Source organism: Anomalospiza imberbis, chromosome 4 (assembly GCF_031753505.1).
Source record: "Anomalospiza imberbis isolate Cuckoo-Finch-1a 21T00152 chromosome 4, ASM3175350v1, whole genome shotgun sequence".
Lineage (NCBI taxonomy): Eukaryota > Metazoa > Chordata > Aves > Passeriformes > Viduidae > Anomalospiza > Anomalospiza imberbis.
In genome coordinates, this window is record NC_089684.1 from 19,894,018 (window position 1) to 20,015,913 (window position 121,896).

The window sequence follows — 121,896 nt, forward strand, 5'->3', positions numbered from 1 at the left end:
TGCTCATGAAGTCCAGCCATTAATCTAGCACCACTATGTTCACCACTAAAGCATATTGAGTGCTACATAGAGCCAGGCTGCCTTGTCCCAAAGGCAACAAACTTCAAGCATATCTAGAGTTTCAAGGAGTCCCAGGGAGTGCTGATACTATGTTGCCTTCCCTCTGTAGATATTATATTTGCAGGGAAGCTTGATTTTCTTTACCTACTTATCTCCTTTTGGCACCTAGTGAAGTGTATTGGGAGGTTGAAACAAGACCCCAGAAACAAATCATTCTATTAGCTGAGCACCCTAGCTCTGTTGAGGAGGAAAAGATGCTTTGAATGAAGATTTCCTACATGAGACAGGTCAGAAGCAGAGAAGACAGAAGATCAGGTAGGATCTGCAGGATGGGCAGCTATAGCCCTGAGCATTGAGACCTTAGTTTTGGCTGACCTGTATTCCACTAAGAGAAGTTTTGAGGCATTTCAGAGTTCATAGCTGGTCTTAGACATGGGGACAATTGAGAGGGAGGTCATTGCTGTTGTGCAGAAGGATATTGGCAGGGGTAGCTCCTGCTTGTTTAGTGAGAACATCTGTGTCTGCTTCAACTCTCAGCCTGTCTTTATAGAAGAGGTACTTCAGCCATCTGATCAGCTCTCTGGCCTCCTCAGAACTCCCTCCAACAGGTCCATGTCCTTCCTGTGCTGGGCACCCCAGAGCTGGATGCAGCCCTGCAGGTGGGGTCTCACCAGAGCAGAGCAGAGGAGCAGAATCCCCTCGCTGTCCCTGCTGCCCACGCTGCTCTGGATGCAGCCAGGACAGGTTTGGCTCCCTGGGCTGTGAGTGCCCATTGCTGGGTCACGTCCATCCTGCCACCACCAGCAGCCCAAGTCCTTCTCGGCAGGGCCGCTCTGATCTGTTCATCTCCCAGCCTGGGTTGGTACTGGGGCTTGCCACAGCCCAGGGGCAGCACCTTGCTCTTGGCCTTGTTGAATCTCACGAAGCTCGTATGAGTCCAGGTCCCTCTGGATGATATCTCATCCCTCAGGCATATCAACCATACCACTAACCGTGGTGCTGGGAATTCTAATTTAATTCAGTTTCTTGAATAGTAATTTATTCAGCTGAGACTAGATCTCATTAAAATACCTAAAAAGATATTGACTGTACTTTTGCCCATAAAGAACTGTTATATTTATCTTAAAATTTGACAGTAGAGTGCATGTTTGCAAATGGAATTTAAGCTCCTTTCTAAGCCGCATTCATTTGGACAGACATAGAGAGATTTGGGATTTCTTCAAATGGAATAAAACCTGAAAATATTGTCTCATGCTAGAACACAAGCTGAGTTAGAAAAATAGTATATTTTACAAATAGTGGGAATTAAACTTTAATTTAATAAAACAAAGAAGGAATTGCCAAGTGTAATATACATCATTAAATTCTCAATATGTCTGGCAAGGATACAGTATATTCAGGAATATCTTTGCAATTGTCAACTATTTTCATTGTTGTTTCATTAGCAGCAAGGTCAAGAGAAGTGACATAGGATCAGAAAGTTGACAGAAAAGAGTAAGGGTGAAAAGAGATAGGAGAGAAAAGTGAGTTATGCAGCAGCAAAAGAAAAGAAGGAGGCCTCTACCCATTCAGCTGATTACACAGCAGCATGAAAAAATAAATTCAAGATGTGAAAGGCCGCCTGTTACTGGCATCATCAGTGGCCTTTGAAGACATGAGGGAGAAAGCAGAAAAGCTGTCGTGCATCATCCTGTGCTGTACCAATTCATATCTGCTGCTGAGGACAACCCAGCTGGCAGTGGCAGCTGCCTTGGTGGTGAGGCAGTGCTGCTGTGCCTTAAGCCTCTGCCACTCGAGGCTGGCAAAAGGAGCTGTGCAGCAGTGACTGTGTGACCCTGGGTGTGCTGGAACAAGGAGCTTCCTTCTCACTGAGTGCAAAGCTACCTTCTCCTGCGTTTAACCAGGCTCATGCCAGGGGGGGCTTTTGAAGCTTGCTGTGAAAATAGGTCATTGTAGAAAACAGCTACTATGTCAACTCTGTGATACTATTTTTGGATACCAAAACCCTCAGAGTTACTTTTCAAAAAGGAGATGAGAGAAGCAGAAGAGCATCCTGCTCCTGCAGGATATGATCAATTTTGTAATCACACAATGTTTTTCTTATTAATGATTTTGATAAACTCATTTACAAAGTAGTAGTAAAAGTGAATGTTCAATGTATGATTTGAATTGCAGTACAGTCAAACCACTTATTTTTTTTAAGCAGACTTGCAGCTACTTTTCAAATGTTAGCATCAAAAGTTCAAGACAAGTGCCAGAAAGTAGATATTCAAAACATATATTGGGGTCTTTTGTAGGCTCTGCAAAGGCAGATGTAGCAGTATCAGGCAGAGTTGACCAGAGAAGCTCCTGCTAGCATGCTCTGAAGCCTTCCTTGAGCAGGTCTGCCAGCTGCTCTTCCCATTCACTCTGTCCTGCTTCTTTTGGGGAAGTGGCTGTCCTTTGTCATGTACTTCTGGTGTCCTGTGGCATCCCAGAATCACAGAGGCTTAGAATATCCTGAGTTGGAAGGGACCCACAAGGATCATTGAGTCCAACTACTTGCCCTGCACAGGACATGCCAAGAGTCACACCATATGTCTGAGTGTATTGTCCAAGAGCTTCTTGAACTCTGTCAGCCTTGCTGCTGTGACCACTTCCCTGGGGAGCCTGTTCCAGTGCCTAAGAAACCTCTGGGTGAAGCACCTTTTTCTGATATCCAATAACCTTTTTTCTAATTTTCTAATTTTCAATTTCAATTTTCTGGTATCAAATAACCTAAACCTCTCCTTAGGCAACTTCAGGCCATTCCCTCAGGTCCTGTCACTGGCCACCAGAGAAGAGATCTTCTCTTCACAGAGAAGAGATCAGTGTCTGCTCCCCTTCTTCCCCTCATGAGGGAGTTGTAGACTTCAAAGAGATCTCCCCTCAGTCTCCTCTTCTTCAGGCTGAACAAACCAAGTGGCCTCAGCTGTTCTTCATACCGCTTCCCCCAAGGCCCTTCACCATCTTCACTGCCATCCTTTGGATGCTCTGTAACAGCTCAGTGTCTTTTATTATACTGCGGTGCCCAAAACTGCCCCCAGCACTCGAGGTGAGGCCACCGCAGAGCAGGGGGGACAATCCCCTCCCTTGCCCGGCTGGCCATGCTGTGCCTGATGCCCCCCAGGACAAGGCATCCTGGCTGGCAGGGCACTGCTGCCTCATATTCGATTTGGCATCCAGCAGGACCCCCAGGTCCCTTTCCACAGTGCTGCCTTGCATCATCTCATTCTCCAGTCTGTCCATACACTCAGGGCTGCCACATCCCAGATGCAGAATCCAGCACTTTCCCTTGTTGAACTTCATACCATGAGGTATAGAAATATAACTGTGCTACATCTGGAGTTTTGGAGGAAGTCAGGGTAGGTAAGCAAACTTCAACTCCAGCACTTTCATTTAGGGGTATTATCACCTCTTATCTCTAAGCTATATTAAATCTAAGGGCCTCTCTGCCTTATCTGCTGCCAAATAAAAAGGGAATCCAGATATTCTGGCAAGGTTTATAGGCAGGCTGTCGGATAAAATCTGAAGAAATACAGGCATAAAAAGACTACAGACATCATATTACTAGCCCTTCTTTTTATTAAGTTGCTTTACTGGAGAAAATGGTTTATTTTAGGTAATAAACCATCTTTTCTCTTTGTGTGCTGCAGGTAGACAGTGGTAGCTGTAAATGCCATCCTCTTCCTTCCAGTGACTTAGCAGAATGGCAACATGTCTGCCAGGCAAGTACAGTAGAAGAAATTGCTAAGATGGTTTTAAAACATTGAGTGAGGTTGCAGAACCTCAATCAATGCTGGAATGTCAATGCTTCTGCAGGTCCTTTAGCACTACCTTCCTGCTTCACTCAAATAAATTCATACATTCAAGTCTGCTCCTGTATACTGTGCCCAGTGATTGTACCAGAAGGTCTTTGCTACCTGCCTACATCCATTTTTAGCAGCAGTACCTTTCTATTTTGAGTTGGTTTTTCAAGTGGGAAACAGTCTCATGAGAAGCTACAGCAATGTGAAAGAGCAGTCAGTTAGTTAGCAGTCATGAGATGCTGCTGGGAAGAAATGTAATCCCCACAGTTTAAATATGCAAAACACAGCCCTGCCTTTTAGATCAGAAAATAATCTTTCAATTCTGATTATGCTCCATTCAGACAGCAGGTCTCCAGGCAGGGCTGCAGTTTTGTGTTAGCAGAAGGCAGAAAAAAACAAAGCCGAATATTTTACCACACTATTCCCATTGCTTTTTTAACAGGTCTCCATAAGTTTGCTATAGTATGGTTGCTGGAACCACCCATGCATTTAAGCCAGTCCTATAAACCTGTTCAAGGAAACAGAGTAGACCAGATGTATTTTTTCATACCTTTTGCACTTAGTTGCCTAATAGTAAAGAGGATTTGCCACCTATTTTTATCTGATTATATAAACTGAGCTTGGTAGTACTGCTAGGCACTGATTTAAAGCTGAGATAGTCAAGGTCACAAATCCACCATTTACTTGTGAGGTCTGTCAAGTGTTGAGGCATATTTATGGGAAAGTGTGGGAGGAAGTTTGTGCATTTCCAGTGACTTGCTCCGACTGTCGGTCAAGGTGCTTTGAGCACAAAATTAATTTTATGTTACTTTTTATCCCATTCATTTCTGCCATTGCAAAAGGGTTTGTTTCTCAGATAAGGTTTTGAAACAAGCAGTTATACCAAGGGGAAAACATGTGAGGTGTTTGCATTTTTCTGAGACCATTGACCTCCCAGGCTCCCTGTCAGTCACACCAATGGAAGTGTGCAAGGAATTAACCCTGGTTCAAATTTCCATCATACTTTGTAGACTTTTTTTTTAATGAAACCTGAAAGCTGCTTAGCCTCAAATGTCTTAATGACCTGGAAAAAGCAAATGCACCTTCTAACTGATTATGGATTAAATGTTATGATAAGCATCTCTGGGTTTTTTTTTTTTAAGTAAGATTGATGGTCAACTTTTAAATGGAAAGAGCTGGCTGAGTCAGACCAGCTTTGATGCCAAGTTCTATAATGGAAAGAGAAGATACTCTCAGTTCCAAAGTATTACTACTTTATTCCTAAATTGACAACACCATGCACATGGGTGAAATCCATGTTTCCCATCAGGACTATATGATAGGAGTCAAGATGTGGTTTTGTCAGGACAGTGGAGTAGGAATTATAGGAGCAAAAGGGTTCTTTGCATACTTGAAGAAATAATAAATATACAACTGACCTAAAGCAAAGAGGTACTCATTCATACCATAGAGCATGTTCACTCTGGGAGAAGAAGTGTAATTGATTTCATTTCAACTAAAAATATTTAACTAACCAATAGTTAATAGTTAATTACAGCCCACTTAAAACACTGTGGAAGACATTGGCATGAAACTGCATTTAGCTACACTTGATCTAATATACAGTGATCTAATACAATATCCTTCAGCTCTATACAGCATCCAGCCATAAACAGGGATTTTTTTAATTTCAGTGTTCAGTTTGGTAGGAGAAAAGTGGTCAACAATTTTAGAAATGTAATTTCCCTTTCACTACATGAAAAGGAGTCCGGCATAACCAGTACTAGCACTCTCAGGGACAGCTCCCTGTCCTACAAGAGCAGCTAATTCCATCCCAGCCCCAGTTCTGACTAAGTTCAGCTGTCAGCATTAACTGGGAAAAAAAAAAACGTAATTTTGGAGTGGAAGTTGGAGCACAATATATACCCTGTGATATTCACTTTAAATTTTTTTCCGGATATTGGAATCGATCTGGGCCAATAACAGCAAAAATCAGCTTTTTGTTTAAGAAATTGCTATAAATGGAGGTGTAAAGTACTGGGCATATACATTTTTAAATAGATAAGGAGCTGTGCTTGAAAGAGCATGTAAGAAGGGGCTGGGATCTCCCTTGGCATACTGCTCTTGGCAAAGCACAGATGGAGCTCCATGACTCAGCTTCCTTGTTCTGCTGAAAAGATAGAACAAGTCCTTGGTAGATCCAAAGTGTTATCCTCCCTGTGCCTAGACAGCTCCAAAGACAAAATCATTTTGGTGGTACATGCAGCCTTCTGCCCAGGCTACAGTTCTCTCTCCCTACCTGCTTACACAGCAGATGGAATGCTGTTGGCATTATGTTGTATAACCGTCAACATATTTTTCCCATACAGCTACTGCCAAGGTAAAATTGCGACTTATCCAGAGGCTAAAACTCTAACTCATAGATCTCTGTGTCCCTTAAACTCCTTAAACTGCTTGCTGAAAATGAAATATGCAGTCTGTATGGACACAGGCATTTATGACTGACTGGTGATACCAAGTCTTCAGAGAGAAACATTATGCAAGCAGATGGTAGCTGCTTTCAGCTGCCTTTAACCAGGAGACGAAGGGACCAGCTGGAGTCTTACTAGTGCTTCAAAAGCAAAGGCAGCCACTCATTGACATTTCCCTCAGCCACCCAGTTTCCATAAAAATGATTTTTAATATCTTTTCTGCAGTGCAGAGTTCTAGCCAAGAGCTACAGCCCAGCAAGTAGAAAAGGAAGAAGAGGTTTTATCATCTGAAACTGATACTGATGTTGTCACTGGTTGTGAGAGCAGAAGTTGATTGCCATATAGGCATATGAGAGGGAGCCATCTAAATCAGGAATGAATTCTTAGCCAGGCAACCCACTGAAAATGGTAAAGTGCTAATGGGGTTTCTACACTGAAATGTGCAGTAGTTTAAATGTGGACAGCATGTGCACCATGAAATCTAAATTTCCCTAGTGTAGGATGGTTTGCTGGTTTTTCAGACTGAAAACTGGAATCAGCCTGTTTATTTTATATGTTACCCAGGAGTTTCAAAATTTCTCTGATAGTTTAGTGCTGATTGCAAACTATGCTACACTGCATATAAATGGCTGGTTACAATATGAAAAAAATACAAGGAAACTTGCATTGCTTGGAATTAAGCCACACAGGTTATTTCAATTATACATATATATACATATATATATATACATATATATATATATATAGAGAGAGAGAGAGAGAGAGAGAGAGAGAGAGAGACATTTCCTCCTTTCAATTTGGACAGTCCTCTCTTTTATCCAAGCATCATGTATGCCAGGGCCAGACAAGGAGCAAATCCCAGGCCCTTTCCTTTCTGCTTGCAATCCTTCAAATGAATGCAGGCAGGATTTTGGCTTCCGTTGAAGCACACATTTTCAAGTAATAGAATGGATAATTTTGGAAAATGGCTGACTAAAGTTCATATGTATGCATGTAAGGGCAGTGAGCAGATATTGCTGGTTTGGAAATATTGCCAGCATCCTCTTCACTGCCGCCTGGGGAGCAGACTTCTGCTCTGCTCTCTCAGAAGCTGTGTAGCAGGGGCTGGAGGAGCTCTGCTGCAGTGCTGTGCTTGTCTCAAAAGCCTGTAGTGTGTGCACTTCATCACTTGCATAACCAGTGCCCAATTGACCACCAGATGGCCTTTGCAGAAGCACGACGTTAAGGTCAACATTTTTATTTCTGATTTGCAGGTAGACACTGTTTCCAGACCTGCATAATCAGATTCTCTGTGCACCAGCTAATTTCCTAAGGCATAATGTATTTAGATGGGTAGAAAATTGCTTACATTTTTCCCAAAGCGGTACAAAGGTAAGCAACAATCCTCAGTATCCTTCTTGCAGGGAGGCAGGATAGAGACATGAATTGTTAATCACACAGGTTCTCCATTCACTGCCAACAGGTATTGCAGGGTTGTGGTGCCTCCAGCTGGCTCAGGAGGGCTCAGTTTGCAACAGAGTGGGTAACATCTGTCTGTTGAAAATGTTGCAATGTCTGCAGAAAATGTTGCAAAATGGGTTGGAGAAACTGAATGAGCAGTAGGGCGGGTGTTTCAACACCGACTTTTACAGCTGCAGCAGTAGCTAAGGAGTTTTTAACATAGGTACATCTGCTGTATTCTGTCATTGTGGCAGCAGAGTCACTGTCAGGAAGCTAAACACTGAGCTGTGCAACTTTCAGCATAACGATAATGAATCTGCACCTCAACCTTTACCTCTGGTGTAAATGGAAAATAGGAGTGTATACGTGACTGCACTGGAAGAAGTGATGTCTGTTTTCTGGGAATTGGATGCTGAAAAGCATTTCCAGGTGATTTCAGTCCCAGTTAGAAATTGCCCTTCCTGTGCCAAACTGACATAAAGCTCCCACTTCTCCTTCCACATGTCCCCTCAGATCTACAGAATCCCAAATCATGCTCTATTCCCATCTCACTTTTGCTTCTGCTGCAGCTCCAAGCCATTAGTCTGTGTGTGTGTGTATGGTGTGTGAGTATTCACTATTGCCTCTAACAGCAGTGCAATGTAGTTTAGATGAATAGGTGGGCTATTTCATTATTCAGTTTTCTCAAGGACTGTTTCCTCTTTTCTCATTCCAGGTGAGGCAAAGGATGCTTGTGACTCTGTGTTTGTATTGCATAGGGTGCTGCTGAGGGAGGGACATGGCATTTCTGGTTAGGAAAAAATGAGGATGCCTAGAGTTCCCAGAACTATCTCCCCCTTGTCTGTCTTTTTCCTCAATGCTGATAGGTTAGCCGTCACCTTAAAGCCTTCAGAGATCCATAGCAAAGGGTGGGCTTGAAAATACACTAAGGAATTAGATTCAATTGTTGTTTTTAAATTAGATGGCTGGAATAGTCTTCATATCCTCTTTCAGGTTCAAGGAAAAGTCCAGCCAAAATACTGATGAATTTGCCTTTCTCCATCAATATAGATTTATGAAATGCTCTTGTATGTCCTGTGACTGTGAATTTATTGAAGTAAATCACCACCTATTTCTTGTCATTACCAGACATGGGCCATGAAGTGTGAATGAGTAGGACTGCTTGTGAACTTCTACATATAGAATCATGGAAGCGTTAGGGTTGGAAAAGATATCCAAGACCAACTCTTGGACCAAATACCACCATATCAATCAGACCACAGCACCAAATGTCATGTCCAGATGTTTCTTGAACACTTCCAGTGGTGATCAGTCCCACATTTCCTTGGGCAATTTCCGTTCCAACACTTAACCACCCTTTCAGGGGAAGAATTCTTTCTGACATCCAATATGAACCTCCCCTAGTGCAGCTTGAGGCCATTTCCTCTCATCCTATCACTGGTTGCCAGGGAGAAGAGACCAACACCCACCTGGCTACAACATCCTCTCAGGTAGTTGTAGAGAACAATAAGGTCTCCCCTGAGCCTCCTTTTCTCCAGGCTGAACAACTCCAACTCCCTCAGCTGCTCCTCATGTAAGTTACTCTCTAGACCCTTCACCAGCTCCATTGCCCTTCCCTGGACATACTCCAGCACCCCAATGTTCATCTTCTTGTGAGGGACCCAGAACTGAACAGAGCATTCAAGGTGTGGCCTCACCAGTGCCAATTACAGGGGGACAATCACTGCCCTGTTCCTGCTGGACACACTATTGGTGTGGGATACAGGGTGGGATGGCATTGGCCTTCTTGGTTACCTGGGCACAGCTGGCTCCTGTTCAGCCACTGTAAGCCTGCAATCCCTTTCCCTCTAGGCAGATTTCCAGGTACTCTGTTCCCAGCCTGTAGCACTGCCTGGGGCTGTTGTGACTCAAGTGTAGGACAGGGCACTTTGCCTTATTGAACCACAAACTGTTGGCCTCAGCCCATGTATACAGCCTGTTCAGATCCCTCTGCAGAGCCTTACTAGCCTCCAGCAGATCAACACTCCCACACAACTTGGTGTCATCTGTGAACTGACTGAGGATGCCCTCAATCCCTTTGTCCAAATCATTGATAAAGATTGAACAGAACTGGCCCCAGCACTTAGACCTGAGGAAGCCCCCTAGTCACCAGCCACCAACTGGATGAAATCCATTCTTCCCCACTCTTTGGTTGCAATTATTTGGCCAGTTTTTAACTCAAAAAAGAGTGTAAGCCATGGCCTGCCAGCTCCAACAGGAAAATGCCATGAGAGACATTATCAAAGGCTTTTCTAAGTCCAGCTAGACACATCCACAGCCTTTCCCTCATTTACTAGGCGGGTCACCTGGTCACAAAAGAGCAGGTTGGCCAAGCAGGACCTGCCTTTCCTAAACCTCTGCTGGCTAAGCCCAATTCCCCGGTTGTCCAGTACAACCATAACTTTTCCTGACACTGAGGTCAGGCTGACAGGCCTGTAGTTCTCTCGATCCTCCTCTAACCATTCTTGTAGTTGGGTGTCACCTGGTCAACCTCCAGTCATGTGGGACTCCCACACTTAGCAGGACTGATGATAAATGATGGAGAGTGGCCTGGCCAGCTCTTCCACCAGCTCCCTCAGTACCTTCAGTTGCAGTGAACCCCATCTGGCCCCAGAGATGTGTGAGTTTCTAAGTGGCACAGCAGATCAAGTAAGGATGTCATGGGTAGTGTTCTCATTGAATATACCCTCCAAAAAAAAGTGAGGGCAGAAGGCTATGGAGGAGTTGCCAGTGGACTTCCCAAGAACCAGGAAGAGTGCAAGAAATTCTTCTCCTAGATATACCACTGTCACAGAAAAGGAGAGGGTTGTGGTGCATCTTTTGAAAGAAAATGTTTTTACAGTATTCCTTACCATACAGGTTAAGATGTCAAACCAAAATCACAACTATTAAATGGATAAAAGTGGGACTCCTGAGCAGAAGCTATTATAATGGCTGAATTCAAAGATCAAATCTGCTTAATTATTTGCCATCACTAATTGTTGCTTCATAGGGTGCAATCAAGCTTTGGATGAACAAAGCCACAAACAGGGGTCTTACTTGTATAAGCTAATCATGTGCTTTTTGCTGGGTGGCAGACCAAAACTGTGGGAGATGTTTACATTTTTCTCCAGCTCAACTTGGAGTCCTGTTTTGGCACAAAATCAGGACATACCTCATTCAGCCAGAAAAATTCACCTTTTTGGCCAGCCAGGAAAATTCACTTTTGGTTTCTGACCTGCCACAGTTCTCCTCATTTTGTTTCCTTCCCAAAGCCAAGTTTCAATTAGTGCATTGAGAGCAAAGACTCGGGCCCCACATGACAGTGTTTACCTCAGTGTGGAAACCACAGGAGATTGCTGAGCAACCAGGACTGCTGAATAGTTCTTGGGAACTAGTGCAGAAAGAATAATTGAGGAGCAGATGAGGAGTTTGTGTGGAGCCTGTCCACACAGGCATACACAAGCCTGCTCTCAGTTGCAGTAGTTGAAGTTGTGCCTACTAACAAGTCTCAGCTGAAACCATCGGTTTTATACTTGACAAAGGGTGTTTGTGCAGGGTCAAATGGTTGAAAGATAACAGGTTTGGGGTTTTTCTCCCCCATTTTTATTGCACTATATGTTTTGTGAAAGCAGTCACTTAGAAATCTCCATTATGTAATGCTGTTTTAAAATGTTCTTAAGCTCCATGAAAAAAAATCTCTTTTAATTACATGATCAATTTCTTCCTTTAGCGTGCTTTTTTTTGCATGCTACATGTCTTTCTTTCTATCACATTATCTTCATGGGAGGATAAAGAATAGCACTGTTTACTGTTCTAGGATTACATTTTCATAAATAAAACATATAGTGAGAATTATCACGTCTAAATAGGATTAGTATTATTTTTCTACTTATTTTTAGGTGGATTATTTTTACACAATTTATTCACATCCATCTTTTGTGTAGCAAAACAGTTTTAATCTTCTAACCCTCTTCTTCCCTTCTTCTGCCTGCTGAGTGTTTTCTTAACATAGAAGTTGCTGAATAAAGCTAGAGGCCAGGTCATGTATGAAACAGGATCTGAACAGGTTGTTTTTTTTTTTTTTTTTCTTAACTGGAGGTATAAACTTAGAAATCTATATCTGTCTTTCATCCTTCACTTCTCAACAGAAAGCATCCACTAAATGGGGCAGTTCAGGAGGGGAAATGTACCTTCCCTGAGGTTGAATTTCTAAGAGATGTTTTATGGGTTCTGCCTAGAGAATGCTGCTGGCAGGGCTCCACACACCCTTAGCTTTGGGGACAGCTGGGCCATAAGCAACTCCTGGAAGAGTGTCCTTGCTAGACCTTGGCCCCAGCTGTGTGGACAAATACTTTAAGGAGTGTTGCTTGAAGCCTGCACCTCATTTTAAATCCAGGCTGGTGGTAATCTGCTAGGGACACTCCAAGTAGGAATGTCCTCTGAGGATAAGGGCAACAGCTAGCTGCCATCTCCTCAAATCAAACTGAAAAGCCCCCAGGAGCAGGTGCCTCTCCCTTTCACCCTGCAGATCACCTCCTGGAAAGGGCATATGGGAGCTCAGAGTCTCCACTGAGCTCTGTGCAAGAGGCAGGCTCAAGGGGCTGCTGGGAGATGCTTGGAGTGTTTACCAAGATGACACCTGTGAGAGCTGCTTTTGCAAGTATGATACACAAACAAAAGTACCAGTTTGACTGTTCAGAAGGGATTAGTTTCAGAGAAAGAAATACAGATACAATTGGGATAGTAGTGCTTACAGGGGTAGGTGGCAACTGAGAGAAATCTTGAGGGCACCTGCCTGAAACATGGAGCCATCACTGATAGTTTTGTTAGACAGTCTGACTGTGTTCCCAGAGAAGTCTGGGACGCATTGGACAAAAGCTTTGTTAAAATATCAAGTAAAATGAGAGAAAGAGAGTATTTTGCTTTCTCAACAGCCAGGAGTTTTAAAAGAGCTGGTTGAGGACCTCAGTATTTCTAGGATGAATTTAAATAACTATTTAGAGACAGAGGCATCTTCAGCTGTATGCCAATGTTTACAGTCAGAAGATAGCATGATTCAGATGCTTTCAACTGCTATTTCTCATTCTAATATTCATTCTGTGTAAAATATTTTAAATGGGATGTAATAATAAAATAGAGGAGAGAATTAATGAGTTTATAATTATTACTTCTTGCTATTTATTAAAGAGCTTAAATGGATGCTTCATATTTGAAATAGATTGCTAGATAAAAGGATAAATTTGGCTAGCATTGGGGGATATAATGTGCTCAGACATCTGGTAAGAGTTTGAGTAGATCTTACATAATATTTTGATACTAAATAAGACTGCCACAAAATTACCAAAGCACATCTTAAAAAATAAGATGGGTGACAAGTCTACAGTACATATAAGCAGGTAAACATGAGCAAGCATATGTTCTTCCAGAGTGGTCAGCTGGTGGCTGCTTCTTGATCATTGACTAACTGCCAGAAACCAAAAAGGTTTACAATGACAGCAATGTTGAGCTTAAAAGCCAGACAGAATAACATGGTTCTCTGAATAAACTGAGAATAAGCGAAACAGTGTAGGTCTTAAACTGAAGTTTATTACTCAATATACATGGTCTGGGTGCAATTTATAATAATATAAATGAGGGGAGGAAATCTTCCTGCGTCCCAAAAAGCAGCATCTCTGTAAAGGATGGGAAGGGTAATTTGAGCTGCTGGGGTAATAAGCTTCTCCTTGACAGGATAGGGTCTAATGCAGTCCTTGGATGTATAAACAGAGGTAGTTCAAATAGCAATGGAGCAATGATATTTGTGTTTGCCACTGGAGAGAGCACTAATGGAATCTGTGTCCAGTTCTGTTATTTGAGAAGGATATTGGCAAACTGAAATGGGTTCAGAGAACAGTTAGAGAACAATTAAGAAGCTGGAAAATACTTATTATGGGCAGAAAACCCACAAGCCAGGAGCTAGTGTGTATTTTATAAAAAGAAAGTTAAAGGGTGCCTAATTTGCAATCCATGAGTTTACAAGGGAGGAAAGCTTTGGTGATGGCTTCCTGCAGCCTTGAAGCCAGAAGAAATGGGACTAGAAGCACGGCACAGGATCTAACAGTAAGGCTCTCATTAAAAGTTATGGTAGAAATTGTAAAACTTTTTTTTTTCTTGTTTTTTTTCTTACAGCTACACTTTAATGAGAGTCAACACAGGGGCTCAAGAGTCATCCCTGTTGGCATTGGGAGCCACAAATCTAAGAAAACCACTGAGAGTATCTCAAACAATAAGTGAATTAAAATTGCATGAGCATCCACACAGAGCCATAAATACAAGCATGAGGTCAGGGTCTTACCTGAAACCAAATGCTTTGAATATTGAGAAAATTGTTCTAGACTGTTCATATGTACAAAGAAAACAGGCACCTTATGGCACACTGGCTGTCAAGAGAAAGGTAAGAATCTTCCATTGTTTGGGACTGAAAAAGGAATCCAATATTGCAAGGGAAAAGGGTTGGTTGGGCAAATAACATGTGTAAGGTGTGGAGCAATGAGAGCAGCAGAGAAGCCAAGTAACTCCCTGCCATGAAAGGAGGCCTGAGAAGAGTGGGGTTTTATACAAATACTTGAGGGTGAAATTAATCCTGAAAGGAAAACGGATGAGGTAGGGATTTGTGTTAGGCTCAGTTTTTATGCCGGTGTTCTCATTAATGTGAGAGTAAGCGGAACTGCAGGTGATGTGAAAGTACAAGTAACTGCCCTGGAGGAAATATAAAAGAAGATACAAAAAAATGGTAGATAATAACACAGGCACAGAATAACAGTGTGAGATTCAGAGTGAAAATATGTAAATTAACTCATTGAAGCAGAGGAAAAGATGGAATTAATCCAAGGGAAGGGAAAATTGTACAGAGTAGCTATGCTGAAAGATAAGAAATGTGCAAAGATGGAAATACAGAGCCAGTGAAATGAGTCTGCAGTGTGCTATGGTAGCTTAAAAGATGGCATTATTTCTGGATTTCACGTGTAGAAACACAAATTCAGAGTCTAGACCTGTAGGAAGGTCTGCTTCCAGGCCCTAAGCACAGCACAGGGTGAAGATGTCTTCCTAATGTTGTTTTCTTGGGAAGAAAAATACCATGCTGTGAGTTGAAATATCAGTAATACAAGGCAATTTTGGAGTAACTGAAATTAGTTCAAGCAGGATCCAGACATGAGTCAAAGTACATTTGGATCAGAATTTAACTGAGGTATTTTGATATTGGACAGGCTCTAGCCAAACTCCCATTTGCACATTGAAAAGTGACAAAGATTGGATTGAGGTATGTTGCTCAGGAAGCTACAGGCTGAAACTTGGAGAAAATTAGTTCTGAAACTGATCTGGAAATCTCGAGTCTTCCTTGGTTGTCAGACAGGGCATTTCCTTAGAAAACTTCTAACAACATTTTCACTATCTTAGATACAGCACTTGTACAACTGTACCGTAAAGAAAAATGTTTCAGAGGCAAGGAGATGGATTAGAATACCTACTGGGTTTTTTCCACCTTTGTGATGACTTTATGAAAGCACTTTGTCAGCTCTTCACTAACTACTGTGTACTTAGCTCTGTCCTGTCAGTCTATGGTTTGGGAAGTTAGATTTAGCCATAAATTCCAATCTGTCTCTCTGAAATCTAAAAATAGAATAGTTGAGAATGTATGGGCTGAATTATGGATCAAATGTGTCACTGCAGAAATCAAGGACAAAATGTGTGACATTAAACTGATGTACAAGAAAAACTCTTTACCTGACTATTTCTGTACTCATAGAGTACATTTTTCATACACAGAGCTCTGTGAAGACATTAGCTAATTAATCTTCACAGGATGTCAGGGGACCATTACTCACACTTTCATTTTTTAGGCAGAAGATAAAGTTTAGAGAATCTTTCCATCTTCCAACTGGAATCAGGAATATGAACATCTTGCCCATTGCCCCATGCTGAAGCCTCCAGCCCATACTGCCAGCTAATGCCTGTCTAATACATGTGAGAAAATGCAGCCTTGACAAAACAAATTAAGTAGACATTTTCAAACTATTCACAATTTTTAGTATTTAAAAAAAATATACGATACATAAATTGGCTCAAAGGAGGGAAAAGCAGGAGAATTTGTAATATGAGGCTGATGGTAACTGCAGAGAAGCATTGTTTCCTCTTGTGAGAGGTTGCAGGCTACCTTCCTGTGCTAGCTTGGTACAAATGGGATCCATAGCAGCACAGGCACAGCTTCTGAACATCACTAATGTCTCACTCTTGATAACTCCTGGCTGGGGCCCGCAGTGATTGGAAGGTGTTTCCTCATCACTTAGGGGGCTTCAGGATTGATATTCCCCTCTATTGCTGAGGCAAGCATTGCTGTATGAACTCCACCTTTCTTGTAGAGGGGGAAACTAGGCCAGTCTGTGATTGCAAGTCTTCTCAGAGACCTCAGGAGCTCAGGAATCCCCAGCCATCATTTGTGATTACAGCAGCTGCTTTGCCCTACATACTGACGAGGCCAAAACTTGTCATGGGACCACAACGCTGAATTGCTGCTCCCTCCATAGCAGTAACTGCTACCGCATCATCAGTCACAATTTCTTCAGTTTTCAGATCTGCCACAAGCATTACAGTAGCTATTATTCACAGATCCATCCCCAACACAGTAATATTCATAGCCACACAGGCCTCTGTGTGCTGCCCCTGGATTGTTTGCAGCTGCTGAGGCACACACGGACACGTCTGCCCTGGCACTGGACCAGGGCCACGCCGTTTACACAGCCATCCACTGCGAGATGCCAGTGTCCTTGAAACAGAAAGAGGTGGCACACTTGTTGTGCTGAGTTAACATTCCTGATGAACCTACACTCTAGACTTGCTAAAAAGACATGCTTGTCACTACAGCATGCAAGTAGCCATAGCCCAGAGGCAGTATCAAGCAATAGTAAATCTTCTTTCTCAAATTCTCCAACAGTTAGAATGTTCCATTAAGAGTAATATTTGCATGGTCTGGCTACTCACTGAGCAATTTTCCTGTAACTATTAGGTTTAGTACTGGTTTAATGAACCCTGATATTTTATTGTTCCAGCAATGCTGACAGCATTGCCACTGGAAGACAATAACAAGAGAGAATGAACTTATATTGTCATCTTGTTGCCATTGTTATAGGGGTGAAATTCTGTTCTGCTGTGGTTGAATAACCTTTAAATTGGGGGAAAAATCAGGCACAAGTATTCTTGTGTTTTCATAAACAATATGCTGAATGCAGGGGATTGCTGACAAGCAAGGGAAGCATTCATAGTGAAAGCCAAGCTTTTTCCATTGACAAACATCTCCGTCTTTCTGACCATCATTCAGAAATCCCTTTTTAATCTAATGCGTGACTTGTCCAAAGGTACAAACCTATGCACAGAAATGTAATGCTATGCTTTTGAGGATTTGGAAATTACACAGTTTGCTTTTGTCCTAATTCAAGTGGAAAAACAAAATGTTTTGAAGTCCTTTATGTCAGCACTTGAAGGCATCCTTACTCTTGACTTATGCTGACTGCATAGCAGCTATTGTAGAGCCTTCAGTCCCAAAAGTACCCAAAATTTGTGCCTGACAGAGATCTGTGCACCAGGCAGACTAGCTTACCTGGCATCTTTTCCTTTTGAAGAGAGCTGCCAACTGACTGGGAAATGGGACAGGCAAGAAACCTGCTAAAGAGACCTTGTTTGTTTTCTTTCTCTCTAGATTTCACTGGCACAGACACACATTTGCAAAGCATTTCAGGTTCAGATAATTCAGCAGCTTGTAGTGAAAAGAGAGTTTGCTCTGTTCTGCTCTCCCCACAGTGGTTCTAATCTTACCAGAAGATAGCTAAAATTACTGAGTATTAACTTTCATTAGAAACTATCAAAGAGAAAAATTCACAGACTGATTTTTTTTTAAGGTAATGACTGCAAACTTTTCCAGTGGAGTGCATGTGCTTGAAGAAATTTGGTTATTTTCCTGTTTCAGTATCTTTCAAAATAAGCCAAATTCAGCCTGGGAGGAAGTAATTGTATTTATTATAGGAGAACTCAGTTTTCTGGGAAGCCAGTGGTTTTTGTCCAGAAAAACTTCTGGTTTTGTTACTATTATTGGCAGTGGTGTTGTTTCTGTTAATTCTGTATGGCAGTCCCACTATGTTATGTAATATAAAAGAAAAAATACTCCCTACCTCAAAGAAGATAGATCTCAGGAAGAAAAGAGCAAAGCAAGGAAAAGAAAGGAAAGGAGAGAGGAAATTTGCATTTTCCTCATAGGATCACATGTATAGGCCTTACTGTTTCTTATCAGTCATCTTCTAACTTTCCCCCGCTGCCACTGGAGTTTAAAAAGGAAATATTTTTGATGGCACCCACCCCCATCTCAGCACCACAGTGTCAGTGCTCTGTGCTGGGCTTCCAAGTGCATTCCCAAGCAGCCAATTAAAGCAGACAAGATAGGTACCAAAGGAAAAAATAAATATTCGTCAGCTGCCACCTCGTTATGGAATGCAAGTGCCTGTCTCCTGTCTGAATCACTGGAAGGTTTTTGCAAATGCATAAGTGCATAAATTGTGTCTGGGAAATTGCAGCTACCATTGCTCCCAGAGAAGTGCATCTTGTTAGCTTGCTTTTCAGATAATATAATTAAAGACATAATTGAGGCTTGTGCAAAATTCAGACATACTGAACACGGACTTTTGCAATATTAATAGGGCTTCCATTCTCCACATATCTTGGCAGATATCCTCCTTTGCCAAATATTTCCATTCTGCTGTTTACTAGACATGGGACAGGCTGAATTCAAGAAGAAGCAAAGTCCTGGCTTTGCCTAAGAGGGCAGACACAATTTCTTGCTTGCAGTCAGGTACATGTAGTAGCCACTCAAATGTTGAGACTTAGTATGTTCAGATACACAGAATTGTCCTTAAGAAGAATAATATCTTATGCCTATGAGGCAGCAGACATCAATTTAGATTATTTATCATGGATCAGCCATAATTAGCCTAAGGAACACATGCTAGGCTTGAGCATTTTAGTGCCAAAGTTATGTGGATGCAATATTTGTATAACAGGAATGCTATGATTTTTGTTTTGTTGTTGTTGATGCTAAAATCAGCACATTACAGTGTTATAGGTACTGAAATAGTGGCTGTGGGGAGTAGACCTCCCCTCTTCCCTTTGAGCAGAGGGTGGGACAGAGGACATTTTGGACTGTGAATTCTACTTTTAATTGCTACTGTTTTGTCCTTAGAGGTAGGTTAGATAGAATATGTATTTCTGAGCCTGATAAAAGAAGCTGAGATCAAAGTGTTGATCTTTTTCTTCTTAGTGGCATTGCTGTAACTAACTAAATTACTTGGGAATGGAAAGATAATAAATACAGAAAATGGATTGGAAATTTTACCAGAATACCTTAATGAATTAAAAATTTTAAAAAGCAATTCAGCAACACACTGATTGTCCCTCACAAAGTCACACATAACAGTTAGTGCACAGTGCAAAGTACAGGAGGAGGAAGGGCCTCACACGGTGACCAGCTTCCATTAAGTAATAACATCTAATGATGGAGGTTTTGTCCTTGACCTCACCTTTGATGAGCCTTGGTATTCTCCCTGAACTTAAATTATGAAACTTTAGGTTTTTCAGGTCATTTTAGGGGACAACAAGAGTGAAAATCTCGCCATTGTAAGTTGTTGGTTTAAATATAATCCCAGTTGCTAGTGGCCAGAATTCATCACTGTGTGACAGCGGCTTGCTGGCACACAGGACCATTGCTGGCACCCAGGCTCTGGTGAGATAAATGTCCAGGTCCCAGAGATCACCATGATTGCCTTCACTTGCATTTGCAAGGAAGGGATGTAGCTGGAAATAGATCTGCATTTCCACTTCTGGAGGCCAGCATGATCATGCATACTATACTGCTTTTGGTATTTCTTTTCTGGAGGTAGATGATTTGCCTTCAGTCCCATTTGAGGCTCTCAAAGACACCTTACTGCCTTGCTGGAAGGGAATGGCTCATGCAATAGAAAAGCATGTTTTCCCACACACACTTTTAACTCTCTGACTCCACATAAACACAACCCTTACAGACTAAGTACCTCGTAATAATGCAGTAGGAGTGGAACAGACTTCAACTCTGTCAGTTCCCAGGTGTGTTCAAGTAGCTCTTAAAAGCCTGGCACCTTCAGAAGTAAAACCCTGCTTTGTAAAATCTGAGCTGCTGTTTTTCTGGTGGAGCTGAGGAAGTTGTTGGCATCCAAGCTGCACAGAACACCTTATTGTTCTGCTTGTCAGCTACGATGCCGGGATCATTGCCTGCACGCTTCAGTGCACATCTCACAAATTATAGCTGTACCTGTATGCAGGCTCAATTAGGTTTGTTTGTGTACAGGGGAGCTGAGACATTTCAGTGCTGGCTCTGCCAGTGCTTATTCCCAACACTCTGACGTGGAAAGAAAGAATAAAAAGACTCCTTTTCACAAGAGAGAGCAGAAAAACCAGAAAGGAGACCTGCAATAACACCAGTCACTGCTTCCCATTGTATTATCTACAGAACAGGCTGAAAGATCCAGGGTAGTAGCAAGGGCCTGAGATGTGCACAGGCAACTGGGAAAGCAGGGAAGGAGCACCAGTGATATTGTGGGGAACCCAGGCCAGACTTTTAGGGCCAGAGAGAGAAGAGATTGGGAATAGGAACAATAAGCTTGAAGTTGATTTGTCTTGAAGTTGATTTTTCAAGACTTGAAGTTGATTTGTCTTGAAGTTGATCTGTCTGGGGTTTTTTTTCCCCTTACCTCTCCTCCCCAGTTAAAGAATGGGACACCAAATTAATATTTATCTAGTTTTCTGGTAACTGAGGTCTTTAATTTTACACATAAGCTGAAAAAGCAATTTAAAAAAATCAAAATGAAAATTTGAACCTTTAGGTTTCAAAGGCATTGAGATGAAATTTTGGCTTATCCTAAAATATGTTATCAGGGCAGAGGAAAACATGAGGCCCAACCTAATTCAGCTGAATTCATGTGTGATCACTTGAGACTGAATTCTCTATTACACTTAGCTGCATTTGCTAACAAAGTTTAATCCAGTCTTGTTTTTTCTTTTTTGTTTAATAATTAAAGTTTATGGTACAACTATGCTCATCCTGTAACCTAGATAGTTCCCACATGTGGATGTCTGGCTGTAATGCTATTTCTAATAAATTTGGACTCCTTTTTATTTTTCATTTCTTATTATTTAAATTGAAATTATTTCTGATATGAAATAGTTCTAGATGTTGAAGAAAAGGTGCCAAAAAATGACATATTGAATGTCTGAAGATTTGATTTCAGTACACGTGGGTTTGGACAAATTAAATATATCTTGCCAAAAGATCCATGAAATATTTTTTATCTAGGTGGTGAGAGATGCTTATAATTTATATAGTAGGACTTGCCCTTAAAACGTCTTTTACAGTTAAGGTTCTTATGTCACCTGTATCTATGAATTATTTGAATGAAGGGGAAATCAGCCAATTCCTTAACATGTGATTGAGGGGAACATTTGTCCGCCAGGCTCTGCAAATGTGATGATAGTGAAGAAACAGATGTTGGAGCAAGGAGGTGATTATTGTGGCCAGCAGGAGGACAGGGGCCACAGATGTGCTACTAGGCCTGAAACCTGCATTTTCATCATCATGCTTGTGCTTTGACTCATTCTTCCCTGCTGCTTGAGCTACAATGCAGCTTTTTGCAGACAGAGTTTGTTCTGTTAGAAAAAGAGGGTGGTGACCTTCCAGGCTGGAATTACAGATGAATGCATTTGGAAAGGCAGCAGGAAAACTGTCCTTAGTTTCAGCTGTCAAAAATGAAAGGCATGTATATGTCAGTCATGATACATATAGGCACACACACTTCTGAATTGATCTCTGGTCCTACTTAAGAGTTACAAACAGGTTAAAATACACAAAATGCTATTGTGTTGCATGTTACATTGCATTTTACAAAAAACCTAGGAGATATTTTACATTGAGGGTTAATGTTGTTTACCTTCAATAATGTGTATGGTAAGGAAAGATGCATAGTAGCTTAAAACATAGGCATAAAAAAGAAATTTATTTTTGCATAATTTCTATTAAAAAAAAAAAATCAGGGGTGACAAAGTTGAATGTGTATAATTATCTAACACTTTCCCAAAAATAGCTTCCCTTCTATTTCAGTTTCCTTTCTCCACACTCTTCGTAGACCCTCAGTAGTTTTTGTCCCTGCTATTTTTCTTCTAGTTCAAAGCATGGCTTCCCTGCAGAGAAAACAAATGAAAGGAGTTTTGCCATTGATTTCAAAAGGGACTTGATTTGACTCCAGATCGTCTTCCTGGCCCTCATAAAAAAGAGTGAGAGCTGAAACACACAGTCTAGGAGCTTTTATGGAAATTCAGGGGTTTGTTCTGAATGCACTCAGGTGCAGCGTTTCACAGGAAATTTCCAAAGGTTCAGCCAGATGATAGAAATCAAAAGTACAGTCTCACAGCCAGTCTGACCACTTTGCCTGAGACTGAAAATCATGAGGATCTCCTTTGAGCAGTGCTGATCCCAAAAAGTGCATCAGGCCTTTGAGGTTAAATGTACTGAAAGGCAGTCATTAATGTCACTGGAGTTACAGCAGGGATGTATTTATGCTGAGAGAAGTCTGTGGTGTAGAATTACAAAATGCCAAGCTCAGTTGAAAGGTTTTGGGGCATGTGTGTGCAGATGGGTAGAAAGATGTGATTTCTTTCTGCTCTGTTTGGTATTTGGTTTTTTATTTTATTAAATTTTTTGAGTAGTAATTTATTCTATGCAGCATGTAGTGCTATTTGTCATCCTTATTCCTTCAACTATTCCAAAATCAAGGCTTACTAGTTTTGGGTGGCACATTTCAGGCCACTAAATCGGGAAATGAAATGAAACTGGAAAGCCTGTAGAAGTAAACCACCAGGAAAAACTCCTAAAGGACTGCTATTATCAGAGCATTGAAGAAGAAATATGGAACAATATGCCTGTGTTTCCTATTTATCTGAGCAAAACAGTGACTGGGACCTACATAAGTTGTGAACAGGACAAGGTCTGTTTGTCTAGATCCCAGCCACAATATGGTTACATACAGCACTTTCTTCAGGGCTCCTGAGGGAACACCTTAGCCTGTCCACAGCAAGTCTGTCTAGAAGCTTTCATTTATAGATGACAGAATCCCGGCAATGTGGGAAGGTTTTCCAGTTTTGCTCTGCAACTGGAGAAAATGTCTCCCATCACTATGCAGAGACCATAGTAACTCTGTGGGTGCATGAATATTAGCTTTATTGGAGCACAATCTCCCTACCAAGGAGTCCTTTATAAATGCCTTATTTTTCTAAGGTAAATTCAAGGTGAACCCACAACCCTTATTGAATGTGAGGGCAGAAACTACCTCCAAAATGCAGATCAATGAAAGTGTCAATGAAGGCATCTCAGAAAGAATAAGTTACATTTTATCATTCATTTTGATCTCTCAGGGGTCTTTGCAAAATAATTTAATAAAAATGTGATTTGGGATGTTTGCACTGGATGTGGAGGCAATATAGAGTCCTCTTCTACATTGCTGCTGGCAGAGGAAAAAGCTGTGATGGAATACATAGTAGACTTGAACCACCTGATGTCAATAGCCCTACCTCCACTGACTTCTACACAGCTAAAATGGTTGACTCTCATTAAAAATCTGCCCCAGTAATTCTGGTCCTTCTCCAAATCTGTCTCTTATTAGCAAATGAGTTTCCTGAAGTACCTTCATTCATCTTGTGCCCCTCTTCCTATCTAATATTTTCCAGAGTAAAACATCCTTCAGTAGTATACATTTCACTAGGTTAATTCCCCTGAGGTTTATAAATAATAAGTCACATAAGCACAGCATCTTATTTGCTGTATCTGCTTCATTTATTTCAATACAATTCAGTTGTATTTCCCTGCATGGAAACAGCAGGTAATAGCCTGCAAGTACCTGACAATACACAGGACACTACAAAAGATGGTACTGAGTAACAAGCTCAGCACAGCTCAAACATCCAGTGAAGCTGTGACAAAAGCCTCTCACAGACCACAACTTACAAAGCCAACCTCCAAATTACCTCTTGGTGCAAGAGTCTTGATTCTCCCTGCAAAATAGAGGAGGAAGCAACACTAAAAGCTAGTTCAGCAGCTAGACCCACTTATCAGGGTTTCTCAGTCCTAAGGCTGGTGCTTGCCATTCCTCATTCAGTGGAGAGAAATGGAGTTGGCACTGGGGAAGAAAGCCTGCTAACAGGCTGGAAATTGCAGTACAGGCTGCAGGAATTAATTAAACTTCCACTGGAGCAGAGAGGAACCAATAGTGAGAGCTCTTGTGCTCTGCAACTAAAATTTACCTGGGAGCAGAACACCAGAGCTCAGGTGCCTGGCTCTAGGGTTTACTCAATGTCTATCCCAAACCCAAGTGACACCATTGCAACCAACAGGACCTTAAAACCAGCAGGGGAGAACTGTTACTGGCCCCACCCCTTGAATCAGCAGCCTGGGAAAGCTGTCAGGGGCACACGCTGCTGGGAGTGGGGGGCTGTGGAGGGCTTACTTGGATTTTAGCACTGACTGACCCTTTTGCCCAAGCCTGGTTTTGGGGCTGGTCATTACCCAGTAGTGTCCAAAACGCAGGCTCCAGCAGAGGGCACAGCCACCCAGCAGAAGCAGGGAGCTGGGCCAGCAGCAGAGGCAGCACCAGCAGCAGGATGTTCCTGGGAGCAGAGATCACAGAATCACAGAATCTGCTGAGTTGGAAGATACTCACAAGGATCATTGAGACCAACTCCCAGCTCTGCACAGGGCCATCCCCAAGAATCACACCATGTGCCTAAGAGCATTGTCCAAACGCTTCTTGAACTCTGTCAGGCTTGGTGCGGTGGCCACTTCCCTGGGGAGCTGTTCCAGTGCACAAACATACTCTGGGTGAAGAGCATTTTCCTAGCATCCAACATAAACATCTCCTGACACAACTTCAGGCCATTCCCTCAGGCCCTGTCATTGGTCACCACAGAGAAGAGATCGATGCCTGCCCCTGTAATTCCCCTCATGATGAAGCCGGAGACTGCAATGAGGTCTCCCCTCACTGTCCTTTTCTCCAGGCTGAACAGACCAAGTCTGTTCCTTCTAAGGCTTCCCCTGAAGGTCCCACACCATTTCCATTGCTGTCCTCTAGACACTCTCTACCAGTTAAATGTCTTTCTTATATTGTGGTGCCCAAAACTGCCCCCAGCACTCAAGGTGAGGCCACCCCAGTGCAGGGCAGAGCAGGACAATCCCCTCCCTTGTCTGGCTGTACCTGATGTCCCCAGGGCAGGGTTGGCCCTCCTGGCTGCCAGGGCACAATGATCACATTCAATTGCCATGGACCAGGACCCCCAGCTCCCTTCCTGCAGCACTGCTCCCCAGCCTCTCGTTCCCCATCCCAGGTATGTATGTGCATCCCAGATGCCAAATCTGGCACTTTCCCTTGTTGAACTTCATATGGCTGGTGAAGTCTCAATGCTCAGCAGAACTGTCTCCTGCTGACTCCAGATGCACCCTAAGAGGAGCTGGGGTCTTTTTTTAAAAACACCCTGGTTCCTGCCACTTCCAAGAGAGGTACAGCATCTGCTTTTAGCACCACAGCATATGAGCACTTGGTCTGGGCAGGTTAAAGGAAGGAAGGTAACGTTGCTTTTTTTTTTTTTTTTTTTTTTTGGATATGTACATCAGGTAGGCTTCCTAGGCTGGCAGCTGAGGCTTACCATTTCTTCCCACTAAACTCAGGTTCTAGATTCAGGGGTATTTGACAGTTACCCGATTAGAAATGTATTTACCTTGCAAGAAACAGAAAACCCACCAGCTCTAACCTGTAACTAGCTTTTCTGCCTAGTTCAACAGGGAGCCATGGCCTGAGGTCAAGTTGGACATGGATGCCCTCCTCTCTGAGCTGTGACAACTCTGCTTCCTTTCCCCTCTATTAGCCTGTTCAGCATTTCAAATGGACCAAAGCAAGCAAAGGGAGGGCATTCCTCTTTTTCAGCCAACATGTGAGGAGAAAGTGATAAAGGTGCTTCAGGGAGTTACAAATCAGGAGATGTGCCTTCCTTGTTCAAGGGAGAGCTCAGGGACCACTTCTTCCTGTGATGCCTCCCAGTGCTCATTTTAGCTCTGTATTCTCCCCAGTCAGGGCTCTCCCTCTGCGGCATGATTAAAAGCACACTTGAGTTTTCTGTTTGTCTCAGTAGGGCATCATGGCAAGTGCAATTTTCATATTATACAACATGGCAGCAATTAACACCTAGCTACAGCACTATGGCATCTAGGTCTTTCTTCACTGACGACCACAAATCACAGCCAAGCATTTACACTATGAACAGTATGAATAGGGTGCATTTTAATTATGTGAACAACGTATGTAACAGATATGCAATGTAACATTTATGCTTTGTACATAAAATAACACTTTCCTTTTAAGGCTCTCCCTACATTTAAAACTCGGTAATGAATTTAGCCTTCTGTATCAGCTGTGATGGGAGAGTTTTGCTCTTTAGAGAGAAAATGAAGCAGAGAGTTTTGCTCTTTAGAGAGAAAATGAAGCACAGAAATGACTTGTCAGAAGCATCTTGGAAATTCCGCCATTGACCCATTTAGGCTTAGTGAATAAAACCCATAAAGTTCACAGGTTTGGAGTGTAACCATAAATTGTGTTTGCACATGCCTGCTTCTGCAGCCTGACTGAAGCCCAACAAATATTCTGTTGATTCCTGTAATAAAAATCAGCTCTCTGACCTTCAGAGATCATGCCATGACACAAGTTATAAGAAGCAAGTGATGAAATTTCCTGTCTTCTGGGTGTTCATTTGAGCAGATGAGGGGTTCAGAGAGGAATTGCGTTGATTTGCTGTCCATCCTAAGGAAGCTAGTGAAGACCCCCATATGAAATGCAAAGAATCTTCCTCTGGTCAGTTCCTCATGCTGATTAGTGCTCATATCTGATGTATCCATATTCAAACCTTCATCCAATAGTCATATAAGCATGCTGGAAAATCCATCTCTCTTCTTTGGACTGTCCTGGACAAGGGAGAGAGAAATGACAGGAAAAAGGATCTTGGGATTGAAGACAGTGGTATATTTCTGTATCTTCCTATACAAAGGCAATTCTTATCCCTGGAAGAATCTTTCCCAATATCTGTACTTTTGAAAATGCTGGAGAAAAACCCCATTGCTTTAAGCTTGCAATGCTGAGGGCTTATCCTTGGACAGCACCTGGCTGTAGCAATACACATTTCCCAGTTTACAGATTGGTAGAGAGATGACCACTGAAGCAGTAAAACAAGTTTAAAACAAGCAGATAGCTGGAACTGAGGAACCACCTGTCTGCTCAGTAATGTATAAAACCCAGATAGAACTGATACTTCACACTTTAGCACCCTTGCCGTATTTAGCAGGTGGTCTTTCTTCCCTGCCCATCCCACAACCCCTGGAGATGTTTCAAGAGTTGGCCACTACAATTTGCTGGCTCACTCGGCCCCTTTAGAAGGGTGCAAGGGAGCATCCCAATTCCAGCTGCACCACCAAGCACACCACTCACCCTTTCTATGGGCCAGACCTGACCTTTCAGGGAGCCAACACAATTCATTGCACAAGCTATTTACCTTTCTTTTTTTAGATGAATTACCCACCCACTGTAGTGAGCAGCATCAGCTGATGGAGGGGCCAAGGGAATGCCAGGGTTGCAGAAGCAGGGGGAATGCACGACCAACAGGAGAGCAAGGAGCAGAAACTCCCCTTCTGTGGCAACCAGGCTGGTTCAGCCCTTCCACCCAGGCCTTCCTGCCAGTGTGGCAATCGGAGTGCAGAGAGCAAGATGACATGTTATTTTGGAACACTCACCAAATAGCATTCATCCTCCAAACAACTGTAATTCCTGTGGCTCTTCTGTTGGAATGCAAACAGCTTGAGGCACAAAGGCATGGTTATGTTCCCAACTGCAGGTGATTGCATCCACAGCTAGGTAGGCTAGGGTATCCAGCACATTTCTGGGGCTTGTACAGAGGACATGAGATTTAGGGGAACAGCTGCTGGAGCCCAAGAAGAATACTGGAGCATATCTCAAATAGCAGTACCAGACACCTATCTCTCTGAAATGAGTTGAGACTAAAGCAATTTATGTTAAGGGTCCTCAGGTATAATGTAGCATAGCTCCAGCTATACTGATGAAACTGCTGGGATATAGGATACTCCAAGGTTTGAGTAGCAGGGGCAGAGTCTACCCACAGACTTCCCCAAACCTCTGAAATAATGACAGCAGATTTAACATACAGCTGGATACAAAAACTTACCCTTGACCCCACTGACTTCCTACAAAAATCCTTGTATTTTTATTAGCATCATAATTTGTTCTTCTTTCTTCATGTAATCGATCTAATGCTATCATAGACCACTTTTTTAAGCCAACAAAAAGCATTTATGGATCAAAAAAATACATGTGCAGAAGATGTTCAAAGATGTGTTTAAAAATTAAAAGAAGCCCTTTAAAAACAGCTTATCTGTGCAACTGTGCAACTATTTCTATAAAGCATTTCTTCCTTGTACTTTAAAGTGTATGCATCTCTAAAATGCAAAGTAAAGTTCTTTGCTATACTATTTTTGCACAGATTCCAGATGGCACAGAGCAAGTGACTTTGCTATTGAGAACTAAAGGTTTTAGAGAAGGTGACTATAAAGATTTCTTCATCTTTCCCCCCCCCCCTTCCTCACTGACTGCAGGGTTTAGTCTGACTGATGAAGTGAAAGAACAAGAGAAAAACTCAGCAATCATTTCCCATTTTCAGTCTTGAAGATTCAGCCTAAGCATTATTTGACTCACCATTACTTTTTTGATAATTCCCTAAAAGTGAATATGATCAAATATTTGTATGGTTAAATGTCTCGTTATTACATGGAGGAATGAGACCTTCTTTTTCCTCTTTCTAATCAGTGAGCCTTTGTGCATACCTGTATGATCTCATCAGCAGCAGGAAGATTATGCAGCATACCTATGACTTAGTTCTGTCCTTCATTTTGGTAATCTCTACATGGCACTTGTGTAGCATATTCACATTTGATCTAATAACAGCAGTATGTAATCATGACCTTAACAATTAAGCAATAATTAATAGGAATTAATCCTGTTCCTGCTGTGAAAGAGCCCAAGTGATAATTTTCATCTTCAAATAGGCAGCAAGTGGGCACCATATCCAAATCCCAGCAAGTGTGCCACCACATCTAATCCCTGCTGAGACCAGCAAGTCTTTCCAGAGCCACTGCAAGATACAGCACAAAACTCTGCAGCAGAATTGCAATCTGTTTGTACTGTAAGCTGAAAAAGTTGGGATAGAGCCCGTGAGCCATTTGGCAATGCCACTGTTGCATTATCAGGGTTTTTTTACGGAAGGGAGTGAACTGATTTGTTCAGGAGTGATAGCAGTATCAGTTGTGTTGGCTCTGGAAGCAGTTAAACCTGAACAGAGCAGAAGCAGGTGAAAAGTCCAGGCCTGTTTGATGACACTTTCTTAATCACAGTTGGCAGGAAATCGCACTGCTAGAGGGTGAAATCATGAAGGAAAAAACCCAACCACAAGATTTTCAGGGTGCCCAGTATTTTGCTCTGTGGCCACTTTATCAAAGCACCTATCAGCTTTTTGCTCACTTTCCAAGATCATGAAATATGCAGAAGCAGGCTTTTAAGAAATCCAAACTATAAAAAAGCAGGGAAAGTAAACGTTGAAGTACACACACTTGTTGCTATGTTTACGTCTTTTCACTCTTTACCCAAAATACAGGTGTACCTACCCAGACACTGGTAATAGCAGCACTAGGCATCTGAAGCAATGTTTTCTGCTTCTATCTCTTCTGTACTGTAATGTAAAATTAAAATAGTCTGTAGAATGTGATTGCACAGACCCCATTACTTCAACCATATTTTCCATTTTAAATTTAATTCAATTAAAAAGTTATACATAGGAATGTCAAGAAAATATATGGATTAATATCAAATACCATAAGTCAGTTCCTATTCCAGTCTCTGCCATAGACCTTCATCATGGCCTCAGCATGGAAACAGGTAGTTCAGCACAGCCATCCAGCTCCAAAATTATGTGCCCATATTTGAACTTTTTCTCCTTTTGTTTCTGCATCTTGCCTCCTTGCCTTACAAAACAGATTCTTTTTGTTGAGTTCTGCACAATGAAAGTAAATTTATTTTCTCTCCCATTTACTGATATCATCCTACCCAAGGTTGAAGGGAAGGAAGGACACTGTTGGTGTTGTGCTTTCCCCAGCTTGTAGGGATGTAGCACTCCACAGGTCTGCAGATGTACTGGCAGATAATGCAGAAAAAGACTTGTGTCTTTTGCCTACGAATGAATACCATCTGGGATATGCCGAGAACTGCTACTAGTGTGTGCAAAGATAGCGAATACAAATTTGGTGATTTATATGGAAATGGCTGTAAGGAGGGAGATCTTGCTGTTGGATTGTGTTTTATATACAATTTGTCATGTGATCTAAACCCACAGATATTTTCCACTTCTTGCCACAAACCACAGGCTAGAGCTTCAACTCAAACTGAAGAATGCTTCTGGTTCTTAAGGCTGTGAAGGAAGTACTGAGAGGGGATAAGGAGGTGAACCATGTGAAGACAAAGATAAAATTGCCTCACTTTCAACAGTAAGCTTTTATTGAGCCAATCTGAACCATAGCCCTGACAATGAGGAGGGGCAGATTTCCATCTGAGCTACCCACAAGGGCTGCACCCTGGAGCTGCTGTCCAGGCCCAGCATGCACTCTGCAGCTTGCTCCTGCCCATCATCTTTTCTGTGGTAACTGGCATGAGCTGCACTGAAAATATTTCGGAAGAGCTCAGATCTAGGTGGCTTCAGAGCACACAGGTGACTTCTAAGCATGTGATCAAGCTGAAGTCCATGGGTTCTGTAGCATGACAGAAGGGAGTATATTGAGACATAGGCTATTTTACAGACCTTAAAGATGACACAATAACCTTAACATTTTAATTTAAATTTCCTTGTAACATCTTAATTCAGGCTAATGTTTATTATTAATTTATTATGTGCTTACTCTTTCTGCATATAACAGTTGGTTCATAGGGTTACTTAGACTTAGCATGGAATCCATTCAAGCACCTTCCCAACTGCCCATGGTTGAGATCAGGAGAAATGTACTGGCACAAACAATTTTCAGGCCTGAGTTGCCAGGTAGACTTGGGCTGGACATACATGCCCTTTGTCCATTTTTGGTTCATTGCATGGCACTTGATGAAATCTTTCTCTTTGTTAGGACCATTCATTCTTGATGATAACTCCCATTTCCTTATTCAAAAGCATCACCGAGTTCTTTTTAAATTATGGGGTATATAGAAGAATCCAGTTTTCCATGGCTTCCATTATTGCATGTTGCTTTCGTTTCAAGTATGCCAAATCACAGACAGAGAGATTAAATCCTTTGATGCATTAATTGATACAGCTGGAAATAAGCTCTTGAGCACACAGGCCTCCTTCAAGTCTTTGTGTGTTTTAGTAATCAATGTCACATTTAAATCACAGTGTCAACTCTCATTGCCACTTGCTATACCTTATGTTGACTTGTCAGCAGTATAGCATCTCATTTCCCAGCAGCTGCTAAGAGTTTAGTTGAGACCTAGCAAGACAAACTATTCAAAATTACTTCTTACAGCAATAGAAGCCTAATGGTTTTTGCCATAAATTAACTCTATGACACAGAGGTAAAAGTATTTGCTTAATAGCAGAAATGATAATGGTAAGGTGTCCAACGTGACTAGAGAGTTATCTGTAAATCCTGAATGAAACTGCTTGCATTATTCAACCAAAAGGTCTTGGGTAAATGGAAACGGCATAAACATATATCTGGTAGAAAATGTATCATTTACCTGCTATGTCTTCTACACAGCCTTAAGAGACATGCTAAATAAAGGGAATAAAAAGTAATGCTCAATAGCTATCCACTTACTGAACAAGATGGGCATCCCATAAAAAACCACAACAATATAAAGATATGCACATAAACAAGCACAGAGGGACTAACGTTGTACTCCCTGTTGTCATGGTTTGACACTGGCACAATGCCAGCGCCCCCATGAAAATACACTTTTCCAAATAATTGCTGTGAGATGTGATCAGGAACACAGCAGAGCAGGCCCAAGCTTGATAACAAAGGAAAAAAACTTTATTAAACTACTACTACTACTAAGACCACAGACATTAAATCCAGGATGAAGACCTTCCAAAACACTCCTCCTCCTTCACCCAATTTCCAAACAAACCCACAGTGAGACACCACCCAGGATCCTGATCAAGTTGCCACCCTTCAGATAATCAATACTCAGTCCATCAAGGGAGACAGGAGTCTCTCCTGTGCCACAGACCCCCCCAGGAAACACAATTGCCACCCTTGTGTCTCCATGTCACACATGGCAACCGCCCGGAGAAAATCTGCCATGGTGACACTCTCCTTTCCATGTCACAGTGCTCTCACCACCGTGCATGGACAGACTGCCCATAGGGCTCCTTTAAGGATGCTTTGCCAAGGACCAAAAGAAACAACAGTTCAGCATCTCATTTTGGGACTACGGTCCCCCCCATTTCCCCCTGGGGCCGAGGGTCCAAGAACAGAGATCTTCTTCCTCTCTTCTTCTTCTCTGAAGACAGAGGGCCTCTCCACACCCTCTTCAACTTTTCTCTGTTCTCTCTACTCCTCTGCTGGTAATCACTGAAACAGGTCTCTTGGCCCACCACCACATCTCCCTAAATGCAGTCTCTGTCGCAGGAGAATTTAGTTCAGTTTATGGCTAACAAGAAAAGTCCAGCCACAAGCCACTCTATCATCTCCTCCCAACTCAAAAATTTCCTCTTCCATCATCTCGGATCCCAGACTGTCTCTCTTCTACTTCAAATCAAGGAGGACTAATATTTTACAAAGCCTTCATTTCTCAGGAAAGGGTTAAAAGTTCAGACTCCCTGGACGGCTTAAATCTCTGCCCAGAAGCCGATTCCCAAGGCCAAGGCTGGGTGCCTTCCCCCCCCCTCCTTCTCCTCCACCAGCAAAGTTACAGGTGCCGTCCGGACTCTCTGTCTCTTCCCTCTGGTGGGGGGACAACAAAGGCATCTCCGCTTCTCTCCACCCTTCCGTCCACAGGAGCTGGCTCGGTTCCAGTCCTTCTACCCCTCGGCTCACCTTGACCAGGCCGCATGGCTTCCCCTCCCCCACCCAGTCCCATGGCTGGGCTGGGGAGATCTGCACAGCACCCTGACCGGAACCAAAGAGAGCGAGCTCTTGGGAGCTCCTGCTTTTAACCCCCTGTGTTCTCAGAGACGTATCTATACCTTCAGTGGTCACTCCAGGTGCCAATATCCAAACCTGACCACTGATTGGTTTGACCCAACTTCCTGAAAAAATTCACTTCCATGTCAAACCACGACACCTGTCTCTTGAGAACACATCATTCTCCCCACATCCCTTCTCCTGAGAGACATTTCCTACTTTCACTTCAAGTTTGTGCTTTTGTGTGAGAACTAATTACAATACTTCAACATGGTTACATAAAAGTTATTTTCCTTTAAAATGGACTATATGCTCTATATGTTTTTGTTTACTGTTCTTGACTGTGATCGGTATAATCAGCTAGAAGTCCTCAAGGCTAAGAAGGTTTTTATGTTCTTCTTGCACTGTTCACACAGATTTTGCAAGTGACCCCAAGCTTGAGGATTAACTTGTAGATAGTAATATGCTGGGAGAAATTTTCAGGTAGAGCAGGGCAGGAAAGGAAAGTAAGATTCACTGCAGATTGTTTAACCTATGCAGAAGTCCTGAGAGCTACAGAAAACTTGTAAAAGTCCCCAGTGAGTTTTTGAGACTCACATGAATCTCAGTCAGGTTTAGTATTTCCATGCTGTTAATGTATTTCCTGAAACTGTTACAGTAAATTTTCAAGTGCTGCAGTGACTTTACCTGATATCTTGCACTCCGCAATGAAGGCTGAATGCCACACTGATGCTTTGCAAGTCCAGCTGGCAGCTGAGCTCCCAGGTAGACAGAAAGCCTGTGGGGGCAATAGTCAACCTCGTCTGAAGCCCCATGGCCGTCCTAACCATAAAGGAGTCCTTGTGATAACATTTCATAACCTTCAGCTTCATCCTGTGCACTCCACCAGCTCTGACACCAACTTTAGGGAGCTGCCAGTGTAAGGGAGCAGGTCTTCAGACCTTTGGGCTAATGTGCTGAAAAACTTGACTCTGAAGAGCATGGTAGTCCAATTGCAAGCAGGATAATCAGACTGGTTAGCTGTTGATGTCTCAATACTTGAGGGATCTCTTTTTTCATTTTCTCACTGCTTAGGTTTAATGATACTAAAGACTTCCATGTCAATGAGAACTGAAGTCCAGGGAAGTCAAGAGTGTGCTGACCTTGCTGGACCTGCTTGCTTATGCTGGCTTCTTTGACCCTGTTTGCCTCCTGCCTTAAGACTGCAAGTTCAGTGGGAGCTGGGACCATTCTTTTAGCTCGACTCGTACTGTGATGCACATCCAGGATGCTGCTGGAGTCAGAAGAGCTCAGCTGGAAACATCAGCAAGTGCCAGATGAGATGGGAAGGAAAATTAAGGCTACATAAACACCGTGTGACGTCACTGCGAGAGCAGCTCAGCAGGTCATGGTTAGACTTAGGGTCTCTGCCCCATGCTCCACCAGCCCCACGCACACTGTAACATCCAAAAGCGTGTCTGTGAACAGCCGGAGCTCGGGGCAGCCTGGCTGCAGGACGGTGCCCCCTGCATGGGGACACCCAGCTGCAGCCCCTGTCCCCGCAGCAAGCTGGACCCGCTGGGCAGGGGGGTGGAGAGCCCACTGCCGCGGGATGGAGGCACTCGCAGCAGGTGCGCTGGGATCTAAATGTAAAAAAAGGACATGTCGGGGGTCTGTAGGTTTCTTCTGGGGGAGGGTATGTTTCTGCCCTTCTGGTTAAATCCAAGCTTGTGCTTTTTAGTTCCCGGCTGGCCGGCAAGGGCACGCACGGTGCTGCGGCATGGATTCAGCACAGGGGTGGGGGCTTCCTATTTTTGTAGCTATTTTTGACAGCCTCTGATGTGGGGGGGGTGGTTCCCCCCTGCCAGGAGCGTAGCCCCGGTGCGGTCCACCGAGGAGCGTCAGGGCTGTGCGAGGGGCGGCGGGGGGCGGGTGTCCCGGGCGGCGGCGGCGGCGGCGGCGGCGGCGGCGGCGGGCGGGCACTAAGACCGCGCCGCCCCCGGGCGCTGCGCGGCGGCCGCAGAAGAGGAGGAGACCGGCGGGCCCGGGAGGAGAGGCGCGGAGGGGAGCGGAGCTATGTTAAACCCGGGGTACCGCTGAGGCGGGGCGGGCCAGGCCAGAGGCGGGGGCTCTCCGGCGGCGGGCGCGCAGGGGCCCGGCTCCCGAGGCGGCGGCAGGCAGCATCTCGGCGCGGGGAGCGGCTCCGCAGCCACCGGGCCAATGAACATGTCAGTGTTGACTTTGCAGGAATACGAATTCGAGAAGCAGTTCAACGAGCATGCGGCCATCCAGTGGATGCAGGAAAACTGGTGAGTGCCGCCCCCGGGCCCCGCCGCCCGCCCGGATCGGGGAGGTGCTGAGCCCATCCGGGTGCGCGGGTTGCGCCCGGCCGGCGCGGTGCGGCTCGGCTTGCCTCGCCTCGGCTCTGCGCCGCCGTGCACGGGCACACGGGCGCTGTCGCCGGGGCTACCTACGCGCCCGGGCGAGGTGCAGCCCCCTGGGTTGCACAAGGCCGGAGCATCCCGCCGCGGGCGCGGTGCGGTGCGCTGCGGGGCCCGAGCGCCGCCGCGCCCCGGCCCTCCGGCTGGCCCGGCGGCGCAGAGCCGCACACGTGCCCCGGCTCTGCCCTCGGCCTTCCTCGCCTCCATCCTTGCCCGACCCTGCCGCTCCCCGCGCTGCAGCCTCGTTCAAACAAGTTGCGCGTTTGCCCGCGCTCCCCGCGGAGCCCATTTGCCTTCCCCCTCCCCTCCCCCAGCTCGTATTAAACTTCATTTCCAGCCATGCGGTTATTAACTTTCCCGGCGTGTGCGTGCGGCCGGGGAACCGGGGCGAACCGCGGCGGGACCGGGGCTGCACATGGACCCGTCGGGACTTCCCGGGTCGCGGCGAGCCGGAGCCTGACGGCCCCGCAAAGGGACCCACGCTCACAGCCTGGCCCGCCGAAGGGGAGTGGCTGTGCTGGGAGGCTGCTGTCTGCCAGGCATTGACCTGGGGGCATCCCTGGGCCTTGGCCGGTAGCAGGGAGACGAGGATGGAGAGAGCGCCCCAGCTGCCCTTCCCCCCTCCGCGGGGCCCTCTAAGCTGTCCTCGGGGCCGGGATCCCTCTCTCGATGACACTTGCCCACCTTGCCCCAGTCCTTGTCCTGGCTTTGTCCACCTGCACGGTGTTCACGGTCTGCCCCTACTCACCTGTGCCTTGCTGGTGCACTGTCCCTGACCGCCCTCTCGCCGTGCCCAGCCTTGCCCTTTCTGCTGTTCCTGTGGTCTCTCTCTCCAGCTAGCCCCCAGCTTTCACATTGCCTGCATGCCCTCCTGTGGCAGGGCTGTGTGCCCTTTTGAGCTCCTGAGTGAAGACCTTCTCCATGCCACCCTCATGGGACAGTGGTAGTGTAGGACTGCCTCTGGGCCCAGGCTTTGGTGTCTACATTTGTATGGCAGAATGGTCCAGGATCCTAGGTGGATCTCAGCCAGGGATTTGCTAGAAGCCTTTAGTAATTTGTCTGGGGAATTTTAAGGGCACTATAATTAAAATGACCATTTAAGTGCATGTATGTCTCCCTCTGTTCTGCAGGTGAGCTCATCACCTCTTGAATGGGGCCTGGTGTCACTCATGTTTCAGGAGAAAGGAGACCACATAGATATTCTTGGTCTGGGAGTATTGGATGCTTCCCATTCTGTCCATGTTCCAGGAGAAAATTGGCATCAGAATAGGATATGCTGGTGAAAGAGGATAGAGGGGGTGATACATGAGTATATATAATAATCAAATAACCCAGGAGAGATACAGTTTATTTTAAAGAACATGCCTAGCAACTAGGGTTCCTGCATCTTGACTCTCCTGTGCTTCACGATGTGACCTTGGGAACATTATGTAACCTCTCCTAGGCCTCAGTTTCCCCAGCAAAGAAAGACCAGGGGAGTGGGGCAAAGTTATGCTGAAATGTTCTTAAGAGGTGCTGTAATGACTTAAGTAATGTTTACAGAGTGCCTTGAAGATGTCAGGTACTGCATAAATACTGAGCAGTGTTACTGAAATCTCTCTGGCAGTTTCATGTGCTGCAGAGGTCGTCAGCTGGGATTCTGTAACACTGGGCTCCCACTTGCCAGGTTCAGAGGAGGAGACCGTCGGTGTTACACTGCTGCTGTACAGCTAAAGAGGCACAGACATACATGTCCACATGCTTTTCAGTCTAGTTTCACCTTCTCTGAGGAAATGGATGAATTAATGTCTTTGATTCTCCTGAAAGTGAAGGAGAATGATCTTCCTGTGCCCTGGGAATGTTTTTGGAAATTAAATAGAGCTGTGGCCTCTGAGGTATCTGTTGTGGCAGGCTTTTCCTAAAAATGCTGCTGAAGACTTTTCCAAGTTTCAGGTTAAATTGTGCATTTTTATCTTGAAGAAACGCTCTTGCTTAATGAAACAGGTCCTGTTCAAGTGTTTGGGTTTTGCAGGGAGCTGAACTGGTAAAATATAGCAGCTTTTTTTACTTCCTATCAGGATGACTCAATAGATTTGTGTATGCAGACATCAGTGGCAGAGTACATGGCTCCTGTACTTTGTAGGTGTAGCCTTAATGTACACATCCTTAACGTAAGAGCCATCCAAGATGAAGTCGTCAGGTAGTACTATGTAAGGATAAACATGCTCCTTCGCTCTTTGAGCAGGAAGACAGACTAGGGGGACTTACTTAAGGAAAGATTGTGCCAGGATTTTATACTGTAATTGTTATTTAAATTAGGGTGCAATACTATTACAATGTCTAACATGAAGGTAAACAAATTCTATAGGTGTGGCATTTGCTATTTTACCTCATCTCAGAACTATGTCTTGTTGCCTTACAACATGCACACACAAAATAAGGGCTGTAGGGTGTTAGGGTGCATGAATTGGCTCTAAGGAGTTGATTCTGACTTTTGGATTTCTAAATGTCTGACTAGGTTGTATATGAAGATGTAGCCTACTTTGAGGATGGATGTAAATCTTTTTACATATCCTCTAAGTTCTGAGCTGGTTAAAGCACCATCATGCCCTTTTAATTAAAACTGTAAGCCTAAAGCTGGAAAAGCTTGAACACAAAGCATAGGGGTAGTGGCGTACACTCCTAGGTACTGGTATGGTTGGTCGGGAAGGATCATGGTGCAAGGTCTGGTTCTGCTCAGCTGAGGCTTGCTCCTCTTTTTCTTGGTCCTTTGAGCCTGCTCCAAGCTTCATCACTCCCTGGGCATGTCCTTTGCCCTCACCAATAGCTGGCACCCAGTCTTTTCTTTCCCATCCCAGGGCTTGTTTCCTTACTGCCATTTGCCCCTGAAAATCCCATCTGAGGGCATATTGGATTAATGGCAGTGAATGAGCTCTTCCTTGCTTCATTCCAGATGTTCCTGCTTCACTATATGGAGGACCCCATCCTGAAACATGCATGGCACTGAGACCTCTTTAAAGCTTGGGCCTGGATTAGCAGTGCTGTAAAGATGGTGCTGTTTTTGAGGAGAAGTGAATAGTCTGTTGCCTGATACTTATGAGTGGATGGGTTTCCTGCTTCCCTGGATGCCTGGCGCTGTATTTATGCACACCTTTATGGTATAGCCCCCAGACTGCCTAGTTCTCTTGCAGGGAGGCAGGAGTGGCAGAGCGAGGTTGGAGACTGCAAAGATTGACCTGCAGCCTGCTGGTCTCTGATTATAAGAGCTGCCAATTAGTGTCTTCCCTAAAATAACAACGGCAGGATTTCAGGAGGTTAAAGAACAGCAGATCCATTTACTCTCATGAAACTCCTTACACTTTATGTTGTGAAAAGCTGTTGTTGATACATGTTTAAGTATAGTGCCATTGAGTAGCTTTGCATATAAAATACAGTATCACTTTAAGATACTGTCATGTTGTGCTCAAATCATGAGAGGTGTGATTTCAGTATGTTCAGGATTAAGTCAAATGTTATTAAAAATAATTGCTTAAAATTATTTCTCAAATCAAACTCTCTCAGCACCCCCTCCCAAACTTGTTCAAAGAGGGAAGTGATATGAAGTAAATAGTCCGCAAAGGATTTTTTTTCTGTAAACTGCTGCATGAGAATTAATGCAACTCTAATCCTTTATTTCTTATGGGTATGTATATTAATATTTGTGGAGAAAATTCACAAATGTTCTGCCAGACAGGCAGCAAAAAGTGTTGTAGCACTGAGATCCCGATTCCCAGCTGCAGCCAGTGAGGCAGCAAAAAGCTGGCCGGTGCTCAGGAAAGGCAGAGTGACAGAAATGCCTGGATGGAGTAATGACCACCAGAGTCCTTCTCCATCGTGCTGCAGAGCACCAGGTTCAGGCATCAGCCCGAAGTGACAGCCGTTCCTGTTATAATTGTCTGGCCAATAATAATTATCTTCAGATGTCTGCTGACGAGGGGCTCGCCAATGGGGAGGCAGGAGGCCTGTGCTGACTGCGCTGAGATTATCTGGGAGAGCTGACGTCACACCAGGGCTTGCCTAAAATCACAGAAACTTTTCCTCTGCTGCTCCGCCGGCTGCTGCAGCGCTCCGGACATCCCTGCCCCAGCCTGATGCCCCCCTGCCAGCTGCTGCCCTGGGCAGGCTTTCCTCTCTCCTCTCACTCTCATTCCTCGCCTGTTTTGCTTCCTAAAAAGCCAGGGTTTAACCCTTGGCATGCTCCAGGTAGTACTGGGAGGAGGACGAGCAGGATGAAAGTGAAACTGGTTATTCCCTAAATATGCTGTTGGGTTCTGCTGCAGAAACTGGCTGGTTTTGTTATCGTTACCTGAAGTAATGATTCAGTAAAGAGAGAAGGACTGCATAAGGACTGCTGGGAATTTTTTGGTTTTAAGGGGATCTGACAACTCAATTCTGAAATCAACTTAGTGGACCTTAGATGAGGATAACTGTTTATGTATTTGAAAGAAAACATCTGTGCAGGAAGTTATTTTTAACCTTTTGTTACCAAAACTTTTATGTGACAGAGGCAGAAAATGGAGCCAGTTCTGGGAGAAATTTGTCCTTTGGTGTGATTTTTTTTTTCCAAGTCAGAACTAGAGATAAATGTGGAAGGGCAGAGGGTCAGCTAATTTGGATTTTTTAAATGCATTTGTCTTTTAATAATTCACACAAGCACCATCGTCCTGGACAGGTTTGTTTCCTAAATGCAGAACAAGCTCTCCTCATCCACTTAAGCTACACTTACCTCATGCAGAAATCAAGAGTGAGAGGCTGTGAGTGTATCTCTCCAGGCATATGTGTGTAGCAGCCAAAAACTGATGTAAATTACTTATCCCCACCCCCTCCAAGCTCTTGCTAGATGCCAAGTGAAGGATGTAGAGAGGGATGCTGCAGTCACCTTTTACTTTCCTCTGTGCTGCAGCAAGGACTCAAAGGGAAGATGTGAATTGGTTCTTTTCAACAGAGAGACTGTTTTACTTGAGCAGAATTCAGTTGGCCCAAAAATTTAGCCTAGCTCCTCCACATGTCATTCTCCAAATGGGATTTTTCCTGCTGTCTTGTGCTAACTGGCCATAAAGCTGACAGGGCCACCAGTGCATGGCAGAGATTAGAGGATCCCACTTTTTTGCCTTTCTTTCATCCTGCAGGCCTTTCTGAGCCAAAGGCTGAGGTTTTGGAGTATCACCACTCTGAGCCAAAGACTGAGGCTGTGGAGGGTTTTAACTCTATGAAAATAAAAGGATGGAGTCTATGAGGAATAACAGTTGATGTCCTTTCAGAGTTCAGGTGTTTTCTGTCTGTGTGGGTCTGGGGAAGAAAAATTTTTAAAATACGGTAGACACCAAAATGTCATCCTGAAGATAAAAACATTGGTGTCTTCTTGATTCAGCCTTCCACTGAAACATAGATATTGGCCTTTTGTTTACTCTTGTTACTTTTGTTCCTAGAGTATGAACATATCAGTCATCATGTTGCTTCCGTGATTTTAAACCTCTTGAGAGTGACGGCTTCTCTTCTACTTTGTGAAACACCACATACTTCTGGGAATAATAAACTTATAGGAGTGGAGCAAGGAGTAATTTAGGAGTTTGCCATCATCTTCAGAAGTGAATATGACATTTGGGAACACGGATGTTCCAAAACACTTTTTGGAAAGCTTTGTTAAGAATTTAAGTGCTTCTTCTTTTAATGGAAAAGAGCAGAGATTAAAACACTATTTTTGACTGTAAATTAATCTAAAATATAAAATAAATTTTTCACTGGCTTAGGCTATACCAACATGTGAGATGTTTGTGTAACCACATTACCTGTGTAGTGCTACCCAGTAAATTTTTTCTTGCCAACAGTTTTGTCAGCCCACTTGAGCCTTACCCTGGGTTGGAGTGGTAGGGTTTTGCCTTCAGCTGTGCTGCCCCATCATTGACCAAGGTGTACCAGACTGCTGCTACTACAAGCTGGGCTGTTCCTGTGTGCATCCCAGCATCACGTCTCCTGGGGCTTCCTGGATTCACTGGGGAAGGCTGATGCAGCTCCATGGGGAGCTCTGCAGGGACAGCCAGGCTTAACGTTTCGCAAGCTGTCAACAGAGCAGGAAACAGCGAGGCTGTGGCTGCACCCAGGGTAATAGAAGGACAAAATTGTATCAGTTTGTGTGCAAGGTTTGCAAATATTATGATTGCTTTCAGAGCCAAAGTAGCAATAGTACCTGATACTGCCCTTCACGGTGTGCCTTGTACTATGTGCTCTGCTGCAAACTGTCAGTTGCAAGACTTATTGACTTTTGTGAGGACACAATTTTTTTTTTTTTTTTTCTGTGAACTTTGTTTACATACTAGGAGCAAGGTGGAAGGACTCCAAAACCAACATGACCTCAGTTTGCCTAGAGAAGGGACCCAGGTCCCAACGAGCAGACATGCCATGAAATGATGGGCAGAGCTTGCATCTGCTGAGCAGTCTTTGACCTCCTGTGGGAAGAGTTGGTGTTCAGAGTGGGGAGAAAGAGGGGGAGATGCAAGTCAGTGGTTTACCTCATGCCAGGGGAGTTGGGACCTTGCAGAGCACATTCAGTGGTTTATGGAGTGCATGGCATGCAGGAGAATGATATCTCTGAGGATGTCGGGAGCCTGACTTCAAACTGAAGGCAGCCATAGCCACTTTTTAGAAGTTGGACATCAGTCAGGTGCCCATCATTTCAATGGAAATCAAGGACCTGTGTCATGTCTGAAAATTTCTCTTTGTGCCTTAGTTCCTCTGCTGTAAAATAGGGAACAATTCCTTTCTGGCCATATTCAAGTTGATTTTCTGCTGTGTCGCAAAGGTGATCCTGAGGTAGTAAGACCTGTATATACACTGTAAGACCATTATGTTTTCTGTACTACTTTATTGTATAGACAGTGTAAGTCCATTATGTTTTCTGTACTGCTTTATTGTAATAAGACCTGTATATACAGGTCTTATTACAATAAAGCAGTACAGAAAACATAATGGTCTTACACTATTGTTGTGCACCTTTATACTTGTACTAGCAGCAAAGAATACTTTATTCTTGCCAAGCATGTGGGGCAAAGTTTGTCTCTTTGACTGTGGTAACCAAGGACTGAGAAGAGCTGCTGTAATATTAGAGGCAAGACAGTTTAGTGTTGGTATCATGGGATTAAACTGCAAAAATCCAGACCATTTTTAATTGCAAATTTATGAAAGGAATTGTTCTTCAAATAGTCCAATAAAACTTCAGACATCAACATCTGATGATAACTTTTAAATAGAATTTTTAAAATTTGTTGGTAATTAGTTTCAGTATGTGAAGTCTGCAAACTGAGTAAAAAATTAATTGGATGTCATCCAGGTTGTGAGCTCATCAGATTGAATATGTTGATTTTGATATCTGATGGCCTCAGTTACCCCTGGACATAAAACATAAGGTCAGTCAAGAGTGTTATTAAGGCCAAATGTCTGCTCTATATGTCTAGAGCCATAAGTAGTATAAATACACCTGGAAAGAGCAATCCCAGGGAGTGCCAATTAATGTTTTAAGGGGAAGAAACAATGGGCCAAGTTAATTTTTGAAAAAAGAGGAGTCTTATCTTTTGACTAATAAAATTTCCTGGGTTTCAGGTTTTTTTTCTGAAAAAGAGTTTTTTCCTTTTTAAAATTTTTATTTAGAGCCATTAAGAGCTACTTAAGATAGCAGTAAAATCCCCTAAGTATAAACACGAGTGGGATGCCAAAGTTGTTGCACAGTCTCATTCAGATAGTGGGTTTATTAACAAATGTTTAGAAAGTCTGTAGTTTTCCTCATGTGATTTTCCTTTTAGCTTTAATTAGGAATTTACTCTCTAGATCCCTGATGTGATTCTTCTGAATGCAGATCCTCTGTAAACATAATTGGGAATTTTGTTGTTTCCAACATACATCATCTCCAGGCAGCTGAAAGCCGTGGCTTTTCTTCCTTTCTGTTCTCCCTGGAGGAGCTGGCTGTCCAACTCCTTTTTCATGTCTTTGCAGATCACAAGCAAAAGAAATATGTAGACCCCTTGCATTTCAATTCCTTCTTGTTTCCTCACTCACCTTGGCTTGACAGCCAAGCAGAAAACTCCAAGCTGTTTTGTCCACCACATGGATGTCTAGATGCCCTTGTCTAACTCAACTTTCACAAAGACTTTTGCTTTGCTGACACGGTAGCTCTGGGGCTGCTGGCTGCCCTGGACCCTGTTGCACCTCAGCCTCGGTCCCGGCTGTGGACAAGGATTCATCCTGTTCCATGCTCATGAGCATCTAGCCCAAACCCAGCCAAAACCATGGGTGATTTCACTGTCTTTCCTAGGGAGAAGCAGAACCTGTGAGGATGTGCTAAGTGGAACTCTTGATGAGAGTGTGCAGCAGTCATTTCAGACTCATGATGAAACAGGTTGTTCAGCAGGTAGAATTATTTCAGGATGCATAAATGTTGTCTTTATTTTGTGAGGGCATTTAGTTTTTCATAAAATATTGCTCTTGGCATTGTCTGAAACAAGATACTGCCTAATTCAACCTTTGATCTGACCTGACTGCTCCTCTGTGCTTAAATATTCTATTTTGATCACATGCCTGATAATACTATTTTTGGTCACACAACAACTGTCTGGAAGTGACATTGCCTCTTGAAATGGCAGTGTACACAGATGATCAGATTATTTTGTTATGCCATTATTTGTTGTTTTAGAACTCTGTAAATACTGTGGAGTTAAATACTTTTTTTTAAAAATCTTGCTTGGGAATCTCATACTTGGCAAGATTCCTTCTTGACAAGGCACTATCCATGGATTCAATGAAAAACTCTTGTCTTGCTCCCAACTTTGGGTTTAGTTTAAGACAAGTACCCCAAGCAGACAAAACTCAGTATTTTTTAAAAGTTTGGTAAATTATTGCTTGGACTATGACAGCCAGATCTGTGCAACTATATTGCCACTATGTCTGTGACCCTGTGAGGAGTTTTACTTCTGTTCCATTGGAGAGGGAATGGCTCCAAACAGCCAAAGACCATGAAGAAAAGTAATGTTATAGCACTGAAAGGAATCCTCAGTGTTCTTGTTTGCTAACTTCTAAAATCAGGACTGAAATGCATATTTTTCATTTTTAAGAAATTCACATAAGCTTTCCAGCATTTTCCAAGAGCTCCTCTCCTATATCAGTGCTTAGATCATGGACAAATTTCAAAATTTTGTTTGAAAGATAGGATCAACACCAGCTATTCCTATTGCAACACTTGGAGCCTGACTGTCTCAAGGCTGTTGTACCCAGGATGCTCACACTTGTTAGGAAATAAAGGAAAACGTTTTGCTGAAAGAAAGATTCTGAAAATTAGTCCTCTGATTTTTGTGAGAGGTGGTCCTTGTGTAATGGTGCCCCTACATAAAGATGGTAGTTACAGTGGATGCGCTTCCCAGATCCTTCCACATGTGACGTCTTTTGATCCTGCTCGGGATGTTCACTCAGGATGTTTTTTTTTAATGTCTGAGATTCTGGTATTTGATGATTACAGATAGTTTATATTACTGTTCACTCAGTCAGGTCCTAGGAGAACCTTGCAGGCACTGGTGGTGGCATTTATCTGACCACAGATGCCTGATGTGTAAGATGTCTGAGTCATCAGGAAGTGGGCAGCTGAGAGAAGTAAGTTTTATTGTAAAACTGCTCCCTCTCTTACCAAATGTAGAGACTCAGGGAACAAACTAGACCATAATTATTTCTCCTGATCCTTCTTCCTTCTTCTCCCCACTAATGCATTTTTTTCTTTTTTCAGGTACCTATTTGGTTTTTACTTCTCCCACTCTTTTCCCATTCCTCTTTCATTTTCTGTATATCTTTTTTCCCCTTTAGGAGCAGTTAAGTCAGCAGCACAGGTGGCTGGGGAAGCCCTGGATGAACACCCTCCATGGTGGGAAACCGGTGGCGCATATTTTGGTGTTGGGCTGTTGGAGCTGGGCAGCAAAGGCCTGGCCTTGAGCTATCTCTGTCTGAACAGAAAAAGCCCTGCATCAGGGTAGTCCCACTGCTATCTTCTGATAAAATCATTTGGTTTCTGGAATAAGGCGATAATAACCAAGGAAGAGTGCTTGCTCGTACCTTTCCACAGTCCCATTATATACTGATATAAAAGGGCTCTCTTTTTTAAAAGCCACTTCCCAGTCACTAAGTGGAAAAATCCTAAAGTCAGTCCATGGTAAAACGGCAGTTGGCTTTAGTGTAAAAGATTTAGTTCCTAAACTTATGTGTGTTGGCTAAATGTAATGTAGCATCTGGTATGTAAAACAATTATGACAATTCACATATTTTGAAATGGTCATTACTGTAAATGGAATAATTAGAAAAGATGTTAGTAGAAAATGAAAAGAAGTTGTGCCTACATTTAGAAAAAAAAAAAAATACACCAGGCTGATAATATGGGCAATCCAGAGAGAGAGAGAAATCGTAACTGGAAGAGCTACCACAGCTTTTTGTTGTGGGGTGAACAAGCAGAGCTCCTTCCTCTGCTTTTTGTAGTGGCATGCCATTGATAGAGAGGAAAATGGGACAAGGGTAACAAAACAGGATCTGTTCGCATCTCTCATGTATCAGCATTAAAGCTGGGAATGCAGATTTTGACCTCAGGCTTTCCAAATGTTCTTGGCTTAGCAGTCCTTGTGACTTCAGCTCTTGGGGTGCCATGGAGCATTTTCCCATATGAATTCTGGTGGCTCCAGGGTAGGCATGCTAAGTGTGTAAGATACTGAGGATGGTCCGTTGATGTGCCTCAGTGAACTGTTGCAACTCCTGTGAGCAGTTTTCATTGCTTCCAATAAAATGGCATATACGATTGAGGGACATTTTTGACAGACCACAGGTATCTTGCCTATGCTTTTATGATTGTGGTCCAGCATATTGTCTTTACAGGCTGTGTCCTGATGACCTTAGTTACAATCCATATTTATTGCTGGCAGAGTTAGACTCCTTTCCATTAAACTAGATAGTGTTGTATCTGTTTACAGGGGATACGAATTTGGCTTCAGACATCTTTAACCTGCTTACCTTGTTTAAATTTTCAAGAATGGGTATTGACTCGATGGAGTTTCAGGTAGTCTTGTGTTGTAAAATAGCTGTACATCTTGAAAGCGGGACACTTGTGTTCACTGTATTACCATGAAGAGTTACGGTATTTTAAGATTCCATTTTCTCTTTGCTAAGATCAAGACAGAATCCCACAGTCACATTCCTGGTGAGTTAGTTGCTTTAATGACAGAAGGTTCTATAATGTCGCATTTCTGAGAACAGGAAGGATGCCTTAAAAGGGGTGGATCGGCACAGCCGCGAGGGCTGCTCTGAGAGCTGCCTGAAGCTATTGCAGCTGGAAGTCTTCCCAAATGAAAACGACCATTTCCACTGCCTTTCAACAGAGGTCTCTCATCTTAGCTCCCAAGTCCTGTGTGACATTAAAAGAAAGCAAGACTTCGGTTCCCAAAACTTTGGAGAGTCTCCCATTGCATGTAAAGATATAAACTTGGTACCATCATGCATTTTGCCTGGCTGCTGGATCAAATGCTTCCTCTTGAATGTCAACCAGTCTGTGAAGCAACAGGGAAAGCGTCCCAGTGAGCCAGGTTGCACAAGGGGATGATATCAGTGTGGGATGCCTTGGGTTTGCTGGCAGTGGAGTAGCTTCGCAGGGCTAAACTTTGGCCCCATGCTGCACATGTGGAAGCACTGCCACAGCTGGGTAAACTGAGCTGCCTTTCATGAGTCCTCCTGGGACTGTGATCTCCTGTGGCAGAGTGGAAGGGACCAGCAGTAAACTATCACACTGCTCCAGCTGCCTTGCCTGGAGGCTGCCTGTGTAGCTGTTCTGAAAGCAGTCCTGGAGGAAGCACAGCATGGAGATGATGTGTCCTAGGTAGTACCCGTGGTGGCGTCTATACTCAGATGCTCATGTGCCCAAATGTTGCACCCATGCAGTCTGAGCTGTTTTGTTATGGCTGTATAAGGGGGAGTAAGCACTCTTAAGTTGTGAACTGAACAAACATCCCTCTTTAACTGGATCCCACAGTCTGCTGTGATAATGCCCTGTGGTGTGGTTCCTAGACTATCCTGCTTAACCTGCTTCATTCAAAGAGTGGGTAAGGCACCCATCTGGAGACCTAGAGACTGTCAATGACCTTTAGTATTAAAACTGGGGCCTGGCATTCATCCAAGTCAGTGGGAGACATATCCATGATGGGAATGGGAAGAGGATGTAAATTTTTGTGGATGAGTAATGACATGGCTCTACCATTACCTATAGCTTTGGTGCAGACAGAAATCTGAGTGCTGCTGAAGTTGGACTAAGCCACCATCCTACAGGCTTCCTGTAGAAATACCGATGAAGAGTTTTAAATGCAGGATCTGGCTGTGGAGTAAATGGTTACTTATGGGAGATCACTAGGAAGCATGAAGACTAAACTGAAAAGGGCTTGTTTCCCAGAGACAGGTTTAGGCTCTGTTTCCCAGAGACAGTCCTCTCTGTGCAAGTGCTCCTCCTCCAGCATAAAACTACCCAGTGTTGAACAAGTTAATATGTGCAGTGGCTTAGGCTGCCTTCTGCTGTGCTCTGGGGTAGTGGCTGTACACTGCAGAAAGCCTTACAGAACAGAAAGAGGAAAGATGTCATTTTAAGTCAGGCTGTGTTGACTCATAGGAGACATTCTGAAGGTTATGGATATATGTTAAGCAGGTATTAAATAGCTCTTGCTTTATAAATATCATTTACAAAAGCAAGTATCCTTCAAGCAGCAGAGTATATAAGCATGTGAGTCAATTAGAGCCTGCATTTTCAAAGTGGCAGAACAAAAGGATTTAGATCAGAAAAACTGCAAGTAAGTTTGCTAATGATGTGAAATCCAGTGACTTCTGTAAAACTTCCTGGCTTTGTGCCTTGCTTTTTCTTCTCCCTCACTGCTTTCTGCAGCTGTGTCCCTTGGACTCTGTGCAGTGGGTTGTGATGTGTGTGGCCCCAGAGAGGAGCCGTGCAGTCCCATTCCCCATGGCTGTTGCACAGGTTCAGCGCTGATGGGGACACGTCTCAGCAGTACTCTGAGGCACTCAGTCACTTCTTTTGCAGAGAAAGCAGGCTGGCAGGAGGAAGAGCCAAACCACAGTCTAAACAGGCTCGGTGGAGCATTTCATGGCCTGTAAAGTGACCAGGTTAATCCTGGAAACCTGCAGCCTTTATCACGACACCTGACACAGCAGCACAGCCAGCCTCCTCTGCTTTACCAGATTTCCATGCTCACATCTCTGTCTTTCTAAACATGGCACAGATATTTTCCTTTCTCAGGCTTAAGGATGGAGGGAGGGTGGGGGCAATGAAAAAAATCTACATTAAAGCCTTTCCAAAGCTAGTATGAAAATTTAGAGGTCTCCCTGCAAAAGGATGGGGGCTCTCACACCAGGATGGTCTTCTGGGTTATCAGGGATGTGACTTTGCAGTGTGAGCAGCCTGGTGGTGCATTCAGAAATGCTTGCCTGACTAACATATTGCTTACATTTGCTGACTCACTCTTGCACTGCCTTTTCTTTCTTGTTCCCTTGGATGTGTTGATTTTTATCTCTGTTACTAGGGCTGTGTCCCAGACACTGTATAATCATCGTGTTTGTGTTTGGCTCCTGTGTCGGTGGGAGGTATTTGCTTTTGGATACAAACGTTAATACCATTCACCCACAAGTGAGTAACAGCAATGAAATACAGGGCTCTGAAGACCCCTGGAATGGGAAGGAGGGCAGGGACACTCTGCTCTTGAGCAGAGCCAACCCCAGCATCACTGCTTGGCATTTCATACCACCACCTGCCTTCGGTCTTGCTGTCTCTTCAAGCCCTGCTCGCCCAAACTGTTTTGGACAATGAATTTAAATTCAGAATCACAGAATATTCTGGGCTTGAATGGAACCACAAGAGTCATCAAGTCCAGCTCTTCAGTGAATGGCCTATAGGCAGCTTTGCGTTTTTACCTGCAGGAGACTCTAACACAGGCAGCCTGTGTCTGAAAGCACTTTCTAAGTGGAAGCCGTACACGGGCACGGCTAAGAACCTCGGCAGAGCTTCTGGGTCCCTACTGTCCTGCTTTTCTAGGACAAGTATGGGTGATCAGGGGCCCTGCCCTGGTTGTAGCTTGCCCCTGGAATGGCTTCATCTGGCTGCTCTTCACCAGTTGTGCTGTAGCAGCCCTGCATCCTCACAGCCCAGCCCAGCATGCTTTCCCACTTTGATCTCTCACCCAATGCCATTAAGTGTCCTTGTCTCTTGCCACTTCAAAGAAAAAAAAAAAAAAGCCTGTTCTTGATATGCAGTGTCCATATACTGCTGGAGGTACAGCTCATTTCTGACTTGTATTTTCAAATACTAGTGATCCTAAGTGATGGTCCTAAAATATTTGGGGGTCCAGGTTAGTATGCAAGGACATTATGTCTTCAGGTTCTTTCCCTTTAAATCCCAGGCTCCTAAACTTTTTCTTTGAGTAGCACAGATGCAACTGTCTTGTCTTCTCAATGGCTTCTAAACAAGCCACTGTTTATTTTTCTTGTCCAGCCTGTTTAGGTCTAGTTTGAAGCCCATGTCATTAAGTAGCCATCACATGATGCTCCTTTCTCTTGTTTTAATCAGATGATGTCCAGTGTATTCACAGTAGTCCTCACGCAAGGACACTGCATGGCCAATTACCAGGAAACTACTTAGCAGCTTCTTCCTCATGGTTCAAAGAGCATTATGTATGCATTCCTGTGAGATCATACCACACAGCATCACCTTGCAGCAACATTGCTGTAAACAAAACATGCTGTTTGCTTCTGTGCCTTCTCCTTCCTGCTCACCACTTTTGTGTCAGTCTAGGTGCAGACAGACAGCACTCTCCAACATCACCAAGAGGAATCCAGCTTCCATGGTGCCTTCGAAACCCTCCCTGAGCTGAAACTACAGCCTCTCTGTGCTGGTTCTGCACATCAGTAGCTGAACAGAACCAGGCTTCTGGGTGCCTGGACACTTTGAGAAGCTTTAGCCTGGAAAGGGCTGTCTTTTTGGTTTTTCTTAGGCATGATTGTTTTTCTCAAGTTAAACAGTATTTATAGGATTTCTTGTTGCAGGTTTCAGTATTCCAGATTCAGTGACATCAGTGATATTTAGCATTTGCAAACAGAAACTTCAGAAAAATCTTGGCATTTTTGACTGTGACTTTTGTAAGTGCTGGAGGGAGTTAAACATGCAGCTTCTCTGGTGTCTTCTGTTATCTCTTTATTCATAGTGGAAATGACTGTCAGCTTCTTGAATCAAGCTCTGAAAGCCCTCTAGGCGTTTCAGTGACAATGCTAAGGACTTGTGCCCAGCTTTACTCACTTTAGCATTTACATTTTTGTCATCGATTCTGAATACATAATGGACCAAGTATATATTCAAACAATATCAGAACAATGTGTGCTTGTACACATACTTTTGTACACTTGTTAATGCATTTTTCTCAATCCCTTTGACAGCAGAATGCAGGCAACAGTCTGCTTTCACTTGGGGGGGCATGCAGTATACCTGAAATCCACTGCCCCAGTAGTAGAAATACAGCCCTACCATCTGCCATGGACTTACCCAGACTACACCAGAGTGGGATAAAGCTTTGGAGCACCTGCAGTACATTGGTGATATCATTGTGTGGGGCAATAAAGCAGAAATTTTTGAAAAAGGGAAGAAAATTGTCCAAATCCTTCTGAAAGCCACTTGTTTTTACTGAGTCTCAAAAGCAGTGCTGGTACCTTGAACCCATATGATGAGAAATAAATGATGAACAGAGCTTTTGTTTTACATTAAATTAGCCCATCTTCTCTATCCCAGCTTCCTCTGAATTTGTGTTATACTTACTGGCAAAGAGTACCTGGCATGACCTATTTCTAAGCCATATATTTAGATTTATTTTGCTCAAGTGAACAGAAGCCAGTTCCAGAGCAGACAATAATATGAGGGCTTTAATAAAGATGCCTTATCTATATCAGTTAGTGGTAGTGTGTATTCTGGTGAGGTCTGCTCTACTGAAATATTTCTTCATTTCTGTTGCCTAAGGTGAGCAGTAAACTTTTTCTTCAGTGTAACACACTCTCACAGGACCAGGTGAGCAGTGGTGCTGGGATGGATGAACTCTTCTCCACCTCCAAACTGCAGCACCTGCTCCCAGTAATGTTTTATGTTCCTTTGGGCAGCTGGATGATGAATTTCTGGGATGAAAAGCTGCTTCAATGCAGAGTTTAAAATGGAAACCAGGACTTTGCCACCCAGATTTCAAACCCCCCCCCTCCCCCTGTAGGGACTTGAGGAGAAGGCTTTGTTGCCTTACCAGAGTACCCAGTAGCCTGGAAACCCTAAGTGTGCTCCCATCCTGATTGGCCTCTAAACTGCTGACCCTACAGCTTTGTGCCATATGCCTTCCCCAGCCCAAAGCTGGCCACTTGACTTTTTCTGTAAGATAAAGGAAGACATTTCTACCTCTAGAAGGAGCTTTAGGCTGCAGGCCGAGTCAAGGAAATATCCATATATTAGTTATATGGATAGTTATATCACATTTTCCAGCTGTTTATTTTACAAGCCTGTTGCGACATCATAATGCAGTTAGAGGTTATTAAGTCCAAGCTGTTAATTTTAATGATTTTAACAGACCTGTAGCATTCCTGTTTAATCCAGTTCTACTTATTGGCTTATGTTGTATGTTGATACTTTTTAAAGTGCCAGATTTGGCAGCTCTCTAAAAGAGTACCTGTATTTCCCAGATACTTGGATTAATTTCTTTCTGCTGCTGTTAACATAGACTTTGTAGCTGCATTGGGACTAAAATTTTAAGCCATCTGCAGGACGAAGCCTGATGCTGTTGTAAGCAGCATCACTAGCTGATTTTGAAAATGGTGCCTGTATGTGTCTGCCAGGCAGAGGCATTGGGTGGAAGGCTGATTGAGAGAGAAAGCAAAAGATTTGGCTTGGTTCAAATGAGGCATAAAATATTGTACCAGCCAAGGAGGCCTAAGAAGCTGCCCAACAGACCATGCGACCTTGTTCACTGAAGTGAAGCCTAGCACAAGATGCTTTCGGCCCTCTTCAGTTTCCCTGGGAGAAGCATCCTGCTGGCTAAAGCACAACAGAATAAGTATCAACCACCAGTTTTTTCTGTGATAGTTAAACGTCTTTTCTTTAGACTTAAAAGTGCTTCTCCACTAATTCAGTTTTAAGTTTCAAAGTTTCTAGACTACATTAGCTTTTAATCTGCCTTCTACTAGCCAGCAATTTCTATCCTGATTTGCAGTGATTAAATAGTAATCTAGGTAGGATTTGGTGGTACTCCAGGATTCAGGCATTTTGATCTTTTAAGTCAGATTTTAACCTAAATCTACGTAACATGTACACCTTATTTTAAAAAAATAGAATCAGAGTTTCATTTTTAATGTGAGGACTATTGATGATTTTCTGATTTACTCTGAATTGATGGTGGCATCTTTTGTGGCTGGTATCAGAAATGTACAAAAGCAGTTTGTCTTTACCTGTGGCTGCTATGTTTTTGCTGTTGTGTTTCAGGAAGCAAACCCAGGCAAAGCTTTCACTAATGCCATAAGGACAAGTTTTTTCTATACCATGAGCAACTGTAAAAGAGGGCTCACTCAAAAAGAGAAGAGACTTGAGACCATATGAGTACTTGTTTCTCTTACAGTGATTATCCCAATGTGACTTTCCTAAATATTTTGTCAAGGTTTTCCGTCTCTTGTTTTCTTTAGCGTACGTTGGCACTATATGTCTGCTGACTTTTTTGGATCAGCCTTCATTGTTTAATAACTTCAGGTAATGAGTGCAAATCCTGGAATTTATTTATTTGACTGGTTTATGAGTAAATCCATTTCAGTGTTTGTTTAAATCTGCTTGAGTCTTAAGCGATGAGGACGTTGATACTCTACGGATGTATTGCAGGTACTTGCACATGACAATTTTTTTAAAATTATGACAAATTACCAAGTGGGAGTGTTGATTGGGGTACATGATGTGGACCTGTTGGAGTGAGTCCAAATGAGGCCATGAAGATGATCAGAGGACTGGAACACCTCTCCCGTGAAAACAGGTTGAGAGAGTTTGATTTGTTCATCCTGGAGAATTGGAGTTTCTGGGGAGACCTTAGAGCAGCTTTGCAGTACCCAAAGAGGGGCTATAAGAGAGCTGGAGAGGGACAGTTTACAAATATAATCACATACAGTGATAGCAGAAGGGGTAATGGCTTTAAACTGAGTGTACATTTAGATGGGATATAAGGTAGAATTTCTTTACTGTGGGGGTGAGAGGCACTGGAACAGGTTGCCTGGCGAAGCTGTGGATGCTATATCCCTGGAAGTGTTCAAGGCCAGGTTGGAGGGGGCTTTGAGCAACGTGGTCTAGTGGAACATGTCCCTGCCCACAGCCAAGGAGGTTGGAAATAGGTGATCTTTAAGGTCTCTTCCAACAAACCATGCCGTGGTTCTATGGTTTTCCATAAGTACCCCATAATTAGTATTAGTCTAAATTCTTCCTGGCTGCTTATTAGTTTATAAAGGGCTACACAGCGCTTTCACTGGTTAAATTCAGTGATTAAGCATGTATGAAGAAACCCATCTAACCAAAGCTGTAGTCTTTGGTTCCTGGTATCAGTGCTTTGTCCATACGGCTTTCATATCTTGCCTCTCACTTTTTCATGTTATGATCTGTTTAGCTTAAGATATATTTTGATCTTTGGCTTGTAAGCAGAAGCAATAAACACTTCTGTAATGTGTCAAGGTTTTGTAGAGAGAGGAGTCTGTTGTGCCATTAGGTAATTGTTCAGTGAAATAGCTTATCCCAGTAGACACTGAAATGCATTTAAATGGTAATCCTGTTTCTAACCCAGGTTAGGCAAATAACTGTATTTGGATTCCTCCTCATCCAGTAGGCTGCAGTCACCCTAATATCAGACATTGTTTTATCACCCTTAAGTAGAAAATAGTGGCATCCTTGAGTAGCATTGTGCAGTGTCTCAATTTTATGGTACTGCTCAAAAGCAAATGTAATGAGCATTGTTTTGGTTTTATTGCACCTGCAGTCGCTGACACATGGGGATAACCCCTGTTTCTGTTTCACTATGCATGGTGTGTACTCTTGTGTTTTACATCTTTGCATTTTACTTGGTACCAGCCTGGACTGTTGTCCTGCATGAGGTAGAACCCTTTCTCTCACTCTGGGAGCTGCTTCCAGTTCACCTCAGGGTGAAGATGCAGCAAATCTGCATACAAAAAGTGAAACATTCAGGCCCAGGTTTCAACTATATTAGAGTTTCTCATTATTGAAAATATTTGATTTACATTCTTACTACTTTTCTGTAGTGAATGTGAGCTAGGTCTAAAATTCCAACATGCTGTACATTTTTTAGTTCATAGAAGTTCATTTCATTAAATTCAGAGAAGATTTAAAACCTTTTAGGGTTACTTTTTTCAAGTGAAATATAGAACAATGCTGTTACTGTTCTTTTGTATATAATTCTGTTCTGTGGCTTCTTCACTTATGTACAGTATGGACAGTACATTTTTGGTATTACTTGGGTAACATTCCTAAGTCTGATAAGAGGTTTATTTAGAAGACATAATTCTTAAACTTCTGTCATTTTAACAATGTGGTCTGGAATATATTAGCAGTGTTTTCAGCAAATTTGTCATCTTCTGCAAGTAGATTCGTAAGTCAGAACCAAGTTCTAAGTCAGTAAGTAAGAAATAAAGTATCAAGTACAGACTTCCAGAATCAAAAAAAAAGAAAAAAAAAAAAAAAAAAAAAAAAAAAAAAAAAAAAAGCACAGGCTTTAATAAGATGTAATATTCTTACCTCGCAGAAGAAGTTCTCTAGAGAAATATCACTGTTGTCTTTAGGTTATTATCTAGAGTCATATGTTTTTCTACTAACAGCTAATCTCTAATACAATTGCTGTTCAGTTATAAAATAATTTTCCTTGAGACACAAAGGCTCTCTTATTTAGTGTTTCTTGTTTTTGCTCTTCACAGGTGGGACCATAATAAATGTCCTACTATACAACAAACGTAGCAGACCAAATACAGGCAGAACAGTGTTTTGCCAATTTTCCAATAAATCAAATGTGGCAAAATCAGGTAGCCAGATTTCTGACAGCATTGCAGCTTCAACATGTGATGTGTGGGAATCGGGATGTTCTGCACAGGACTTCACATTGGAGTTAATTATGGAGACAGACTCTGCATTTAAATGGTGATCTTTCAGAAGGTGATAAAATATCTTAACATTTAAGAAAGCTATTCCTCAGTAACAAAAGGGGATGCAGGTACCTGCACAGGTTGGTGTGACTAGACTAGAGTGTCCAATACAGAATGACAATAATGCTATTCCTTTACTACCTGTTATCAGTAGAAGAATGATGGACAGCCCAAACTGCAAACTCATGTAGACACTGCATGCTCTTTCCCCATTCCCATGCTTGCAGAACTGTTCAGAGATCCATCTGTTCTTCTCTGCACTTCAGTGTCTATGTGGGGAGAGAAAAATCACAGGTTTGCAATGTTTTTAGGCTCAGTCACAGTCGTCACAAAAGGCAAATTTTGAAGTCGTTTTAGAAGATCATAATGAATGAATCAGCTAGCCCTATACTTTTCAGTTGTTGGAATGATTACATAATTCTATATTAAATTTAGTTCAATTCAGTGTAGTTTAGCCAGTTAAAATAGCAGGGAAATAATAGCAGGACTGGAGAATTAGTTCAGGGAAAAAAAATGCCAAAACCTGGTCAGCATCTCAAAGGCTTAAAAAATTAGCTTATTTGCAAAGAACTTCAAGCTGCCATTTCCTGTAAGGCCAAAGGGAATTTGCTGTATTCTGTCTAATCTTTTTGGATCACTCCTTATGGCTCCAAAGTGTAAAGGTGGCTAAAACTAAATTTGCTTAATGTGGAAAAGGGCTATGTATTTTTTAACCTCTTCTTTCAGTCCAGGGTGGAGTGAATTAGGAAGAGAAGTAGAGAGCAACCTATGAAGCATGATCTGGACCTTTCTTTGCAGACCTGATTAACCTGGGGAGCTCTTAGCAATTATGGGGTTTGTCTTTAAAGGGTCTCTTCAGTGCTGGGCTATGTAAACAGGAAAGAATTGGAGAAGAAATACAGTGCTCTATTTCCATTGCATTTCCTGTGCAGCACTGTGGGCTGAGCCATTTGGGAATTTCCCCTTAATTGCACCCTTGGTTGTGAGAGGTGTGTTGATTGAGCTTCAACAAGACCCAAGTTCTGAGTCCCAGACTTCATCCACAACAACCCTGGGCAGATCTACAGGCTGGGGGGAAAGAGAGGTTGGAAAGTGGCCCTATGGAAAATGACCTGGAGATCCTAGTCAACAGCCGGCTGAACATGAGGCAGTGTGTGCCCAGTGGCCAAGAAGGCCAGTGGCATCCTGGCTTGTATCAGCAATAGTGCTGCTAGAGTGAGTCCAGAGAAAGACGATAGAGCTGGTGAAGGGTCTGGAGAGTTAAATCCTATGAGGAGTGACTGAGGGAGCTGAGATTATTTAGCCTGGAGAAAAGGAGGCTCAGGGGGACCTTATCACTCTCTTGTACAATTACCTGAACAGAGGGTACAGCCTCGTGGGGGTCGACCTCTTCTCCCAGGCAACAAGTGACAGGACAAGAGGTCCTTCATGCCATGGTCTAGTTGACATGGTGGTGTTCCAAGGTTCATGATCCCGGAGGTTTTTCCCAACATAACCGATTCTGTGATTCTGTGGCAGATTTTACCTCACACACCTGCCTACACACACACCTGCTTGGAAGTGATTAGGGCAAATTGCCTTGTGTAATGAATGGTCTTTTATGTTGATTTGTTTGTTTGGCTGGCTGATGATACATGCAGTCTTTGGTAAGATGATTTTTCTTGGTGTGATTGAGATGTGTATGTGAAGATCACTGGTTGGATTAGAATTTTCTGTGTGAAATCCCATTTGGCTTCTGCTCCCTGAATTTTTATTAAAAAGCATTTTATGATCATCCAGCATGAAATATGAGATTGGATTGATAATATATCCATAGCTATAGAAAAGAATACCTTTTGATTCTATGCACATGACACAGAATTACTCTTTTTACGTGGTTGTATTTGGAGGGATGGTATTTAAATTACAGCCTAGAATAATTACAGGAAAACAAGCAATTACATTCATGCATCTGATGTTTTAGAAGTTCAGTTTCTTAAATCTATTTGCTGAATAAATGTCACCTTGCTGGAACTTGCACAACCGGGTGATGTGTTCACTTGCACAATCCAGAGCAATTCAAACAAGGCGAGAAGACAAAGATAAACTTGGTTTTGTAATGATAATGCCAAAGGCCTTTATTTTTGTGCAATTAAAATTTCACCTCAGAATTGCGTAGTGAGTTGTTTGCAAAGCATTTCCTTTGTTTCTTCAGCCATCTTATTCCAAGAAAGATATGTAAAGCATGTGTCAAGCAGGTGCTGAGCTGCACTTTCTTTGGAGCTCTTCTGGGCTGTGGTGCTTGCTTCTGATGAGGTAGTGGTTAAGGTGTCAGGTGGTGCTTTTAGTTGTAGTCATCCTAAGTTTGTCTGCTTTGATATTTCTTCCCAAGCTGAGAATAACCTCCAGTGAAACATTTGTGGGTAGCTTAACCATTTTTAGTTAGTCTTGTGCCTGTTGGCCTCTGAGTGCTTTGGTATTCGTTTTTTATAGCATGAAGGAGGAAATCCCAACTTTTCTTAATTGTTTTTAAGCTTTGGTGAAGTGCCTTGTAGAGAAATCAAGCATACACAGCCCATTATTTAATGGTACATCCAGTATGCTTGGGGGTCCTCTGATTTCAAAGCTCTTTTGGAGGATGTGTCAGTGCATTAGCAGTTGGTATTATAGACAGGTCAGGTTTTTCCTTCCACAGAACATGTTCAAGTCAGTGTCCAAAGAGACAAACATGAAAAGTAAAGAAATTGTTTTGGATATTGAAAAAAAATTTTGTATGGATCCAGCATTGACAGTGTTTTTGCAAAGATGGAAAAGTTGTGAAAGAGCTGTCAGATGATTCAAGGACCGCAGATGCCCTCTGAGGAAAAATTTAAGTGTTTATCTAATGATTTTATCCAAAATTGTCATGTTAGCACCAGAAAATAAAGAAAGTACTGAGTACTGAAAAGTTCTTCCATCTTGTAAAGGGAGGACGAGCAAGAGTCTGTGCCTGAGAGGTGAAGTCCTATGCACAGCATTTGTGGCTGGTAATAAGCCTGATTATGCATTGGAGCAAATTAGTAACCTACATAAGGAGACTACTGTAAAATGTTTTGGCACCTAAGAAAAGTTTGTGTTTTCCTTAAGTGTTTCTTGTCAGTTCTTCTTGTGATAATCACATCTTCAGAAAAAGCATATATTGTTATGGCCTAGGAGAAAGGCTTTTGATGTAGAATTTCTGGAATTTCAGTGGTGAAAGAAGGTTCAGAAATTATATTACTTTAACTGCCATACACAGTTCTTCATGTGTACCATTTCATGTGTTCCCAGTGTTGATGATGGCATTCTGGGACATAAGGCTTGTTGTCACATAAGCAGCTGCTGGAGATGAGATGAATCCCTTTTACTCTTGCTCACTGTTGTTCACAGGGTCAACTTAAATATATGTTCAGTCTGTTACCTGTATAGTTTTATTACATTAGTTTTATTTGTTGCTGTGGATGTAACAATATTTAGAGATACCATTGCCTTTAATTTTCCATTGGATTATCATGTTTGTTTACTTACACTTTTGACCAAATTATTCAGCCAGAAGGTGAAGCTAAAATGAGAATGAGGAAAATGAGGAAACTAAAAATACTGACACCACTGAGCTTTGGTATGGGTAGCAAACCTTTTTTTTTTTTTTTTTCTGAAAGCAAAAAGTGTTTGCAGTGGGTAAAGCCAGGGGATAACAGAAGTTTTGATCAAATACTGCTTCTCACAACTGCCACTTGGGTTTCAGAAACCAAATTTTCAGATAAAATAGAACTATTGGAAAAAAACTACTAAACCCTTGTGAATTAAGTTTTCATCAACATGTAATTTTCTGCCCTGTTGCTGGAACTGAATTGAATGCTGCCTAATATTTTTTTCCTGTAAGGCAGTAGTTCTGAGAGTTTAATGATAACAATTTAAAAGCATTCTTTGCTGATTCCTTTGTGGGCAAACATAAAAGAAGTGGACTGGGGGACATCACATTTGAATGCTGTCTGCCATCACAGGTGTGATGGGCTGTGTCTGAGAAAGCAGTTTTGGGGTTTGTTCCAATTAAATTCCCTCTCTTCCCCATATCAGTATGCACACAGTGTGTATATAGGGTGTGTGTAGGTATTGCTTTTGCTCAGTGCAAGAGACATAGATGTTCCAGATAGTAAATTTTGCAGGCTTGTCTTTCCCTAAATGCTTGTGTTCATGTAAAGCCCATTATTGGCTGTTTCTGGAACAGAGGCAGGACAGTTGATGGTGGGCAGCAGAGAGGAGCCTGTCTCTTATGTAAAAGTCGTTTCCCCATCCCGCTGAGCTCCGGGTGGTCTCTTCGGGCGCTCTGCCCTAGCAGCAGGTGACCTCATGCTCTCTGCAGGGACAGTGGCTCGGTAGCAGACCCATCCCATACAAACATCAGTGGGAGAGTGCTCAAACACAGCAGCCAGCAGGGATTTGGACAGTGTCTGCGTTTGAGAAAATGAATCAGAGGCAATGAAAAAAACCACCCTAAATGGCTGGAAATTAAAAAAAAAAAAAAAAAACAGCAACCAAAACCAAACCCCACATAACAACTGTAGCACACTGATCTGCTTATTGAGATGTGTGTGTCTGTCCTTCTCTCTCTCTCTTTCTAGTAATCTCCTTCACTGTTACTTGGTATGCCTGATTTTTGAAAGACTAAGATTGTTTTTTGTTAAGAAACTAACAAAAGCACTATGTCAATTAGTCAATTGTTGTGGAAGCAGGCTGCTTATTTTAGTTTATTGTAGGAGTAAAATATGCAGTTAGGTCAGCAGAGACTAGCTAAGCCTTGTAAAGCTGCTTATGCTGTATTAGAGAACCTGTAAAGTAAGGGGAGGCTCATTATTTCTTATTCAAAGTTATTTCAGGAATGTCACTGTGAAGTACAGAAGATCCCACTTCAGAAGAATCCCAAAGATTTGGGAAAAAAAGAAATTATTGTTGCAAACAATAAAAAGATCTGTCAGTAGTACAAAAGTGCCATACCTTGCTGTTTGAGGAAAAATATAAATACAGAATAAAGCGCCCCATTTCTAGAGAATCAAAGGTTTGTGTTCAAGCAGTGCTGTTAAAAGTGCACATTCTTCCTGTCAAGTCCATGAATTCTGACAGATTTGGTTTTGATACATTGAGGTAATTCTTCTGTTGCCTTTGCCTTGTAATATCAATATGTTTTGGAAGCTGCCATCCGATCTGTTTAGAATAACTATTAAAGGCAATAAACAAATAATTTGAATGTGGCTGTAGTTAAGATGACTAATGGTGTGGCTTCCTAGAGTAAAGCACTAGCCACTCATCAAGACACTCTAGTGTGTCAAAGGTTTTTTTGGTTGAAGCCTTTTTTAGTGTTGAGGGTTTCATCTAGGAAGGTTGTCTGTGTATGAGTAGGTGTTTGTGCAAGGACTGCAGGGGTGACTTCATATCCCAGCTGGAGATGAACAAGTGAAAGCATGGAGCAGCTGGGTTATTACTGAAGGGTGCACGTGTAATTTAGGCGAAAGCCATGTTTGTTTATGTGGTGTCAGATTTGGAGGGTTCATAACTAATTAAAAAATTATTTGTTTGAATCGTAACACATGGCATTCGTTACTCTGCTGCAGTATTGGTGTGAAATCTGGAAATTATGTCAGAAGCCTGCCTGTGAGCAGGCCAGTAGCTATGGAGTTAAGGCTGCACCATGTCATGTGAAAGTTTCCCTTTGAAATATGTGTGAAGTGAGATGGTTAGTCTTGGATATCTACTGTGTCTCAAGGTTTTCAGAGTGACTAATGGTTATAATATCTCCCCAGAAGTTTCCTGGTCAGAAACACTTTATGAGAGCCTGCAAAAGGTACTGAGCAGCTCTGCTCTGAAAACCAGACTGACTACCAAGATCTCAGCCACAAGCATTTATAGTCACTATCCCCTGTGACATCTAAGACAACACTGCTCAAAAAGTTGTTCTTGGCTCTTTCATGTATTGCCAATTGCTGAGGCTCAGTCATATATATATAAATGTAAATATATGACAACTTCCCAGTTAGATCAGTGACTGGTTTTTACCCAAGCTGCAATCCTTTTTCTTTTTAAAAAAAGGTAAGCTGGAATTACTATCCTATATAATATGACTAAATGCTAAGTATTGATCATTATTTTTTAAAAATTCATGAAAAAACAACAACACCCTGCAAGCATTTAATTTATCGTGCATCTGCACACGTGGACATTGGAAGGCCATAGGCTGTAACTACATTTGAAAGAGTGCTCTGATCATATTGTCAAATCCGCAGAGGACTGGGTGCCACTCAGCAGTTCTAATTTCATTTTCTATGGCCAAACAATGGTGAGGGTTTATGAGATCTCCCACCAATAAACTCTTGCAGAAAATAATCCAGTCCAAATAAAACTATTCTTAGGAGACTAAAGAAGGGAAAAGCTGAGGTAAGCTAGGGAATTGCATTTATTCCATACATTGCCTATTTTGTCAAAATCAGTGCTTGAGGAGGGTTCTTGTTCAGGATTCGTTGCGTGTCTGTTGTGACTCCATGTAAAAGCAGGAGTTAGATGGCAGGGTGAAGGAGCATGGTGCTGGAGATATTATCCTGTTAGTGAGACACATAACCTTGGTCGAGCCCACGTGCAGTCATCAGAGAAGGGTTGCCAGCTTGAGTGTTTAGAATTTCTATTTGAGTAATTATGGTGTGCCTACCCCTCCTAAAGTTCCCCAGGAAAATGTAATAAGTCCCAGTTCATTTAAGTCCTTGAGCAAATAATTGTGTTGCATGTCCATGTCACCTTTTACTGTCTGTGAAGAGGTAGCAATATCTTTTAAGGTTTGCACTGGAATGCTGTCAGGGTGAATTTATTAATTTTGGTATGTGGTTATGTATTGGCTGAATTTTATAAGTACCAAACAGAAAAGTATAAATTTTCAAAGGGGTGGACACAGTATGTGTTGGCTACTGCTGAAAGTTGTGTGAATTTTGGTTTGCTGGACTGACAAGGGGACACAATATACCAGGATTAACGTGGTTCACATCCCTAAATGCACTTCTGAACCCAATGAGTGACTAGCTAAACCTTAGACACAGTATGATCTTTTATGCACTTCTAAATGCACTTCTGAACCCAATGATTGACTAGCTAAACCTTAGACACAGTATGATCTTTTATGGGTTTAGTATTTATTTTTCCTGTTCTCTTTACAAGTGTGCTAAGAGCAAACATTCTTGTGACAGTGAGTCAGAGAGGCTAATGGTATCTTGCACAAAACATCCACAAGCTTTTTCAACTCCAATTTCACCTTCATTGAATTCATTGCTGGTGAAAGATGCTGAGTGAACAGTGCTAATATCTGAAATTTTCTGACCACAGCTGTGTAAAAGTAGCAGTGACCTTCCTCAGCTTTGCGTTTCTGCTGAGAGGAAATGATAAGGCTGTTTCTTGCTAAGCTTGGGCTTAATGCTACCAGCTCGACTCGTGCAGATTATCAAATAGTCTTCAGGTAGTAATGACCTTTGGTCATGGTGGACATGGGCCAGATCTAAACTAGCAAACTGTGAAAGGATCTATTTCCCATTACCAAGCCACTATCTGGTCTTACTCATTAACATTTTAGTGGCAAAAGTTCAAATGAGTTATTTCATTAATAGTCATGAAACTAATTACATTGAAGCGCATCTGTCAGTGGTAAAGACAGCTGACTTCTATGCGTCTGAATAAATTCAGTCTGTTTTAGGAAATGTTATTCTGCTTCTAAATGAGATAAATACATTGCAAATCATGAAGATATATTAAAAAGGAGAACGTAGATGTGCCCTACATGTAGATGTGCTTGATGCTGCAGTTCCCTAATGCAGTCAGTTAATGAAGTGAATAATCAGAAGTGCACTTGAGTAGAGGCGGGGTCTTGGGCAATATTTTGTGCTTTATTTCCTCCCACAGACACCAAAAAGTATGCAAGATAAGAAGGGCAATGGGGTAGGAGTGTTGTCACTGACGACCCTCACATTTGGTAAAACCAAATGCACCCCAGTATCAAGACTAGTTTGGATATAGAGAGACCTGGGTGTAATGAGAGTGAGTCAGGGAGGAGAGAGAAAAGGGAAGTCTTACATCTGTTCCTCCTAAGTCTTGCCATTGGACTAAAAAGCACAGGTAAGACTGCCAGAGAAGAGACTCAAAAGCACAGGTAAGACTGTGGCCAGGCCTATTTTTGTAACACAGTCTTCTATCTGTAAAATGGCACTGGCCTGTTCTTTCCTGAAGTAAAAAAGCATATGAGAAGAATGTGAGCAGTAACGAGGTTACACAGGCTTTTAAAGTAGATGCACCACCTTATATAGTAATTATGGCCAGAAGTCAGCTGCATTTACCAACAGTCCACTGTTAGGAAAAGTATTGTATATAGGTAGTTGTTACTGTGAATCTGTCCATATGAACATGTCTTTATGTGTCTCATAATGCTGTGGCATTTTGCACAGGTATGAGAAGCTAGCAGAAAAAGATAGGTTTCCCTCTTGGCATTATTATCTTTGATTTTTGTGTTGTAAGCAGGCTCTGGCAAACTGTTGTATTCCAGGACATTACAGGAGGTGGGGGTCTCCGAAGTTTTAAGAAGATGATGCAGACATAGAAAATATAATTCTATATTTATCTTACCTCTGGATAACTAAATTGAGATACTTCAAGTGACGTACAGTGAAGTTCATGAGGTGGTACTTTGATATGTAACATATATGCTGCATCCAGTAAGCTATTGTAAGCCAAAGATGAAACTCAGCTACTTTTGCTCCTGGTAAGTTCTGGTTTTATTTCTGTTCTTCAGACCTACTCTAGAGAAACCTCCTTTATGCTAAGTGTACAATGGAGTTGTACAATGCAGATTCACAATGCAGACAACCTGGCACCAATGCAAATTACAGTCTTGTAGCACTGCCACAAATGCCAATGAAACGAACTTTAATGGGCACAGCTGGGTTGTACGGGCCAAAGATTAATAGAAAGAGAGAAACTGGGTTTTTTCTTTATTAGAGGGCAACTTGCTCCCACTTTTTATGGAATGTTCTTCAGCAGTCTGGGGACTTCCAGTTTTTCTTGGGAAGAAGCTAAGCTGTAGTAAGACCAGGGATGATGCCACCTGTATTGGGAGTCTTGCAAGGAAGCAGAAAGGCAAGCCTGCATTGATGTCTGTCCCCTTCTGACTTCCAGCTAATGCCTGTTGTAAGGCTGTAAATGGCTGGGATTGACACCTGTGGTTGACCACAGCAGGAACATGGTCAGATGTGTAGTTCTGCCCTTGAGATACCTTTGTTTAATTCACTCTTGAAAGCTGGGCTGCGTGAATTTTTTAGATGAGGAATAGTTTTTTGAATTGTTTCTTTTTCACTTACTAAGCAATATCGATAGAGTCAACACACCCATACAGGGAGTGGTAGTCTTGCCAATCCAATCAGGGAAAGGCAGAATAAAGCACTTCAGAGGTACTGCAAGGAGCCCCAAGGAAGGGGAATAGATGTTCAACACACTTTTGCCTGTGAATAAGTCACACAGAAAGAGAGATCACTGAAAGTTGCTAATTCCCTTAAGAAAGATTGCTTAAACAAGAAAAAGCATTGGGTAGGGACTTGGGGGACTAAGAATTAAAATAATGTTGTAAAAGCTGTTGAGTTTTCCTGTGTAACTTAGGGATGTCAAATAACAAAACCAGGGCCCACCAATTTTTCAAATTGCTCTGAAATTTTAAGGAATTTTCCATTAATGCCCCTAAGCTTGGACCAGACCTAAGTTTCTCTGGCAGTCATAGAGAGGTGAAATCTTTTCCGGCTTCTGTGCAGTTTCACCACATATTTTGGCAGTGTTTGGCATCCTCTGTCTGTTATTTCCCACTGGGCCTGTGCAGACAAAAAGGACAGGATACAAATATGTTTGTTCTTTCACAGGCAGTAGAGCAGCTTTGCCTGCAGCATTTATGTTTGGCTTGGAGTTGCTGAGTTGTGTTTCTCAGACATAGAAGTAGGTGCTTTCTGCCAGCTTATGCCTTAAGCAAGGGTTGTTCCCTACCCTCCCTGCCCAGTAAGTTACCCTAATTTATGAGTGTGTCCAAAGAAGAGCAGTGAAGCTGGTGATGGGGTCGAGAGGGTAAGTCCCATGAGTGGCTGAGGGAGCTGGAGTTGTGTAGCCTGGAGAAAAGGAGTGATTTTATCACAGTCTACAGCTATGTGAAAAGAGGTTGAAGTGAGTTTGTGGGGTGGTCTTTTTTCACAGAATGATTTATGTTGGAAGGGACCCCTGGACATCATCTAGTCCAACCTCCCTGCTCAAGGTGGGTCCCTTAGCACATGTTCCTAAGTGTTGTGTCCAGATGGCTTTTGAATATCTCCAGAGAAGAGACTCCAGAACCTCTCTGGGCAACCTGTTCCAGTGCTAAGTCACCCTCATAGTAAAGAAATTCTTTCTCAGATGGAACTTCTTGTGTTCCAGTTTCTACCCATTGCCTTTCATTCTGCTGCTTGGCACCACCAAGAGGAGTCTGGCTCCATCATCTTTGCATCCTTCCCAAGTAGGTGGTGGGACAAGAGGAAATGGCCTCAAGTTGCATGAGGAGAGGTTTAGATTGGATATTAGGGAAAATTTCTTCAACCCTTCTTCAGGAAGGGTTGAGAGGCACTGGAGCAGGCTGCCTTGGGAGTAGTTGAGTCACTGTCCTTGGTGGTTTTAAAAGTCATGTAGATGTCACACTTAGGGACATGGTTTAAACGAGAACTTGGCAGTGCTGGGTTAATGGTTGGACTTGATTTTAAAGGTCTTTTCTGACCTCAGAGGTTCTATAATTCTATTTTGTCTTGATACATGCATGGTTACAGTTAGGGAATTATGTGCAAAAGCACCCATTGGGAGCAAACACCAGCTTGGCAGCCCTTTGTCCACCCTTACAGGTTGATCAGTGCAGATCTCTCTACATCACCTCAGCTGTGACCCGGGCTGACCTGAACTGAAGTGAGAGAGTGACTCAGTTAATTCCCTGTCAGCCCTTTTGGCATCGGCTGCCACAATAGCTGTGCTGCCAAGTGCTGTCAGTGCAGTGCCTTGCTATCCTTAAGGAGGTCTCTTGGGAATGGGGATGAAACTACAAAAGACTTGTCAACATCTGTTGGTAAAAACTTCCAAGACTTACCAAGTCTTGAGCTCAGATAAATACTGTTATCACTAAGAGCCAGGCTCCCTTTCCCTCTCCTTTCTGCACACACAGTGTAGGGCCAAACCCTGAAATCTTTATCCTGTTTCTATTCTGTGATGATGCATAACAAATGCCACTGATCCAAACCAAGCCAGACAAAAACGTGCTCTTACTACAAGTGAAATATTTGCTAGAAATGGGCTAGCAAATAGTTTACTGTTTAGTTCCCAGGAACGCACTACTGTCAGCCCAGCCAATGCACCGATGCAGCAAAGCATTTTGGCAAAACAAATAGAAGAAGGAGGAATCTGTGCATGGGTTCTGCTCAGTGAGCTTTTTTTGAGTACAGGGTTTAAACATTTGGCTCTGAGTTGCCTTCTAAACTGGAACCTTTTTAACTGTTTGTGTAGCTGCAGGGATCTGAGTGTTGAGCAAAGCTGGGATTGGCTTGGGGAGGTGTGGGAGCCTGTTCACTGGTAAATTGTAATTGTTCACTATTCTGCTGTGCGGGAGGCGAGCGCAAGGGAGAAGGGAAGCTCAGGTCAGTAAAAGATTACAATTCTGCTATGAGTCAGCCCCAAAGGAATCTTAATTTTAATTTATTAGTTTTGGGTTGAGCTACCAGCTATTATTAGTGCAGACAAAACTCCTGGGTCTGCAGAGCACTGTGCTGGAGGCAGACTTGATACCATGACAGGGACCACTTTGGGATCCTTCCTGATCCTACTGCCACTGCAGCCACTCCAGCCCATCTCAAGGTCCAGAGTAATGAGATTTTCCCAAGCCTCATCCCAGGTCTTGGCCTCTGTGTCTGAGTAGTTTAGACAGCACTTGTTTTCAGGGGCCCTGGAGATAGAGACCATCCTTTGTCACTGGGCTACAAGGATGCAGAAGACGGGCTGGGCTGATTATATGGCTGTGCAAGGGCAGATCTTTCTGTCTCTTAATGCTTGCAAACTTACTTTTCCTTTCCTGCTTTTCGTCTCTAGATTTCCCGTTCTTGCTGATAGCTCTGCAGCTCTCCTAGGTGTGTGGTTTCTGGGAAGTTTCCTGACCAGAGAATGGCTGTATATAACTTTTATGCTGTTGTGCTGTGCAGGAGTCTCAGTCAGAGTTTCACTGTGTACATCTTGCTCAACAAGTCCCAGCCTTGCAGCCTGGGGGATTTGTGTTGGCACTGCAAGTGCTGGAAGGCAAAGGAGAAGCTTTTGCAAATTAAAGGTGCTAGGCTTTCATGGTTCTGTTTGCAGAATGACTCTGTTGTAGGGTAGAGGTTAGACTTGTCTGCCACCTTCGTGCGTCACACCCGGTTGTACCCAGCAGCACTGAGCTTTTCCTCTTCTGGGTCTGTCTGTGTTCCCAGTGATCACTTTCAGCACAGTGATTAGGTGCAGGCAGGAGTGCCCAAGCCCAGTTTAATTTTGTAAGGAACCTGAAGGATCATGCAGCCCATCACCTAGTCTTTAATTATTTTTTTTCCCCAAATTTGCCAAGGCCCATCTTTGAAGCAGGCAAACTTTTTTGCACTTGGAAAGCAGTCTCCCAGAGTTTGGATGTCTTAATGACTGGGAGTCATCTTCTGCCTACCAGCCAGTGGTGGCTGGCGTCTGTGGGTTTGTTCTGCTGCCAAGAAAACTGAAGCAATTATATACCTTCCTCACCTTCCCTCTTGCATGAGATCAAACTCAACCTGCCAGGGTTTTTAATAGACATGAAGCAGGGAAGAGTTGTGTGAGCCTATGTAAGGCATCAAAAGATCTTTAAAAAAAAAGTAAAATTAAAGCATGTGTGGTTAGTGCAGGTTGAGGAGCAAGATAATCCTTCAGACCTTGTGAGATCAGCCACCTGCTGTGTCTCTTGTGATAGATTTGCCCAGCCTTTGTGCTAGAAACTGTTTCTCACTGTTATTTTGTTAGTGTATATCATTTAATATGTATGTAGAAATCCTCAATCATGTAAGATGCTTTCTTGTTCCCCCTTTCCCTCCCAAACTAAAGAAGGCTGAAAAGTAAGACTGTACTTAAACAAAGGCAGCAAAACCTTTTCCCAATATTAAAAATGGAAATGGATTACAAAAGGTAGCTTCATTTTTTGTTTTTTCTTTTAATGCAGAGAAGCATGTTTCCTTTTCATTTGTTAATTACAAAAGAAAATTCACCAAGGAGAGTCTTGTTAAACAAGTCTGGCATTGAGCAGGGAAAGAAAGCGAAGAAAAGGACCTGCCTTCACTCTGGAGCTGCTTGATCCAACTCACAGCCATGACCTGAATTTAGTTTCCTTCAGGTTTTTGTTTCCACATTTTTCCTCCAGCTTTTTTGGTCCAATATTGACAGCTCCAGGAAGGATGACAGAGCCCTATATTTTGCCCCCAGGCACCACATGGAAATGCTGATTTAAAAATTTAATCGTCAGGTACAGACTTACTTCATGCAACACACACTTGGAGCTCAGGGAGCCACGGGATCAGTGATGTGTGCCCATTGCTGGCAGGCAGCTGCAGGGACTTAAATTTCCCAACCTTCTTACTGCCTGCCTGACTTCCTCTTCCTCAGACCCATCAGAGACAAATACTTCCCCAGCCAATTTTACCTCTCCATAAAATGTTTAATTTGGGGGAAGCAGAGATTTTTTTTTCCAGACAGGCTAAGAGGCAGTAGGTGTGGGAACACTTGGGATGAGCATCCTTGCAGGATGCTGACCTGAAGTCACAGAAACATCTCATGAAAAGCTTTTGACTAGTGAAAGGAAAGAACTGCAGCTCTAGGTCTAAAATTCTGCCCCTAGAGACACCATTCAGAAAGCTCACAAAGTTTGCTGGAGCTTTGAATGCAGACAGTTTTCCAGAACTGCTCAGTCTCTCCAAAGAGATTAAGAATTACCTGCATGGCATATAAGAATAAGCCATGCAGGGACATCAAGACAATATTCTGTCACTTTCCAGTTATATTAGCTGCAGGATGATTAGGTTTTGTACCAGGATTTGCACATTTTCATTTTGGCTGCCATATGCCAGAAGGCTGCTTTATGTGCCACCCCTATAGTTAAAACTATATGGTTTAAAATCCTTCAGTGTACAATAGCGAGGAAGAGAAGCAGCTGCTTGAGAATGTTTTTGCACTGTTGCTCTTTTGGATCAGTGCAGCCACTAAATTCGCATAGACACATTACCAGCTTTTTCTTGGTCTCAAGGAGCTCCCAAACCATTGCTTATTAATGCATCCTATCATCAGTAGGTTTTAGAAGGTCTAATGGAAGCAATTCATGAGCCTTCTCAAAAAGGTGTCAGCCTAGCACAGCCTGTGAGCACCAAATTTAGCCAAATAGTTTGAATACAGTTTTTACTCAAAGTTTATGGTCTTTCAGTGAATGCAAATGTAGCACTGGGGTTAAGTTTCAATTACATGGTGCCACATTCTCAACTAGTTACCTCTTTTGTGAGTAAATCCATTTTCTTTTATTATTATTTAAGAGGCTCATTTAGCATGTTACCAGTAGTAGTATTATCAGTAGGATTTAATTTTTATCCGTAGTGCTGGTGTTATTTAACCAGAGTGAGTGAGGAGTAGAAGTGGGATGTATTCTTCCCACCATCCAAGCAAACAAGCATATGTGAGACATGAAAAAGTGTGTTATAGTGCTATAGGGAATTTGGTGTATATCAGCACAATGTTTAAATACTGAGAAGAACAAGGAAGCACAGTCTGATTTAAGTAGTAACAACTGGTACATTTGTGACTAAAGTCTAGTTATGTCCATCATCTGGTTTGTTGCCACGCTAATATCCTTGTTTTATTTAGAGCAAAAGCTACCAGGGGTGGGGCAGGATGGATGCAGTGGCAACTGTAACACAGATCCAGCATTTTCCAGAAATGTGGATGAGAAGCTCAAAGCTGTATTTATGAGAATTCAGTTCCCAAAAGAACAAACTTCTGCAACTACAGGCTTGATATGTCTTTGAACAAGTCACCAGGGTCCTATGAGATTGCTAAATATATAAGGTGGGAGTTGCTGATTCTTTTTGCTGATAGACAGGTAGAGAGACTAAAACATAAACTGTAGGCTGAAATGAAAAAAATTGCAATGAATCACAAACTGACTGTGTTTTTGCTTGGCCAACCTGTTCTACCAACAGGACTGAAACTGCTAAACCAAAACTTTGAGCAGGAATGTTGTTCCTTCTTGGCAAAAGACAGAGGACGCTAATATTTTTCTTCAGAAGTTTCTCTCTGTCACTTGTCCCTCTGTACTTGCTGTCACTTTGGTGATTCAGACTAGCGGGAGGGACCAGAATGAAGGGCTGCACTGGACATGTCCATGTGAGCTGGTGCACCCCTGCACTGTGCTGACCGTGTGGACACAGCAGCCTGGAGCCCCAAAGAAGCAAAGCACAGCTTGTGCCTCAGACCATTGCTGCTGGCTCGCAGTGCAGGCACAGGCTGACTGCAACACAGCAGAACCATGGCCAGGATGCAGGCAAACACAGGGGCACGTGTCTGCATTGGTGATCACTTGGTGGTGGTGCAGGTCAGGGTCTCTCAGATGTTTTTGTTTTTAGTGAGCTGTGTTATGAATGAGCACAAGAGGCTATCTATGCCAATTAGTGAAATTTATTGATTACAGTCTATGTATGAGAGCAGAAGCAAAAACAGCGCTGGACGGCAGGGGAGTCAGCGCTCCGCCAACAGCCGTGCCGCCCCCCCCCAGTCCGTCTCCTTTTATCCCGCCGTCTTTCCGGATACGCGCCAGTATGATCTGCGCCTGCGCCCCCCGTTGCTAGGTGGTCGTTCCTCTGCCTCTTGGTGGTCGCGGGATGAAGGCGCCTCCTCCTCCTCACGGTTGTCCTTGGAACCTGGGGATTTTCTCAAGCACATATCATTGCAGCATAGGTCCGCCCACATGCCTTTGCGGTTACACATTTACAGAACAAACTGACCTCAGTCTGTTTCTTATCTCAGCCTGTTTCTTGAAACATTTCAGTACGAACAAAAAGGTCATTTTCTTACAATTCCCCCCCTTTTTCTTTTTTAACCTTCTTTTTGTTCGTTAAAGCGGATTAGTTCTTTCCTGCTAAGTTCTAAGTAATCTTCACCCGCCTCCCCTGTAAGGGGTTCATATTTAGTATGAATCGTCAGCAAATGGGCTGCTTCTAAACGGCTCTTCACTACGGCTACTACTTTATTAAGAATACAGGGGCCAAAGGTTAACGCCGAAATCAGTAAAATTACAGGTCCTGCAATTGTGGATAAGAGAGTTGTGAGCCAAGGGGAGTGAGTAAACCAGGTCTCGTACCAGCTTTGCTGGGACTCCCTCTCTTTCTTCCTTTGCTCAATTTGCTTGCGTAGCTCTGCCATAGTATCTATTACAATACCAGTGTGATCTGCGTACGTACAACATTCTTCCCGCAAGGCCACGCATAGGCCCCCTTGTTGTAAAAACAGTAGATCCAATCCCCTCCTGTTCTGTAGCACAACCTCAGATAATGATCTGACCGATTTTACCAGCCCATCTATTGCCTTCTCTATTCTGCTTAAATCCTCGTCTACTGAGATGCGCAAATTTCTCATACCTTGCTGTTGATTTACCAGGGAGGCTACTCCGGTCCCAATCCCAGCTCCCCCAACGCTTAACAATACAGCTACAGTGAGAACCGTCAAGGGCTCTCTTTTTACTAGGTGGTGCTCAGGAGTCATCTGATGTTCTAATACATAGTCCCTGGGGTGGTATGATATGCGGGGGACTATTAGTACTTGTATACAATAGTCTGAATCCTCATTGAAATGGTCTATGGACAAACAAGGGGTAACTCCGAGGGTGTTACATACCCACTTGGTATTGGGTGCAGGTAAAAGCCATTTGGCTGCTTTATTACCCCCTCTAATGTTGGTTGTTGTGTTGCATAAATGCTGCATATCCACAGGCACTTTTCCCACACATCTCCCTTTCCCGCTTACTTGTGCTAAGGTTACTCCTGGGGTCTTATCTTCTTTCTCTTGTTTCCACAAGCATTCTTTAGGGTTTATTCCGTTCACTCTTCTAGCTTTGGCGGAAATTCCTATGGCCTCATAAAAGGGAGGGTTTATCATATAGCAGAGCCAGCACCCCTCGGTGAGATTTGGATAGGTATGATTTAGGACAGTAAAGGTGGCTTGCATTACTTCCCACAATGCCGTATATTTTTTAGTAGGCACCTGCTGACCTGAACCAGTAGTGTTTTCAAGGGTACTCCCCGAACTTTTGTTACCACCTGAATATGCTTCTTTAACGCCTAATTTTCCATTTATTGCTGGGTTCGGACCCACCGGGCTGGGATCATGGGGAATCGGCTCTTTTTTTATCTGGATTAAATTTCCCAAGTCTGTTCCCTCTTGCCAATGTCTAATTCCCCAAGTTTTTCCTACCAACCATCCCACGTCATCAGGTTGGGTGACATTGAAATAAAAATGCGTGCAGTTTCCCCAACACTTGTCAACCTTCCCTACACAACCAGGAATCCATGCCGCAGGCTTCTTACATCCGAAAGGGCCATAACTGACCTTCAAGTACTTGTCAGGTCCTCCTCCTGGGGTAAACCCAAATGCTATGGTTTCACATCCCCAATAGGCACAGTAATAATGCCCTGGCCAATGACAGTACGCCTTCCCTGGGTTTGAAGCCGGGCACATATAGAACGATGTTATATTCAAAAGCTTCCCACAAGAGGGAGCTCGGGTCATGTTGCATACTCCTGCAACAAAGTTCGGAGCCCCGGAAGAAATGATAGATTGTAGTTCATGTAGGGTGTCATGAGTCTCCCACCTGCTTAAAGTCCATTTAAAAGGTTCATGCGATTTACAAGCACAAACATGCCATCTTAAGAGCAATATAACTAACTGCAGAGCTAGGTGGAATCCTTTGTAGGATATGGTCATTGGTGACATTAGCTTCTTTTTTTCCCTCAAATTCTCTCTTGTGCTATCTCTCTGTGAGCCTGGTCGGATTTCTATTATACAGGTCGACATTCTCCACTGGATAGAGGGGCATTTCTTTTCCCCACCGTGAGGTATCCCTCTGTCCTGCCTGTCAACTTGGTTGCTACAAGCTACAGGGTAAACCATCTTCTCGACAGCAGGGATATTCTTCAGGGGTTATGCCTTCCCTCTCCCACTTGTATCTTCGAGTATTCCAATTATGCTCTCTTAATTGTGGGATGTCACACCTGAGCTCTTTAAAGAGCTTCCGACACTTGACTATTACTATGTCGGTTAGGAACGGCCCCGAGGGTTCGTTGGAGTGATAGCAATGAAAGTCAGGATTTATTCCTTTTGTATAAATTTCCCACCAGGCAGGGGTACCTGCCTTTAATTCCCGGTTGGCTACTTTCCAATTTAGTACTTCCTGAGTTATTTTACGCTGCACCCTCCAGCAACGCTGACACACGCTTTTAGGAGCCCTTCCCCTCCTACAATGGGTCCACCACCGCTCGTTACAAATTTTGCAAATAAAGCATACAAATGGATAACAATTACAGTCTAGCCAACTACATTTCACTCTAATGTCGTCTTGATTGGCGTGACTCTCTCCAGTCCAAGGTTCCCCTCGGTTCTCTAGTCTTACAGGCCTATAATAAGGTTGATTTGCTAAATCTTCTAAATATTTACAATAACCTGGAGCTTCGGAGTCTCCAATGAGCCACTTCTGCAAATCCCAATTGTTCCCCACCCATAGGTCCTCAAAACCCGCAAGGTCCATCAAAGCTGTGAGTTCTCTCTCTGTAAGGTAAATTTCAAATCTCCTGGTCTCCCTTTAACTCTCCATTCCTTCTTTTGCTGGGATCTAGGTTCGAACTGGGTAGGATCCAGTGGTCCTTTAATTCGGCTGGCATGCGTCCATCCTTTTTCTGCTGTTCGGACTGCCGAATCAGTGGTAATTAGGACGAGGTATGGTCCTTCCCACTTCGGAGTAAGTGAATCGTCCCTCCAGCCTCGGACAAGGACCCAATCGCCAGGTTGTACCTGATGTAATACAAGATCTAGTGGTGGTCTTTGAGCCCACATTCCTTTTTCCCATAATTGTTGTTTATATTTCATTAGTATGCTTAAATATTTATTGATGCTTTGATCTGCAATATTCGGATTGGTATGAACTCGTTCAAGGGAATAGGGCATCCCGTATAGCATTTCAAATGGAGATACCCCCACATCAGCCCGTGGCTGAGTTCTAATATTTAGCAATGCCAATGGAAGACACTTTACCCATGACATTTTAGTTTCCAATACTAGCTTAGTCAGTTGCTTTTTAATTTCCCCATTCATCCTTTCTACTCTTCCCGAACTTTGGGGGTGCCAAGGAGTGTGTTGTTCCCATCTTATACCCAGAGTGTCTGCCAGTAATTGTGTTATCTTTGAGGTGAAGTGGGGGCCTTTATCGGAGTCTATGGTCTGGGGAACTCCATATCGGGGTACTATTTCTTCTAATAAGATTCTAGTTACTGTTCGGGCTGTTTCCTTCGCCGTGGGGAACGCCTCCACATAGTGGGTTAAGTGGTCTATTATAACCAAAAGATACTTTACTCTCCCCACCCGAGGGAGTTCGGTGAAATCCACCTGCAGGTGCGCAAAGGGCATCTTTGCCACCGGCCTCCCTCCCAGAGGCAATTTCCTTAAATTTCTCCTATTTACCCGCAAACAAGTTGGACACCCCCTGGTGATGTTCTTTGCCAGGTCATGAAGACCGATGGTCATATATTGAGTGGCAAAGTGGTCTATGAGCCCTTGAGCACCCCAGTGCGTTTTCTGATGCATTTTGTTGAGCATTTGTCGAGCCACTGCCTTCGGCAAGACTTCTCTACCATCATTCAATTGCCATTTTCCTGATATCTCTTTTATTCCCAACTTTTCGAACCTGTCTTGTTCTTCTTTAGTAAACACAAGCTTTTCTTGATAAGCTACTCCCAAATCTCCTGTGGCTTCCCCTGGATTTTTTTGTTTTTCTTTTTTTAAGATGAATATCTGTAGTGCAGCTCTTTTGGCCTCCTGGTCTGCTGCATTATTGCCCCTGCTCCGGTAGTCCATCCCCCGCTGATGTCCCTTAAGGTGGACTATGGCTATTCTAGTGGGGCCCCTCAAGGCTTTTAGGAGGTCCACTATTAGCCTTTGATGCACTAAGTCTTTCCCTTGTGAGTTCATTAAGCCCCTTTCTTCCCACAGTTTCCCAAATGTATGCACTATTCCATACCCATATTTAGAGTCTGTATATATAGTGCCCTCTTTGTCTTTTAGTAATTCTAGGGCTCTCAATATTGCATATAATTCACAGGCTTGGGCAGACCAGGATTTATCTAAGGCACCAGATTCAATTATTTTCAAATTTGGCCCTCCCACTATAGCATATCCCGATTTTCTCTGGCCTTCGATTACCCTAGAGGAACCATCCACAAACAACTTCTCTCCCCCCTCCAGCTCTTCTTCTTCTAAATCGGGTCTAATTTTAGTCTGTTCTTCTATAGTGATTACACAATCATGGGACAAGGTGTCAGTTTCGGGTTCCCCGAAAAGAAACGAGGCTGGGTTTTGCAGGGAAGTGGTTTCTAAAGTGAAATTCGGGGTTTCCAGCAAAATTCCCTCATACTTGAGGAGCCTCGCATCCGATATCCATTTTTCTGCCTTCTGTTGCATTACACCCCGTATATTGTGTGGGGTCAGTACCTTCAGTGTTGCATTGAAAGTAATTTTCCTCGTTTCCTCTACCAGCATCGCGCTTCCTGCAACTATTTGCAGGCAGCCTGGCCATCCTCTACTCACAGGGTCTAAGATTTTTGATAAATATGCGATTGGCTTCCTTTTCCCTGCCCATTCTTGAGTAAGTACCCCATAAGCTACTCCATCTGCAACATTCACAAATAGAAGAAAAGGTCTGTTCAAGTCTGGAAGACTAAGAACTGGGGCATGAACCAGGGTTTCCTTTAGCTCTTGGAATTGGGATTCCTCTTCTTCTGTCCACTTAAGGTGTCCACCCTGGGTCAACTTGTGATACAAAAATTTTGCCTTTCCACTATAATTTTCAATCCATTGTCTACAATACCCAGTGAGCCCCAATATCTGCCTAATCTGTCGTTTGCTTTGTGGTAAAGGAAGGGAGAGGATCGCTTGTACCCGATCCGGGTCGATCCTTTTTTCGCCTTTCTTTAAATAATGCCCCAAGTATTTCACCTCTTCTTCTACAAACTGCAGTTTTGCTTTAGACACTTTTAGTCCTTTTAGTCCTAGGAAATTAAGTAATTTTATACTTTCCCTTCGGACTTTGTCTTCACATTTTCCTGCGATCAGCAGGTCATCCACATATTGAATCAATTTCACTTCTGGGTCTGTATTATAGTCTTGCAAAATTTGCTCCAGGGCCTGTCCAAATAAGTTCGGGGACTCGGTGAACCCTTGGGGTAATACCGTCCACCTTAATTGTTGTCGCCTCCCCGTGTCGGGGTCTTCCCATTCAAAGGCAAAAAAATCCCTACTGGCCTCATCTAGAGGACATGCCCAAAATGCATCTTTTAAATCAATAACACTATACCACTGATTTTCCGGCCCCAGATTACTTAACAGGGTATATGGGTTAGCTACCACTGGGAATCGGGCAATTGTTCGTTTATTGATTTCCCTTAAATCATGCACTAATCGATAAGACCCGTCTGCCTTTTTTACTGGCAGTATAGGGGTGTTGTAGGGGGACATACATGGTTCCAGTAATCCTTTATCTATTAACCTCTCGACCTCGGGCTTCAAGCCTTTTCGTCCTTCTAAGGAAATGGGATATTGCTTTACTCTGACTGGAATTTCAGGGTTTTTAATTTTTACCGTAAAAGGAGTTATTGCCAATTTCCCTACTGTGTCCGGATTATACCAAACCTCCGGATTTATTTCTTTTTCATCCTCCACCCGGAGCGGACAAAGTCTTATCATCAGCTCCTTTTCTACTACCTCAATTCGGATCCCTAATTCTACAATCAAATCCCTTCCCAAAAGATTAAAATCTGTTTCAGGTACCAGTAAAAAGTTTCCCACCCCCATTTTGGTTCCTGATTCCACTATTACTTCTTTAATAACAGGTACCTCAAATGGTTCCCCTTTTGCCCCAATTACGGTAGCAGTGTGACGGGATAGCTCACAACCCGGGGGTAGAAACCGAAGGGTCGACCTTTCCGCCCCAGTATCGACCAGGAATTCCATCTCCTGGCCCTGGGGACCCACTTTTAATTTTATCAAGGGCTCTTTGTGATATCTCTGGGTCCCCATAAAATAGAGCCCCTGACTCCCCTAATCTTCTTTGAATTCCTTCTCATCTCTAATTCTAACCCTACATTCCCTCTTAAAATGTCCTCTCCTGCCACAGTAGTGACAAGTCTTCCCCTCACCCCTTCCTGGCCTATCTCTCCCTTCCATCCCCTTCGGAGGGACCCGCTTCTCTTTCTCGTCTCCCTTCCTGCTTTCACGTACCGCAGCAACCATCATTCTAACTTGTCTTTTGTGTCCTTCCTCCTCTCTCCGAACATACACTTTCTGAGCTTCCCGGAGCAGCTCGGATAGTTCTCTTTCCTGCCAGTCTTCCAATTTCTGCAACTTTTTTCTAATATCATCCCAGGATTTCGACACAAACTGCACCTTGAGAATGGCCTGTCCTGCCGGTTCACCCAACTTTAATCCTGAATAGAGTTGGAGACTCTTTCTCAATCGCTCTAGCCATTCCGTAGGTGTCTCATCCTTCTTTTGCCTATCATTAAATGCCTTATTAATATTCTGGCCCCTTGGAACCGATTCCCGAATCCCGTCGATTAAAATGGTTCGGAAATGCTGCATATTAGCCCTGTGGGCTGCATTTTGATTATCCCAGTTAGGATTCTGGAGGGGCCATTTGGTATCTGCTGGGTCATTAGCATGTCCCGGTGCGGCATCCCAAACTCTCATCCCTGCGGTTCTAATCATATTCCTCTCCTCTGCCGTAAATAGAATGTTTAAAATGGACTGCATCTCCCCCCAAGTATACATATTCGGACCCAAAAACTGATCTACTCTTTCAGCCACTCCCAGGGGGTCTTCTAGCAAACTTCCCATTTCCTTCTTGAAATCTCTAACATCTCCCGAGCTTAGGGGAACAGAGATAAACCCTATCCCCGGTTGTGGCCCTCCCATTGGCATTTCCCTTAAAGGGTACAGTCCGCCTCTCGTTTGACTGCGTGTTACTGGGCCCCCTTCCCTCCGGGAGCCAGAGGGCTGATCATCACCTGAGTCTTCTTCTCCGGATGAGGGGGGTTCATTCGGGGGAGGAGGCGCATTCGGTGGAGGGGCATACGGCGGTGGGATTACTAATGAATCCTCCGCTTGTCTCTTTTTCTTATTCCTTAACTTTTCAGATAATTTATACACAAAAACTTCTGGATGCCCAACCCAGACCTGGGCATAACTCATCTCCTCTGGATTAGGAGGCTTTTTACTGGCCACCCATAAATTCAAGAGTTGCTTTACCCAGTCCTCCGATGACCCAAATATTGGCCAGAAGACTCTCTTGGAAATCTCTTTCCCTCCCCATATTTCTATACAGTAATGTATCATTTTTGCCTTATCTTTTCCCGGAGTTCCAGGGAAGTGTTCCCAATTATTCAGCATGAACCCTAAGGGACTATCCTTAGGAATTGGGGGAAGCTTTACCCCCGCCGGGGAGGGGGATTTACTCTTTCCCTGCCCCATATCCTCCGGAGTGCCTTCAGTCACTCAACAACACAATCGCTTCCCCTGGTTCGTGACCCAGGCCCTCGCGGGCTTAGGGAAATGCACTACTAAGGGTCCTCATTCGCTTGGGGAGTCAGACTGTCAGCTCCCCTCTCACACAACTCACACACTCGCCGCACTCCGGGATCCCACCCCCGCCCGAACGGATTCCGTTATACTCACGCGTCCTGCGTCTTCGTCCGGACTTTGTGCACAAACTTTGAAGGGGGTCTCCTGGGCCCGTTACCCTTCCTTTGCTTCCCTCTCAACGTTTTGGGTTCGTCAGTCGGGACGAAGGGGAAACCCCAAACTGGGCCCACTCAAAGGAGTGGATTTGGGGCGCCTCCCCCAGAGAGGGGTTCCCCAGGTCCACGATCCGAGTCACGGCACCAAATTGTTATGAATGAGCACAAGAGGCTATCTATGCCAATTAGTGAAATTTATTGATTACAGTCTATGTATGAGAGCAGAAGCAAAAACAGCGCTGGACGGCAGGGGAGTCAGCGCTCCGCCAACAGCCGTGCCGCCCCCCCCCAGTCCGTCTCCTTTTATCCCGCCGTCTTTCCGGATACGCGCCAGTATGATCTGCGCCTGCGCCCCCCGTTGCTAGGTGGTCGTTCCTCTGCCTCTTGGTGGTCGCGGGATGAAGGCGCCTCCTCCTCCTCACGGTTGTCCTTGGAACCTGGGGATTTTCTCAAGCACATATCATTGCAGCATAGGTCCGCCCACATGCCTTTGCGGTTACACATTTACAGAACAAACTGACCTCAGTCTGTTTCTTATCTCAGCCTGTTTCTTGAAACATTTCAGTACGAACAAAAAGGTCATTTTCTTACAAGCTGGAGTCCCAGTGATCTGGAGAAATTGGATAAAGTAGGAAGCCCCTTGCAATGGGACAGAAGGGGAATCACTGGCATAGCTCCTTAAAATGTGAGTGAACTCTTTCCCCTTGGTACTTTCAATTCCAAGACTATCTGCCTTTTGGAAAACAGGCTGGAGTGAAGTGTCAGTCCAGATGCAGAGTAATTGTGAAAGTCTCTAATATGCATTTATAGCATGCTTACACTCATAAATCTCAAAGCAAGCTACAGCAATGGAAGAAGCAAAACCAAAAGCAGTGAACATTAGCAAACTGCCATTTGCTCTAGGGTATCATGGAAGTGGAAAAGCTTGTTGAATACACAGCTGTGCAACTTTTTCTCCAGGCAGTTAGATTAGCTGGGTGGCAAATGTGCAGTTGCGTTGATCATTACCAACCTCAAAGAGATAGGATTTACCTTCTCAAGGAGGGGCTCATAAAAGGAGGCTACTGTTAATGTGTACTTAATGCCCAGAAACTGAAGTGCCCCACCCCTGGAGAGTGTAGCACGTGCTTGGATCATGCAGGTTTAGCAAGAAAGCATCAGATATTTCCCAGTTGCATGTGTGGGTTTTGTGATGGGGCCACCAGGTGCAGGGACAGTGAGGGTGACCAGTGCATAGATGTTGCATTTGTTCAGCTGGTGGGCTCTGGTGGAAGAGTTGCAAAGCACTGGAGCACCACAGGACATCTTCTGAGAAAACATTGTCTTTGGGAAGATCACTTTATTCCCTCTTGCCCACCAAATCCTGTGTGCAGGGGCCAAGGGACTCTTGTATTCTGTTTGCAAAGGGAATAGAGCATCCTTGAATGAGATAGTGATGCAAATGTGTTCATGTGTTATCTGATCATAGCATGAGAGAAACAGTGGCAGATACAGGAGTCAGATTTACTGCTGACTTTACAACAGCCCCACGAAAGAAAAGTGCTAAGCATAGGTGATGAGAGTAGAGAGTATTCTACTATGGTAGCTGTGTGATACAGAAATTAATGTAGGACTAGCCTGGCTTTTGACTGGAACATATTTTTTTTAAACCTCTTTATAGGCCACCCATATGTTAGTAAACCTGCCATGGAGAGAAATTTGAGCAAAATTCACAAGTTACAGTGGTGTACAGTCCAGTGAAGAAATGAACAGCAATTGGAATATATTAGAAGATGTAAAACAAATTTTGGTTATGTGACTTTTGAGAACAAAGCAAGGTCAGGTAACTTAAGTAAGTTCTCTACCTTTATGGGAGGCTACTTCCTGTTTGAAAAGAATCTGAAGCAGGATCTCTGACATGCTAGCAGGCTCTCCTGTTCATTTGCAATGATCTGGTTCTGCTTTTTGTCCCTTAGTGACCACAGCCATTGAATTCTGACTGTTGATATATGTGAATTGTTTAAAAATTTATTCATATTTATGCCCTTGCTTGCTCCATTTGTCTGCCTGTCCAGAAGAGCCGGATGTCAATCACTGCTCTCTCCTCATAATGCTCCTTTTCCTTCTCTTGGGTCATGTATGCAGCCACTTCCACCATAGTCCAGATTCATCACCTTGTTTGTGATTTCTTTCCTTTTGGCATCTGCTTTCTCCTGTCTTCCTCCCCTCTGAGCAAGATTTAGCAGACACTAGGACAGGCAACTCTCTTTGTATGTATAACACTTTCATGTTATACTTCCTAATCCTTCAGTAACCTAGTCTTCTTATGCTGCGATGGAAAGTGAAATACAGCTAAGCAGTTTAGTATCCCATCTAATTAGGTGAGGGGGTAGCTAAGGGCAGAATGCAGTCAGTCAAACCGTCGTGTCTGGAAGCAGAAAGAGACACAGACTCTTTAGTTGGGGAGACCCAGTGGGTCCTGCCACCTGTTGAGAGAGACAGAGGGGTGTGTGCCAAGCATGACGCTGTAGGCAGAGGTGGAAAGTCAGAACAAGCTGTCACAACCATATTGCTGACAGGATGGAGATAAGCTACATTAATGCCTTGTACTTTGTACTGCTTTGTGCCACTCCTGCTGGTTTATGCCAATTGTTTTGGACTGGTTCAGGAGTGCAAGTGGGATGTCTGCAGGAAATGGCCAAAAAACAGAGGGGCTGTGATACTTAGTTGAGGAACAGGTGCTGGTGATTGTACAGCTTTTGCTACATTCCTTTGTCCCATTTCTTCCACTAGAGGTTTAGGAATGTCATCCTGCTTCTTAAATTTTGTCCGCCTCAGATTCTGAAAATTCTGACAGTATTTAGACGATTACTTCAACCGGTTTATTGCTTGCAGTATTTCTCATGGTGGTTAATATACTCCTCAAAGACTTTTAGTTGGCTTCAGGCCAGTTTGCCTCTACCTTTGCATTTGAAACGGTCTGCTTTAAAAATACTGCCTTGACTGATTTCAAGTAAAACTATTCTGGATTTAATGGAGAAGCTATAGGACACAGTCAATCACATGGGAATTCTGACAGGTTGAAAGTACCCAGAAATTTATTAGCAGATTATTTTGGGTATTGAAGCCGCCACTGGGAATGAAAAGCAAGAAACTTAAATAAGTAGTAGTGAGGTTTATTTCATGAAAATGCCATTTGGTAATGACAACATAATCAGATAATGCTACCTTCCCTGCCAGTGAACGTGTTGGACAAATGGCAAAGCATCGTGCTGGAAGGAGGTAGCAGCATGTAAACCTGCCTCCTAGCTACTCCAGACTGCTTTGTGTTGCAAGTTTTGAGCTCTGCTGAAACACCTTTCTGTTTGTTCTGACCCAATTCCCAGCTGATTAGGAAGCAGAATGGCTGTTGGGCAGAGCTCTTTGTTTTAGTAAGGTAATTGAAAAGATTATGAAAGGATTGTCCCATTTTTTTCTGGATTTTGGCAGTTTCTGATTGGTCAAGAGTTAGGTCTGGCTTCACTGCAGCATGTCCATTAGCATCCTTTGTCACTTGCTCTCTCACCCATAGACAAAGGTCACATGTCTTTGAAAATTCTGTTATATACATCAATCAGTCCTTGACATCATGCATCAAAAAGTACTGTGGGACCAGTCAGAGCAGGCAGTTGTTCTCGAGATGACCTGATGATTTTTCTTCAGTAGGAGATGCTGGAAGATATTCTTTCATTTGCTTTTCCACCAAAATGTCCTTTTTTATGAGTTGCATTTGCTGCCTTCTCTTCCACAGGTTGCCTGGACATTGAGAAAGTTTGAAAGCAAGACATTTTATTCCACAGTTCCATTACTGCAATATCACTGGTACCAGTATCCCCTTTTAATCAAACCTAGGCCACCAAATGATATTGCTGGCTTGCTCTCATCCATGTGTATGGCTTTAGGTCTTTAGGTGGGGAAGAAAAGAAGGGTAAGTGTATATCTGACGTGGTTTAGGAATGGTGTGTGCCGGTTTAGAATTCCCACTAAAACTCACGCTCCTCTCACTCACTCGCCTCCTGGCCACTCCCCTGCTGCAGAGGAGAATTGGAGACACCACAGACTGAGATAAGAACAATTTACTGGAAAGAGCAATGAGATGAGAAAACAGATAGTCGCAGCAGCAATACTAATGACAGAGGGTATGGGAAAGGAAGGATTCACACACAAAACCCCCAGCAGCCAACAGGACTGAACAGCTCCCCCTGCCATGCTCACTTGACCAAAAGGAACCCCTTCTTCCCAGAAGAGACTCCCTTGCCTCCAACCTTGGCAGTGACACGTGGTGGTACAGAATAACCTCTGTGTCTGAGCCATGTCCCCTCCTGGCTACTGCAAAATTAACCCTGTCCTGGCCAGACCCAGGACAGTATTCTAAATTATTATGCTTTTCAGGCATCTCCTTAGTTTGGTTTCCTCCAGGATAACTTAATGTTTTTTAGCACTGAAAAAGTTATATGGTGATGCTTTTTATAAGGTGATCAACAAGCTCTGGCTGTAAGGTCTTAATTGGGTATTACTTTTTGCTGTCCTGTTTCTAACCTTGCTCTCTGCTCTATGGGAAAATCATGCATGACTCCTTTGGATGAGAACGCTCTCAGGGAAATCAGAACAGTTTTATTTGTTTGTGTTTTGCAATCCACTGACAGTTGTAACAACATCATTTTCTGAGGCTGTGTTGCAGAAGGCTGGAAGAGAGCAATGTCTGCTGGAATGTCTTTTAAGGCGGATAGAAAAATAACATACTGCTTGCAACCCCTCCATTTTCCATGCTTCATCTTGAATGGCTGCTTTTCTTTTTACTTAAATATTATTTTTTAAGACACAACAGACACTTTCCCAGAATAGTTACAAATTGCCTTTGCAATGGTAGAGAGACTTGAACTTACCATTGTGATGCTGAGGCTTTCTGCAGGTGCACCGGCAAAGGCAGCTTCAGTAAAGTATTCTTATTGATCTGTTACTTGAGTTGTGTTTTGTCCTGTTTAATAAATAAATATCCATCTCCTAAACAGTTTAAAAAAGCTACACCTCTCTATATAAATAACATTTTGAGTTTCTTCAGGGATCTTCCTTCATTTGAAGGACTTATGTTGACATACTCCTTTAAGTGTAAAATTATGAAATGTCATAACCATTGATTAATTTGATCAGATAAAGCAGATCAAAGGAGTAAGGCAGTTTGGAGATCTAGTTATTTTCATGCTATGTCTGTATGACACACCTTTATTAGCATCTTCATTAACTGCTTTCAGGTGAGAGGTAGAAACAAACAGAATGACTTCAACTGGGAAGGATGTGGGTTAGTAGTCTCCAAGTTCACTTGCAGTTGTGTTTACTAGCTCCAGGATTTTATGGTGGAGGCCAGAGGTTTACATTTACATTGACGAAATTACAAGTGAAAGTACTGTAGCTTTTCATCAGAACTGCAGTGCCTATGACCTACATTAGCTTCTCTGCTTTCTGCCACCTCTCCACCAACTGCCTGAAAGTCTCGGTAAAGCCTGGAAAAACCAAGTGGAATTGGGACACCCTGATTTGTCACCTGTTATAACCCTAAATCTTTGTCTTAAGAGCTATGTATGTTGTCAGAGTGATATCAATGGATTTAGGAGAGGCTCCCAGTCAAGGAGTTTCTCTGACTACACTGAGCTTCTGTAAAAGCTCTTAACAGGGACAGGGATGGTCATCATTTTTCCAGTAGGGTTCTGTGGGGCTAGATTTAAGCCTTAGCACTGGCCCTGTAAATCTTGGAGGGGGTTGTGCAAAAATGGTTGTTACATATGATCAGTGTCAGTAACACTGGGGTCAGATGCCATCCCTAGGACGTGGCCCATACTTAGGATGCGGCCCATCCTTGGGATGTGTGGTGGCGCTGAGGATGGGGTGACACAGGCTTTGACTCAGACTGAACCGTGTCACTTGGGATGCCAACTGGGTAGGAGGGTATGGTGTGGCTCACCCCAGTCACCCAACCCACTGGGCTGCAACTTCCACTGCTGTCTGTGCCAGGTGAAAGCTTCAGGGGTGGCTGTTGTCATGGCAAGCACACTCACCTGCCATCTCCACTGGGTGGTTCCCCTTCAAAGCTTAAGTGGAGGAAGTCTGGGGCAGATCCAGAGATGAAGCTGATTTTCCTTCAGTGATAATTTTGGCAACTTGGTTTCAAAACCCAAAGATTTGGAACTTGTTTTGAGGTCTTTTTCTGAAGTGCTTTCTATTTGAGAGGTTCTTTTCTCTTGTGACATGGCTTATATTTGGGATTGTAACTTATAAGAGTTTTACAGATTTATGGTTTGTTCCATCAAGCCTATATGAGGCTTATAAAGAACAGGGAACTATGCTTCAGAGCTGAGTTTGCCCCTTCTAGCTGAAGAAAAACCCCCCAATTGTTCCTGGTTTTTCCTAACTTTATTATTATTGTTTTTCCTAACTTTGTTTTTTCACCCTTGTGCTTTTTTTATATTTTCCCACTCACAGAGAAAACAACAAAATTTTGCTGGTTTTTTTTGTCCCTAGCTGCCCACATTTGAAGTGTGTGACTAATACCCTGTAACACATATGTTTTACAAACATGAATGTTACAAATTACTGGAAAACATTTCAACAAACAGATGCAACCATCAGGGAGGTGCAGGACATGAGCCACCTTCCCCTATGCCCCCACACTTCCGTGCCCTTGTTTCTCCTCTCTGTAATTTTAGGGCTGTTGGCTGCCCTGCCAACACAGGAGTGGTTTCCTGCCCCTGGGTCTGACTGAATGCAGTGTGGGCAGAGGCTCAGGTGGGCACAGCCTCTTGCTCCCCTGGGACAGTGCTCAGGCAAATTGACTGGTGGTGAATTTGGGCTATCTCCACTGGACCAGAGCAGGCTATGAGCTGGTGATATACCACAAAAAAATAGTTGCTTTACTCTTCAGAGGTTGCTGCCCCTGCAGTTCTCACCTTTGGCACTCTGACCTGAGCAGTGGGGTACCTGGTCTTCAGGCTGCCCCTCAGCTCAGCCACTGGCACTCGTGGAGCAAGAGTGCATACACAAGTCTTCCTCATCTTCCATCCTTTTCAGCAGCATTGTGCTTGGGACAGTTCCCACAGCAGTCCTCCTGGCAGCCTCCCGGCCCCACGTTTCTTTCCCTTCTGTGGGCTAAGGGGTCGGGGCAGTGACACAAGTACTGTCTGGCAGTGATGACATGAATTGGGTAATGGGAACAGCACCCCAGAGAGAAGGCAGATGTGAGCAAATAACAGTCTCTGGCCCATGTGTGTTCCCAGGGCTCTGACTCCTCTTCCCTTGCTCTCAGACAGGAGAGAGGTGCCTGGAGAGTTGCTCCAGCCTTGGGGGAAGCACAGACTTGTGCATCCAACAGTACCTGTCACGAGGAGGCTGAATGGTCTTTCAAGACGCGGGCTTTAGAAATCAAGGGATCAGATGATTGGTTCGAGATACGTCTGTGGTTTCTCTCTGATAGCTTTTTACGTCAAAGACCGTCACCAGTGAATCACCTACATGTGTGTGTGACTGTCATCATTGCTGGGCTAAATATAAATGTCAAAGGGTTTTGAGGTGCAGGAATAAATCAGACTCTGTTGGCATGTGCATATCAGACAGGTCTTCCTCTTCTGTGTGTTCTTCTCTCTCTGTTATGAAGGCTGCTACGGTCAGTGGGAAGCAGCTGCAGGAACTCAAATCTAAGCCAGGAGTACAGGTTATATTTTCATACACAGATCTGGCATATCCACACATTGGATCTCTTCTTGCTGGTTCTGTCAAAATTATATCAGTGAAAAGAGAGAGAAAGGTTTGCTTTGACAGTATTTCTGAGGTAGAAATACTGAGAGACTGAATAGCATTTTCACACCCTTTTTTATACAGAATGTGTGATTTTTAAATAAGCACCAGAGAGAAAGTGACTATGCCAAGGCCACCAGCCCTGCTGCCTGATCTATGGACATGGGTATGGTGTGTGATTCACATGGGTTCAGGTTAAGCACTTGAGCTAGACTCTCAAGGTAGCAGTTTCAATTATAAACATAAGTTATTGTTGTTATTTTCTTTTGAAAGCTGGGAGAAAGCAGTAGGAAAATCCCCTTATATTTAATATAGCCAGACATTATTTTATTTATTTTTTTCACTAAATCTGTTGGGGTTTTTTTACATCAATAAAATTGTGATGAAGCAGGCCAAGAGAAAAAAGTCAGGAACCTGAAACTGCCTGTTTACTTTCCAGCAACACTGCTCTGGCAACTGCAGTGAGGTTTTTTTTAACCTGTTGTGCTCCCTTCACAACAGATGAAGAAGTGGTAGTGAATTTAAAAATGAACTTTAAATGTGAAAAGTAAATACGTCTTGATTTAAAAAAGCTTAAAAATCCTATAGAATGTAGAAAGAGGGGGCTAACACCACTTTACTACACCCCTACTGAAGGCTGTTATGCAGATAATCCTGTATAACATGATAAAAGATAGTTAAATAATCTGTGATAAGGTTGTCCTTTGAGCATTTCTATAAGGACTTTCCTTAATGATTAAGGAAAATCCTGTGGAAATAGTCAATTTTATAAAACACTCACTCACTCACACACACACACACACACATATCTGCTTCAGTTTACTCATTAACATCAGAGAATTCTTTGATAATGACTCAGTGCTATTTTCAGGAGAAAAATGGCAACAGTGCATCTGGACTTGAAACCACCTTCCTTCAGCAGTACTGCAATATTCAGGGCTATTTCACTTTGCATCAGAGATGGGAGGATGTTTCACACTGCTGCACATGAGGCTCACCCTCAGGCTTTGGCCCCTAATTTTAGAATACTGTGGTAATTCTAACATTTTCAGCATTTTATAAATAAGTGCTCCTGTGGAAGTCAGGATTTTTTAATCCTTAGCCATTTGTTTACAGCTGCTTTCCTCTTTGGATTATTTGCTGCCCCTTCCCAGTGTTTTCCTGCCTGAGGCTTGGGTGGCTGATCTCTTCTTGTCACTCTGTGGTGCCTTGAGTGGGCTTTCCTGCGTGGGACTCCCTGGCTGGAAATGAGGGGAAGCTTTGTTTCTGTCTTTCTTTATCATTCTCAATTTCTGCCTCCCTCTTCTCAGCTATACTTTTCCTCTTTCCTGTCTCTGTTCCTCTGCCACAGGCATGCCCATGGATGCAGGAAGCATCCTTCCAGGGGTTCCAGCACAGAAAGAACTTGCCTCCTTGCCTTCCATGCTGTCCCAGCTTCATGTCCATCTCATGGCTGACAGCTCTCACCATTTGCTGCCGTGCTTACTATTCATCCTTTCTCTTCTCTTTCTCCCATCATGTCTCCCAGCTTCTTCCTCTCCCTTTGCCTCATGACACAGCCATCTCTCTGCTACTGTCCTGGAAGATGTGTCTCACATCTTCAGCCCGGAGCCCCTCTTGCCTCCCTCTCTTGTAGTAAGCCCAAATACAACTTTTAATGGGTTCTCCAGAAACCTGTAAAGGGGGGAAGAGCTGGCAACTTTTGTCAGAGGAACATGGAGTTGTATTCAGTAGAGATAGTACTTAGTCCCTGAAGTCTGAAAATGTAGGAAGGTGGGAGACAACTGTGAGAAACAGAAATGCCAGAAAAATGTGGAGGATTTGGCAGCCCTGTCTTTATGTCTACTGTGTTATCCTGCAGAACAGAATTGAAGACAAACATATGAATGTGCTAACATTTAAGTTACTGGATGCAGGTCTGTTACTGAATTACTTTGAGGGATTTTTTTTTTTTTTTTTTTTTTTTTTTTTTTTTTTGTTTCAAGGTTAATTTTTTTTGTCATCATTCTGCTCTATTTAGTTTCTCTTCAGTAGTGATATCGAAAAGGTACATTGCTCCAGAACAACTCCAAACCTCTGTCTTTCAAAATGCTTGTCCAGTATTACTCTTCTTTGGCTAAAATTGTATCAGTACGAATTGAATTCCGTCAGATTGCCATTGCTTTGTATCACTAGCCCAGAATCAGACTGTAGTATGAACCTTTGGGAAAATCCATCATACAAACACTAGTAGGAAACTGGTTAATACCAGTCTAATGGAGTTTATCAGATTATCTTAAGAGTACATACCTCTGCAACCCCTTTGTAACTCTATCACCTGGCCTGCCCAGTTCTTTTAACCATTGTTAGGCTGCAAAAATGGGGAAAATTCAAAGTCCTTTGAGTGCAAAAAGTAGCAGGGATCAAAACGGTGGATGATTTCAAGATCAGCCTAATCATTATTCAGTATTGTGCTTACCTCTGGTTGGAGAAAATACTACTGTGTCCCTCCTTGTCTGAAACTGCTTACAGCTGCTCTCTGCAGGTCACGTCATGTGTGAAGTCAAATCTTGCCGTGTCTGCCTCTGCTGATACAAAGCTGCATACTCTGGGAATACCATTTACCATCATTGTAAATAATGCTATACTCATTACAAAGCTCTGAAGTGACCTGAAATTTATTTGTTCTAATTACTGTAATGTAACTATTGACCTCAATAAATTGATTGAACTCACAAAAGATAGTTTCAGTAATAAGAAGCAAAATGAAATGTTACTTGATGTAAATATATAGATTATCTGGCTCAGGAAGGAGTGGAGACAGACAGAACATAGACCTAAATTGCTAACTCATTCAGACTGCTTTTTTTGTCTTGAACTGGAACTGAAGTTGAACCATTCCTTTGAAGTCTCGGCTGTATTTGATCTAGAACTGAACTGTTTCCAGCCTGCCTTCCTGCAAAGCGTCTCTAGCTACTGCTCTTGAATCCTGACATCCTCCTGTGCCAGCCTGCATGGCCCGTGCTGTGTTGGCAGCTGCAAGGCAGCATTGCATGGCAGTCTTTTCCCCTGCACTACTGGGGATGTCATCCTGCACTGCTCTCAGCTGCTTTGGAGATCCATGCGTGGATCAGTGCAAGACAGACCTCATCCATGCCCAGGGTGGCAGTGGGCTGGGCTTCACACTGCTCCTGAAAAGGCTGCAGAGGGAAGGAGATGGGAATGCAGTCCAGGCTCACACTAAGTGCCTGCTTCTATCTTTCAACCCATAAATCCTGTGTAAACAGTTAGGTGGTTCAGTACGAGCAAGCTTGAGGTGGTTCATCATTACCCAGACTGGTTAACAAATATTTACTGATCTCCAGCCAAGTTAAAGTGCAGTCATGCTTTCAAATTGGTGATTCTGTCTCTTCCCTGATCAGTGAAGTAAAAATAAATGGTTTTTTTCTGTATTATATGAATAAGGGCTGATGCTTTGTCATTTTCAAAAGCTGGTCATGATAACCATTGCATGGCAATTAGACCATCTCAATGCACAAGGTGAGAGGGTGCTGGCTCTGTGGTCGTCCTGGTCTTCTGGGGCTTTTGCCAGCATGGATGCTAAAGCTCACCCAGTGGATTACAGGCACTGGGTCCTCCCTTCTCAGAGCATTAGGTGTATTTTCATGCAGTTATCTGCGTTTTACAATACAGAGCTATAAATACTTCAGTAGAAACAGTTTCTCAGTGGGCAGAAAATGGTGTGCTGCAGAATGCTTGCTGATATGAATCTGTCTCTCTTGGGTTAGTTTTTACTTAGCTTTCAAACTTACATATAATTCAATTCATTTATCTTGATTGAAGGTTGCATGTGCTTTCTTTGTATTTCCAGTCAGATGTGCTACAGCTTTCTTAGATTTTCTGAACCTTCCAGGAAGACCCTTGGCCATTGAGGGTCTTGTGATCCATTACCAGCTGCCTTGAGGAGACACAGGCGCATGCTGTGCTGTGCCACATTGCTTGGCCCTCAGGACCATGCTGTGCTGGACAGATTCCTTGCCACAGCATAATCTCAGCTGGCCAATCACAATGGAAGAGCCCAGAGGTGGCATCTACTTGCTACCAGTAGTGACACCATGACACATACTTGGTTTTATCTTGAGGTGAAGCAACTTACTGTCATTTAAACATCCAGTTGAATATCCTATGAAAAGTCTGAAGACCTCAATATGGGTGAGCCTCTCTCCCAATGGGAAGCGTGTGCCATGCCCTGATCATAGGCCTGTCTGCCACTGCTGCCCTTAGGGTTCCAGTATCAGAAGGAACTAAAGGTCTTGTGGCTTGCTGCTGTCTTTTCAGTCATCTTAATGAAGTAGTTACCTTTCTTGAGAGTATTTCTCATTCTTTCTTGGTGTACAATAGAAGCCAGAAACTCCTGGTTCAAAACCATAGTCCACCCTATATTTGTGAATGTAATGATAAATTGTGTAGAGAAAGTTCTGTTCTTGACTAGATGCCCTTCCAGTTAGGCCACCATTAATGGTGTACATCATTAAGCCTTAGTCAGTATAATATTGTGCTGTGTGGGAAGGAATCCCAGACTTAGTCTATTTTTGACCTCTAATGGCTGATTTAAAATGAGTTATAGTAGCAGAGTTCAAATATTTGGTGATTATTGCTGAGCTGGACTACTATCAGGCAGTTTTAAAAATAAAATTTGCAATTTGAAGAGTATAATTGAAGTTCCTTTAGAGAGCCCTGCTTAACCTTTCAGCAAATGCACTGGATTTCCTGAACCAGCACTCACAGGCAGGATGATTCCACAGGGCAATGCCAACCAGCATGGTCCTGCTGCTTAATGGGGCTATTGACCTCTCCTCACTGATTCTCTGCTTTTTATGAGGCTCATCATGGTGTGTTGCAGTGCTCACGATCTTTAAGTGTCTTTTTAGGGGAAACAATGGGAAACTAAATTTCCACATAGGGAAGATCCTGCAGGAAACAAAAATTTGTATGAAAAAGATAAATGAGGCACAAAATGTGATCAGCTGGTTCAAGGAGCAGCCATGTTTTGCTTGCAGAAGTGTGTCTGGGCTCTGCCATATCTATTCTGTTCCTCACAGAAGTTTAGTCTTCTGAAACTGGCGAAGAATGGGAGCCAAATTTGTCTGTCCTTTTCCAGAACTTTCCCAGGGTCAGTTTTGCCTGCAGCCAGCCCTGAGTGTGTGCAGGCATGTGGTTTCATATAGAAACGATAAGTTCAGCTGGGATGCAGCAATGTCTCCAAAAGAGTTTCCTTTCAAGGAAGCGCACAAGCCCTTAGCAGTGATGTCCATATGTGAGTCTGCTGTGTATCAAATACTAATTAAGCATTTGACAGGAGTTTTTTGGTTTTGTCTTGCAGGAAGAAATCATTCCTGTTTTCAGCTTTGTATGCTGCCTTTATATTTGGTGGTCGGCACCTAATGAACAAACGAGCAAAATTTGAACTGAGGAAGCCGCTAGTGCTCTGGTCTTTGAGCCTCGCCGTCTTCAGGTAGGCACTTCTTCACACCACCTGCCTTTGACGTCAGGCCCTGAAGAGGTTTGGGGTTCTTCACCTACAGCAGCACTACTAATGCAACAACAGGCTCACACAGAAGTGGCATTTCTTTGCTTCTGCTATTCAGGGTTGTGTCCTGATCCACTCCTTAACATTGAAATTATCCCCTTTGACTTACCAAATCACAGAGCGTTTGAAGAGGGGAGAAATCAATAACCCTCTTGAAGAACAAAGGTGAAAATACAGGAGGACATGAGAAAAAGTCCTTATCATTGCAATAAATTTACCATGCAAGCTACAAATGGAAATAAACACATTAAGATGTTAGTCTTGTCTCACATACTAGTAGTATTATGTTTATATGGTGTGTATATATAGAATATTTAGTCAGGACTCTGATCTCTATTACATTGAGGTAAAAGAAAAGTCACTGCTTTGATGACAATAAATTTGACCACTGTAACTGATATCAGGAGCTGGCTTCTGGTTATTCCATCACAAATTGCTTGTGACTGTAGCAAAAAGGTGACTCCACAAGGAAAGGCTGTTTCTTAGTGATGCACATCTCTTGGCTGTGTGTTGACTCCATTGTTCAGATTGTTAGTAGTTGTTGAAGTCAGAAGTAAAATTGACCAATCTGAGCTCCACTTTATATGCTTAGTATGCTAATTTTTAATGAGGCTGAAGATAAATGAATGAATAAACAAATGCTGATAAAAAAAGCCCTTACAAACACATGAATTTTGTACAAATTGCTAGTAACACTACACAGATGACCTGAGGACTATCCTTCATTTCAGGGACTGGGGGTAAGTTAGAGCTCACCGAACAACATACAGACCATCCACAAACCATTATCAAACTCTTCTACTTATATCTTTCTAATTTCAATATAATAATTACTGATTATATTACTTCACAACTACATAAAACACATTTGCTTACTGAGCAGGTGTGAATAGTGCATTGCTTTTCACAGGATGGAATAGTTTTTGCTGAGAGACTCTACAGAGTGAAATAAGGCAGGAATGGGAAGTTTGGCTTTTTTCATGGCTTTTCCTTTTGTTCTCCAAAATTGTATCACCTTGAAATTTTCCAAAACTATGGCAGGGGAAAACAAATTGTATTTCTAATACTTAGGACATGCTTACAAAAGAACTTCAATTTGGCTTGGTTTTAATAGTTCAACAACACATCAAGAATATCTCAGAGCAGACAAAACTCTTAGTGTTCTGGAGAACTTTGAGAGCTAGTTCTAGCACTGTGGATATTTGTAATTTTCATTTGATTGCACTTGGTGCTGTATTTCTGGCTGTGTGTCTAACATAATTTTGCTTTAAGGTCCTATAAGCAATTGTCATTGTTTGTTCCAGAAATGGCTGAATCTCAGCAGCTGTTGAATTGGTTCCTAATGGTATTTTGGTTTTGGATCAGTTTGTAAAGTTGTTTGTAGCCAGCAGGATCCCAGTTCTGATAGCACTTTCTTAATGAATGTGGACAGTAGGAACTCGCTGGCTTACACAAAGCATTTGTCATTTAATTCTCAATCTGAGGTGGAGAAGCATGATTTTGGAACTCTCCTTTGCATAAGATGTCTAAGGAGAATTTAAAAATCAAATTATTTTGAGATGTGGCTGACATTCACGGTGTGGGGTTTTAAAGCAATTTCACTGGCTAATTTCCTCCCAAAATCTCAAGTGATAAATGCACTGATCAATGAATAGCATGAATTTACACTACACTGCCCAGATGGACTTTGAAATCAACAGATTCATTACTTGCTGATTGGAGTTTCCCATCATAAGCATATGAAGTAGCTAACTCATGGCCGGCATGAGCTGCTGGGTGATATAATAAAAATGTGGACTTCATGCTTTGAAGCTACAAGCTGCCAGGATGAATCTGCCACAGAGACCACCTCAGGGCAGGCACTCAAGGAGAGCTCTGCTTTTGCAGATGAGAAACATTGGCCAGAAGGGCACGGTTAGGAGAGGGATTCACAACTCCAGAGTCTGCTTCCTCCATCAACTTGAGTAGCACCATTCAGGGGTTCCCGAAGCACTGCAAAACTTGCTCTTTCCTCTGTATGTTAGGAAAAGAGACAGCAGAGTGGAGGGGGTGTATGAGATGTTTGGCCTGCAGCACTGTACAGCACTGAAGCATTTAAGCTGCTGGATTTGCCATGGGCATCAGTTGATTATGAAAATTATATGACTATGTTTTGCTCTTCTGAAGTGCTGAGTAGTGTGCAGAAGAGTGAAATAGGGAAGGGGGAAAACCAGCCCCAAATGTTTGCAGTAATACAGCGTGAAACCTTTGTAGCTTCCACAGCAACATGCAATCCCATACAAATCCCCGTGACTTCTTGCCTGGAAAACAGGAGAAGTGACAAAGAATTCATTAAGACATGAGACAAAGAAGTTTTGAAGTTATTATAGAATTACAATAACTTATGCTTAACACTTATAGAAGTGTTCACTGGAACATCCATTACCTGGTGCTTCAGCACCAGTGTCCTTTCTGGGGCCATCTGTCACAACCTTACTGACTTTCTCAGCCAGCAGCACTTGAAATGCTGTAAACTTGCCAAGTAACTTGGATTTGGTTTTTTCTGGCTCCTGTCGTAACTAGGCGTTGCATTTGTATATGCTTGGTCTGAAAGGCATTCCAGCTTCCTCCAAAGGTCTATTCAGGTACATTTAGAGGACTGTAGACTTACTACAGATCCAGAACAACACTCTTTAAATTTCAAAAGACTTCTTTGGCTTTCTGGGATGCTAAAATGCTCTGACTTTTACAATGCCTTGCAGAAATTCTAAGTAATGTATTTGTCTGCCATGAGTGATTGTACTGAGGAAAAGCCTGCCTGGAGAGCCCTCAGTATTCTGCCTCAAGGTCAGTGTGAGGCTTTTTTCTGGACTCCTTGTTAATCTTCCTTGAAGCACTCCTACCATTTTACCTGCTTCAAATATCCTCAGAAATAGTAACACTTAGAAGAGGCTGAAAAGATGTGTTTTGGGCTTTAAAAGAAATGGAAATTGCCTGCCGGGCAATCACATGGCCCTTCTTCAGAACGTATCCTGTATGCCCTTTCGCTTGCCAAATCATTTAAATGTGGTAGCTGCTACAGTAGGAAACTTGCCACGCTTATAAATAAACAAAACAATTACACCACCCTGCTGAGTTTGCTGAGCATTCAGGAGCCTGGTCAAGAGCAAGTTTTGTGTCAACACTGGCAGTCAGCAGGATTTCTGAGAGAAAAAGCAGCTTTATTTCCCTTTAAAAGCATTGACTAGTTTTGAATATTTTGTCACTGAAAACATCAAGTAGGAGCAATGACAGTAAATCTTGCTTTTCACTTGGAAACCACTGTGAAAACATAGTCTCCTGAAATGTTTTGCTGAGAAATCAGTTTGAGATACTGGGGTTGCTGGGCTGGTTTGGTTTTTTGGTCCCTAGCAGGTTTGTTGACTTGTTTCAGTCATTGAAGATTTGTTCTGTTTTGTTTTGTTTTCTACACTTTAATTAAGTGTGTTTACCCAGCCTGGTTATGTACTGAGGTCATGAGCAGAACCGTGTTGCTCTGTGGTAACAGGAACCTGCTCTTAGGAAGCTACACAAAAGGTCTTTCTTCAGTCCCATAAGACCCCAAGGAAACCATTGCTGTTTCACCTACACAATTAAAGTGACAGTCAGTCCTGTATTTCTGAATATTTCTTGGGGGCAAAACACATCAAACCTGAATTGCCAGTTTTATATTCGTGATACTTAGAACATAAAGTTGGGGCCATTCATTGAATGTTTTACTTGGAGTCTATAAAAGCTGAGGCCAGGACTCACAGAAGGATATGAAGTCATTAATTCATGTTTTCATTACATCTCAGATGGATTTTTGTAATTCCTTTTATAGGCCACAGAGTCTGTGTATGGGTAGCTTTTCTTTCAAGGAGCTTGAACATGTTTGATCGCCTCATCTTCACAGAGGACAGCAGCATGGCACCATTTTCCTGTGCATCCTTAAGGGGCTGACAACAGAAGTTTCAGGGTCAAGGCTCTGACTAATAATAGTAGAAGGTTGTCTTCCCTAGGGAGTACTGTCACATCAATGCAGGAAGCAAAGAAGCTAAAACATCTAACGTGATGCAATCATTTGTAGGCAGAGGCTAAGCTTGACTATGGCTGGTGGGTGCAGTGAGAGGAAGAATAGCTCTTCATCTAGCAAGCCACACTACTAGAATGCTCTTATCATCTCCTGAGATCACTTAGATTCTAATCCAAACCCAGCTATGCTTTGTAGCTGCAGTGGAAATGAGTAAATGTCAGTACAGGATTTCCAAATGTCTTTCTTCCACTTTCTCTAAGCAGTAGAAATCGTATCAAATGTAGCTAAAAGGTTGCTAGCTGCTTGCCACACAGCTAACCAGAGCCTCAAAAGCAAATTACCACAACAGGTGTTATACTTGAAAGACAAACCCAAAAAGACTCACTAAAGGAAGGTGACTCACTTTGCCTTTACAGAACTGGTGTTGACTGATTTGCTACTGAAAGCACAGCAGCACGTGTAGAGGGGTTTGCACCCACAGACGGCTCCTGACAAGGGAATCCGAGACATGCCTTTATGTGAAGAGCTCAATTCTGAGCTGAATTAAACAGAAAAGACAAAACATGTATTTAAAGAAAATATTTCAGTTGCTTGGATTTGTGACTCTGAAATACATTCTAGCTATCATGCATGTAAGTAGGAAAATCAATGAAAGATGATTGAGATTTATGTCCCATTGTAAGAACTGCTGTTCACAGATACTTGCCATGGAGATTTAAACACAACTTAATTTCTCATGTTGCTGAGCAACCCATCAAAATCTTAAAATACTCTGAAATTTTATAAGGTCCTAACAGTACATTCAAAGAGAAAATTAATTACCGAAAAGAGGAATGTTTGCCAAATAACATTGAAATAAATAAGCACATTTAAGGTGAATTAATAGTCTTCTCACTTATAAATTTAAAAGGAAATTAATTCAAAGTGAAACATTCCCTATATTTGTAAAGCATTTATAATGCATATTCTTAGGACATTTCTCAGAACCCAAATCGGTAAAAGGCTTAATATGCACCTACTTAACAATTTCTTTCTATAGGACCATGTTCATCTTTACATACTTAAGTGATTTTCTTACATGACAGATAAAGAAACATCTTTTTAATTACTATTTTGGAGATGAAGTTGAATGTTGGGTGAACATTAGAAATTCAAAATGATTGGAGAGAAAACAAAAATCCATTGGATGAGATTTAACAGTTTAAGAAGAAAAGTTTATTTTCCATAAGTTATTGTAATTGCAGTAGGAATATACAATGTTGTGTAAATTCATACAGTGCAAAACAAATGCTAGCTGGCATTTAAAAAATTGTGTAGAGGTGATAAAAATATACAAAGAACAATAAACTGTCACAAAACAAAGAACTGTCAAGAAGATGTATCTCCAGTATCTACCTTATTTATTCTAACTATCCTTATTCCCAGATTTGTAACTGATGCCATCTGACAAAATGCTGTGCCTATCTTCTAAAATCTCACCCCTTTGTTCACTCTGCTGTTACTCTTGTGGACTCCTGTGTCCATCAAAGTAGTTTTGAATGTAAGCTGATTTTACTGTTTTTACCTACTCAGGCCTAATTAAAAGTAAATCAAGGAGTCACTGTGAGACCTGGCTGATTCTTCTTCACAGGAGATATGGATAGGACTGTCTAAAAATCATTATGAAAAATCTGTTTTCTCAGTGCTAAGCTGGGCCTCCTTTCTTTAAAACCTTTTATTTTTCTCTGATTTAGCTTGCTTGCCTTTATTGCTGGAAAATGAACATCTTAGCAAAGTGAATTAAGTACATCATTTGAAAAACTGTTGTTGTGCTCATTTTGCCCCTTTTCATTCCCCTCTCTCACAATCAATGAGTGCGTTGACATTCAGTGTATCACCTTGAATTACACTTCTCTCATGAGCTCACCTGTCCCAGCCCACAGGAGCCCTCACAGGTCACCCACCTCCCAGCATGAATAATACCCAAAGCAAAGCCCCTGAGTGAAACTTTGCCTCTCAGTTTTATACAGGGATCAGACTGAAGTGCACATTTGAGAAAGAACATCTGTCTGGTGGCTTAAGCAGGGAACTGTACTAGAGAGAAAATATATAATTAATTTAAAAGGAGTCAATCAAATCAATCAATCAAATTCTCTGCCCATGTGGCAGCACTTCTGTATTTTACTCAGCCTCAACACTTGGTTCGTGAGCGTGGTAAAAGGGCATGAAATCCCTGGGGAACTGATATCGCCATGTATTTCCTTCTGAGCAAGTCACTGACAGCTTGTGCTTGTTGGAGGCAGTGGGAGTACAGCCCTGAGAGGTGTTAACTTGCATGACCTATCAAATCCAGCGCTTCGTCCGCGGAGGGGCTGTTCATAAACTCTGCCAGCCCCAGCAGTGCCCGCACGCAGGGCTTGGCTGCACACGGCTGTCGGCCGTGGGTTAGCAGAGTCAAGGTTCTGTCACAAGTTCAGCTTCTAAACAAATGTGTCTCCTTGTGCCTGTACCATTCAGCGTCCTCCCCCTAGGTTATTGAATTTAAAAAGAAAAATAAATTATTTGCCAACTGTAGGCGGATCTCTGAGATGTGTATCATCCCACTGAGGACAGAATGAAAAAGAAGATCAGTGGCTTCAGGCCAGCAATTGGTATTAAATTTATGGATCTGAGCAGCTCATTACAGTTGTATAATAACTTCTAGCTTCTTTAAGCCTCCTTTATTCTGTCAAATGCTAGTGTTTCCCTGTAACTTAGATTTTTCTTGCTTTGTTATCTGCCAATTTTACAGCTTTACTGATGGCTGGCTTCATTGGTTGGCTTGATTCTTTGCTAAATCTTTTACTTTATTACTGTTTGGCTTTATTTGCTTAGGATAATTTCAAACTCCTGAATACATACATTTCAGTGCTATACATGACAGTTACTCTGCCAACTTGATACTTTTGATCCTGTAAGTATCTTTAATTTATCCCACAGAACTAGATAATGCCACTTTTTTGGATTATCATTTAAATCACTGCAATTCTATACTTACTCTAAGATTGCCTTGAGATGATGTTGGATGCTGAGAATAATTTCAGTAACAGCACAGGAACAAGTGCAAATGTCCCTGATGCATTCATTAAGGACTGCTTAAGAGGCACACTGGGCTTATGAATCCTCATGGACTACTTTAGAAATCCTCAGATGGATTCCTTAATTCCTATGAGATTTTGCACCAAATACAAGGCTTAAGTTGAAAATTGAATTTTTTTTCCCTTTTAGTAGTTGAGCCACAGTCCAAACTTGTCAAAATAAATATCCAAGAACTAGGAAATACTTATTGAAAGAAAAATATCTCATTGAGTAGGCAGCCTTCACAGGGTGCCAAGGAATTTCAGCTTCAATAAAGTCCACTTATTATTTAGTGATGGTACTGCTCAAGAAGTAACAGCTTTCATCAAGAAGTGTTATTCCTGCGAGTTCCCACCCTCCATGTGCTAGATCACCAGGAAGCAATGTCAGGTAGCAGCACACTGAATAGGATAAAACCAGTTGATAGGTAATTACTATTGATTAGCTTATAACTGACTCTTTGGAAATCAGAGGAGATGCAAGGATGTGTGGGTAGAGCTGGAAAATTATTTTTCACTGTCTGTAAGAAAACAGTTTGGTGATTTTCAGCAGTGTATGGGTACAAGAGTGTCCCTCTGGTGTTCCTCAGGCAATGATTGAGTGCAGCTGCCCTTCAGCCTGACCACTGCTCCCTGCTTATCCCCTCTGTTGCATAGACTACTGGTAGGGATCTAGACAGACCCAGCTTTTTTTTTTTTTTTTTTTTTTTTTTTTTTTTTTTTTTTTTTTTTTTTTTTTTTCCCTTTCTACTGTGCTTTTTAAGCAGCTCTGGTTCTTCCACCAGCTCACAAAGCTTCACTTATTGATTTTTTTTTGTGCTCTGCTCTCGTGATTGCCTGAATATAGCTATTCCCAATCATAAGGAAGGCAGATCTGGAGAATCAAGCTACATTTATTCAGGCTCTATGAGGAGAGATTGGAAGGCAGTACCTGTGGTGGATTGATTTTTATCCACATACACAAATAAGCCTTACAAGTGGTAGTTGCAGCAATTGGCAGAATTGTTGAGTTTGCCACTTTAGTAAGGGAGAGTCAGATGGATTTTCCTCTGCTGTGGTGTTAATGTGATTAAAATCTCCAGATGACACTGTCCATTGATCGGGAGCCCTGTAGAGATGTCACTGTTTGGGTATGCTTAATGAGGTCCCTGGGGAGGGAAAGAAATAAGTTAGGTCTGGCTTTCCTTCCAGTTTTGTCAATAAAAAGGACAAAGAAATGGTTTGGGGAGCCAGGTGAGTTGTGACTAAGAAATCTGCTGACAGGAGGGAAGTGCTGAAGGGAGTGGCCCCACACTGAGGGATTTATTGCCAAGAAGAAAAAAAAAGTCTGATGCAAGATGCACAGTATCTGCCCTCACTTGGAAATGACAGAGCGAGCCATCACTTTTTAATAGACCTCATTACCCTCTCCAAAATTTATCACATGGGATCCTAACACCACCCAGGCATGTATGCATATGCTTATGGGTCTATAAAGCTGCACAAATGATATATTATTTCTTGAAGCCATGTAAAATATTTGCACAATTTCTAAATCAGTCTGAGCTGGCCTGACTTCAAGTTTTGGTCTCAACTGAAAACTCAAATGATTTGCATTGAAGGGCTTTCTAGAAAGGAATTTGGATCAGTGCAGTAGACAGGTCTGAAAAGCAAGGCTTGTGTGCTTGGTTCAGTGGTAGGGGTCTTTTTTAGAAATGGAAGGGGAATTCTCTCAAATTTGCTTTGGGATTTTGATAGGACTGAGCCCAAACCTCAAAGTATTCATGATTTTATGCAACAAGAAGTTTTCTGCCAAAAAGACTGATGATAACTGCAAAGATCAGCACAAGTTGTGCTCACACACATGGTCCTGAGAGCCAGAGAACCTCATTATAAAATACTTCCAGTACTGCTGACCAGCAGGTTTTAGGATAAGCAAGCACCATACTGAAAAAAAATGTTATTCCTCATCTTCCCCTATTCCTACCTTTTTTTTTTTTTAACATTACTGTGGCTTGGACTTCACCATGAATGAGTGTCCTTCACCTTCAAGTCCAGTAAAGGAGGACTGTGTGGGTGAACTGCAAGATTGATTTGTTCTCCTTTCCAGTTAGGAAATGGTCGGGGGAGAGGCTGAGGGGCAGCTAGGCAGCAAAACACCAGAAGGAAGGGTTTCACTGTTGGGGCTTGTTAAATTCTTGGTGTTCTCATGCCTTTGCATTTGTGTATGTTTTGGAAGGACCCATTTCTGTTATTCAGAGCAGTGGTTTATAGAGATAAGAGTTTGTAATAAACATAATGGTACCTAATACAGCATTGGTACAGTTCCTGCTGCATTCTCAACTGTAGCCTGTGTATTTCTGAGCTTTTGGGTCACTCCTGGGATTTTCTGTCACCCTGTAAAGGAGCATATTTAAAACAAGATCCAGCAGAGATGCCAACCGGTGTCTTGAATTCCTTTTCAGTGGCTTCCTAGAGCAGAGAGCTGCTCAGAACACAGCACTACATTTTGAACTCTCTAGTGCCAAGGTTGGCTGGAAAAGCTCCTGCCTTTCCCAGTCTTTGTTTTCCCCACTATGAATGAAAGCAGTGAAATCATGTCATTAAGAAGTGGAGGAGAGACTATTTTAGCTGCATCATTCACCAATCCAGGTAAATGGTATGGTCATGGAGCCAGCCAGAGCAGCACAGCAAGGTGGGCAGTAAGGCACTGGTGGCAGCACCTGCTTGCGGGATGGGTGGAGGGGTTGGAGAGCTCCAGCAAGAGAGGCTGGAGCTCACTGTGTGGTGCATGGATACAGGAGCTTAGAGCAGAGCCACAGAGAATGCCCACTGCTACTAATCACATTCACCTCCCCAAAGAAAGCAAACATTTTCAAATAGTGCATTCCCTGTCCTCTCCCAGCTGGAGGGATAAAATTGCAAGTGGGAACAAAGGCATTAGTCATTACAAGCTTTCAGGCAGTTTAGGAAGTTAATGACATTTTCTAGTTGGAAACATTGTGAAAATAGTGCTCTTAATTACAGTGGCCTAGTAATTTTATCGATACCTTGTAGCCTTTGAGACACATGGGATGAAGAGGATGAGTACTGTCTTCTTTTTAAAGAATGAGATTAACATAAGTGCTCTTAAATGACTGTTATGTTAATTTTTGAAAAAGTGCTTTTAAAGGTGTTCAGTTACCATAAGAAAAAAGTGTTTCATGGAACCAAGGTGCTTATTCCATTATTTTTTCTTTTTCCTGCCTGTTGTAAGAGAATAAATAATGGTCCCAAATTATTTTATACATAGGCTAGGCCTTGGAGGACACAGGCATGAGGGAGTTGTTCCTGTGCTTTCAATTATCTGCTGCAACTGAATTGTAGTAACTGAGCACATGGTTGTCTAAACACAGTTAATAAGGTGTTGTCTAAACACAGTTAACAAGGGGTAAAATATGGTGGCAAAAACTTCCTTTTTTGTTTTTACAGTTTTACACTGAAATTGGTAGATATAGAATGAGCATGTAAATAGTTACCACAGTTCATCAGCACCAGAGAAAACTTGCTAACATTTTTTCACATCTGTGCCTGAAATGACTTTTCTTAAAGGAAAACGTGAGAAAATTATAGCCAGTGTGATTTTTTTCCCCAGTGAAATGCAAACAATGTAGAGTAGAAGGGAGTTCAGCTTAGGTGCTTGGTAATGTTATGATAGTCCTAAATCCCAGACATACAAAAAGAAGCGTTGAAGTCCTCTGAAAGATTGACTTTGAAATAATCAGATTTTGTCATTTTACAGTGAAAGTTTAGGGTTTTGTTTTTGTCCATAGTTGACTCACTGCTTGTGTCTTCAGGCTTTTACTTTATAGACTTGGCTGGATGGAAGCCTTATAATAATGGATTTCCCACATACTGCATTGCTGCTGAATGGGATTAAAACTCCATTTTTGTAGTTTTATCATTGGAAGGCATAACTAAAGGAGAACAGGAGTTTTTAAGAATATTGGCATTGAATTTTCCACCTCACTTTTGTACCTGTTCATGTCACAAGCAGTTAAGCACCCCATCATGGATTGCTTACCTTAAAATCAGGATCCATACCTGATTTTATTCTGGAGCTGACTGGTGCAAAACAACAACAGTAGTTAAAACAACTGCAAAACTTCCATGAGGGAGAAAATGCAAGTATTTTCTGCTACAGTTAAGGCCAGTTGCTGCAGTCTGGTCCTGTGCAAACTCAGGAGGTGTGACAGTGGGGAGGAGGTAGAAGCATGGATGTTCTTGAAACTCACTTTGTAGGTTCACATACTCTGTCACTTCTGTCCACCTGTGTCAGGCCAAATCTACCCTGGTGTTTGCCTAAGGTATTTTCCTAAGGGAAAACAGAGGGAAGGAAAGGGTCTGACTGCATCTGTGGAAGGCACATCTGGTGTTCAGGCTAGGTCAGAATGTTTTCAGCTGTTGGTGTTTCTAGGACAGGACAGCTTTGTAAATTTGCACTGTATGTCTCTTTGCATCATTCTGTATTTTTAGATCTTGAAAGTGTGCTGCCAAAATATCAAATGTACAAGCAACTAAGTGTTGTTAAGTGGTGTGCCAATAGCTTTTATGTCTATAAACTAGTTATCTTGAAAGGTATAGGTGTACCTTGGGTAATTAAGATGAAGGACTTTGGACTTGAAGGTTTAGAGAGCAACTTCAAAACGTGAAAAGAAAATCTGCAGTAGGTCAAAGGACTCTGAAAAAAACTCCTCCTACTGGAGTGTGTTTACTGTTATTTCAGCTATAGTGTTTTCAGTGATACAGAGTGAGGTCAGACCTCTTTCTGCTTACATCAAACAGTCCTCATGAGTAGGGCGCTGAACCACAACTCACAGCTTCACAGAATAACCTGAGTTGGGAGGGACCCACAAGGACCATCAAGTCTAACTCTTAAGTAAATGGCCCATATAGGGATTGAACCCACAACCTTGGACTCATGAAATTGCACATCATTTCATATCCCAACTCAGATACAGATTTTTGACAGGACAATTAAATTTCAGTTTGCCTTACCTCTCTTTGAAATGGGTTTTATGCTTAATCACCTTACAAGGCTATCACATTAAGTAAAGGCCATAAAGTTCTGTGAGGAATTCCTGCATAGATTGTTAAGGGCCTTGAAGATGCCAACACAGACAGAAGTCTGAAGGAAGTTACATGAATAGACCCCAGCTCATGAACACCTTTCTACCTAGCAAGTCTTCACACAGGAACGTCTGACCTAAACCAGCTGCTGGCCTGAATATTATTTAGGTTGGCAACTCTGGGACAGCCCAGGCTGGAGGTGGTAGGTCTTGGCTTTTGGAAAGAAGACCAAGATTTTGGAATGGTAGAGAAAGGTCTGCTCTGTGGAGATGTTCTTTTTCATCTGAAGTGGAGTCAGTAAGGAGGCAGAGCCTTCTGGGGAGATAACCTGGATCAGTTCTAGGTGGTAAAACAGAGAAGTGCTTTACAAATGTCTTAAAACAACAGTCTTTTTGCAGGAACAGGTCTCCCTCTTCATCACTAACCTTGGCATTGCTTGAAAGCACTTTGAAAATGTTGAAAGACAATGAAACAGTAGCCTAATTACATTAATTTTCTTTGCCATTTCTTACAAAATACAGTTGGGCTGAGTTCATCAGCTGTGATTTGCACAAGTGTCTCTCTAGGATTTCAGTGTAACTCACTGTTAAGTCCTGTCTTTTAAATACAGCTCAAAAATATTACATTCAGAGTTAAGAGTGACCAAATCCATACTCAGTACCATTATTTTTCAAACTTTTTTGTGAGTACCATATCACTGTGTACCCTTCATGGATCAAAAGACTGATTAATTTAATTTGGGAAGTTAAACACTCTCCCACAAACCTAGCAAGATAATAACTAGGCACAGACTTACAAAGCTGGTTCTTCTAGTCAGTTATTAATACAAATGAATATTTCATATAGGCTGCCCTTGTGTCACATTGACCATTTAGGATGTTGGGTGCCAGATACTTTTCCAGGCTGCTTTTTGTGAGTTTCGAGGATTCATTATTTTGCAGTGACTTAACAACAAATCTCATTAACTCCATAAAATCAAAATAAGAGCCATTAGTGCCATGTAGGTCATTACATGGAACAACAGTCAAATGATAGCTTTCAGTCATTGGTCACATTTAACTTGTGCTTAATGATCAGCTTTTCACCATACAGTACAAATATCATGATTTTGCAAAGATAAGTCTAAAGAAACCATATAGTTTCTACACCAGTTTAAATACAGGAAGATCCAGGACTTATGGTAATTCATGGGATTTATATAACCTAAATTTTACTGAATACTGTCAAGACAAACTAAGACAGGAGTCACATCTGAGATAACATTTAGGTGGTCTGACAACTTTTCCTGACAGTATATATTAAGATTTTTTTGTAATTGAATCACATTTGAATAATGTAATCATTCTCTCTTTTAGAATATTTGTTTCATCTGTAAAATCCAACTTTTTTTTTTTTTTTGCACCATCACATATTGTACTTTGTCCAGTGAAGTTGGTGCTGCTCCTCCCTTCCCCCTGCAGAGCTGGTCAGATGTGGACAAGTATGTCCATCAGTGGAAAAAGTCACATTGAGATGTAAGAGGTGATTAATTAAAAAAAAAAAAAAAAAGAAGTGGAGGAACAGCTACAATGAAAACTAACCAATCCACAAACACCCAAGAGCAGCTTGGATATCAGAAATCAAATCGAAACAATTACAAATTCTGGTGGGTTGTGTTGCTCCTTTGCCATGTTCCTGCCCATGTCAACCCACTAGAAGGTGGGGTGCACACGACCCACATTCTCTCTCAGTGATACCCTGTAAACATGTGTCCATGGACACAAAAGTTTAAGGGAACTTTATTAGCCAGGAAACGTATTTCTCACTTGTCCTTTGTTTCAGTACACTGGAAGGTTGGTGTGTGACCAGGATTTTCACCATCCTTTATCAATCGATCAAGGAATGCTGTCTCTGTCGGACAGACTCGTAAGGAAGCTACTCTTGTGGTCTTAATTCATTTCCCAGCCTTGAAACAGTCTGACACATCTGCCCACAAAAGTTTTTGGATCAACAGTCTTTGAATAAGCACCCAGGCAGTAAAAGTCATTAGGCTGTTGGTCCATAATTGTGATCAGCACAAACCAGACCATAGAGTGTCCTTTCCTCATTTGTCATTGCCCAGATAAACACTTTAACCTGGACATTCCCTTTTGATATTGCTCAACTTTAAAAAGAAACTACCCTCTCTATAGCCACGTCCTGGAAGAACTGAAAAAAAATGCAGTTCCTTTTTTTTTTTTTTTTAACAGATGATGAGGGCAGAGTCTCATAAGCTTTCTGATTTAACTGCTAAATTTTTGTTTGACTGCCTTCTCTTTTTGTCATTAAGGTTAGCAGTTTCGCAGAGTACTCTGCTCCTAGGGGACCTGAAACTACCACAAAATATAAAGACAGATTTTAGATTAGGAGCAGGCCAATGGTTCATTCAATCTTCCATCTTTCCCACTGGGCTGATAGTATAATCACCACAGCAATAGCAATACAGCTACACAGGTAATAGTTTAGGTTTATCTTTCTACAATACAGCTGTAAATATATATTTCATATGTGGTCGCCATACAAATGCACATTCCCAGAACTCCTGCCCTGATTGCTAGGTAGGACCTGTCATCATCTCCTTCCTCCCTGGAACAGGCCATTTCCCAACACTAGTCTGCCAACTTTATCTGTAATCACCTAGGAAAAAGTAATACAAACTTGGAAAAAACCCTTTCTTCTGCTGGTTGGCAAGTGCTCCCTTCAATGCCAGCATCCTCTGGAGGTGCCCCAGTGTCTATTGCATCAGCCAAAACTACTGTTTTTTCTCATGTGGCTAAAGCAGGGTCATATGGGAGACCAATAGAAATCTCCTACAAACACCTGTCATGGTTTGACACTGGCGTGATGCCAGCGCCTCCATGAAAATGTACTTTTTTAAATAATTGCTGTGAGATGTGATCAGGAACAGAGCAGAGCGGGCCCAAACTTAGTAACAAAGGAAAGAACTTTATTAAACTACTACTACTATAAAAACTACAAACACTAAATCTTGGATGAAGACTTTCCAAAACACCCCTCCTCCTCCCACCCAATTTCTAAACAAACTCAACGGTGAGACACCACCCAGGATCCTGATCAAGTTGCTACCCTTCAGATATTCAAATACTCAATCTTTCAAGGGAGACAGGAGTCTCTCTTGTGCCACAGACTCCCCAGGAAACACAATTGCCACCCTTGTGTTTCCATGTCACACATGGCAACCGCCCGGAGAAAATCTGCCATGGTGACACTCTCCTTTCCATGTCACAGTGCTCTCACCACCGTGCATGGACAGACTGCTCATAGGGCTCCTTTAAGGATGCTTTGCCATGGACCAAAAGAGACAACAGTTCAGTTTCTCATCTTGGGACTACAGTCCCCCCCATTTTCCCCTGGGGCTGAGGGTTCAAGAACAGAGGTCTTCTTCTCCTCTTCTTCTTCTTTGAAGATAGAGGGCCTCTCCACACCTTCTCCAACTCTCCTCTGTTCTCTCTACTCCTCTGCTGGTAATCACTGAAACAGGTCTCTTGGTTCACCAACGCACCTCCCTAAGTGCAGCTTCTGTTAGGAGAATTTGGTTCAGTCTATGGCTAACAAGAGAAGTCCAGCCACAAGCCACTCCATCATCTCCTTCCAACTCGAGAATTTCTTCTTCCATCATCTCGGATCCCAGACTGTCTCTCTTCTACTTCAAATCAAGGAGGACTAATATTTTACAAAGCCTTCATTTCTCAGGAAAGGGTTAAAAGCTCAGACTCCCTGGACGGCTGATATCTCTGCCCAGCAGCCGATTCCCAACGCCAAGGCTGGGCACCTTCCCCCCTGCCCCTTCTCCTCCGCGCCGGCAAAGTTACAGGTGCCATCCCGACTCTCTGTCTCTTCCCTCTGGGGGGGGGACAACAAAGGCATCTCCGCTTCTCTCTACCCTTCCGTCCACAGGAGCTGGCTCGGTTCCAGTCCTTCTACCCCTCAGCTCACCTTGACCAGGCCTCATGGCTTCCCCTCCCCCACCCAGCCCCATGGCTGGGCAGGGGAGGTCTGCACAGCACCTTGACCGGAACCAAAGAGAGCGAGCTCTTGGGAGTTCCTGCTTTTAACCCCCTGTGTTCTCAGAGACGTATCCATACCTTCAGTGGTCACTCCAGGTGCCAATATCCAAACTTGACCACTGATTGGTTTGACTCAACTTCCTGAAAAAAATCACTTCCATGTCAAACCACGACAACACCTTTATTTCCAGCAACAAAATCTGTTAGTTTCTTAAGAAATCTGTTACCTAGCCCTGTCTCTGCTGTGTTATCTTTGTGGTGCACATCTTTGATGGGCTGGTACTCTGGGACTGCAGAAGAAGAGATTGATTGGAAAGAAGCTCGCCCTCACCAGGTGGAGAAGAACTATAAATACTTCCAGAGAACTGTAAAACAAACCTACCACTCATGTTGAAAAATTGCTTTGTTACAAACTTATTGTTAGGAATGAGTTAAAAAGCATGGCAAGGGAATGACTGAATGATGTGAAATGTTCTTTGACATGGAAGTGCATCCACCTTGGTACATGGTGCTTGGTAATACCAGAGGTTCCTGAGTTTCTTTACTCTTTTGACTACTGTCCTGTCGGGGAGTTCAGCAGTGTTTGATAAAGCTGCATTTCTTTTCAGAGAGTTGTTTCTGATACATGCTTCCTCCCTGCATTTTCCCAGTATCAGTTCATAGTTTGTGTGTGTTCTGTTGCTTGGCTAAGCACAGAAGTACTCTGCTGCCCTTTTTACAGATACTGCTGTCTCTAGGTGTGCTCTCAGGACTGTCTTGCTGTTTGGAACTGACAGACTGAGGGGTCACTGTACTTCCCACACTCCTGTGCTGAAGCAGTGCAACTCCTTCCTCTTTCCTGAGGACTGTGGGATTTAAATCAGAAGGGCACAGAAAGGCCATTTTATTATGTTACCAGATAACTCTTCAGCAGCAGAAGGGAAGCTTGGAATGACCACCAAAGTGCTGCTGCCGACCAGAACAGGAAGGTGAACATGGCTTGATTTGTCATGAAGGAAGGTGTAAGAAGCCCCACATTCTTCACCTGCTGCCCTTTAGACATTTCAGAGTGCTCTCTCTGTAAATATTTCACATGCTAAAAAAATTAAAAAAAAAAAAAAAAGAAAGTCAACAAACAACTAAAGGACCTGCTTCCCTGCTTCTCTTGCTGTTATGGTATAAGCAGGCTGCAGTCAGTGTGGTCATCTCAGCTGCTTTCCCAGGACCAGTGTCTGCTCGATGTGGCCTTCCACAAAGGAGGACGTTGTGCTTTTTGCCTTAGCCTTGTGCTTCCAGGGCACAGACTTACCTGCCAGAATTGCTGTGAGTCACCATGTAAGCAGGTCAGGGCAGAATTAATATCTTTTTTCCAGCTGGGCCTCAGTCTGGGAGCTGGAGCTGGACCTGTGGGAGCTCAGTCTGGATGGCCAGCTGGCTCGCTGCTGGACTAGCCCAGCACGCCCACAGCACACTGTAGTCCAACACCTCAGAGACTGGTTGATCCAGCTGCGTGCTGCATATACAGATTGCATGGTTTGTTTGGTTAAGTTTTTTTAAAACCAGAGCAGAGACTTTCCACTCTGTGATCATCCTTTAGGATACGTTGCTATATTCTGTGCTGCACTTCTAAATTTGTTCTTATTTGGAAGTCATGTTCCCTGCTCAGTTCTGCAGGGTTGGTGCTGGACTGGGGTGTTCAGAGGTGTTGGGAGCCAGGTGCAGGGATGGGTCTCCATAGAAAGCAGCCCTATCAAAAATGTGCAGTGACCTCCACTGTGAGGAGGAGTTAAGCCTGCTGCAATGCCACCTGGGGTTGGACTGAAGGCTTGAAGTACCTGCTACTCACTTGGGCTTTTGACAAACATATACTTCACTCCCTACTGGCAGGTAGGATGGAGACAGCAGAAAGTAGCAATAGGCTTCAAACAATAACACCTGCATTGTCTTCCCATCAGCCAGCTCTCCAGCCCTTCTTAATTCTGCACCTAACTCATGCATGAGATGTGTTTTGAGGCCCTCTAAGAACTGGATTTCTGTGGCCAGGTTTTGGTAGCAGGAGGACTATTCCTCATCCCCCTCCTCGCCTCGCCACTGGGGAAGAGGAGGTAAAGAATTCAAGAGTGCTAAACCCAGGAAGAAGAGAAGATGGGGGGTGTTTTTAAGACCCTTTTGTAATAAAAGCTACAAGTTTAGCTTTTATTTCGCATTATGCTACCGTAATTTGATTGGTGATAAACTCATTTCCCCAAGTTGACTCTGTTTTGCCCTTGATGGTAACTGGTAAATGATCTCTCTGTGCCTTTATCCCAGCCCAGGAACTTTTTGATATATTTTCTCTCCCTTGTCCATTTGTGGAGGGTACTGATAGAGCAGCTTTAGTGGGCACCTGGCATGCAGCCAGGGTCAACCCACCAACCCCTGTTGGAGAAGGAAAAATATTCGTTTGTATCTTACTCGTGGATATATTTTGATAATACTATGGACAGTAAAATATAAATTGGGCATTTTTTAACTTTGACTAGAGAAGTCACTGCCTGAAGGGTAGTGTAGAATGTAGGACATTTTGAGCCTGAATAGATAAGAAAGCTGCATTAGATGATGCAGTTTCTGATCAGTCCCTAGTTGTAAAAAACTGTAATTGTACAGTAATTCACCGCTACCTTATTTTGAAAATCCCTGCAGATGATTCCCACCAGACAGACTGCTTTGGTAAGCAGTTAATTTCAATACCTCACAAAAGCTACAGCAGAGACCAGGGCGAGGACAGAATGAAGCAGAAGTGATTTACTGAGTAAGCAATGTCATCACTCTGCTGCACATCATGTCTTTGCAAGATAGAAATTTGTTGGTTGATTTTACCTTACAGAACAAACAAGATTAAGTGGCAGAGGCACAGAAAGCATTCTTAGTCCTCTGGCTCCAAGACACATTTACAGGCATGCATTAGATCTTTCTCAGTCTCGGGTGGCGCATACTTGTTGGCAAAGCAGTGCTTTGCCATGCAGCACTTCTCATAAGCTTCTACCTGCTCGTGGTGTCTATTTAGGTAAATGAATCAGTTACTTGGACTTTGCTATCCTTCTTTTGCATAAAGCCTTCCTTGGTGAATTATGTGAAAATGTAACTTGGTTTCTATTGAGGAAAAAAGTACAGATTAGTCTGACTCACACCGTGTAGAGCTGTAATTGGGGTCACTTCTAGAGTCATGGAACTAGAGGAAGTCACCCTCCTGTGGAATTGTAGAAAAATGTGTGAGTGTGAATCAGTGTGTGTGTCCTCCAAGGAGAGCTCTGCAGTAGCTGCTAAATGGAAAGACAGGCAGAATTATATCAATATCATCTCAAAGACAGCAAAGGGACACTGTAATCCCCCCCAGGCACAGACTCAGTGGCTCTGTTATCAATCTAGGTTAGATCTGTGGGTGTCCATACCCCATCACAGTTGGATCATTGTTTGCCTGTTGCTCGAACAAGTGCTCTTCTCATTTGCATTTGTGTTCATGGCACAGAATTCTCTTTGCTTTTAAAACTTTAGCAGCAAACAATTTTTTAGTTGTTTCTCTATAAAGAAGCAATACAGCTTCTTTATTGAGAAAGACATATTGCTTGCAGCTATTTGATTTAATTATTTAAAATTTCCTTTTCTCCCCTCATTTTAATGTCAGCTGAGATAGTTGCTAATGGGAGAAACTAGTGTATCATTAGGTATTCTACCTGATCTTCCTCCACCCAGTTTTGCAACCACCCAAAATATAGGAGCAGGCAGCAGCATGCCCTGGCTAGCCTGAGGAGTTCACTGCCTCAGGAAGTGATCAGATCACATCTCTGTCAGGATCTCCTGTCTTCTTGGGAATGAGAAATGCAGCACCTGAGAAAAAAAAAAAAAGTGGGGGGGGGGCATGTTTTAAACACCAAAGAGAAGACACAGAATGAGTTGCACCTCATTTCAAAACTCCTCCTGCAGGTTTTGGCACTCTCTGCTGAGTTAAAATGACCAATGCCTGAAAGATGTGAGAAGAGTGTGCTGAGAGAGCATTTCTGGGTGGAAACAACCCTACATGGAGAGGATGCACTATGAGCTATGTAGATGCTGAAGCACTGTGCTGTCTCCTTTGCATTCAGGGGTGGGTGAATGTGAGAGACTGCAGTGGCTCTCTTGCCTAAGCCTGGGAATATGTGCGTTGCTTTGGGCAATGCTAATGGCAAACACAGACTCAGCTAAACTTCTTCAGCACACCTGAAAACCACAGCAGGGTGGTTTTTTACTTGCACATAGCACAAGAGGACTCCTCTGCCAGTGGAGCCAGTGAGCAAATACCACTGTGCAAATAGCAGATAATAATAGTAGCTTTGTGAGTGCTCACAGTAGTCTGAATTTCCTGATGGCACAGTGAAACCTCAGGCTTCAGAAGGTAGCGGTGCAGGGGTCAGGATGCAGCGCTCCTCCATGGGTATGACCTGGCTGTAGAGCCCCATCTGTGATGCCACTGACAGCCCAAAGAGCAGCAGGTACTGTGGCACTCCACTGGGCTGCAGATTCCATGCAATGGACAGGGGAGAGCAAGCTGCATTATTCCTTAGCAGCAGGCAGATTTGACTGGGTGTAGCAATGCTGCAGATTTGGAAATCTGAATACTCTGCATATTATATATGTTAGGTAAGTAGTTTTGATGTGCAGTAGGCTTACTAGAAGCATCTAGTCTGACCAAGAACCATAAAAACTGCCATCAAGCTCAGCTTTTGAGGCTGCCTTGATGATTGTAAAACATGTTTTTTACACAATACTGACTTCACAAGACAAGGGCAAGTACCAGAGAATCTACAGCTTCAGAGGAACTGTTCCTTCTTTCACACACTTTGCGTAAATGGTAGCTTGCATTGCACACGTGTTTATACACCAGTTTTAGGTGGCTTGTTTTGCCTCTGCCACGTAATAGTCACAAAACACAGTGAGGTGGAGTTAGGTCAAGGTCACAAAGAAGTTAGAGGGGAGGTAAGATGGAGCTGGATAGAGGGATGAGGACATATGATGTAGGCATAAAGTAAGATATACTCAACCCCAAAATAGAATGTGTCTGCCTTTGCTCTATTTGTTTTTGAAAGCAACTTCCTTCACCTAGTATTCATCACAACACCAAGCTACAGTAGTAGACAGTGGGCAGGCATGCTCCTGCCATAAAGCAATGAGACAAAACTTCTGCAGAGCTCCTTGCTGGTGAGACAGAAGCCTTTGTTCTGATATGAGCTGGATGTCAACCTATCCCCTCTGTAATTGCAGTAATTAATACTGTTACAAATCTGTTGAAGTTTCTCATTTACAGAACACTGTTACCTTGCACCTCATTTTGATGAGGTGAAGGTGAATCTGCTGTTTACAGCTTGATTTAACTACCTGTTTCCTCTGTGAGCAATGACCTGTTAAGGGATGATGTCAAGCATGTGCACCAAAACACTGTCTCTGACTGAGACTCCTCATCAAAATCTATGTGCCCTACCTGGGTATGGCTGCGCTCAGAGCTCCTGTGGATGTAACAAGTACAGGGAGAGATGAGAGAAACTCTGAGGAAACCAGAAGAGTGAATTGGTCCTGATTATATTGCTAATACAGCATTTTATAAACTCATTTTTTGTTATTTCCCAGCCATCAGCATCAAAACTCTGAATGTTGTTTTGAGCTGAAATAGAATGTTTCCCTGCTCCTGAAAACTGAAGGATCATTCCTGTGGTAATGAAATAAAAAACACTGATGTTACCATTCCAGACTTTCACCAGGGGATGTGGCTGCAGTCCAGTTTACAGGTCTGAGTTCAGAGTAACTTCCTAGAAGCCAGCAGAGTTTCTTCAATTTTCAGGCTGTCTCAAACTTATTATTTCAGCACAATTATGGCCTTTTCCTCATAATGATTTGAAGTGGTGGCATGTAGATTTCAAGTGTCCACTGACCTTTCCTAATTTTCTCTTTTTGTTTTAAAGTATATTCGGTGCTGTTCGAACTGGTGCTTATATGCTGTACATTTTGATGACCAAAGGCCTGAAACAGTCAGTGTGTGACCAGAGTTTTTACATTGGACCTGTCAGCAAATTCTGGGCATATGCATTTGTGCTAAGCAAAGCACCCGAACTAGGTGAGTACCCTCTCTCTCTTTCTCTCATATGCATTTGTGTATTTTTAGAGAAGAAATGTCCGTGCAGGAAGCACAGGAAGGGTCTCATCACTGTCAAAATCCCATTTAAGTCTCAGAAAAACTGAGGAAGCATAACCAGCCCCAAACTACATGTTTTAGCACAGGAATAAACTGCAGTGATTATACACAGCAGGGAAGTCAAGAAGTAAAAGCAATCTGGTCCATATCTTTTCCTGAACTACTTGCAGGCAAATAGGAGTGGCATAATCGGCAGTCACACACCCCGTGGCTACAGAAGTGGAGGGTGGGCTATAGCAGCTGTATCAGCAAGAAGCTTTGAGTCAGGCTCTGCCTCCATTCTGCAGCTTTTGTTCTTTAATACACATCTAAGTGTACAATTATGAGCAGTAAGGTGCTTACTCCCTAGACTATGAAAGCTGTGGCTGCTTCCTCCAAGTAGAAACCCATTTCCCATAATATCCCTAGCTTTTCCAGTCTTGATTTTCATACACTTATCTCTCCAGCAGTTTCTTGATAAGGATACTTACGATATCCATGTGAAAGCCAACTGGAAAGTCAGGCTTCACGTGTTCTCATCCATGGCTGATTAGTGTAAGAATGGGTTGTTTTAATGGAAAGGAGCAGCCCTCCAGCTTTCATTTCAGAGGATGCCCTTATTAGACCCCAAAGGACTGCAGCTCTCACTGTGTTCAGGTATACAGCAAAAATGAGACTTTACCTTTCAGCAGGAAATTTAATTCAGTAAATTAGAGGACAGCAGTTCATCAGCATTAAAACTAGAATGAGACAGACACCAGTTGCCTTGCTGTGTCAGAATCCCTGGGTTTCCTGATGCTTTAATTGCTGCAAACCCACAGAAATGTAGTTGTTGAAAATGGGGGACATCAGCTAGAACTGCACAGCAACAATACATTAAACATATGATTGCTTATTAAAATATGAGTCAACATCTTGCAGTTAATGAAGTGACCAGCAGTGTTATGGTTTATTATAGACCTTGTGAAGACAGTGCAGTTTTGCTTCCATCCATGACTAATACTCAGGACTTAGATTTCCTGGGATACTTACACATCAAACTAAGTCCCCAGGGTCAAATCTCGGGGATCCTTTTGGAAACACTGTGTGTATATGGAAAACATGTAGCATACATAAATACCCATATATCTAAATGAGATGCTCATTGCAATCATGAGAAGCAGACGGAAGAAAAAAAGCAAGAAAGAGGAATAATACTTACTTTTCTACAATAGTAAGATTGATTTGCAGAAAAGGGATGTGTGTTTCAACATAACCCAAATTTCTTTCTGAAAGCATTCAGTATGGTAGGTTTCATATGCAAGAGCTTTTTTGTGTATTACCTCCAAAGGCTTTACAAATTTTAACTATGTTCAGTTTCAAATGTAGACATTTGAATCAGAGGACACTGACCTTCTTCCTCTAGGTTTTCTGCTCTCTGTCAAGCTGCATTTCTCTTCCAGTCACAGTATATAATATAATACAATGGGCAGTCTCACAGTAAGAGACAGTACACATACAGCCACCTACCTCACCCCGGACTTTTGTGGATAATGTTTGCAGCAAAGGGCTACCAAATAAACCTATGGAGTTTTCAGATGGGGTTATCCATACAGGAAAATGTAGATGCATTGGTTTGCTAAAGATTGCAGATTGCATAGAGATTAAGGGCCAAACTGGCTCTCAGACAGGCTCTCAGATCTGGAGCTGAGGTGGATTTCATGCTCTAAAGTAGTGTATACTCCAGCAACAGCAAAGGGAAGAGGGCACTGCGTTAATTATGGAATTGTTTGATATGTTTCTCATTTCCTCCCCTTTTTTTTTTTTTTTTTTGTGTGTGTGTGTGTGTTTTGTTTTCATTACAGGTGATACAATATTCATTATTCTTAGGAAGCAGAAGCTCATCTTCTTACACTGGTACCATCACATTACTGTGTTACTTTACTCTTGGTACTCCTACAAGGACATGGTGGCTGGCGGTGGCTGGTTCATGACCATGAACTACGGAGTACACGCCGTCATGTACTCGTACTATGCCTTGAGGGCTGCTGGCTTCAGGGTCTCGCGCAAGTTTGCCATGTTCATCACCCTGTCGCAGATCACTCAGATGTTGATCGGTTGCGTGATCAATTACCTGGTCTTCTCCTGGATGCAGCAGGGCCAGTGCCATTCCCACGTGCAGAACATCATCTGGTCCTCTCTCATGTACCTCAGCTACTTTGTGCTCTTCTGCCATTTTTTCTTTGAGGCCTATATCGGCAAAACCAGAAAAGAAAGGAAGGTTGACTAGTGGTAGAAACGAGAAGCCATAGCTCAGGGTCATCAAGAAAAACAAAATTATAAGACAAAAAAGGCACAAGGAAACCCATATATGTATGGTGCAGCTAAAACTTGGCAGCTTAGGGAAAGTTAGCATGGTTTAACCCAGTAAGTTTATGATCCTATCATGGTGAGGACTCACTGAATTCTACTCTATCTCAAAGGACTGCTGATGAAAGACAACTTCCTTCTTGTACCTCTCTGCTCTAGAAAAGAAGGAGAAAAGAAGAGAAAAATCGAGAAAAAGAAAGAAAAAAAGAGAAGAAAAGAGAAATGGAATAATGATAAGGGGGGAGAAAAAAGTACATTAAATAAGCAGTGTGTTTCCCCAAGGTGGAGGAGAGACTTTTATTAAAAAAAAATAAAAAAGGTTCCTAAATCCTTTCTAATAATGTCTCTGCATTAAACAAATAAAAAGGCAGAGGTGACAAAAAAACCCGATCTGTCTATAATAACAACAAGATTGCAGAATTAAAATCTTTTCCATAGAAGGCTAATACCTTTAGCCAAAATGAAGCCCAAAAAGATGTTTCCTGCATGGAAACTGGCTGAACTCCACACTGTGGTTATGTATGGAAATGAGAAGAGATTGATTTCTCTGCTTATGTACTCTGCCAGGAGAACAGATCTGGGACACAGAGTGACCTCCCTTAGAAGGCAGAAAAGAGCAGTATTTTTACAAGAGTTTAATGTGAAAAGATGCACTACATATCTCAGAGAGTGCATTTTCCAAGTGCATTTTTCAGTTAAAGGCAAGGAATTTCTGCAGCAGGATAAGTCATAGAGGGTTAAATCAATCAATATTTGCTAAATTACCAGGGGCTAATAGTGGAGGGATGTTCAGAAAGGAGAGGGAGACAACTCCCCTCACGAGATTTTTAGGAATTATCCATTACTCTTAATTTAGCCCACAGCAACACCGAATTAAATGGGGAAAATCGGGAGAAATCACAGTTAGCGAGAAGAGAGTGATTTATCTGCCCACTGTTTTCAGAACAGAGCCCTGTGGTACAATCTGGATTCTGTGCTTTTGCAGACACAAGGATGCCTGCCTGAGTTGGGAGAGGTGGCAGGACTGTGCGACATTGGGTATCACTGTGCTTCTGCATCTGCCTCCTGGGCAGTGCAAAGATGTTCAAAGTGCCCTCCTCTGGTCATGTGGAGATACTACTACGAAACATACCTGGAATAGGTTTTTCTTGAGATTTGTGTAGAAAAAAATAGTCTAAATTTTGCTGCAACAGCTTGACTCTAAAGTCCAGAGAGAGTTATCTTTTGTTAAGTAAATATATCTCTGCAGAATCTGTACTGTAACATCAGACTGACCGCTTAAGAAGACACTCTTTCTTCTCTGAAGTCAGCTACAGATATAAGGAGAAATGTATTTCACTCTGAACCTTAGAGAGTTAGTTGAGAACAGCCATATTCTTTCAAAGACAAGTAGATTGCATTATCTGTGATATTCCAGTCCTTACAAAGCCAAATAAAATGTGTAAAAGTTCCTAGTATTTCAAAGATGCAAGTATGTAAACTTGATGTTAAATGTGTTAATGTAGTATTCTAAATTGTAACAGCTAGGTAGTTTAACTAAACAATTAGAAGAACTAGGTCAACAAAATAGGGACTGTTGTTCTGCATAGAATATACACACACCTATAACTACACCCATATACACATTCTGTGAATTGTCAACAAGAAAAACAGCCCAGTGGCAGAGAATCACATTTCCTGGCTAATGCAAAAGATTGTCATTATCTTTCTTGCTTTAATTTGAGATTGTACAGTACAAAGGGTTTTTTTTCAATTATGATTTTTAGCTTTAATTGTGCTGTCATTCATGAAACAGAGCTGCTTTAGTATCCTGTTAAGAGATGACAAGGGCTTTCTGTGTCTCATTATATACAAAAGAAAAACAAATAAAGTTACATTCCATATTATGTGAATGGTCTTACAAATCAAAGGCCTTTTCAGGCTCAAATCGTAATTATAACAAGCAGAAAATGAGTTTACATTTGTGTTATTTAAGTTATTGATGTGCTGACATTATTTTATGGTACAAAACATTGCAAAATGTGATATGCAGTAATGAAGCTATGATATTCATTAATAGGACTACTGTATACGTGGAAATATTAGACAAAACCAATTAAATGTGTAAACCATTTTGTTATACAGCTTGGGAGTAGATAATTATAATGCTGAATAAGCCTTTTTCCTCATGTTTAATTTTGCCCTGGCTAAAAAGCAGGTTAAGAAGACTGGTGAAGAGGGGAAAAGGCAAAATTATAGTTAACTGCAATTAGCTGATAAAGCGTTAGTAGAAGCCCACCATTGTGCCATTTAGAGCCTCAGTCCCATGTGTCTTAAGTCTCTCAGACAGAGCAAGAGGGGCTGGAATTGGTCCAGTGTCTGGAGCTGAAGCTGGAGCAGACCTCTTGGACTCTCTGAAGTCAGTGGAGGCTTAGCTATGCTTTGAACAGAGCCAGTGTGCCTGACTGCCTTTATCTGAGCAGAGGGGAAGGAGCTCTGCATATCTCCTGCGAATTTAAGGCTTATGGCTCATGACTCAAAACCCTTTTTGATGGCAAGTGACATCACATCATGGCAAGGACTTGCGGCCCAACCTTAACACAGGGATGAAACAGAGTTGCAAACAACAATCTACCCTGTTTCATACTCAGTTTTCCTTAATTGCATAGGATTAAACCCCCACATTTCTAGGTCCTGGATGGCAATGCTGGCAATGCCAACACTGATTTCAACAGAGCAAGAAATTCACCTGCTCTTTCCCCATCTCCCAAAGCCCTCATGGGTACCTCTGCACCGTTCCCAGCATCTGCTCCTCACCATGCCACTGCCCTCCCAGACAAGGCTGGCTGTGGGAGAGGCAGCTTTCCTGCTGCCTGGGAAGCAGCTGCAGTGCAGTCACCAGCCCGAGTGACCTCCTCAGCAGGCAGTGCAGATGCACCCCTGGTGTGCAGGGGAAGCTGAGCACCAAATGTGGGGGGCATCCTGGCAAGTGACTGGGCTGCAGACAAGCGCGCTTGTAGGGATGTGGCAGCAATATCAGACATGTAAGGTACAGCGACAAATTGGGGAACATTTGTTGTCACACTGGGAACTGACTGTGACACTGCCATTTGCTTCAGGGAATTGTAACATCACACAGGCATTTAAACAGGTCCTATGGCCCTACTGTACCATTGGGCTTTTCCTCTGAGGTTTTCCACTGGAGCCAAATGGGCTTACTGGCATTAAAGAATTTGACAAAAAGACAAAAACAGCTGACACCGTTTTTCTTGCTTTTCTTCCCCTGAAACATACATGCATAATTTTTAGACATTACGTTTAATCTACTTGCATATACTTAAACACTGAGCTTGTCAACCCTAATGTAATGACACGTCAACAGTACTCCTGCTGTTCCAACCTTTGAGCCACAAGATACAAACAGAGCTAATTGGGTCCTACTTATTTCCCCTGGCTTGAGTCTTGGAGTCATATATTCAGATTTTTCTGTCCAGTACCAGAACTCTTTTTTCCCTAATTATTTTAAAGAAGCCTGTAATTCTATTGCATTCACACATGCCATGGGGAACTCAAATTTATATAAATTTACCAAGGATTATAGGACCTGTGACAGCCGTGAGAGAAGCTAGAAATGCTGTTATGGGATCCACTGTTAAAGTCAGGAAAGTTCCACTGGTGATGAGGCCACTCTTCCAGGGTCAACGTCTGTGTTTTATGTTTTGATGCATTAATCCAATGTACTGAAATAAAACTAGAAA

At 42.8% G+C, this 121,896-nt stretch overlaps 1 protein-coding gene and 1 long non-coding RNA gene across 2 annotated transcripts; one reads left to right on the forward strand and one right to left on the reverse strand.

Annotated features, from left to right (window-relative positions):
- Positions 1-35,186: 35,186 nt before the first annotated feature.
- Positions 35,187-120,045, forward strand: ELOVL6 (ELOVL fatty acid elongase 6). The gene is made up of 4 exons (XM_068187401.1): positions 35,187-35,461; positions 93,182-93,313; positions 115,602-115,753; positions 117,655-120,045. Exons 1-4 carry the CDS (start codon positions 35,373-35,375, stop codon positions 118,077-118,079), a joined length of 798 nt encoding a protein of 265 aa, XP_068043502.1. The 5' UTR covers positions 35,187-35,372; the 3' UTR covers positions 118,080-120,045.
- LOC137472363 (uncharacterized) lies at positions 46,821-47,336 on the reverse strand. Its single transcript, XR_010998132.1, has 2 exons — positions 47,116-47,336; positions 46,821-47,030 (listed from the first exon to the last, which is right to left on the reverse strand). It is a non-coding gene; the product is annotated as an uncharacterized lncRNA (long non-coding RNA).
- Positions 120,046-121,896: the final 1,851 nt, after the last annotated feature.

Coding starts and splice junctions, on each gene's coding strand:
- ELOVL6 (XM_068187401.1), top strand. CDS start 35,373: ATGAACATGTCAGTGTTGACTTTGCAGGAATACGAATTCGAGAAGCAG. Junction 35,462..93,181: donor CAGTGGATGCAGGAAAACTG/GTGAGTGCCGCC, acceptor TTTGTCTTGCAG/GAAGAAATCATTCCTGTTTT. Junction 115,754..117,654: donor AAGCAAAGCACCCGAACTAG/GTGAGTACCCTC, acceptor TTTTCATTACAG/GTGATACAATATTCATTATT.